General features: G+C 38.0%; 7 protein-coding genes and 2 long non-coding RNA genes across 14 annotated transcripts in view; 5 read left to right on the top strand and 4 right to left on the bottom strand.

Moving 5' to 3' along the window:
- The window catches only part of ccz1 (CCZ1 homolog, vacuolar protein trafficking and biogenesis associated), a 13,953-nt gene extending 10,203 nt beyond the window's left edge, over positions 1-3,750 (top strand). For both annotated transcript variants that reach the window (XM_052112673.1, XM_052112674.1), the window contains 5 exons: positions 705-738; positions 880-997; positions 1,291-1,449; positions 1,799-1,926; positions 3,304-3,750. In XM_052112673.1, the coding sequence (XP_051968633.1) occupies positions 705-738; positions 880-997; positions 1,291-1,449; positions 1,799-1,926; positions 3,304-3,359 (495 nt within the window). In that variant the 3' untranslated portion in view covers positions 3,360-3,750. The remainder of the gene's footprint in view (positions 1-704; positions 739-879; positions 998-1,290; positions 1,450-1,798; positions 1,927-3,303) is intronic.
- Positions 3,751-8,249: 4,499 nt separating this feature from the next.
- dlgap5 (discs, large (Drosophila) homolog-associated protein 5) lies at positions 8,250-26,634 on the top strand. Of its 3 annotated transcripts, XM_052112001.1 has the most exons (23): positions 8,250-8,274; positions 8,533-8,558; positions 9,042-9,144; positions 9,326-9,421; positions 12,437-12,657; positions 12,747-12,928; positions 13,033-13,089; positions 13,950-13,983; positions 14,115-14,195; positions 15,166-15,243; positions 15,361-15,438; positions 16,009-16,037; positions 16,136-16,305; positions 21,539-21,841; positions 22,568-22,656; positions 22,736-22,896; positions 22,986-23,087; positions 23,463-23,712; positions 24,652-25,357; positions 25,454-25,499; positions 25,796-25,970; positions 26,065-26,102; positions 26,499-26,634. In XM_052112001.1, exons 3-23 carry the CDS (start codon positions 9,050-9,052, stop codon positions 26,601-26,603), a joined length of 3,096 nt encoding a protein of 1,031 aa, XP_051967961.1. In that variant the 5' UTR covers positions 8,250-8,274; positions 8,533-8,558; positions 9,042-9,049; the 3' UTR covers positions 26,604-26,634. The 3 variants fall into 3 exon arrangements, with proteins under 3 accessions (XP_051967961.1, XP_051967963.1, XP_051967962.1); XM_052112003.1 differs by lacking the exons at positions 8,250-8,274; positions 8,533-8,558; positions 9,326-9,421 and having other exon boundaries at positions 9,077-9,095; XM_052112002.1 differs by lacking the exons at positions 8,250-8,274; positions 8,533-8,558; positions 9,042-9,144; positions 9,326-9,421 and adding an exon at positions 11,549-11,658.
- Positions 8,990-11,359, bottom strand: LOC127633126 (uncharacterized). The gene is made up of 3 exons (XR_007969176.1): positions 11,260-11,359; positions 9,307-9,424; positions 8,990-9,119 (listed from the first exon to the last, which is right to left on the bottom strand). It is a non-coding gene; the product is annotated as an uncharacterized LOC127633126 (long non-coding RNA).
- Positions 26,635-26,834: 200 nt separating the features above from the next.
- rsph10b (radial spoke head 10 homolog B) lies at positions 26,835-35,725 on the bottom strand. 2 transcript variants are annotated; one of them, XM_052112006.1, is made up of 19 exons: positions 35,487-35,725; positions 35,332-35,407; positions 35,185-35,253; positions 34,444-34,617; positions 34,277-34,356; positions 33,800-33,920; positions 33,522-33,698; positions 31,762-31,876; positions 30,489-30,610; positions 30,211-30,400; positions 29,441-29,549; positions 29,275-29,354; positions 28,994-29,139; positions 28,800-28,907; positions 28,559-28,681; positions 28,386-28,454; positions 28,134-28,185; positions 27,179-27,368; positions 26,835-27,080 (listed from the first exon to the last, which is right to left on the bottom strand). In XM_052112006.1, the coding sequence occupies exons 1-19, from the start codon at positions 35,699-35,701 to the stop codon at positions 26,858-26,860; spliced, it is 2,439 nt and encodes an 812-aa protein (XP_051967966.1). In that variant the 5' UTR covers positions 35,702-35,725; the 3' UTR covers positions 26,835-26,857. The 2 variants fall into 2 exon arrangements, with proteins under 2 accessions (XP_051967966.1, XP_051967965.1); XM_052112005.1 differs by having other exon boundaries at positions 28,134-28,212.
- A 1,319-nt stretch (positions 35,726-37,044) lies between these two features.
- Positions 37,045-47,197, bottom strand: pms2 (PMS1 homolog 2, mismatch repair system component). Its single transcript, XM_052112474.1, has 15 exons — positions 46,924-47,197; positions 46,700-46,839; positions 46,543-46,629; positions 46,357-46,459; positions 44,528-44,711; positions 43,997-44,164; positions 43,796-43,893; positions 42,140-42,239; positions 41,953-42,037; positions 41,645-41,797; positions 40,696-41,563; positions 40,445-40,612; positions 40,239-40,339; positions 39,990-40,159; positions 37,045-37,285 (listed from the first exon to the last, which is right to left on the bottom strand). Exons 1-15 carry the CDS (start codon positions 46,935-46,937, stop codon positions 37,142-37,144), a joined length of 2,583 nt encoding a protein of 860 aa, XP_051968434.1. The 5' UTR covers positions 46,938-47,197; the 3' UTR covers positions 37,045-37,141.
- Positions 47,198-47,644: 447 nt separating this feature from the next.
- eif2ak1 (eukaryotic translation initiation factor 2-alpha kinase 1) lies at positions 47,645-50,734 on the top strand. Its single transcript, XM_052112055.1, has 7 exons — positions 47,645-47,786; positions 48,985-49,152; positions 49,309-49,439; positions 49,581-49,619; positions 49,881-50,000; positions 50,258-50,359; positions 50,597-50,734. Exons 1-7 carry the CDS (start codon positions 47,645-47,647, stop codon positions 50,732-50,734), a joined length of 840 nt encoding a protein of 279 aa, XP_051968015.1.
- A 3,817-nt stretch (positions 50,735-54,551) lies between these two features.
- On the top strand, positions 54,552-55,406 carry LOC127633933 (uncharacterized). The gene is made up of 3 exons (XR_007969281.1): positions 54,552-54,610; positions 54,900-55,059; positions 55,189-55,406. It is a non-coding gene; the product is annotated as an uncharacterized LOC127633933 (long non-coding RNA).
- A 588-nt stretch (positions 55,407-55,994) lies between these two features.
- Positions 55,995-78,322, top strand: usp42 (ubiquitin specific peptidase 42). Of its 2 annotated transcripts, XM_052112264.1 has the most exons (20): positions 55,995-56,068; positions 58,205-58,255; positions 58,464-58,720; positions 58,856-59,065; positions 59,354-59,464; positions 59,759-59,858; positions 63,628-63,695; positions 63,859-63,929; positions 64,045-64,127; positions 64,345-64,456; positions 70,454-70,594; positions 70,681-70,781; positions 71,256-71,409; positions 71,532-72,191; positions 72,682-72,773; positions 72,877-73,833; positions 75,194-75,441; positions 76,020-76,183; positions 76,645-76,695; positions 76,783-78,322. In XM_052112264.1, exons 3-20 carry the CDS (start codon positions 58,474-58,476, stop codon positions 76,810-76,812), a joined length of 3,600 nt encoding a protein of 1,199 aa, XP_051968224.1. In that variant the 5' UTR covers positions 55,995-56,068; positions 58,205-58,255; positions 58,464-58,473; the 3' UTR covers positions 76,813-78,322. The 2 variants fall into 2 exon arrangements, with proteins under 2 accessions (XP_051968224.1, XP_051968225.1); XM_052112265.1 differs by lacking the exon at positions 58,205-58,255 and having other exon boundaries at positions 56,006-56,068.
- Positions 78,323-78,330: 8 nt separating this feature from the next.
- cyth3a (cytohesin 3a) lies at positions 78,331-105,938 on the bottom strand. Its single transcript, XM_052112267.1, has 13 exons — positions 105,647-105,938; positions 94,990-95,072; positions 92,570-92,634; positions 92,173-92,239; positions 91,863-91,981; positions 90,786-90,866; positions 87,127-87,239; positions 84,985-85,133; positions 84,797-84,908; positions 84,470-84,546; positions 83,864-83,935; positions 81,713-81,867; positions 78,331-79,948 (listed from the first exon to the last, which is right to left on the bottom strand). Exons 1-13 carry the CDS (start codon positions 105,669-105,671, stop codon positions 79,876-79,878), a joined length of 1,191 nt encoding a protein of 396 aa, XP_051968227.1. The 5' UTR covers positions 105,672-105,938; the 3' UTR covers positions 78,331-79,875.
- Between the last annotated feature and the right edge of the window lie 15,993 nt (positions 105,939-121,931).

Here is a 121,931-nt window from a genome sequence, read left to right on the forward strand (position 1 = left end):
TTAATTATTAAAGGAATAGTTCTTCCAAAATTAAAGTTCTCTCATAGGTTTACTCACCCTCATGCCATTCCAGATCTTTGAGCAGCCCCGACATGTAGGTGGCGATATAAACCAAAAGAAGAATGTGGAAGTGAAAGTGGAGATTTATGTAAAAGAAACAACTTAAATATTGGTCTTTTTCTCACCCACGTCTATCATATTACTTCTGAATACATGGATTTAACCACTGGAGTATTGTATACTGTCTTAATGTGCATTTTGGAGCTTCAAAATTCTGATCACCATTCACTTGTATTGTATGGACCTACAGAGCTGAGATATTCTTTAAAATCTTTGTATTCTGCAGAAGACAGAAAATCTTACACATCAGGGATGGCATGAGGGTCCATAAATGATGAGAGTATTTTGTTTTTGGGTGAACTATTTCTTTTAAGTGATTTTAAAACAGAAATGTATGTGTTTTTATTTCCTTTGCTTTATCAGTGCAAAGCACTATGAATTACCATTTTGTGTGAAATGTGCTTTATAAATAAACTTGTTTTGCCTTGTTACCTAATCCCCATGTTTTGGCAAATCTTTAAATAACCTTTGGTCTCTCCTGGGCAAGCTGACACAAGTGAAATTAGAGACAATATCATATCAACTCAAAATTGCTCATTCTCGAACAACTGCACAATTTACATGCCATGTTATTTCTTATCCAGGCAATGAGTGCAGCTGTATGCTTCATGGTAAATGGTAAGTACCTGTTCTTTCATTCTTTTTAAATATTTAAATTCAACTTGGGAGGATGTTACCAATTAATTGGGAGAATATATTTTAAAGAGATTGCCTAATTTTAACCAATCTCTCATACCCTGTTTTACTTTGTGTCCTTAGCAACAGTGGATTTAAGTCATGAGTTTTGTGAACAACTAGATGACCTGGTTGGTCCCCAACTCACCCTGCTGGCCTCTGACATATGTGAACAGTACAACATCAACCGGAGAATATCAGGGTCAGTACTAATTCAACTGTTCAGTAATATGGAAAAGAACTTCACCCGCTTGCATACTAAATACAAGAGCTCACTGTATCATATCTCATCCATTAAGCATATCTAAACAGTGTGTCCTTATCTTACCTGAGCCCTACATGGTGCAAAGTATTGTTTTGTATGGTACAATCACTCATATCAGTTTACATGCTACTTGTAACACTTTAAGAACAGAACTGTTGTATTTTTTCTTCCATGCATGTTGCACAGGGAGTAAATACTGTCTCTAAAAATAATTCTTTGAAATTTGTTAGGCCAGAGAAGGAGCCTCAATTTAAGTTCATCTACTTCAACCACATGAACTTGGCTGAGAAAAGTACCATCCACATGCGCAAGACAGCCAGCATCTCCCTCACCTCTGTCCACCCAGACCTCATGAAGATCCTCGGAGACATAAACTGCGCTTTTGCAAGGTAAACAGAGCTACTTTTGAGTGCTTTTAAGTGCACAACTTTGCTCCGATTACAACCTGACAGTGGAAATGCCTTAAACTGGATTGGTCATAAAATGTTCAAGCGTTCGGCACAACTACATTTTTGCCTATTACCCCGATTTCACTCTGAATGTGAATGCCTTCACCAGCATTTTGCCGGCTTATTCAGTATGTGCATATCGGTTTGTTTTGATATCAAAATCTAATTAAGCTTTATTATAGCTTTTAGTTTTTATATGTAAATAATTATTAATTGATTTCAGAAATTCGTTTTTTTTCTGGTGACACATCAATATGTATTAAGCCACCATCTGTGCTTATCTTTGTAGGGTTGATGAGGACGAGGAAATAATTGTTAAAGCGATGACGGATTACTGGGTCGTTGGCAAGAAGTCTGATCAGAGGGAGCTGTACGTCATCTTGAACCACAAAAATGCCAACCTCATTGAAGTGAATGGTATGCTTTTAATGACAGACATTTAAGTGATATACTGTACAGTAATGGTGTGAGGTTGTGTACCGTAATTTCCGGACTATAAGCCACAACTTTTTTCCCACTCATTGAACCTCGCGGCTTATACAATGACGCGGCTAATATATGGATTTTTCCCGCTTTCAAATTTTATAAAAAAAATAATAAATTCTGTGACGTGCTCAGTTTTTCGGCAGCGTGAAGCTTTCATTAGACCAATGAAATTGCCGAACGGGTTAAGGTCAAAACAACTTTTTTTGTTTACTGTTTAGATTAAATCGAAGGCTCAAACTTCCCATCATTCTGATTACGGTAGTAATTTTGTCACCCTCACCATGGCAAAGACATGGAAAACGCATATGATGCTGCTTTCAAGTTGAAGGCGATTGATCTGGCTGCTGCACGGGAGCTTGGTCTTAATGAGTCGATGATAAGACGTTGGAAACAGCAGCTTGAGGAATTGACTCAGTGCAAAAAGACAAAATATGAGGCTATTCAACTCCGACACCGAAGGAGATGACTTCAGTGGTTTCAGTGCACAGGACGAGGAAGATAGTGACCAATGACTTTCTTGGTAGGCTACTGTTTACTGCAAATGTTTTATTACAAGCCGTGTGTGGCAGCGGGGGCATGGTCAAGCGCCCATCCGGGAGAGAAAAGCTGTAAGGGCGCTTACACCTGCGCTAAATTATGTCTAACACCGGTGTCTAATTTCAAGTGCCCTGCTTCACGTGTCCTTCTTGGGAAAACTGTCACACGGGCACCAGTGTAACAGTTTTCAGCAGGGCACTTGACGTTCCAGGTAAGGCTTTTAATGGCCACAGCAATGTTTACAATCAATTTTATAAAGTTTCTCAATTCTTCTATGCGCCAACACTAGACTGACGTGTGTCACTCTCTCAGCTCTGTGGCTGCTGCCTTTTATGCCGCTCTCCCCATGCTTACTGAAATTAGACACCGGTGTTAGACATAATTTAGCTAAGGTGTAAGCGCCTTACCGCTTTTCTCCCGGACGGCGCTTAACCACGCCCGCTGCCACACCGTGTTTCGTTAAAGCCTATTTATTTTTGTTACAAGTCGTGTTTCGTTAAAGCCTGAGTAAAGTTCATTTGTTTCAATGTACGGTAGGCACCTGCGCTTATAGACAGGTGCGGCTTATTTATGTTCAAAATAATATTTTATTTAAAAATCAGTGGGTGCGGCTTATATTCAGGTGCGCTCAATAGTCCGGAAATTACGGTAGATGTCCAATAGTCAGCTGTTAATTACCATAGTACTTGGTTATTTAGTTTTAGTTAGTTTAAAACTTTTAAAAAAATAATTTTGACCTGAATTCTCACCAAGCTTCTGTTTGTGTTACAGAGGAAGTAAAAAGGCTGTGCGCAATACAGTTTAATAATATTTTTTTCTTGGACTGAAGAGAAAGGATGAGCGAGGACTACTTCATTTGACTAAAACTGTCAGCTGTTCAGGTTTTACTGACAGTACCATTGTAATGCAATAACTGCATTGTAAAAAGGATTTTTCACATTGTGCAATTTTTTTAGATTTTTATTTAATCTATACAAAAATGTGGTTGCTTCCTTGTAATTAATTATAAAATCTGAATTTTACTGAGACAATGACTTCTTTCTGCATTTGTACATATTGTCATGTTAAAGTATCCATCAGTTATATTCTCTTTTGTGTTTCATTCTCATTATTCAGATTTGTTTTATCACTTACAGAAACAATTAAGTTGACTTTCAAATGATAAATCATTTGAGCTATATTTGTATCTTATTTTAAATGTTATCCATATCATGCTTTAACAGCCATGACAAATAAATGTTAATTTTCATAAAATGTAATTTGCTGTTCTTGTTCAAGACTCCTGAGTACAGTGCACTTTACTGTCATGTAGAATGATCATTTAGTAATATTTAACAATTATATGTAGTAATATAATCTTTAGTGATATATGTTACATAATAAGTGATGTGTGTGTGTGTGTGTGTGTATATACAGTATACATATACAGCGATCAGCCACAACATTAAAACCACCCGCCTAATATTGTGTTGGTCCCCCTCGTGCTGCCAAATCAGTGCCAGCTCGTATCCCAGAATAGCATTCTGAGATGATATTCTTCTCACCACAATTGTACAGAGTGACGTCATCTGAGTTACTGTAGACATGGTCAGTTGGAACCAGTCTGGCCATTCTCAGTTGACCTCTCTCATCAATAAGGCATTTCCATCCGCAGAACTACTGCTCACAGGATTCTAGAGACTGTTGTGTGTGAAAATCCCTGAAGATCAGCAGTTACAGAAATACTCAAACCAACCCGTCTGGCACAAACAATCATCCATGCGATTATCTAATCAGCCAATCATGTGGCAGCAGTGCAGTGCATACAATCATGCAGATATGGGTCAGGAGCTTCAGTTAATGTTCACATCAACCATCAGAATGGGGGAAAAATGTAATCTCAGTGATTTGGACCGTGGCATGATTGTTGGTGCCAGATCCGCTGGTTTGAAACAAACAAAACAAAAAACATCCAGTGGGGCAGTGCTACAGATGAAAATGCCTTGTTGATGAGAGAGGTCAACAGAGAATGGCCAGACTGGTTCTACAGTAACTCCGATAACTGCTCTGTAAAATTGTGGTGAGAAGAATATCATCTCAGAATGTTATGCTGGGATACAAGCTGGCACTGTTTTGGCAGCAGGAGGGGGATCATTGTAAATCATGCCCCAGTTTTGATTAAGATTACAAGCCTCTGATTACATTCTTACATCCATACTTGCGTTTCACCGGCCATATGTGGGCCAGCGTGTCATGGCAACATATATATATATGCTACTACTGTTGTGTTGTCCAAACAAATCAGTATGTGGTGATTCACAATATTCATAATATGTCAGAAGTCGGGCGTCCATTACACTCCGTGCCCCAACCTGTGTTGGATGCCTTTGTGGTCAGCACTTTCTTTCTGAAAACTTGACCCAGCATAACACACTGTTAGTAGAAGGCTGGACTTGTCCATGGTGCTAGAGCAGCCAGACAGTGGCGAGTTACTGCGATGGACATTCAAATGAAAATATATAACCTAACTGTTTTCTTTCCTGTGATCCACATTGGAAAGGATGTAATTGCTGCGTGGGCAAGCTGAATAGGGTGCACGCCAGGATTTTTACATTTTGTTCTGAACTTCAGAGAAGTACGGGGCAGATCTACAAGACGCAGTACCTTGACTTTCTTCAAGGCGAGATTGTGTAGGTTCCTCTGAAGGAGACCACTCGATATCGAGCTCTTTGACTGCCCTTTAAAGGATGCAAAGCATCGCCTTGTCAGTGGCACATACATGCCCCTCGCCCTCACTGGGGGAAGGGGCAGTGGCATGATCCAATGACCACTAGCCTGATGCAGCTAGAGACATGACATTGTCATCATCCCCAGCATCTGAACTGCCAAACGAGGCGAGGGGGTTTCGTGTGATTCCTCGGGTGTCACAGAAGAGGCGGGTGGGAGGGTGCATGAGGCTGAATCATCCCTTAGAACGAGGGCGATTCGTGAGCGCAGCATCTTGAGACTCATGCCCTCACAGTGAGGACAGCCTGTCTCCATGAGAGCTGACTCTGCGTGGGCATGGCCCAGACATAGAATGCAGCTCTCATGCTGATCTGATGGTGGGATGTGCCTTTCGCATAAGGAACATTTAAGGAACGACATCTTTAAAAGGACGCGAACATGTAAGCGACTCTTTTTATATATATGTTATATATGTTAGGGCTGTCAATCGATTAAAAGTTTTTAACGAATTAATTACATGGTGTCCCGATTAATTAATCGCATATACAAATATTTGCAGAGAAAGCCCCTCATATAACAATAATTAAATATATTGATTAAATAATTATACTTAGTTATCTTTAAATATTTAACAATTATATATATATATATAAATATATTCAGATAATTAAAATGCATTACATTCTTGTGACAGAAGAGTTAATAATTGATAAGACAATACTAAAAGCGGCTTTAGAGTACAATGTATTGTTTACTACCATATTATTGAACATAAGCCAATCATTATCACACAGTTCACAGCAATCCATTTCACAAGTGAATTTGTTTGAGATATATTATGAGGGCTTGTTTAAGAACACGTCAATTTACATCTGCGTCAAGATGCTTGTGTAGCGTCTCTGTTATGCTGAGTCATAAACATAAAATTTTTAGGTCACTGTGTCAAGTTAAATATAGATTAATACTTAGAAAACACCTTGAGATCCCTTATTTGATCCCTTGTATGCCCTCCATCAAGGATTTTGAACGCAAAAACATAACGTTTGTGTTGTTCTGTCTGGATGGTTGTTTTCTTCACTGTATAAACTGCACATCGCCACACAGCTGAAATTTCATTAACTGCCCTCTGGAGTAAATAGGTGGTACTACAAGCTTGCATTCCTCAGGAATCTTCCTTGTTATGGTCCGGGGACATGCGATTAATTGCTTTAATTTTTTTAACACGTTATTTAAAAAAACATTAATCGCACTGAATTAACGCGTTAAATCGACGGCCCTAATAAATATATATATATATATATACACACAATATACAATTGCTTTATAAGGATACACAACACCTGCCGAAGCACTGCGGGGAATCAGGATACTGAAGCGGCCCGTTCGCAAAGCGTCAAGTGGCGAGGCAGAGCGATGTTTGCCGGAGCACTGCAGGGGAGTGGAGAGTCTTCTCTTTGCCGTGAAGATTCCGCCCACTGATTCATGTAGTTGATAGCGAAGTAGTAGAGGGCTTCTAAACGAGAGATGAATCATTGTCTTGAAAGAAGAAAATTCTGAGGAATGTGTTTTGCGCACCTGCTTTTGTAGCGGACAGTTCTGTGTCAAAACAGGCGGGGCTCAATCACCATAGCCAATATTTGAATTGCCGTTATTGTAGAGAGGTTTCAACTAGGTCGTGTGAAAGGACTCTCCCCATATGCGGTAGCACGCAATGTCAAGTGTACTGACTCGTAAGGGAACGATAGGTTGTATTTGCAGATTTGGTTTCAATTGATTGTAGATAAACTACAAAATACTCTGTGAGCTTACTGCAAGTGTGAGAGTGCACAAATGATTCAGCAAGCTTTCTGAGGCATTAAGATTAGATTGCAAATCGATTAAGACTGCTTTCTTATCACGTGTGACCAATTCATTTTAAAGAAATGGCTATTTGTAGCAAAGATACAGCCCATCACTGCTTTCATGCTGCTTTTATGTGCTTTTTGAGCTTCAAAGATCTGGCCACCATTGCATTGAGCTGAAATATTCTTCTAAAAATCTTTGTTAAGCAGAAGAAAGATAGTCATACACATCTGGGATGTTATGCATAAATTAGTATTTTTAATAGTTGGGTGAACTTTTCCTTAATATTTGGGTGAACTTGGGTGCACTCAGTCTCTGATACACTATGATGAATTTATTAATCTTGCATGACTTAAGGGAATAATGTGCTTATTGGTTGGTACAAACCGTTTAAAAGCCGGGATGTATGATCATAATGCTTTGACACCAGGCTCTAGTGATTTACCTTGACTTTTATCCTCTGCAAGAGGCTGAATATACCTTTCTGAATAGTATCATTCAAAATATTAAAGTATGCAGCATATATGTGCTTTATTTATATAGAACTGATTATTTGGTTATAGTAGTGGCAAAAATAGAAACATCAAGTGTAAAATGTTCCAGTCAGCTACTAAAAGAAAATATTTAGCTGAGCTGGTCCACTTCTACTGAAATGAATTCGAGATATTTCAACGTCCAACCAAGAAGCTCTAGCGTCCAACGGTCAACGGGTGTAGAAATGAAGTCCCGCCTTACAGGTAAAAGAGCCAGTCACCTTTTAGATACAGACATCACCTGTCAATCATCTCGAGAAAACGCATGCGCATTAGCTAAACAATAATTTATGATACCCGCGTTGTATGATTTCACGACTGATTTGAAATATGTTCTTTGATCGTTATCTCGACCAACCGTTTTTGAGATTCCTGTGTTCCCCCATTCAAGTATATAGGAGCTGTATTGTCATGACCAGAAATAGCCCCGAGAGAATGTTCTAAAAATTTCTGACATTGGACTGACTCGCTAGATACACTTTGGTACTAATATGTTTTTTTTTTTTTTTTTTAATGGGCAGTGCCAGAGCCATATAGAGAGTTGCGACAACGGAAGTTCTAAATGCTTGATCGTCACGTGATTCACGTAGACTTCAGATAGTTCCAGGAAGTGGTTTGGCGGGCATTGCAAACTGTTAGAGTGACAGAACTGCGATTTCTGGTAATTAGTAGTCAATAAATGCATTTATTTTATATATTTATGTAACACACCAACATATGTTTGTAGCATGAGTATGTTGTTACAGCGATGTTGTTTTTTTAAAGATCAAATCAGCTAATATTTGAGGATTAGTGTTCGCTTACCGTTATTTGCCTCAACTTATTTCAGGCTAGGATTTCTGTTGCCTTTTTATGTTACCTCATGTTCATTGTTTTCACTAATCTCATGGTAACTAATGTCATATTTATGACTTTTCAGATAGTACAGAGACAGGCTGGTGACAGGTGATTTCCAGCTCGCACCGCACAATGGGTCAATGAACTATTAATTATTAGCAGCAGTTACGTAAATGTAAAATTTAGTGAAATGAAGCTTATTGTTTACAATTCTATATATAGTAATATAATTATTTATATATTATAAATATTATATATCTAATGTATAATTCTTACAATACTTATTCATATTCACAATATATTCAGCTTTAAAACAACTTAAGCATACTCGTATATAAACTGCCGTTCAAAAGTAATGAGGCTGAAAATTCAGCTTGGCATCACAGGAGTAAATTACATTTTAAAATACATTAAAATAGAAAACAGTTATTTTAAATTGTAATAATATATTACGATATTACTTTTTTTTTGTATTTTTATTCAAATAAATGCAATAACTATTTACAGCAATTCATGAATACATTTCTAATAAATTAAATGGCATGCCAAGCATTTTGTATGTGTCCTTTCTTTCATGTTCTCGTTGCATAGTCTTCACCATGGTTTGCTGTGCTGCATGGGGATGCTCCAATCGCTCAGAGAAAGGTGTGCAAATGTATGGCTTCCCCACTGACATGGAGAGGAGAAAAAAATGGTTGGCTCAAGTCAGCAGGAGCAATCTAAATATAAATATGATTCCTTAAATTATTATTTATAATATACATTTCATATTTAGTTTAGTATGATTCCTTATATAAAACAGCAGTACAATACACATTTAGCACAATACTTTATTGCTGGCTTATTTGAAACATACCTTTTGTATGGCACTATAGGACCGCAGCACTCCTGACCTGCATCATCACTGATGCTCCATCACAGAACAGTCCTGTGGCATCACTAATCCTCCATCTACCAGCGCATATATACAGGTCCTTCTCAAAAAATTAGCATATTGTGATAAAGGTCATTATTTTCCATAATGTAATGATAAAAATTAAACTTTCATATATTTTAGATTCATTGCACACCAACTGAAATATTTCAGGTCTTTTATTGTTTTAATACTGATGATTTTGGCATACAGCTCATGAAAACCCAAAATTCCTATCTCAAAAAAATTAGCATATTTCATCCGACCAATAAAAGAAGTGTTTTTAATACCAAAAAAAAGTCAACCTTCAAATAATTATGTTCAGTTATGCACTCAATACTTGGTCGGGAATCCTTTTGCAGAAATGACTGCTTCAATGCGGCGTGGCATGGAGGCAATCAGCCTGTGGCACTGCTGAGGTGTTATGGAGGCCCAGGATGCTTCGATAGCGGCCTTAAGCTCATCCAGAGTGTTGGGTCTTGCGTCTCTCAACTTTCTGTTCACAATATCCCACAGATTCTCTATGGGGTTCAGGTCAGGAGAGTTGGCAGGCCAATTGAGCACAGTAATACCTTGGTCAGTAAACCATTTACCAGTGGTTTTGGCACTGTGAGCAGGTGCCAGGTCGTGCTGAAAAATGAAATCTTCATCTCCATAAAGCTTTTCAGCAGATGGAAGCATGAAGTGCTCCAAAATCTCCTGATAGCTAGCTGCATTGACCCTGCCCTTGATAAAACACAGTGGACCAACACCAGCAGCTGACATGGCACCCCAGACCATCACTGACTGTGGGTACTTGACACTGGACTTCAGGCATTTTGGCATTTCCTTCTCCCCAGTCTTCCTCCAGACTGTGGCACCTTGATTTCGAATGACATGCAAAATTTGCTTTCATCCGAAAAAGTACTTTGGACCACTGAGCAACAGTCCAGTGCTGCTTCTCTGTAGCCCAGGTCAGGCACTTCTGCCGCAGTTTCTGGTTCAAAAGTGGCTTGACCTGGGGAATGCGGGGATGTTTCTACTCCAGACTCAGTCCACTGCTTCCGCAGGTCCCCCAAGGTCTGGAATCGGTCCTTCTCCACAATCTTCCTCAGGGTCCGGTCACCTCTTCTCGTTGTGCAGCGTTTTTTGCCACACTTTTTCCTTCCCACAGAGGTGCCTTGATACAGCACTCTGGGAACAGCCTATTTGTTCAGAAATTTCTTTCTGTGTCTTACCCTCTTGCTTGAGGGTGTCAATGATGGCCTTCTGGACAGCAGTCAGGTCGGCAGTCTTACCCATGATTGCGGTTTTGAGAAATGAAACAGGCTGGGAGTTTTTAAAAGCCTCAGGAATCTTTTGCAGGTGTTTAGAGTTAATTAGTTGATTCAGATGATTAGGTTAATAGCTCGTTTAGAGACCCTTTTCATGATATGCTAATTTTTTTGCCTAAAAACACTCCACCCATATGTTTTGCAAACTCAATTCACACTAAATTTATATCAATAGGGTGCACTTTATTATTAAGGAATTTTATTATTTAATACGTGTAATAGGGAACAAACCTGATATCCTCATTTTTACCACTTCCACCCACCGCTGTCACACGTGGTCAAACGTTATATTTAACTAATATGCAACTTACCTCACCCTGCAAAACATATATGTTTAGACTACATTTCTCTAATTCCAAAAACGATGGATGAAACTGAATCAAGAGAACAGATTTTACAATTAATAGGGTGTTCGTTACTAACTTTATCCAGCTCCAATCCTTGCCTAATCTTTTAGTTATCCGATAACATCCCTTATCTCCTAATTTAACACTCAACTATAAGGTTTTAATTTACAAGTTATTTTATTTAGATGTACTGATAATATACAGAATAAGATAATATTATTCTTTAAACGTCTCACCTTTTAAAAGTGCGTCGCAAACGGTTTATTCGAGAATTCTGCTGCATCTCTACGGCGCGGCATGTGTTTGCTGCTACTTCCGGGAACTATTGAGAGGCTCAACGAGCCGCCATTGCTGTAAAAGAAAACGTTCCATTGGCGTCAATAGAGTTGTCGCAACTCTCTCTCTGGCTCTGGGCAGTGCATACTTCCTCATCCACATCGAACCAATCAACAGAGTTTTTTGTGTAACGCGAGCCTATCAGAGGAGCTGTCTTCACTTTTCAAAACCTGCCCGCCTTATTGTAAATTGTAGAATTCGGGCAGGTAATCGTTTGATCATTGAATAGTGTAGAAACGACATAATTATTTCGTCTGGATATAACGTGTTGTGACTCCTGGGAACACAACAATATTAAGGTAATATAATCTCTCGTTTTAATGGGAAGTAATAGATTTTATATTTTTCTCGCTTAGTATACCGAAAACAACATTGTAAGTGTGCATGTTTTAAGAAACTCCACTTAGAAAGTTCAACAAGTCGTATGACACATTTTAAAGTAGAATCGCTAGATTGATTTAATAGGGTAAATTAACTCAAAATAAAAATGTCGGTGTCATTTACTCACTCTCATGTTGTTCCAAATCTATCTATCTATCTATCTATCTATCTATCTATCTATCTATCTATCTATCTATCTATATATATATATATATATATATATATATATATATATATATATATATATTTTCCTTCCCGTAGAATTCAAAAGGAGATGTTAGGTACATACATCTTCAGTCACCATTCACTTTAATTGTATCGAGAGAAAAAATATGCATTGATAGTGAATGGTGACTGAGGACTACATACTGCCCGACATCTCCCATTTGTTATACAGAAGAAAGTCATACAGATTCGCAACAACATGAGTGAGTAAATTATGACAGGATTTCCATTTTTGGGTGAACTATCCTTTTAATCAGGACAGATAAAAGGTTTAGTTTGATATTTAATTTTTAAGTCCAAATGTATTGACAAACTACAAAATATAGTGGAGAAAACCTGACACTGACATACATCCCTGTTGCCAACTAGCTTCAGTTTTAATATATACTATGATTTTTTTCACAACATCTCTAACAAATAAATGAATGCAATTTAGATGATTGACTGTTCTTATTGTGGTAACTCTCTAAGGATGGACACTCGCTTTGCTCACCTGTACAAGCGGGACAGTAGTGTCTCTCTGATCAGGCTGAAGATGTCCAGACGCAGGTCTCAGTCTCAGAAAGAGAACAGAGAGAAGATGCAGAACCTTCGCAGACACCTCGACCAGCTGCCTGAGATAGAGCTCTCAATGGATGCGTCCAGCATCATGGCCACCCAAGAGATTGCACCCAAAACAAAGACAGCTAAAGGTTGATATAATAATTACTTAGATTGACTCATTTGTGTGATTTGATTATCCTTTGTAAACTAGTTAGTGCATTTGTATATTTCATAATAGATGTGAATACTGCGGCTGAGGAGCGAAAGAAGATGCTTGCTCGCTACAAAGAAAACAAGATATTGCAGAAAGAGAAGGAAAAGAGGGAGAAAGAGAAGAAAGGCGTGTTTAAGGTGGGCCTGTTTAAGCCACAACCACTTGGCTATCTGCCATCAAACTCTGCTGCACCAAGCAGAGCAAAGGTGAGTGATGTGAATAACAGTATGTGATGGATGTGTGTTCATATAGGTCATCATTCTCAAACTGTTAATAATAATATATATTTTTTCATTTTACATTATGTCAGATCACTGAGCCTAACCTGTCCACAAGAGTGACCCGCTCTATGATGCACAATCAAAAGGTACCATTGCTTCCTTGTTGACTTTCTATATGTTGTCTTGCCTTCGTGCACACATCTGTAGATATAATGGTGTTAAAGGAATTGTTCTCCCAAAATTATAATTCTCTGATCATTCACTCACCCGTATGCCATCTCAAACTCGTATGACTTTCTTTCGCAAGAACACAAAGATATATTAACGGAGAAATTATGTCTGTTTGTCCATACAATGCAAGTGAATGGTGACCAAAACTTAGAACTTCCATAAAGCACAAAGGCAGCATAAAAGTAATAAATACAACTCCAGTGGTTAAATCTGTCTTCTGAAGAAATCCAATCAGTTTTAGGTGTGAACAGTCAACAGACCAAAATATCTCCTTATTCATTATAAATCCTGACATCAGCAGTCTCCTTCGTGATCATGATTTCAAGCTTGATTACACTTTGCTGTAGCGCTATCTAGTGCTCTGCGTGTTCGTCAAGCACTAGGAAATGTAATCAAGTCTGAAATCATTGGTCTGTTGACTCTGTTCATACCTAAAATTGGATTGCTTCAGAAGACATGGATTTAACCAGTTGAGTCTTATGGATTAATTTTATGATGCCTTTTATGTCCTTTTTGGAGCTTGAAAATTTGGTCACCATTCACTTGCATTGTATGGAAAAACAGACATCATATCTCCATCAAAGTATCTTCGTTTGTGTTTCGCTGAAGTAAGTCATACAAGTTTGAGACCACATCAGGGTGAGTAAATTATGAGAATTATATTTTTTGGGGGTGAACTTTTCCTTTATCATCTGTCATTATGGATTTATTCAGGCGCAATGTGAAAATCAGATGGTATATTGTTGTTTGTTCTGTATTTTTCCTGCTGTTATAGGCAACCGTACAAAGACAAGCTGTTCCAAACAAAGGTTTGTCCTGCATGTTTAACTTAACATAATAATGATCAATGACATTGAAACAATTGTTCAGCTATTGTTTGTCTTCAAACAAACTGTAATGCGTTTCATGCTGTTGAAGAAGAATCTTTGTATTTGTACAGTTGAAATGGCACCAACCACCAGAGCTCTGACCAAGAACAACTCGAAAGCTCAGATCACTACCAAAGGCAGAGTAGCCACAGGTGACTGCATCACTCAAATGACTCTTTTATAATGTAATGTAAATAACTAAATGTAATTGAAAGTGTGTTAACTAGGATTTTTATCCCCTTTATGTATCATTTTACCATTATTTAACCTGGCAAGTCACTTAAAGGGGTAGTTCACCCAAAAATGAAAATTCTCTCATCATTTACTCACCCTCATGACATCCCAGATGTGTATGAATTTCTTTCTTCTGCAGAACACACACAAAGATTTTTAGAAGAATATCTCAGCTCATTATGGCCATACAATGCAAATGAATGGTGGCCATGACTCTGAAGGTCCAAATATCACAATGCATAATGAAAGTAGTCAATAAGACACCAGTGGGTTAATCAATGTCTTCTGAAGTGATCCAATCGATATTGGTTGAGAACTAAAATGTAATTCCTTTTTCAGTATAAATCTTGACACCAGTCTCCTTGGTGATCATGATTTCAAGTGCAATTACACTTCCAAGAGCTTAACGCATTCGCAGAGCGATAGATGGCACTATAGGAAATTATGATAGTGCCTATAGACTGCAATATCAAGATGTACTGTAAAAAAGTTAAGAGTTATATTTTGGTCTGTTCTCCCCAATTAGGTCACTTCTGAAGACATGAATTAAACAACTGGATTCTTATGGATTACTTTGTGATCTTTGGACTTGCTAAGTTTTGGTCACCATTTACTTGCATTGTATGGACCTACAGAACTGAGATATTCTTCTAACAGTCTTCATTTGTGTTCTGCAGATGAAAGTCATACACATCTGGGATGTTATGTAAATGATGAGCGAATTTTCATTTTTCATCTCTTTAAAAGGTTTTGCTTCCAACAGTCATGGAAAACCTGGAAATATCAGAATGTTTAAATTTAATTAAGAAGAATTTCTATTTTGAACAAATTTTCTTTTAGTTTGATATTATTTTTTTTATTTGTTTATTTATTTATTTTTTTCTACAGTTGAACCATCTGTGAGAGCTCCAACCACCAGATCATCTTCTAAAACAACAATGGCAGATGTGGCTAAACCAGTTGCTGGTGAGTTTTATCAAAACAGTCTTGGACTTTTTATGAGAGAGAGCGTAATTTCACTTATAACATGTCTAGTGGTCTTCTGGTGCTATATGCTGTATGTAATTATCCTCTGTGACGTAGATTCTCAAGCGCCAAAAACAAGATCAACTGTCAAGTGTCCTGCAGCACCCTCTTCAGGCAGAGAGAAAGCCATACAAGGTAATGAGGCCTTGAGCTTCCATTTTACTGACATTTTTTTCTGATATTGTATATGATAAAAATGTTTACACAGCATGCCTCTCTGGAATAGTTTACTCTGATTGGATGTGTCATTCTGCAGTCTTTATATTGATGCTCACTAGACTATTCTTCTCACATAATATAGTTTCAAATCAATATTAAAACAATATTTCTGGTTCATTTATACATTTTTTGGCAAGTAGTCATGAAATAAACTGGATCATTTATAGTTAGTCGGTCAGATGTTTTGGTTTGTTTTTCGATAATGACCACCTGACTGTAAATTGCCATAGTGTAGCTCAGTAGGCAGTAATGTGCACGTGTGTCGTGGTGGTGGTGAAGTGGTCTAAGCACCATAACTGGTAATCTGGTAATCAGAAGGATGCTGGTTCGAGCCACACAGCCACCACCATTGTGTCCTTGAGCAAGGCACTTAACTCCAGGTTGCTCCAGGGGGATTGTCCCTGAAATAAGGGCTCTGTAAGTCACTTTGGATAAAAGCGTCTGCCAAATGCATAAATGTAATAATCAATATGTTATCTTCTATAGGAAACACAAAGGCAAATGCTGAAATGAAGGTGAGGCATCGATCATATCTTGTTTCTTTTAAATATTGTAAACATTGGTTGTAATTTGAAAATGAGATTTTATGTTTGGGTGTTTTTATCCTGCTAAGATAAAGGATGCTGCAGTTGATTCCGTGAGTCCTGAGGAAGAGAAAGCACCCAAAGGTGTTCTTTCCTCATTTGCTCCTCAGGGCTTTGTGTTTCAAGCTCCTGTTGGTCTGAGGTCCTTCCAGCCTGCACCCCTTTCTCCACGTTCAGCCAGTGCTTTCATCTCACCGAGGTACAGAGGATTCATTCTAATCAACTGAAGCATTGCTAACTTTGTTTTTCATGTATTTCTTACTCACATTTTGACTGTTTTCAGCACCATTTGTATGATTGTGGCTGGGAATTCTAACAAAACCAACTTTTCAGTAGTTGATACAAATATAAAAAATGTTATACCAGTTTTGATACCACAGCAAAGAGACATGCTATTGAACACACCTCTGTTTTTAAATGGGTTAGTTAAATACAAATATAAATATTAACAGATATTAAGATTAAATTAAAACAATGCCATGTAGCCTACAAGTGTAAAAGACTGCTTAAGGTTTTTCAATTATTCAAGTAAACAGTCAAAAAGTAAAAAAAAAATACATGTGCAATTAATCAAATTAATCTTTACTTTGAAAACTTTTGAATAGTTTTATCATTGAGCATAATCCTTTTATTGACCTACTTCCCTCTGCTCTATTTTGAATTGTTGGTCTATATACTCATGCATCACATGGTTGTTTTGGAGAGTCTCACTTTGGTTGCATCTGAAAATGGCATGGGACCCAACTTTGTAGTGTTAGCTTGTGAAAAGAACAGTGGTAGGCTCGTTCCCTCCGTATTGCTAGGGTACTATTTGGGCAAGAGTGAATAACACTTGAGCCTCCCATACTAGGGTCACCATTGTTTATATACTTTTATTTTATTTCATTTTTTTCTCTCTACTGTACTTGAGTTTTCCCATCTTCTCATACATCACTGTCCTCTCCGTAAGGACCCTGAGTAGTTAAAGTCCTAGCATCACCCTGGTAAAATATGACAAAAGAGAGCAACTTGATTGCCATGAGTTGCGACCCGTGTTGGTGGAGGAAGAGATCCACGCTCCTGAGAAATGTGGTTTGCTGCGGTTTCCATTATTTCAGCACTGTGCTTTGACTACTAATTCAACAAAACAGTAGATTGGAAAGGCCCGATCCAATCAATCAGCTGGCCAAGACATGCCCTGGTAATGCTACGTGATAAGATAACATCAGCTATCTTTTCAGTATCCCCAGAAGGCATTGGCTAAGGATCAGTCTAGTAGATGGAATATCTCTTGTTCTTTGTGCTCGAGTATACCATCCCTATATCCCTGGTGCATAATATGCAGGGTTTCTGCAGCTCTGTGTATCCCCTTGTTGGACTCCAAGGTCGGCTAAACATGGCTACCAAACACTAATCCAAATAATTACTTTTAGACCTGGACATGGACTGCACCTCTGAGAATCAATGTGTTTTTACATCTAACAATGAAGATTGGCCAAAATGTATAATTATTGAATCCGCATCATCAGATTAAAATTACAAAGCCATCTCCTTTCCCCTTTACAAGGGCATTACGGGAATAACTGTTACTGTTAATGAGGTGAAGAAACTGATCTGGCCAGATTCAGAGAACTTTCTTCATGTCAGTTTGCTGACTGGACATGATATAAGACTTCTCCACATCCAACACTCAACTACAACAAAGGACTGATATGTACCAGAGAGTTGGTCGATGTAGATGAAGAAGAAATGATTTAAATCTCAAGGAGTGATTGTATTTGAAAAGAATTATAATCAAAAGAGAAGATTGAATTATCAAAACTCTCACTTGCATTGTTACCTTCAATAAACCTCATCCTCCAGAAAGAATCACAGTTGGGTATATGAGGGTTCTAGTGGACTTATTTATGCCAAATCCATTGAGATGCTTGAACTGTCAAAAGTATGGACATGGATCAAACAGCTGTAAGAATAAGTGTGTCTGCTACAATTGTGGAGAGGAGGATCATGAAAAGAAAGCTGTCAGAAGCCACCCAAATTCTGCTATGGTGCAGGAGGACAAATGGCTACATCAAACGAATGCTTGATGTCAATTAAAAAGAAAGAAATTCAGAAAATAAGATGTACAAAGAAAATCAGCTATAATGAAGCATGCAAATTGGTCTCTGTGAGAACTGCCTACCTGCCTTTCGAACAATTCAGGCACAGAAAGAATAGAAAGATGTTAACTTTTCATCCAATAATATGGAACCTTACAACCAACCTTTGGAAGAACTATTGCAGGCTATAAGGAGATCACATGATACTGCAATTGGACCAGACCGTATTCACTATAAATGTAAAAACAATTTGCATCGCACTATCATCGCACTTTTACAAATATTTAACTACTCCTGGATGTCAGGGGTTTTCCATATTCTTGGTAAGAAGCAGAAATTATTCCTATTCCAAAGGCAGGAAAGAATCATAACAAACCTTCCAACTACCAAGCTATAGCCCGGACGAGTCCATGGAGAGAATGTTTAATGAACACGTCTCCACATCTTATAAGTAATGCTCATGGTGGATTTAAAAAAGGAAGAAGCACTATAGATCATCTCATCAGCATTGCAATTTCTTTTATCAGAAAAGAGCATACTGTTGCTGTCTTCTTTGACTTGGAGAAAGTCTACAGCTTGACTTGGAAGTATAGTATTTTAAAGGATTTACATCAGCTTGGTTTTTGAGGACATCTACCCATTTTTATTGCCAACCTTTGATCAAATATACATTTTAAAATCAGGGTAGGTACTACCCTATCAGACCCACACAGACAAAAGTTAGGAGTACCTCAAGGAAGCATCATATTAGTGACCCTTTTTAGTTTCAGTTTAAACAGCTTTGCAAAAGTCATCGGATAAAACATTAATTCCAGCCATTATGTAGATGGAATTTGTATTTGCTACAGTGACAAATTCATCAACTGTATTGAATGGAAAATCCAGCTGACAATTAATAGGGTCCAGGGCTGGTCTGTGTTCAACAGGTTTAAGTTCTCAAAGAGTAAAATAGTCTGTATGCATTTTTCCCATTTACACTGTTTCCATCATGACACAGAGCTATTAATGGATGGCGATCCTATCAAAGTTGTCTAAGAGACCAAATTGCTTGGAATAACCTTTGACAATAAATTGTCTTTTATCTCTCAGATAAAGATTTTAAAAGATAAATGTTTAAAAGCAATGGATATTTTAAAGGTTTAGTAGTCTAATTGTGGAGCAGAAAGCTCAGTTCTCCTAAACCTTTACAGAACATTGATCAGATCACGTTTGAACTATGGAAGCATAGTGTATGGCTCAGCCAGGAAATCATATATCTGACTTTGAGACCGTTCACCATCAAGGCATACCGAGGCATATCCAACCTCCTGGTCTACGGATTAAATCCCATCTAGAAAACATAAAAGTTGACTTAAGCATTCTGGAACAGACATACTTCTGCAGTATCCCGTCCTGGAATCTAAAAAAACAAAAATAATCCTGGATTTAACAAAAGACAAAATCTGAAACCAATCCAAATGAATACTATCAACAACTCTTGGCTATCAAAGAGATGTTTCGTGATCAATCGCCAAAAAGGTGGAATAAGAATCCCCAATCAGAGCTCAATTTTTACAGCAGAGACCAACACTAATATTCTTAACACTGGATCACGTTAAGACCACACAAAGAGAAATCTCTTAATAATAATAGATTCAAAATCATGTCTTCAAGTACTTGCATCACTCAAAAATGACCACACAGCCATCCAAACCCATCAGGTTCTTGGGTCCGGTTGCAGACCTCTACCCCTTCACCCTTAAACTACCTGTATATTTTAGCATATTGGGATATTTAGCAGTAAACGTAAAATATACTGCTTCTATACTTATAATAAACAACTTAAAATCAATAGTTTTATATATATTCCCAATTTGTTTTATTCAATTACATAATTTGCAATGCTTTGTGGGATTGCCCTCATGAAACATAAGTACACAGCCTTGTACCTTTTCTTTGTCAGATTTTCAATTACTTTTTTTGCCCACAAAACAAAGTTTATGATGTTGTGATTCACCTCGGAGCTGGTTTGTTTGGTTCATGGCTCACAACTCTATGAAGGGTTTTATTAAAAGTCTTTGGCAACTCAGAGTTATTCGTTTAGATGGCAACACTTATAAAAATGTCTTTATTGTTGATAACCGCAAAATATTTATCAATTCATTAATTCACCTCTGTGTGTTCTTAGAAAATGTTTAAGAACAAAGAAAACTTTCCAGGTAACATTGGCATAATATGGAATATCAAATAGAAATATGGGGTTTACAACCTTCAACTGTTGAGGCCGCGGTCATATTGGTTCTTTTCACATGACATCGCGACGGTCACGTGCAAGCTTTCATAGAAATATGAGTTTACCACTTGTAGATAGGTCTTCAAAGAACTCGTGAACACTTTTTACATGTCGGAATCCTGTAATTACCGTAATTTCGACATGACTTGCATGCACCATCAGTTCAGCATGTCATCTGTGGAAGGCTGAGCCAGAGATTCTATTAATTATTGAGGTAACAACCTCTGGGGCTCTATAATAGGATGGATCGTAACAGTCAACTAGCATATTATGACAGTAATTCACCATTTTCGGATACCTTCCAAATGAATGGGAAGAGCCATAAAGAGACAGCTACCTGTCGAAAAATCGTCTGTGACTTCACTTATTAAACATCAATTTATCACAGTAAACTCTACACATAGTTAATTCCAAAAGGATTGTTTAGTGTAAAACATGTTAAAGATTAGTGGAAAAGTGGTCAATTCATTCATTGATGAGCTATTTCCTCACAAAAGCAGTTTCTTTCAGCACATTGAGGCATCTCCTTCATAGACATCCATTCAAAATGAACAGCCTCTCATCTCCTTGCCAGTGTACTGCCATAGAATGTTTATGGGAGCGCAGTGTTAAGCTATTTTTATACTATTAGAAGGGCTGGTGCTGAGCTGCCTGCTCTTAGGTTTAATGAGGCCTGTTGCCTGTAAAGCTGGAATGCTGTCTGACCCCTAATGCATCAAAGTGGTACATCAAGTTGCTCTGATAGCAGGAACACTCTTAACACGTTATTTTTCATATAATTAATTGCACAAAATGAACGCATTAAATCAATAACCCTAGTAAATGCAAATAAGATCAGTCAGCTCTTCTGGGAAGATTATCATAATTTCCGCAATAAGCTGTATTTTGGACAGGTCAGACTAGACTGTGCATAAACAGGGTCTGGTTTTGATCGTGTGCCGAAACTGAGTCTACTACCAATACTTTTGAATGTCATCATTACAATTTTCATTTTGCTTTGGCACCGAAGTACCTGTACTTTTTACACCCCCTAATTGTGGCTATGCTCAATGAAATAACACAATTGTCTTTCTCTTCTATAGCTTTACTTCTGAGCCCAGCATGGAGCCCATTTTCACCTCTCCCCCAAAACCTGTTCTCTCTGCTTCTTCTCTATCCTCCGTTCTAACAGATCATCCCTCCTCTCATCCAAAACCTTTGCTCTTTGCTCCCTCAATCTGCTTCCCTCCACCTTCTAGCTCTACACCTCCCCCAGATCATCTCTCCTGTCCTCCTCCTGTGTCCTCTCCCCCTCCTGCTCCATCCTCACCACAGCCATCCACCTCTACTGCACCACCACCGTCCTTGGTCTCCTTGGAGCCTCAGCGTGATGTTGCCTATTTCAGGTGAGATGGAACTGATTCTATAAATTTGTTTTAGTACTGCATTAGTCTACATTTATTACTCTAATCTGATTACTTTTTAGTTATTTATTTTTTTATCCCCTTTATTCTCCAATTTGGAATGCCCAATTCCCACTACTTGGTAGGTCCTTACTCGCCTCAATCCGAGTGGAGGAGGACAAGTCTCAGTTGCCTCTGCTTCTGAGACTGCCAATCCACGCATCTTATCACGTGGCTTGTTGTGCATGACACCGCGGAGACTCCCAGCATGTGGAGGCTCATGCTACTCTCCGCGATCCACACACAGCTTACCACGTGCCCCATTGAGAGCGAGAACCACTAATCATGATCACAAGGAGGTTACCCCTTATGACTCTACCCTCCCTAGCAACCGGGCCGATGTGGTGGTTTAGGAGACCTGGCTTGAGTCACTCAGCACACCCTGGATTCAAACTCGTGACTCCATGGGTGGTAGACAGCATCAAGACTCGCTGAGAAACCCAGAAAATCTGGATAACTTGATTCTGATTGGCCAGTCATACAATTCTGCAGTCATATACTGTGTTTTGTGTGTAATGACTGCTTTATTTGTCAGATTTAATAATGTACAATCAAGCTGGCCAGGTACCTTTTTTTTTAAGGGTATTTTGTAATAGACCATCTGAGTTAATGACTCTTAAATTATCCTTTACATGTTTGTGTCATATTTTATATATGCGGTTTCAATAGGGCAGTGATGGCCAGTGAGACAGTCTGCTTGACTGAGCAGTCGGAGTTGTGGGCATCACGATTTGATGATACTTCTATCCCAGAGGAGAGTAAGTGTGTAGTTTGAACCAGCATTTAATTCAAACTCCTCTTAACCAAGTCTAAGCGTATGTCTCCATGTTCCTGCAGTAAGAGACCTGATGCGCACGGCTGTGGGTCAGGCCAGACTGTTGATGAAGGAACGTTTTGGCCAGTTCAGTGGGCTGGTGGATGACTGTGACTTGGGTCGTGGAGAGAAAATAACCACCTGCACTGACTTGCAGGGCTTCTGGGACATGGTTTACTTTCAGGTGGATTGTAGTTCACTCAGATATCTGCCCCATTAATTCAGGATAATGCCTTTTTTGATGTTTTTTTTAATTATTTTTATTTTTTTTAGGTGGAAGATGTCAACAAGAAATTTAATGTTTTGAAAGAGGCAGAAGCAAGGGATTGGAAAGAGGCAGAAACCAAGCCTGTCCCCAGAAAAAGAGTGGTCAAAGTAAACCTAACAGATTATCAGCTTTATACTTGAATAATGTTGCATTTTAAAGGTGAAGTGTGTAATTTGTCTGTTAAAACGCTTTCTCCTATCCCAGTTTAGACAATTATATGTTGACATCTCAGAGAATTAATACTGTGACACAACAACATAGCAAAGATCTGGTAACCACCCAGAACAGTGAGGCATTGAGATTTGTGCTAACGCAAACACCAGTCTGGTTAAGTCTGCCATTCTGATTGGTGATGCAGGAATTTACACTTCACCTTGAATTGTGTTGTTAATTAAGGAGAAAAACAGACTTTTCAGATGCTATTTTTAGGAAAGAACTATGTTTAATTGACTAGTCTTTCTATGTGGTGGTGTATCCTATAGAAGCCTCCTGTTGCAGGAGCGAAAGCTGGAGCAGGTGGTGGTGCCAGCAATGCTGCTAAGGGTCGATTGGCTGCTGTAAAGGCTGCCATGAGAGCCAAGCAAGCTGCAGAACAGAAAGCTACTGAAGCTCCAGACAACAATCAGGACGACTCTAGTGCTGTCCCTGCGGCCCCTGCCAATACACATCCTGCACAGACTGTGGTGTTTCATGGAGGCTTCTTTCAGGTGGAAAGCCCAGTCAAACCAATAGGTAAGAATTCAACACATTTCTGTGCCCCTTGAGTTTATAGCATGATGATAACTTGATTTGTTCAGGGTGAAACCTCCATTTCAAATGATTTCTAAAAAGCCTTAGGAGTTATCACAAACAACTGAAAGTCCTGGAAACTAATAAAATCTTTAAAAGTCATGTTCATTTCTATAGTGAATGTGCTTAATATTGCATCGGCTAGACATTCCTCTCTGTGAGTGCAGTCTATATAAAAGGATTTGTAAAAATCCTTATTCAGTTAGCTAAGCCAGGAGTGATTGGATAAGTCATGGATAATGTATTAATCAAAACGTGGATACCCTGTTTGTTGGTTTTTGTATACATAATTTTTAATAACAAATAATAATTATATGATTATCTATTTTATATCTTTTTCATATGAGATATATTTTTCAGAGATGCATCAATTTATTGGCTGGACATCGGACAAATTATAATTATTATTTTTTTTTTTTAATGATCAAGGACGATTATGTCCTGTCAAAACGGAGGCAAAAAAATGTGTCGGACAACTAGCATACTCGTGCTGTGTGTGAAAGAAAATGTCTTTTGTGTGGAATTACTTTTGAATTGGGTAACAATAACATCAGAATTGTAGTTTGTAATTGCAGCTAAAAGGAAAGTTTCATTCAGAAATTGAGACCAGTTACTTTGAAACATGGAAGACATAAAGACAGAATAAAGTTATTTAAATTTCTTTCGAAGTTGTGTTATCAGTCATTTGAAATAAGGTAACATAAATAAAAAGGTGAACCACCAAACTATCTCTATTGGCAGATGATGTTCTAAATAATTGGATATTGGTAATGGCAGACAAATTTTTTGTATTGGTGCACTGCATGCCTATATGATTTAATATATTCTATTTGAAAAAAAATTATCTTTGTGTCTTAATCCGGATTATTTTCTTCTTTTTAGGTGCTGTTAGAAGATTGTCTCGAATTAGTGCTGTTTCTTCTCCCCATGGTTCTAAGTTCAGCACCCCTGGCAGACAGTGCAGATCAATTGCAGTCTCTCGTGGCTCTCCTCTACCCTGCATGTCTCTAACCACCACACCAACTCAAAACCCTCACACTGGTGTATTACCTGCCTCCACCCCTCAACATTCTGCTGAGACACTGTCAAACAAAGCTCCTCAGATCAGCCCAGAACTCAACCGAACTGCACGCATTTCACCAGACACAGAGCCCTGCGCAAGCAACCAACCTCATTTGAACCCCACCCATACCTCACACATCAGTGGGCCAGCTAACAGTCTAGCAGACCAATCACATGTTACAGTTAAGTCCCATGACTCACCAAGCCAATCTGAAAATGTGCCTGCTGTTCATTCTTTGGAACCTTCAGAACCCTTGATTATTCAAGAATCTGCATTGTTTAGCTCTTTTCCCCAAGAGAAAATGGATGTCAACATGGTTTCTGAAGATAATTATCCTGTCCCAGCTGGAGCAGTTGCCTGTCCAGGTGCTCTTTCCCAGTGTTCATCTCACGACTTGGAAGCTGTGGATGCAGAGCCCAGTGTTCATGCCCCTTCCTCCCCTGCAATGATGCCCTTCACACCAACCAAAGATCTCGCCGTTTCGACATCACTTAGTAATGATGTTGTTATTTCAGCCTTTGATGGGTAGGTCTTCTTAAAACCAATGTGGCATGATATAACATGCACTATTCTATTATTATTGGTTAATAATACTATACTGTTCTTGCATTGTCCATACAGCTCTCCAACCAGTACAGATGTTGAAATGAATGGAAATCAAGATGAGGTGGTTATCTAACAAGTTTAGTAACTCAACTCATCCTCATGTTGTCCCAAACTCCTATGACTTTCTTCTGTTGAACACAAAAGTAGATGTGATGAATGTCCGCCTCACAGTTTGTTGTATGGAAAATTAATGAATATGAAAGGCAGATGGGTTTGGAACAGCTTGAGTAAGAGTACTTGATGGAAGAATTTTAATTTTTGGGTGTACTATCCCTTTCACAAAGATTGTTACTTTTAAATGATAGTTTGAGGAACCTGTTACATAAGATTATTTTGTTTCTATTTCCTATCCCTAAGGGTGCTGCTACTTTGGACATTGAACGTTACCTGCAGCCCACAGTTAGATACAGCATGTCTCCAGTACAGAGTCATGCAGAAGAGAGTTTCTCTCTTGGGGTAGTAGATGCTGAGATGGAGAGCCCTGTATCTCAGGCAGAGGAGCACACTCTGGATATTTTGGCAACACCTACAGGTAGATTATGTACCCAATAACAATGCTCACATGTGGTGACAGTTTGGTGGAACATGGGGACTCACACATTCTCTTTCTCACACTTCTGTCTCAGCTCTTCCCAGAACGGTGCTCACATCTCGGACCTATCAGGTGGATTTAAGACTTGGCTCTTATTTATACTATTGGCTCTTATTTTAACAGGGTTCCCATGCTTTTTGATGAATTACTTTTTTCTTTTTTTGTGGTTATTGGATAGATTTTATTTTATTTATTATTAATTTAATCATTTTATAGAGATTGCACTCGGAAAGAGTAATATGAAACCATTGCTGGAGCTGCTGACCAAAACTAGAAAAATGCATATTTACTATAAGTATTTCTGTGAGATTTTATTTTATTTCCAGGACTGATATTTTCAGGTTTTTTCATGACCGTAGGAACCCTGTTTCAAACACTATTATATCAAAACTTCGGAAGCAAGAACTTCAGTGTTGTTTCGATAATTCAAGTTTCTTTCCCTGATGTTTTGGCTCACTGTTTTTTCAGATGTCGGACAATCTGTTGCTGTTCACCCCTGAGCAGAAGGGCAGAGTGAGACAGTCGGTGTGTGAACGCGACCTGATCACATTCACACCTCCCACACACAAATAAGAGCACATCTGTTCACTGTTTGAATGTGGATCTATTTTATTTTTATTTTTGTTGTTGGATTAGATGCCTTTTTGATGCTTGTTTGTTGTTTTGATACTAATTTTATGCATTTCATAATGAGCATGTTTAGATAATGCAATTATATTTCTATGCAATTTTAGCCTGAGAAAATATTGTATTATAAGGCTTTTAAAAAAGTGAGAATCATTGCCAATTAAATAATTGGAAAATACAGTATATTTCATTCTATGTATTCACTTCTTTTTCTTACTCCTGCTATTGGAAGAGGATTTTGAGGCAACCGATGTGGTGGAGGTCACAGGGGTTGTGGCAGGAGGAGGCGAGTGAATAAGATTATTGTCTGGAACGCCACTTCTCTTTCCATCTTCCTCTTCCCTTCTCTTTCCATCTTCCTCTTCCCTTCTCTTTCCATCTTCCTCTTCCCTTCTCTTCACAGCCTCCAATTGCATAATATGTCTGAAACCAGTTCAAATCATCTTGTAAATAAAAACTATGTGCCTCAAACTATGTGCTTCTTTTGGTATCAAAGATTGAAAGCAGTTTTTTTTAAATACCTTTGCTTGTCATTTGCTTCTGCAAGAGCAGTTTTGTTCTTCTCTATCAACCTGAGTCTCTGCTCCTCCACCAGCTCCTTGACCTTCACACTATGTGCATATGCAGGGAAAAAGATCCAAGTGAAGAACTGTTGTGTTTTCTGAGTCCAGTCCTCTAGCTGTTTCTCAGTTCCTGTGACTTCAGCAGCCTCTAAAGATATGAAATAAGACCATAATTAGGAATATGTATTGTTTGACAAATAGGTACTAAAGTAATGCCATACTTGTGAAATGTAGTTACTTTTAAAGGTGTACTCTGTATTATTTTTTTTTTGGTCTTGGACTTACACTGACTCCAAGGGCAATGGGTGCAACATCATTCAAACAGAACAGTTCTATTATCAATGATTATATTATATATAATCAATATATAAAAATAATAATCTGGGTTCAATACAAGTTAAGATAAATCAACAGCATTTGTGGCATAATGATTACCAAAAAAAACAAAAAACATTTGTCTCGCTGCTATAAAAAAAAAAAAAACTCACTGTAACCCATATTTGGCATTTATTAAAGAAAATGACAGATGAGTTGAAGTTATTTTTGTGGTAATCAACATGCCACAAATGCTTTCGATTGAGTTTAACTTGTATTGAGCCCAGAATGTTCTTTTAAGCGAGTAGTATTCAGTTGGTCATGTGATTTTAACATGGCAGCCCCCATTAGGAGACCCTCTCCATGTAGTTTTTCTGATATTATTAGGTCACTGATATGACTCTCATTGTTAGTTTATACATATGTTTCAAAATTCCTTTTAATGTGTTTTGGAGTAAAACTTTTTTTAATGAGGAATTGTTTTTTACTGAGTGCACCTTTAACACATACTTTACAAAGTGGCTGTTAATCAAAGCAGAGACTGAGGCTAATGCAAGACTGACTATATTCTCCACTTCATGTATTTGTTAACACAAACCTTTGGTGGTAAATGCAGGAATTTGTTTTTCCATTTCTTCAAACAAGGATAGCTGATGGATTTCATAAGATGGAACAGCCTTAATTGAGAAATTCTGATTAGCTTTCACCCCAGCAGAGATGATACATTCAAATGCAAGGGCGTAGATTGGGGCAGGGGTGTTGTACTGGCTTGTTTTGATTATTGGGGAATTACCTCCCCCCTGAAATCTACGCACCTGCTCAAATGTGATACTAATTAATATCTACAAACCTCAAATGACTTTGTACTGCCAGCACAAGAGGAAATGTCAGAGAAGGAGTTTTGTTTTCTTGATTCATTCTACAAAAAAAATTTAAAAGCACTTCTTCATAAAAAGTATATTACTATGCAAATGTAAGCAGGGACATCTAAAATGTTGTATGAGTAGGAAAAGCAGCACAGACCTGAAGTAAACTTAGCTCTGTAATATCCTGTACAGTGTTTTCATGATGATCCATGTCTTGGATTGGCTTTCCTTTCAACTCAGCACAGCCAAGCAATGCCTCAAAGAACTCTAGAAAAGTAATCTACAACCAAAATCATATCAGCAAAATATATTTTCTCAGCACAAGTAATTCCAAAGATGTTACACCATTTTGAGACAAGGGAATTTAAAGTAATGTGGCAAAGCTTCTTTGAATTGACCTCCAGATCCAGGTTGCTATGGGTGATATTGTAGATGGCAGGATTTTCCACCGAGAGGATCTCTAGTACTTTAGATACAGTCAGCTCATTGTCATATAGACCAAGGTCCTGTTAATAGCCAAAGGAGCATGTATGAGATATATATACGCATAATTCTTGGAAAATATAAACCAATTAGATTAGAGGGCTGTTACCTTGAACATCCAAATGAAATGCCTTACAGTCAAACTTTGGCCAGGGTGGAATGTATTTGCATTACATAAAGCCTGGTAAATATCCCAGCATCTGTCTGTGTAGTTACATGCAACCGCAGCATGCACAGGATGGCAAAACAGAGGCCCTACATTTAGAATACAACACAATTAGGCCTCTGATATATTTACAATGGTATTGAGGTTAAAAATAATGGACCTTTAAGTTGTGTCTATATCACAGAGACGTACAGTATATCATACTACAATCTGCATCTCTATACCTTTTACATTCTTTGCATTGGGGATGATATTTTGCTTCATGAGCTTTGAAAAACATGCTGCAAGTACATTATTTGAGGACCTGAAACATGACAGCGTACAGTGACTAGACAGAAACACTTAAAAACATTAAACATGAACTCTTAATCACATTAAGAAAACACTCACTCGATGTCTTTGTAGTAAATATGGTATGCTGTTGTGATAATATAGCTGACACACTCTCTCGGTAGAATGGTAGTAAAAGGAGAACGCACCTCGTCTGGTTGAATATCCTCTGCTTTAGACAATATTGATTGTTATAAAAAGAGAAAATATCACTAAACATTTCAAGTGTGTAATTTCTGCACCACTTATATCACCAAATACAAATGGCAAATATTAGGATTGTTTTCAGACAGGTTGCCTGAGCACTACCTTGCAAACAGATAGTCCATTCCAAAATTACAACATTAGTTGAGCCAATGTTATTGGGATGGTTAAATAAACAGAGCAATGTTCTAAAAGTGACACAAATCCTATTTTAAAGGGGTTGTGACATGAGGAATCAAATTTCCCTTGTTTTGTTTTTTTAAATATGGGAGGTCATTGTACTAAAAATACTATTTTCAGGTTCATGTTTCAGAACCTCCTCACTGCAAAAAAAGCATTTGTTGAAACCAAGCTGCCAAAACAACTCGTTCTCTACTTCCTCCTCATTGTGTTGTCACACTGTGGTAAACATTTGCATCTGACCGCCTCCACAACAACACACATCAACGCATACGTCACCTTATCACATCTGCAGCCCCGCCCAGTAGCGGTGAGCAATTTTTTGTGCAAACAAACATTACTAATATTATGAGTGAAACTCAAGGAACATATTAAAATAATAATAAAGACATGTCATGACCCCTTTAACATTGAAAAAATTGCACACTTCATCTTTAAAACATTACCGCTGATGAGACGATCCATTTGCGCTAGGGTGATTCCGTGCTGGTGGGCATTACAGTCCTTGAGTATGTGCAAGAACTGAAGGTGGGTAAGTGGGAATGTTTTGTCTGGAGACTGCTCATGACCCAGGCTGCTGTAGAAGCTATATATTTCCCTCAACAAACCAATGTGTCTTAGCACTGCAAATTCCACCTACACAGACATAAAACAAATTGCAGAAAATCATACAATTACACATCACTACAGATTTGGCTCTAGACTTGAAATTAGGCCACAAAACCTGTTTGAGCTCTTGGTCTCTGTGAGCTTCAGGGACTCTGCTTAACAGGGTCTGGATGTTCAAAGCCATGTCAGATCCAAGCAGTGAGTAGTTTGTGCTTGACTGTATCTTAGGTGAGTCACCTAATGCACAAAAATCAAGACTCGATGGCTTAAAAACAATATATTTATGTATATACACCAATCAGCCACAACATTAAAACCACCTGCCTAATATTGTGTAGGTCCCCCTCGTGCTGCCAAACCAGCGCCATCCCGCATCTCAGAATAGCATTCTGAGATGATATTCTTCTCACCACAATTGTACAGAGTGGTGATCTGAGTTACCGTAGACTTTGTCAGTTCAAACCAGTCTGGTCATTCTCTGTTGATCTCTCTCATCAACAAGGCATTTCCGTCCACAGAACTGCCGCTCACAGGATGTTTTTTGTTTTTGGCACCAATCTGAGTAAATTCTAAAGACTGTTGTATGTGAAAATCCCAGGAGATCAGCAGTTACAGAAATACTCAAAGCAGCCCGTCTGGCACCAGCAATCATCCATGCGATTATCTAATCAGCCAATCGTGTGGCAGCAGTGCAGTGCACAAATTCACGCAGATACAGGTCAGGAGCTTCAGTTAATTTTCACATCAACCATCAAAATGGGGAAAACATGTGATCTCACTGATTTGAACCGTGGCATGATTGTTGAGTGCCAGATGGGCTGGTTTGAGTATTTCTGTAACTGCTGATCTCCTGGGATCTTCACACACAAAAGTCTCAAGAATTTACTCAGAATGGTGCCAAAAACAAAAAACATCCAGTGAGCAGCAGTTCTGTGGATGGAAATGCCTTGTTGATGAGAGAGGACAACAGAGAATGGCTAGACTGGTTTGAACTGACAAAGTCTACGGTAAATCAGATCACCACTCTGTACAATTGTGGTGAGAAGAATATCATCTCAGAATGTTATTCTGGGATGCAGGTTGGCTCTGTTATGGTGGCATAAGGGGGACCAACACAATATTAGGCAGGTGGTTTTAATGTTGTGGCTTATCGGTGTATATGTTTTTATATATTTTAGGTAAAACACTAATGTATGTATGGGTTTTTATCTCAAACTAAACCCAGAGTTTGACATTTTGCTTTCTGGAGGAAATTTGCCAGATACATTGGACAATTCTATAGTTTAGCAGTCATTATGAAAAAATATTTGACCACAGAATGACTTTATTGACCAGAGAGCTGTGTAATTAAACTGTATATGATAAGATGTGTAATATTTTGCTCTTGCCTGGGGAAGGAGTCCTAGTCCCATTCACACCAGGAGTGAAAGCAGGAAATTCAGCCACGCAGTCCTTAATAAACTCCCCTTCAAATGCATTTCCATTTTCGAAAGTGTACTTTCCCTGCAAAATACAGTTGGCAGTGTGGCCATGGAATCATACAACCAGCTTAAAGTGATAGCTTACCCAAAAATAATTTAATCACTCTCAAGTCTCAAACCGTTATTACTTTCTTCTGTGGAACACAAAAGGAGATGTTGCACTTTTATTGGATATTTTCTCGAGGGTGTCATTCTTCCTTACATCTCCTTTTGTATTAAACAGAAGAAAGATAGTCATAAAGGGTTGGAACATCATGAGGTTAAAGGAATATTCTGGGCTCAATACAAGTTTGTCTTAATGTTGATGATAACAAAAATACCATTTGTCTTGGCACTTCTTTTCTTTAAAAATATCAAATAAAATTAAAGCAAAATTCTGAGCTCACAATAGAATTAACTGGGGCCAATCCATAAATATTAAAACACTCACTGCTTAAAAAGTAGCCACATAAACAAAATGCATGTTAACATAATTTCAGTGTAAAATCACTTAAATAAAATAAGATAAAATCACATTCTAACCTTTTCAGTGTAAGGTTATATCCAATTTTACAACTTCGTTGCCATGTTATACCATAAACTCTTAATAATTTAGGTAATTTAGTAATCTGCCACAAAAAAGGCGATTTAAACAACTTTACAGCTCAAATAATACACATAATGCAAGTTTTAACAGAGGCATTAATGTAAGTGCTTTTATACGATTTTAATATTCACTTTTCTGTTTTAAACCCTCCAAAAATGACCTCATTCACTTCATTGAGGGCTTGGGTAGCTCAGCAAGTAGACACTGACTACCACACCTGGAGTCACGAGTTTGAATCCAGGGCGTGCTGAGTGACTCCTGTCAGGCTTCCTAAGCAACCAATTCGCCCGGTTGCTTAGGTAGGTAGAGTCACATTGGGTTAACCTCCTTGTGGTGGCTATAATGTGGTTCTCGTGGGGCGCATGGTGAGTTGTGCGTAGATGCTGCGGTGAATAGTGTGAGCCTCCACATGCGCTATGTCTCCGCAGTAACACGCTCAACAAGCCACGTGATAAAATGCGTGGATTGACGTGAGATTCGTCCTCCACCACCCAGTCACTATGCCACCACGAGGACCTGTAGCACTCTGGGAAGTGGGCATGCCAAATTGGGGAGAAAATAATAATAATAATAATAATAATAATAATAATAGATAATAATAAATTACATGTCACATCATTTTATTAAACCAAAGATTTAAATGGTGAAATTAAAAATGTCACTGTTTGGTTTTCTCAAGTTAGTTCACAAGCTAACTGTATAGCCTATTAGCTTAGCGTCCCGCTAGCATCTTTTCCTCTTCATTTTCATAACATTTCTCTTTCTTTTAAGTTGTGGCATATTTTATAATTTTACAAAGTACATTTTTTTTTTAGATATATATATATTTGTGGTTAGGTTTAGATTTAAGGGTAGGGATAGGTGTAGGGTTGCTGTGGTACTCCAAATAAACACAGCAAACACAGTGTATGAATGTGACATTGAACTGTTGCAAGACTTGAGAGCATTACTCTGGTTATTTGAAGGGGCGTAACTTATAGTGGGAATGCCTTGTAGTTGGCGTGTCTTGTAGTAGTCTTGCAGGATGCAGACAGATCCTTCTCAAACTGTCCCTTTCAGAGCAGTTACAAACCTGACTTACCTGTCCATGTTTTTTGTCATGTTTCCATTCTCCGCAATACACAGCACCACTAGCGTATGAGAACTTTCCTCTACCATGACGCATGCCCTGAACAAATTCCCCATTGTACTCATTCATACAAGGGTACTGAGAACAAGGAAGTCTTCTACGAAACCATGTGTGCATCCCTTTTCCATCCTACATTAAAAGTAAAACATTGCTAAACTTTTCAGTAAACATTTAAGAAAAATCAGACAGGATATAGGGAATGATAAAGGCAACGTTAGTAATTCACAGACCTGGACACCATTGACCCACTGTCCACTGTATTGCTGTTCCAACTGAGTCCATCTCATTGTTCCTTCTCCATTTTGGACATTATTCCTCCATTGTCCCTCATATACATTCCCAGATGGGTAACTTAATTGAAACACATATTTTAGTTTGCTATTAGATCATCAAGAAGCTAAGCTGAGCTTAAAGGGTTAGTTCAACATTTATCCACCCTCATATAGCTAAAAACCTATAGGACTTTCTTTCTTCAGATGAAGACAAGACAGTAAAATTTTGAGAATGATGACCTGTCTTTTTCCCAATACAATAAAAAAAAAAACTATCCAGTGCCAAACATCTCCTTTGTGTTCCACAGAAGATATATGGGTTTGGGCCAGCATGAGGTTGACTAAATGATGACAGAATTTTTATTTTTGAATAAACTGTCTTTAAGACATGGATTTTCTATTAAAAAATAAGTACTTCACATTAAGATCACATACTGGCGCACTCCAAAGCCCTCTCTGCAGTTGTTCAACCAGTCACCCTTGTACCATGATGCTTGGTTATAGTGCATTATCCCCTGTAACACCACAGGACACCAGTCAAGTTATTGATTATTAATTGTGCATGAGAGATGTTCGAACAACGGATATGTGCATGTACATACCTTCCCTTGTCTTCTGCCAAGATACCACTGACCTCTGTACACATTAGAGGTTTTGGCACATTTGTACGTCCCAACACCATGACGGATACCATGGTGTATCTCTCCCTCATAAGTGCTGCCATCTAGCCAGGTGTAAGTCCCATGTCCCATTGGAACATTTGATTTAAAATCACCCTGCAAATTTAATAGTAATTAAAAAATGTTTAATTCTCTCATCATTTACTCACCCTCATTCCATCCCAGATGTGTATGACTTGTTTTCTTCTGCAGAACACAAAGATTTTTAGAAACATATTTCAGCTCAGTCTGTTTTATGCAACTAAATGGTGGCCAGAGCTTCTGAAGACATGGATTTAATGACCGCAGTCATATGGATTACTTTTATGCTGCCTTTATGTGCTTTTTAGATATTCAAAGTCATGTCAGCACCCATTCCCTTGCATTGAATAGAACAGAACTATAGTAAAAAAAAAAAAAATCTTGTGTTCAGCAGATTAAAGTCATACACATCTGGGATGGCATGAGGGTGAGTAAACGATGAGAGAATTTTCATTATTGGGTGAACTATCCCTTTAAGGGAGTTACTCAATGCATAATAATTGGCTAAACTCCAGTAATTGCATGCGTAAATATTTACCTGGGATCAAAACACTGAGGTATTATGTGAAGGCCTAGCTAATTTCAACCTTTAATGTAAATGTTTATACAACTTGAAGTGTCCTCCATGAGCTCTTCACACACCTGATACTTCAAACCGTCCGACCAGATATATTCACCACGGCCATGCATCAACCCGTTTGAAAAACTACCCTAATGAATGCAAACTGTTAGAAATCAGTAAAATATTGTATTATTCAATCAATAATGTTCACGTTAATATTCAGTCACCTTGTATACGTGGCCACCTTGAAAATAAGCGACACCTTCTCCATGAAATAAGTCTTCACACTTGTCACCCTCATATCTGACAACAAAAACATTGCGAATGTGAACACTGCAGGTCAACACATTTTTGCTGTAGTTTACAGGAATGCTTGTCTAACCTTTCCACGATTATATTGTGAAGAATTTGAACTTTATTATGGTTCGTCTGAATGTCATTCGTGTGTAGAGACACAACAGAACTTGATTCTTGTCCATCCTCAAGCTCTTCGACCGACTCGGACACTAAACTTGATATGGATTGTTCCGAGACTTTACTACATGATGCCTCCGGTGTCGATCTGTCTGAAAGTTTCGTTTTGTCTCTTTTAGACATCGCCGGTAGAAAGCAAGTCAAACCAATGCGCTAGTTCTTATAGACGTCACAGCACAGTGTACATAGCAACAAGATTTGTGGTTGCTATGGAATATTTCAGTACGGCTAGCGAGAGGGGCCAAAACAAGCCAAAAATTAAAGGAATATACCAGGTTCAAAACAAGTTAAAGGGATAGTTCACCCTAAAATTAAACTTCTCTCATCATTTACTCACCTCATGTCATTCCAGATGTGTAGGACTTTAATCTGCTGAACACAAAGATTTTTAGAAGAACTTCTCAGCTCTGTTGGTCCTCACAATGTAAGTGAATGTGTACCAACGTTAACAAAAGCAGCACAAAAGAAATCTATAAGCCTCCAGTGGTTTATCCACATCTTCAGAAGTGATTTGATAGGTGTGGGTGAGAAACAATTCAATACCGAAGTCCTTTTTCACAAAAATCTCCACTTTCGCATTCTTCATGCATATTGCCACCTACTTAGCCTGGAGAAGTCATTGTACAAAACAACTTACATATTGATCTGTTTCTCACTAGAGTTAAACACTGTAGGTTTACAGACTACTTTTATGATACTTTATGTGCTTTTTGGAGCTTTAAAATTTTGGTATCCATTCAGTTGCATTGTGAGGATCAACAGAGTTGAGATATTCTTCTAAAAATTTGTGTTCTACTGAAGAAATAAAGTCATCCACATCTGGGATGGTATGAGAGTGAGAAAATTAGAGAATTATCCCTTAATTGACAGCATTTGTGGCATAATTTGATTCAAATAAATAAAATCACAAAACATTAAAATACTGTTTCAAAAGTATAGCCACAAGACAAAAACAATATGCATTAACCAGATTTTAGTACGATAAAATCACTTACTAACCTTTTCTGTGTAAAGTTATTTCCAATTTTACAAATTTCTTATGATGAGATTCTGTAAAGCCTAAAACAATCAAAAAGATGATTTAAACGACTTCACAGCTCAAAAAAATACAAGAGCCTTCACAGAAGAATTCATGTAGGGGCTTTTATCAAAATCTAAGCTTCACATTTCTGCCTTTAAACCCTCTAAAAACTGGCCCCATACATTTCAATTTTTAAATGTTGTGGCCTTGACTTTAAAAAAAAAAAAAAAAATTGTTTAATTGTGGCAATCAACATTATGCCATGCAAATGCTGTCAATTGATCTCAAGTTATATTGAACCTGGAATATTCCTTCAACAGGATCTTTACTGTCAACCTCTCATTCACAGGACATGGACTCATTCACGTACAAGACACTTGTACATGACATTAGTTAGAAGACAAGCAATAAAAAAAAACTGCAAACACCACAAAGCACTAAACAATTTCCTTTATTATAAAAAATATAAAGAAATAAAATCCTTTATTAAAACAAATATAGTTTGATAGTCACTATGTAATTTACAAACAAAAACTAGTGTTTCAGTCCTGAGCAATCATATCCAGATTAGCAAGGTGTCTCATGGTGGGACGTCCGTGGGGACAGTTCCAGGGCTGCTCAATTTCCCCCATGTGAACCACAAGTTTCTTCATTTCACTGGCGTTCAGGGCAGTGCCAACCATCACCTGTGGTCAACACACAAGCTTTTACAAACTACACAGAAAAACTTGTTAAAATGGCCACTCTCAAGTCATTATATTTTTGCATAAACCAAAGGAAGCCTATTTTAAGACAATTGATTTGCATTGTGATAATATTCTCTAGGGATGAGAAGCAAAACCGAACAACATTTTTTGCAGAACGTAACCGAAAACTGGAAAACAAAGTGATTTGAAGTTGTTCCAGAGTGAAAGCGTTATTTTTAAATACTGGTAACCGGTTATAACCGGTTAATTTTGTTCCAATAATTTTTTCATTAAACTAAAAGACCAAAGGGTTTATCACAGTTAACTTTTTGGAACTACACCACGTCTTGTTGCTTGAAAAAAATTAAACATGTGTTCTGATCTTGAAGGAAACTGCTGCATCACACATTTCTTTGCCTAATTATCCGTTAAGTATGTCGCATTCTGTGAACGAAGACCTTTTTAACAGATGTATATAATTACTACCTATACTGTAAATGCACGGTTGATCCATATACAAGGAAAATATTATTAGGAGGTAAAAAGTACATTTCTCAGTTGTTTCCAAGTCTTCACTGAATTATTGTTAGATATGATGCATTAATACAGATTTGATGCTGCCGGGTTTTGACTCCGAAGCAGATCTGTAATTAAAATTACACTAAACTGTTAATTAACTTCTTATGGTTTCTATGCCGATAAATCCACCACACAGGAAAACAATTTATTGCTTTTTTCCCCCTTATTTTGGTGAGGGAAGCGTCTTATTTTGGGCTTGTTTCTCTTGCAAGATATGACAACACTACAAAAGGTATTTCACCGACCCCTTAGTGCAGAGTACTGTCATGTTAAAAAGAATGTTATTAACCAGGCTTTTATTTGGTTTTAACTGGTAATCTTTTGAAAAGGAGACTGCGGAACACCTGAACAGAGGAGAAAAAATTTAATTAAATACATTTAAAAAAATATTTTTTTTGCTCATAATGAACCAAATGAAAACTTAATAAGCACATTTCCCCCATCAAATTCTCATTACAGTAATGCAAAAGTTTTTTTGATTTAAGGTATGTACATGCACATATCCGTTGTTCGAACATCTCTCATGCACAATTAATAATCAATATCTTGACTGGTGTCCTGTGGTGGTTACAGGGGATAATGCACCAAACCCAAGGACCCCGAAATTTGATGATCACCTTGCGAGGGACCCCTGTTTGCAGAAAATAGAATATGCACAATTTTATAAAGACCTCTTGTTTGTTGGTTCAAAGTAAAATATTATCTGGAAACTATTTACTTCTTAATATGTTGACAATGTATCTTTCTAATGTATGAATGTTAGATGTAAAAACCCAAAGAGAACATTTTTCAATTAAATTAAATTCCAAAAATTATATAATACAAATATTTTATTTGTAATATTTATTGATAAAATAAATATTGTGTGTGAATTATTCACGTGTGAAATTGATTCCTCATACACCCTGAACCACTCTTTCACAATTTGATCCCGATGAATCTTGGCATTGTTGTCCTGGAATTTTCCCATGCCATCAGGGAAAAAAATCCATTGATGGGATAACTTGTTCATTTAGTACATTCAGGTAGTCAGCTGACTTCATTTTATTGCCACATAACGTTGCTGAGCCTAGACCTGACCAATTGAAAACACCCCAGATCATAACACTGCCTCCAAAGGCTTGTACAGTGGGCTCTATATATGATGGGAGAGTCACTTCATGTGCTTCCCTTCTTACCCTTATGCACTCATTGCTTTGGAATAGGGTTGATCTGGACTCATAAGACTACATGATCTTATTCAATTGTTACACAGTCAAATCTTTATGCTGCCAATCAAACTGAAGTTGATTTTGTTTCCGATTAGCCTCACTAGCATGTGGCTTTCTTGTGGCCATACAGCGATTTAGTCCAAACCCTGCAACTTCTGGTCGCATTGTGCTTGTGGAAATGCTCTTTCTTTCACTATTATACATAGCCGTGCGTTCTACTGTCGATTTATGATTGTGTGACTTCAAGAGTTTTAGCAATCTCAGATCACAATCCTTCAAGAATTTTTTCCGACCACATTTCTTCTGCGAAGCTGATGGTTCACCACTATACTTCCAAGTTTTAATAATGTGTTGGACAGTTCTTAACACAACTCCAGTGATTTCAGCAATCTCCTTAGTTGTTTTCTTTGCTTGCAAATAATTTTGGCCAATAATTTGCCCCTTCTGAAACACAGTAACATCTTTTCCACCACCACGGGATATGTCTTCAGACATGGTTGTTTAAGAAATGAGAAGCTACAAAGAGCATCAGTTAGGGTTAAAAGAATTGTTGCTAGCTGAATCATATTAATCACTACAATAACGATCCAATCAAAGGCACTTAAGCATCAGCTTATTTAAATCCAAATGGCAACTTTTTTTTGGCCAGGCAGTGTATATTCTAATAAAACACAAATGGAATAGCATGGGTGCACAATCTTAGTCTTTGAGATCAACCTTGCAGCAAAATTTTGATCCAACTTACAAGTTACACCTGAGCAAGGGCTTCAAAAAAAGAAAAAGTGTGTAAGAATTGGGTTTTCAATAATCTCTGCAGGAATGCAGATCTCCACAAGCAGGACCGAGCACCCCACCCTATACAAAAATGTGTTACTTTTATGAATCAAGGATAAGGAAAGACCAGCTGCACTCACTGATTTGCGGCACGCCCTGGAAGCAAACATCTGCCTTACACGTGAAGGTCGACACATGATACCTGGACTGTCACCAAGCATGAAGATGAGTTCCTCAATGTCATTTGGGCCAAATGTCCAATTCTTACTTGTTGGTAAAGACACCAGCTTCACCCTCTCCATAACCTGAGCTAAAACACACACCACCACCCAACATCAATTTGGAAAAAATGTTGTACAAAATTTATGAGCCAATCATTGTTAACCTACCATCTTCATCAATGAGGAAGTCAAACCCATTCTTTCTGAAGATTTCAAGGTTTTCTATGAGCACCGTTTCACTGACAGCAGGAAGTTGGAGATTTTGTGGACTGCATATGGAAAGAGAAAAACATTATTTCAAAAATAACTTTTCAAAATAATCAACACCTACCTCCATTTCGAGTAAAATGTGCAGTATTTCAAGGGTGACTTACACTATAAGTCGCTGTCCCTTTAAGACAGTATTCTGTTGTAGCATCTCAAAATTGTACTTTTCATCTGTGGCATGCTGGTCGATTATGAAAAGGTCTGATTTAATCTTGGTGATGATAAAACCTAAGTTGAACTGACCTATGATCTTCATCTCTTTGAACATACCTTTGCTGTAAAAAAAAAAGACCCAAACCTTGTCAATGATATTAAAAAAATTCATAAAAAGGTATTGATCAAACAAAAGTAATCTAACCTTATTTCTTTCTTAAGCTCATCCTCAGCACTTTGGCTTTCCCCAGGGCTTATCTTTGCCCTAAACCGTCTGTATTTTGGCTCTTGATCATTGTTCTCTCTCTGCTGTGCCTGTAGTCTCTGCATCCTTTCAGAAAGTTCCTGCAGAGAAAACTGCAAAAGAACTGTTTTCTTCTGTATGCCAACAGGTGAATCCAACAATTCCTGAGAAGCATTATTCTTTTTGGAACCCAGAAAATGGGTTTGTGCTAGAGGCTCATTTTCACATCTAGCTCTTTTTGCCTCAGGACTGGAGATTCTGTCCTGATGTTGTTCAGACTTTGTCTCTGGCATCAAAGGTTCATACCTCCTCAACTCCTTATCTACAGGCTCATAAATGGTCTCTGCTTTAACACCAGTTTCATCAACTATTAAGTCTGGTAATACAGACTCAGAATTATTTCCATGTAGAATCTCTGGATCATCTTCAGCACAACTTTGATTCGCAGCCCCAGAATCAGCACCACTATCAAAGCTGCTTTTAAATTTTGCTACAGAATCTGCAGATGTTTTTACAAATGAAACAGTACTTGACACAAAAGGGGATTTTAAAGGTGGCCTCATAATGTCATTGGCTTTTTTAGAGCAGCTGACAAAAGCAAGCATCTTTTTCTGAGATGGACCAACACAAATACTTTTATTACTAGACTGCTTTGACCAAATTCCAGGAGCCTGATGGTTCGAAAATGCTTCTTTAAGTCCGGCTAGATTGATGGAATTCTTTGGGCTGCAAGTAGGCAGCTCAGAGACATCATCTGGAATTGGCACAGAGACAGAAACCATTTCATGATCTTCTGTCACAGCACTTGTCTCGGAAAGTCTGCACAGACCTACAAGGAAGAACATCTGAAATGAGACACCATGACAAAATATCAGATATGAGAATGTGTTAAAAAAATGAAAGCACTCACTGGTAATTGGTAGAGGTATGTGATTAAGACTGATTTTATTAACACCTGTCTGATACATAGCAATGAGTGAGCTTTTCAAAATGGCCAGCAAGAGTTTTTCCTCTTGCAGAAGGATCTGGCGTTTGTCTGGAGTGACATTCACATCAACACAGTCTAAAGAGAAACAAAGGATGCAGGAGAAGTGGCAAGTTCCAAAAATCTGACATTTTGTAACCCACATTTACATGGAAAGCATGGTAAAAAGCATTACATGGTAATTAGTACTTCATTAAAACACTTTAATTACTTAAATCTCCTTCAAATCTTACCTGAAGCAACGGAAATGTTTAAAGCAACAAAAGGGTATTGATGCCGATTGTACATATGATAAACCTCATTGACAAGTTTGGAGACCTGGAAATATTGTACAAAGGCATACATGACAAACATAATACTTTTTTTTATATATAATGATTATATGTACAATAAGTTATAAATAGAAAATAAAAAGCATACCTTTACTGGATCACAGGGTCTTTTATTGATAAAAAAGAACTGTCTGTCAGTAGCACTTCGACCAACACCATGATCCCCTTGTGACACAAAACCGTCAATGCTAGAATGCAATAATACAAATAATCATCACTTTCTTTCCACTGTAATGTACAACTAATTTATAGCATTATTGTAATTAGGGATGTGCCACGGTGGTCAGCTAATCCTCCAACAACTGACTAGTCGATTAGTGTGGAGTACTAACATTCATATTTTTAGTGGTGGTGGTTTTAATGGGAGAGGCAATTCTCAAATTAATTGAGAGATGCAACTTCATGGAGAGCATTTTTTTGTGCTTAAAAGTGAATAGTCAGCACAATTCAAACTTCAGCAAGAAGTTTAACCTCTTTAATGCTTAAAGATTAGTTGACTTATGCACCACTGCTGTTTCAGCCATCAAAGCGCTGCATCAACAATACAAGATGTTCACTTTCGGATGTTAAATCCTCTTTTGTGAGTAATGTTCATTTATATGTGGGGTGCTTTGGAAAGATTAAAGTCTTTCACTGATTCTGTCTGAGACTGCTTAATAAATAGTTTGGTCAAAAATGTTTAGAAATCTTGATGAACTAGATGTGTACCTGCATCATTATCATGCAGTTCTGCACTTTTGAATACATAGTGAGGATCACACTGAGATTTCCAAGTGCTCTCGTTAGATTGAATCGCATCATTTTGCATTCAGGGTGCGCATAAGCGGTTTTGTGCTATTCTGTATTGGAGCCTTTTTTATTTCTTTTCTTACTATGATAGTTTTGTGTAATAAAATTAGGCGTGGGTAAAAATAAAGATTTTCTGATGCATCCCAATCTTCATTTGAAAGATCTCAATATAGTTTTTTAATTCTAAGATCGATCTTTTACTCTAGGCACAGCTCTCTACTACAATGAGAGGAAATCACTTGCACTATGCAAGTAAAAATGTATATATGTGACAACTGAATGGTAAATGTTTAGATATCACTCTCCAGTGATTGTGTAATCTAGTGGTGGAATATTCATTAGCGAGATCCTTTCACTCCGGGTTGAGAGTAAAAGTTTGGTTTGACTAATTTTGTGTGTCCAAAGATGAGATCTATCCATGGAACCCATTTGCCATTAAAAAATTTCGTTTTTTTATAAAAACAAATCACGCATAGCAGGGATGATGTAAAGCCATTCGAGTCCTCACTCGCACTCTCATTTACAGATGCGCTTTACAAAACATTGGGCTCTCTTAAGCCGGAGGCTTCCCTGGCCTGAATCTGGAGGAGTGTGACAACGAGGAGGAGGGTGTGGCTGGGCCATGATAATGCACACCTGGCTCTGAGTTGTCTAATCAGCAGGAGAGAGATAAGGAGGGGTCGGGATGCCAGTTTGAGAGAGAGATGCACATGTTGTGTTTGTGCATCTTTGCTTTGTTTTCTGGAAAAAACACTTATGTTTGAGTTATGTTCTGTCATTAAAGTTTACGTTGCTGTCCAGCAGGTTCCTGCCCCCGTCCTTGTCCATGCTGTGAAACTTGTTACAAATGTGTAAACTGCTCACTTTTCACAATCCATCAGAAACAAGAATTCCATATCGGTAGGGCATAATGTAGATATTTGGAGAAGGTATGAAAATACACAGAAAAACTCACATGAAAAGGTCTTTCGGGACATTTACCCCACTGAGACAATAGTCTTCCATAACTGATTCAGTGGGAGATATTTGCTTGAAGGGAATCAAATTCTGTAGCTGTGGACAAATACAAATAATCACAAGATACTGTCAAGCAACAGTGATAAAACATGCCGTTAATACATGTACTTTGTCGGGAAGCCTCATTCTAAATTCTCACTTGCTTAGGTCCAAAAACAGCTCCAATGTTGTCCCGCATGCTATTACTACCACTGGTGCACAGTACTGTAGTGCGCTTGCCTTGTCCGATCTGGTTGGTGCATGTAATGCGCACACCAGTGGATATGATGCAGTAGGACTGCAAGACATAAATCATCTTGGAATATTCCTGTAAATATATACAAATTATGTTAAAGGGATAGTTCACCCAAAAATGAAAATTCTGTCCCATTTACACACCCTCATGTTGTTCCAAATCCATATAACTTTGTGTTTTATGGAACACAAAAGATGATGTCAGGCAGAAACGTAAAACTGAGTCAGCAATTAACTTTCGTTGTATTGGAAAAAGATGCAATGAAAGTGAGTGGCGACTGGCCAGTCAGTCCCTTTTATTCTGCCTCCCCTATCCTCGAGTTCCACGGAAGAAAGGCATCTGGGTTTGGATGGATGTGGGAGTGAGTAAATGACAACAGCATTTTCTAACCCTTTAATTCTTCTAAAAATATAAATGCCAAGAATTTCTCAAGACCTTTTTAATGTTCCGCTGAAACTCCTTGTGTCGGACAGGCAGTGTGGAAAAGAGCTTCTGAAGATTGATGGTGGTTCCATGCTGGCGGGGATGAGGCACACGCTGGGTGGGACGCCCATCATGGTCAAACACCAGCCGAGCCCCAATCTGAGCATTCTCATGACAGGTCACAACACTAAGGTCACTGCAGATAGACAAAATTAAGGTCACAGCAGACACCCCAATTAAAAGGAGCAGCATATACTGCCTTAGAGAATAGCAATCAGATATAATGTAGTGCTCATTATTGCACATTATTCAATACCTAAATTGTGCAGAACAAGTTCCAAGATTAAAAAATATGTAGAGCTGTCAAAATGTACTTTACGCATGCGATTATTTAAAAATGTGTAAAAAAAAAAATTCTCAATCACAATTAATGCATTTACAGATTTGACCTTTTTTCTGCTCCATGTCATGTCTGAACACTGGTTGGAATAGGGCGGAACCTTTGCAATGTGTCAGTGGTCATTGCACTGATGCACAGACCACAAACAACAGTGACTCTTTGTCCATGATCAAGTGATGAAGATATTACCTCTTAACCATAATGTTTGTACAAAACAAACCCTTATGGGACCTGTGAAAAGCTGCATTCACATGACTCGCTGGAGTGAACCATCAGCGGCTCCCCGGCGCTGTGATGTGCTTCTGTCTTACCGGACATTTCAGATGGCGTATCATTTACGTGTTTGGTGTCAGTGCTCAAAGCATAACAATACATTCTCTGCAAGTGCTTATCACGTGGAGTTTAAAGCGCTGTGAAACATGTTAATGCAATGCAACTTTATGATTGCTGTAGCCAAGTGAATAGAAATGATGAACTGGATAGTTCACCCAAAAATAAACATTCTCTCATCATTTACACGCTCTCATGCCATCCCAAATGTGTATGGCTTTCTCTATTCTGCAAAACACAAATGAAGATTTTTAAAAGAATATCACAGCTCTGTAGGTCCATTCATTGCTAGTGAATGGTGGCTAGAACTCTGAAGGTCCAAATATCACGTAAAGGCAGCATAAAACTAATCCATAAGACTCCAGTGATCTATATCTATATAATCAATGTCTTGTGATGCAATACAATACATTTTGGGTGAGCAGACCAAAACGTAATTTATTTTTCACTATAACTCCTGACATCTGTCTCCTTGGCAATCGTGATTTCAAGCTGCAATGACTGCAAAGGCAAGATGTAAGTTAAGATGTAAGAACACTTTTTTTATATTTTGGTGTGTACCAACCTAAAACCAATTAGCTTGCTTTAGAAGACACTGATTAAACCACTGGAGTCCTATGGATTACTTTATGCTTCCTTCATGTATTATTTGGACATTTAGAGTTTTGGCACCATTCACTTGAATTGTATGGACCTACAGAGCGGATATATTTCTATAAATCATAATTTGTGTTCTGCAGAAGAAATAAAATTGTAAACATCTGGGATGGCATGAGGGTGAGTAAATGAAGAGAGAAATTGCATTGTAGGTGAACTATACCTTTAATATTGTGCAGTATGAGAGTTTAAGCAATTTAATGCCCATTGCAAAGAAGACTTTTTTTTCTCTCTAATTAGTCAACCTCGCACTTAGACTTTCGAAGACGTATAATTTTACTTGAATTGGTGCTTTTATAGTGCATTTTTATCTATATATTGTGGAATACTTTTCTTGAAAATGTTAATATAACATGTTTTCTTCTCTAAGGAGGAACTAAAAGCATTTTGACAGGAAAAAACATAGCCTATATACAAAGACCGCACTAAAAAGAAGTCATCCATAGGGTATTACCTGAGAGCACACAGTGAGCTGAGAGCTTCGCCACGGAACCCAAATGTCTCCACACGAATCAAGTCGGAGAAATCTCTTAGTTTAGATGTGTGATGTTTTAAAGCTGCAAATGTGGAGAAGACGCATATGAAAACATGCCAGACCTCTCTGTTATCTCAGTTCATCAATGTTCCCAATGCAACTTACTTAGTCCCTCAAAGTTTTGCTCCTCAACACCTTTTCCATTATCAGACACTTCCACTAACTCCACTCCACTGTCTTTTAACTTGACATCTATATGAGAAAACATATGTAACATGACAATGCAATATGCTCCATCAGGTCTAACATCCCTAGAACTTACCAACATTAGTGGCACCAGCATCAAGGCTGTTCTCCACCAGCTCCTTCACAGCTGTGGCCAGAGTCAGAACCACCTGCCCCGAGCAGATCTGATGCACAGATTGTTTGTCGATTGCCTTTATGGCTCCCGGAGACCCTGTGCTGGACATGTTTTGAAGCCAAGTAGTGGTGTAAAATAGTATTTCAATCGCAGCAAACAAGCTCAATAAGCTATTATTAACTTACCAAGTGTCTGACATCCTTCCTTTACAAATAAATATGCTGTCAGTCAGAGAATCCTAAGTTTGAAGCGTTGCATTGTGGCTATTTTGTTAGCTTTTGGTACATGAGGTATTCAGGGCAAATAGGGAGCGACATTTGCATGTGTTTTAATAACTCAATGAGATATAATGATTCTTCAACAAAGAAACCGCAGTTTTAGATTAAATTGGACCACACTGATTGCACTATTTAATGTGCCGATAGCTGCACTTGTATACAAGCATCACTCTCAAAACGTTTCCCGCGTAGTGACGCAAGACGTCACTACGTTTAGCGTAGCATGTGACTGTTATTGTAACATACTTCTTATATAAATAAGTAAATAAATATAATCGTTTTTTATTTATAAAAAAATAACATGTATAGTTTTGCCAATTATAAAAGCAGTGTTGTTTCTTCTTAATTTTCTTTTTTTAATATAATATTAAAGACGTAACTTATTCGTTAGATTTTTTTCTGTGCAGTCAGCTTGAAAGTACATTTTCCAAAATAATTACGTTACATTTTAGTTTGTTAATACGTGAATTATAATTTTATGGATCTGAATCGGATCATGATACTTTGTGCCATTTTATTTTGAAACGTTTCAGCACCACCGCGTGCAGTTGCTGGAGTAGGGACCGTGTGCAATGTTGTGATCACATATTAGTAGAAATTGACATGACAACAGTACAAATAGTTTTTGATGATAAAAGTAAGTAGGGATAAATATACAAAACTTGTAAACGGTCACAACCTTCAGATCCGAAGGGGCTTTTCTAGCCAGTATAGGGGATATAGAGGAGGGACATCCCGCCTGACGGAAGATGACGTCCAATTATTTGACAGTGAGTCCAATAAAGTTGTAACTGCTGAGAAACAGCGACACCATATCATGCTTGAATGCAGTAGTATGTAATATTATTCAGAAGTGGCTTGAGTTCTATTATAACATAACAATCAAAGTCATGAGCAAGACGTGTAGCTTGATTTAAAGATGAATCTGAATGCCTAATCTTACCTGGAGGACAAAGCATTGTAGAATTTGGTGAGTTTAAGGGTTAATGTAATTTTGGTAGCGTTTAACAGTACTTTACTCACTTTCATGCCATACCAGATGCGAATGACTGTCTTTCTTTTTTCTGCAAAACACAACGGAAGATTTTTAAAAGAATATCTCAGCTCTTTAGGTCCACACAATGGGTAAAAATTACATTGTGGAATATTGCAGCCCCAACAAGCACAGAAAGGCAGCATAAAATTAATTAATATGACGCCAGTTGTTAGGCTACATCCATGTCTTCTGAAGCGATATTATAATGGATTAAAAACAGATCAAGTCCTTTTTTACTATAATTTCCACTTTCTCTTCTACCTCTTTTTTTTATGATTCTTATTTTTTGTGCGTATCGCAACCTACTTGTCAGGGGTGGTCAAAGGTGGAGATTTATAGTAAAAAAGTAACTTAAAAATTATCTGTTTCTCACCCACACCTATCATATTGCTTCAGAAGACATGGATTTCACCACTCTAGTCATATTGATTACTTGTATGCTGCCTTTGTGTGCTTTTTGGAACTTCAAAGTTTTGGTCACCATTCACTTGCATTGAATGGACCTACATAGCTGTGATTTACTTCTAAAAAATCTTAATTTGTGTTCTGCAGAAGAAAAAAAGTTGTACACAAAAGTTGGACTTCTTAGGGGGGGTGACTTGAAAATGTTTCAAGCTGATAAGTTACATAGAACTTACCCACCCTTTCTGTACAGACTAGATGCAGCAGTACTCTATTTGTTTAGCTGTTAAGAGAGTACTGTTTATGCTCATTTGATGTCTAAATGGATTCCGAGGTATATGACATTTTGGCCTTAATTGCTTAAGTTTTTGCTGAAGGTAAGAAATCTCCAATTCACAATGTCAGATACTGACACTTGACTAACACTTGGGCACTTTGCAAGTAAGCCTATTATTCTTTTGAGTATTTGATATTTCCATACCTGTAATAAAACAAACTGTTCAGTCCTTTTCTTTGTTGTATTAATTTAGCCTCAGACTCCGACAATAACTGTGAGGTGCTGCTGGCAGGGAAACAGTGCCCATCATTCCAGGAATTTTCTTCTGCCATTCTCAACCAACTACTCCGGGGATCCCTACTGGAACTCTTGTGCTTTGTTTACGATAGTGACCCTACACATTCACACATTCTGTTCAAGGGTGAGCTGTCTGATATCTATACTGCCTCAAAAAAACTTACCAGTGAATTATGTCAGAATATTTTGTCTATTTATTATTTGTCTCTAGTTTAACTTTTTTGGAAACCTACTTGATAAGAGCTACTTGAATGTTTCTCAAAAACCTCACCTGCTTCAGTGATATGCCAGCGTTTACCAGACATGAACCTCCTCTCTCCGTTGGCCATCATTGATGAGTTTAGCACAATTCGTCTGCAGCACAACCGGGCATTCACAGAGCATGCAACCAGCCCTTCGCTTTTTCCGCAGGTAATGCAGCATACTGTATTTAATCATCAATGCCATTTTGTTCTATTATGATTCAATTGAACTATTCAAATATACATCGACAAAACCAAAGGTTGTGAATAACCTTGTGCTTCATCCTGTTCATCTTTCGGCTTTCTGCAGGATCATCAATACTTGAGTGCAGATGGACAGACTCTTAAGGTGAAAACAGTTCCTCTTGCTGTGCTTTGTAATTTACCTATTTAGTCATTTAGCAGATGCCAAAGCAACTTACAAATGAGACACATAGCAAGCAATTTTTCATACAAAGTTTATCAACATCTGCAGCATAGGACTGCCAAGTTCTCACAGGGACTGGAGTAGTAAAGATGCTAGCACAGAAGAAAGAGATAGACAAGAATTGTTTTTAAAAAAAAATTTGTACATTAAGTGCAATACACAATGACAATTCAATTAATTCAGATATGCTTATCTATCCTAGAACCAAAAAATGGTATTTTCCAAGCCCAAACATCCCGTTACCTTAGTGAATTTGAAGAAATCGCAACACTGGGTAAAGAGTCTTATGGCAAAGTGTTTAAGGTAAAGATTTTTAGTGCCGTTTTTAACATTAGAGGTTACCAAAGCACTTTACACTGTGTCCCATTCACCCATTCACACACACTCATAAACCAATGGTATGATATTACTTGTATGCTGCCTTTGTGTGCTTTTTGGAACTTCAGGTCACATTCACTTGCAATGAATGGACCTACAGAGCTGTGATTTACTTTTAAAATCTTAATTTGTGTTCTGCAGAAGAAAAAAAGTCATACACATCTGTTACATAATGTTGAAAGGTGCATCCTAAAACCACTCATCCACTCAACAAGCTGGATGGTCAGGAATACGCAGTGAAGAAAATTCTCATCAAGAATGTAACTAGAGATGACTGCATGAAGGTAAATTATGGCACAGATTAAGCTTGCATTAGTGTTGGGTGCTGTTCACACAACATGTGTTCCTACAGTGTAGCGTTGTTAATAATTTTGCATGATGCCTCTTAAAAACACTACACTTATGGTGCCAAAGACATCCATCTAGCTTAAGAGTTCCACTAAACTAACAGTTGTTCTTCTCAAAATTCCAAATGATTTAGCAGTAAATGGCCATATTGTGTCTGTTTTTCTTTTTCACAGGTCCTTAGGGAAGTTAAAGTTGACTATGCATGGGAGGAGGCCTGGTGTTTTGAACAGACATTGGATTGCTGTGGCACAACAAACTGGAGATTGGTCTTTCTATCTACTAAAACAACCGATAGTTCCCTTCTAATGTAGTAAGCTTTTTGATGTCTGTGCTATGAATAAGTTAAAAATGACATGATCCCATCTACTATTGAAAGCCCTATGAAGAGATTGGCAAACAGGCATTGTTTACAGAATTATTTACACATTCTTGGTTCCTATGGTCATTTACTGTATTTAAGAGGTGCTTTGGCATGTTGAAAATATTTTTTCTCAGCATTGCTATAAAAGTCAGTTTAACAATTGCTGTAGACCAGGGGTACTCAATTAAATTTCCAAGAGGTCCGGTCTCTACATTTCCTTCCCAGTAAAGTTCCAGATAGTATGTAGCTTACGTGGTGTCAGTAGTTATAGTGCATCTGGAAAGTATTCACAGCGCTTCACTTTTTCCACATTTTGTTATGTTACAGCCTTATTCCAAAATTGATTAAATTAATTATTTTCCTCAAAATTCTACAAACAATACCCCGTAATGACAATGTGAAAGAAGTTTGTTTGAAATCTTTGCAAATTTATTAAAAATAAAAAATGAAAAAATATCACATGCACATAAGTATTCACAGCCTTTTCCATGACACTCAAAATTGAGCTCAGGTGCATCCTATTTCCACTGATCATCCTTGAGATGTTTCTACAACTTGATTGGAGTCCACCTGTGGTAAATTCAGTTGATTGGACATGATTTGGAAAGGCACACACCTGTCTATATAAGGTCCCACAGTTAACAGTGCATGTCAGAGCACAAACCAAGCCATGAAGTCCAAGAAATTGTCTGTAGACCTCCGAGACAGGATTTTATCAAGGTACAGAAAAATGTCTGCAGCATTGAAGGTCCCAATGAGCACATTGGCTTCCATCATCCGTAAATGGAAGAAGTTTGGATCCACCAGGACTCATCCTAGAGCTGGCCGCCCGACCAAACTGAGCGATTGGGGGAGAAGGGCTTTAGTCAGGGAGGTGATCAAGATCCTGATGGTCACTCTGACAGAGCTCCAGTGTTTCTCTGAGGAGAGAGGAGAAACTTCCAGAACAACAACCATCTCTGCAGCACTCCACCAATCAGGCCTATATGGTAGAGTGGCCAGATGGAAGCCACTCCTCAGTAAAAGGCACATGATCATTGGGGTCTCTCTTCCCTCCATCAAAGACATTTACAAAAAACACTGTATCTGCAAAGCAACCAGCATTGTGGACGACCCAACACACCACTCACACAAACTCTTTACCCTCCTGCCGTCTGGCAAGAGGTACCGAAGTATTCGGGCCCTCACAGCCAGACTGTGTAACAGCTTCTTCCCCCAAGCCATCAGACTCCTCAATACTCAGAGACTGGTTTGACACACACACACACACACGTGTCCTGAGTTGCACTTTAATTACTGTCACTTTATAACTGTCTGCTACCTCAATAACTGCTATGTGCATAGAACACTATCTCATAGTATGTTATGTGTACGTTTTTAGAAACTGTCATCTTTTTGCACTACTGAGCACTGGTCTCTATTGTCCTGCTCATTGTCAGTAATTTGTTGTACTGTCCCGTACTTTGCACGTGCACTTTATATAGGTACATATAGGTATTTTATAGAGGTATTTTATTTCGTTGTGTTGTCTCATGTGGTCCTGTGTTGGTCCTTTGTTGTTTTTATGTAGCACCATGGTCCTGGAGGAACGTTGTCTCGTTTTGCAGTGTACTGCACTTACTGCATATGGTTGAAACGACAATAAAAACCACTTGACTTGACTTGATAGCTGCCTGGAGTTTGCCAAAAGGCACCTGAAGGACTCTCAGACCATGAGAAACTAAATTCTCTGGTCTGATGAAACAAAGATTGAACTCATTGGCCAGAATGGCAAGCGTCATGTCTGGAGGAAACCAGGCACCGCTTATCACCTGGCCAATCCCATCCCTACAGTGAAGAATGGTGGAGGCAGCATCATGCTGTGGGGATGTTTTTCAGCTGCAGGAACTGGCTGACTAGTCAGGATCGAGGGAAAGATGAATGCAGCAATGTACAGAGACATTCTTGATGAAAATCTGCTCCAGGGCGCACTGGACCTCAGACTGGGACAAAGGTTCATCTTCCAACAGGACAACGACCCTAAGCACACAGCCAACAAAGGAGTGGCTACAGGACAACTCTGTGAATGTCCTTGAGTGGCCCAGCCAGAGCCCAGACTTGAACATGACTGAACATCTCTGGAGAGATCTGAAAATGGCTGTGCACCAACACTCCCCATACAACCTGATGGAGCTTGAGAGGTCCTGCAAAGAAGAATGGGAGAAACTGCCCAAAAATAGCTGTGCCAAGCTTGTAGCATCATACACAAAAAGACTTGAGGCTGTAATTGGTGCCAAAGGTGCTTCAACACAGTATTGAGCAAAGGCTGTGAATACTTGATATGCAATTTTTTTATTTTTAATACATTTGCAAAGATTTCAAACAAACTTCTTTCACATTGTCATTATGGGGTATTGTTTGTATAATTTTGTAAATAATTAATTTAATACATTTTTGAATAAGGCTGTAACATAACAAAATGTAGAAAAAGTGAAAAAAAATATATATATAAATAACTTGCTATTTTTAAATATTTTTATAACTTGCCATGTTGACAGCAATAGTACTTTGTTTAAAAAAAAAAAGTAAGCAATCCAGATGAGGACATTGGGGGCCCAGAGACCTAGTGGGGTCTGAGAGATCTTCTCTACCAAAAGATTAAATATTTCATCAAGACTTCATCAGTCCAGGGCACTTGTATGTGAATATTAAAAGATTGGCTCAACAGTTTGTTTTGAAGCTGAATGACAGCAGTCCAGTTTTGTTTAAATATTTTTACATTCAGAATCTATACCTGTGTATGGGACATAGGAGGCCTTTTTGAGAGATAAAATACTGTGGGTTCAGGGGTGTCCACTGAGAGAAATTTTATAAAATGTAAACGCCTGAATGGCTTTTAAAGCACCTGCAACTCTTACGTACAGTAAATTAGGCTCTATGCGGCGCCTCGTTTCTGTAGCGGTGAGAGAGGCAACGCGCGCGGAGCCGGAATAAAATGAGTTGCGCTGAACGCTATTTATTCCCGCTCCGCGCGCGACTACACACTTGTCAGGTGTCAGATTACTAGCACAAATCTTCAGAGCTCGGTCTGGATTTAATTCTCTTTCGATCCGGAGTCCGCCAATTGAGTACCCCTGTTGTAGACATTGCACTATATTTTCTCTGATATATAGAATTAGCTGTCCATGGCATTATATAGCCAACGTGATATCTAAAAAACATAATTTTACTTTAGAAAAGACAATAGAATCAGTCATAGATGCTCCCAACTTTGAACAACACCACGCTTATCCCTTATAAACACTCTTTATCTGTTTGCCACAAGTTTGAATAGTCTAGCACTACCCCTTGAATCCCTGAAAAGTTGGGTCTTTATAAACCTCTCAGGTCAAGAAAACAGTTATCTTTAAAATTCCTACCAAAAAATAATTTCAGCAAATAATCTGTAGAACTCTTAAAGGAATAGTTCACCCACAAATGATCTCATTATTTACTCTCATTATCAACTCTAAAACTGTGAACACAGGTGAGGGGCCTTCAAACCTATTCTATATTTACATTGAGAAGATAAGGATAGTTATAGATGTTATTACAAATTCTGAGCTAGAATATTTACAGTTTAACTTTGAATACATTCATTTCCTGTTTGTTACAAAAAATGATTTAACGGAAGATAACAGTAGATGGCGCCAGTAAATAAATGCAAACCACAGAAGGTTCTGTGATGCCTCTATTCGAGAAAGATTTCTGATCTTTTTTTTTTCCAGACTTATCGCACACCAGTGGATTGAGAACATTTGTTTACGCTGCACCTGAACAACTTGAGGGTTCTAACTATGATTCAATGGTAAAGAGTCCAGATAATATAAAGTTAAAAGTAAACTGTTATAATGCTAGCCTATACAGTCATAACTGTTTTTTTAATATGAGTTCAATATTTTTACCCTATTACTGATAATTGTTAATTCATTCATTTATAATTATTTGGTAAGTGTATATAGAATTAAAAAAAAAAAGAATATGATATTCAGTATTTTGTTTTGTTTACGGTCAGATATGTATAGTATAGGAGTGATTGCGTTGGGAGTTATTCCAGCAATTTAGGACTGAAATGGAACTTGTACACACACTTGTAGAACTGAGGAAGGGCCAGGTCCCTAATACGCTCTGCAAAAACTGTCCAGTTTGGGCCAAGTATATCAGACTGCTGACCAGCTCTGATCCTTCAATGCAACCAAGTGCATGCCAGAGTGCAGAGTGATGCTACAGAGTGATGTCTTTAGCACCAATGACATGGTATGTGTGGTTCCAAAACACATTTCTCACAATGGAACAAAAAACAATTTGATTTGTGCATACCCATTTTCAGCTATCTTTATATTTAAAAAAAAAAAACCTCAAGTTTGTTTGCATACTCTATTCTAGGTTATCTACAGTTTAAAGCGCAAGATTGATGAGCACGAAGAAGAACTTGTTCAGCTCAAGAGAAAGATCAGTAAGCTGTAGATCTCTAAAATTGCTAAACAAAGTCCAGAAAAGACATTATAATACTGGATCTTTTGTACCCCCAAATACTTGTACATTATGTTAGTTGTTGTTTGGTAATGGTTGCATGTGTCAGCGCAGCTCTGCTTGTATGTAAATAAATGAGTGGCATATTTTATTTGATGAAACAACTGGTGCAATTGTGCATTTGTCTTAATTTATCTGACTTTTGACAGTTCATGAAATTGAAAACTTGCAATAATAATATACATAAATATAAATAATAACTGAGGTTCTGGTAAAGGCTGACAAAGTAACTTTTTATTAAAACTTTTTATTGAAACTATTAATGAGATATAAATCAATAGTTAATGCATGGAATGTGTGTGTATATATATACTCATTCAACAACTTCATAAGTTGTAATTAACCATAGGATTAACATTCAAATAGGTTTTCGGGGAGAAAAAAGTATTTTCGGATACAAAGAAGCCACGACCTACCTTACAAACCACCAATATCTTTTTCCTCTATTAAACGATTAAGATCTGGCTCTACAGTTATACCAAAATTACCCATGAATCAACTGTTTAAATCTTTTAAAACGGGGTATTGCTTTATTGTCGACGAGTTAACAGCAACAAAGACAATCAGCTGCCTTGATGGCCCTTCAATAAGGCCACATCCACACGAATCTGGGTTGGCTGACATTACGAAAGTACCCGGATGGACCCGTGGGAAACTACGTCATTGTTCACCGCCGGACGCTCTTTGGATTTTAGAATGGATGAACACATTTAAATTAATCATAAATTTACAGGTACGTTCGTTGTTCGATTTACATATGACTTATGATTGCTGCAAGTGAATTTTGATCATCGTGCGCTGTGAGGTTGAATTAGTTGCGTGGCACGAAATTGAAAACACCGGGTTTCGCAATGAGTCTACTAGAGGAGCTTTCGGCGGCTTTGCCTTGTCGGCCACAGCTCCGCTGGATTTTAAATGCCGAGCCCCTCCTTTCTCCCATTTCCGATTAAAATCTAGTTTTACCTAATTAAACTAACTGTCGTTGTGTTAATAAAGGATTACACCACAAAGATCAACAGCTTGATTGTTAGACGGGCTTGTGGAAGTGCGTGACCATGTTCACGCAGTGTTCCATCTGTATTGTTACGTTCCACCGTTACCATGGCGTTTATAGCAACACAAACGCGCGGGCTTCGATTCAGTTAAAAACCTTCAACAAGAAAGGCATCTGACTGCAAACATCCTCTGACGTTTTTTTGTTGCAAACGTTAAATGAAGCCTTAAAGACATTTATTGTTAGTATTTGCTATTTTAATCGTTCGGCAGAGGCCTGTCTCGCCCGTAAAGCCTTTAGCCGAGCACGCCAGATAACAGTTGGCGTACGTGCGGAGAGCGTGTATACTACACGATTATTTCTCCAAGTAAAATCACACACGGAACCGCCTGCGTACATTTTTAACTGAGTTTTAGCGTCTGAGTTTGAGACGAACTAATCGACAGTTCAATGGTACACGTACACACTTACTGGGGTTTTGTTGTGGAATGTGTTGATATCGGAGTTTCCCGTAAACTAGCTATCATGAATTAGCCAAGGCCACGACTCACCTGACGGTCAACTCAAAATATCAACACACACATCGGTTACACTAACACAATTATTATTATTTTTTGTTATTAATGGCTGGTAATATCCCTTTATGTACTGCCGAATCAATATAATTGACTATTTCGTAATACATAATGCGGATCGATTGGTGGTTCAGTCACTTTCGGTTTGGCGCCACGTCTCTGAGTTTGGGTAGAGAAACATTTCACCCAAGTTGCTTTCTACGCTTTAACGACGTTTTTGAGCCTTTGTAACATTACATATTAGGAACAGAGGCGCTCTTCTATTATGAGTGTACGCGTTTCTTTCGAAGTTGTATTTAGTTTTGTATATTCACCAAGTAGAAACAAGTTATATAACGGGGAATACACTCTATAGTCAACATCCATCAAGGAAATACATATTGTATGTTTATCAGTAACTTGGTAGAACTTAATGGAATAGTTACCCCAAAATGAATGAATGAAGGAAAAAAAATATCTCAACATTTAGTCACATTTTTTTTTTTTTTTTATAATGTCTCTGTTGGTCCATACAAGGTAAGTGATTGGTGTCCAGAACTTTGAACCTCTAAAAAGCACATAAAAGCAGCATTAAAGTAGTCTGGTCGACTCCAGTGTTTAAATTCATGTCTCAGGCTGATTTATTCTATGGAAGGAGCAGAACTTTTTTTATATTATGTGCAACGTCATTTTAAATGTATTTTGTTTAGGGTGATGTCACGTGTTTAGCATACTGTTCCAGTCACAGAAGCAAGGCCAGTAATGCTGTATTTTCTCTCTGTGAATCGCCACTTTTAGCGCTGGATTGCGTCTTTGCTTTATTAAGCAAAGAGGTGGGTGACGATATGCACGAAAATGTGAATGGCCAAAAACAAAATAAAAATGTGGATGTGAAAGTGGAGATTTATAGTAAAAAAATACTTCAATATTGATCTTCTTGTCACCCACATCTATCATATAATTTCAAAAGACATGGATTAAACCACTGGAGTAAAATGATTACTGTAATGCTGCCTTAATGGGCTTTTTGCAGCTTCAAAGTTTTGATCACAATTCACTTGTGGACCTGCTGAGATGTTCTAAAAATATTTGTGTTCAGCAGATGAAAGTCACACACATCCTGGAATTTTTGTAATTAATGGAAAAAAAAATACTGTATTAATATAATAAGCATTTATGCAGTATAGGCTACGTTTTTCCAATATTATTGGCAGACTTCGTTATATTCCTACCGACCTCATGCCGTAACATTTTCAATGTTTGATACACATTTGAACAATTAAGTATTTTGTTGTTCTGCCCTGTTAATTTGTGTTATCAGATTGGTGAATGTCCACAAAATAGTATGAGAAAGTTAGAGGATATAAGAAAGGTCAGTAGTATGCAGTTTGTTTTCTTTTAATCTTCATGACATCCCTTTCATGTTTCCTCTTACTTTATTGATATTGCTGTATGGCGATAATTCTTGTTCCACCAAACCCAACACTTGATGAACCAACTCCACATACATAAAATAAAAGTTGCTTTTGTGGCAAGGATGATTGTCTTTTGAATTGACATACATATTTGTTTTTACACAGAAAATGAATAATGACCATAGTTGACAAACCTCCAGAAAAACCTGACCCTGAGTCAGTGCGGTGCAAGCACTCCAGCTCTCTGACACCTTTCTCCACCAAAGACATGGAGAGTAGCAGTTCGAGCTGGAGTATTAGCCATTCTGCCCCTGAGCTTTCAAGGGCCAAGACTGCCTGCATGGCTCCAACCATTGGAGTGACTGTGAACAGTAGTAGTAATACTAATAATAATACAGCTCTTGACAGGCCCCGGGAGCAAGGCAAGTCCTTTTTCATTACTGTCAATGTTAAACAGTTGCCGTAGCACCGTATTTATTGTGTAGGACTAAATGTAAACTCATTATTCCTATATTGTTTGTAATGTGTGGCTGACATTTGTCTTTTCTACCATACAGTGGTGATGACCAGTGGGGACGGCATCGCTCTTCCTCAAAAGGTCCTCTTTTCCCCAGAGCGGCTCTGCTTGAAATGGAACCAAGGTCACCGCATTGGAGCAGGTCTCCAGAACCTGGGCAACACATGTTTCCTAAATTCTACCCTCCAGTGTCTGACCTACACTGCTCCTCTTGCCAACTTCATGCTAACCAGGGAGCATTCCAAAGCATGTAAGCATGCTGCACATGTGTCCTGCCCTGTGTGCTTACACTAGGTTATACATAAAGAGCCTTATTCATAAAACATGAGCAGAACTAGGCTAATTTTTAAGTTGTTCATAAATCCTTTTGCACATAAAATGTCATCGTATTAAATGAAACAGTTTACGTAAGAATGGTTTTACACACAATTTACATCTAAATTTGTTCTACTTGTGAATTATAATTAAGGCCCAATTACTGACATAACTTTGTTCTGATGTTATATGCATGTTGTATGTGTTTCCTTTTCCCATGAAGGTCATGAGCCTGGGTTTTGCATGATGTGTACCATGCAAAATCACATCACCCAGGTGTTCGCCAACTCTGGAAACGCCATCAAGCCCATTGGTGTGCTTAATGAACTGAAACGTGAGTGTGTAATTTAAGACCTTTTGACATTTTACTCCACATTTTATATTGCTGGCATTGCTTTCCTGCCAGACTGACATAAAAGAATGCAAATAATCTGCTTAAGTACTAAATCAAGTCTTAAGTCTTTATATCAGTGCTAGGGATGAGTTGAGGGTTAAGGCGAGATAATTATTAAGGTTAAGTCATGATGTCCTGATTAAATAGGAAATCTTCTGTAGCTAAGCGATAAGGAATGGTCTGGGATGACTGTTATGTATAACATGGTCCGCTGATCTTTTGTTCTTTTCCCAGGTATTGGAAAGCATTTCAGATTTGGAAGTCAGGAAGATGCCCATGAATTTTTGAGGTACACGGTGGATGCTATGCAAAAATCCTGCCTGCCTGGAAACAAGTGAGTCTAAACAATGCAGTTCTGTTTGCCTGTTTATAAGCATTTACAAGGCATGAAACAAAGATTTCCTGATTCATCTATGCATTCACTTCTCAAATAATCAGTGTTTAATAAATGTGAACTCATTCTTTCAAGAGCACTTGACTTATATGGATAAGAGGAAGAATGAAGTATCGTATTTACTGGTTAAACAATGCCAGTAGTTTTTTTTTTTTTTTTGGGACAATAGGTTATCGTGAAGAATCAAGGGCGATTTGTTTTTGTTAACTGTATTTATGATTGATTGTATTTGTTAACTCAGCAAAAAAAGAAACGTCCTCTCACTTTCAACTGCTTTTATTTTTGGCAAACTTAACAAGTGTAAATATTTGTATGAACATAAAAAGATTCAACAACTAAGACATAAACTGATAAAGTTTCATAGACATGTGACTAACAGCAATGGAATAATGTGTCCCTGAACAAAGAGGGGGTCAAAATGAACAAAAGTAACAGTCAGTATCTGGTGTGGCGACCAGCTGCATTAAGTACTGCAGTGCATCTCCTCCTCATGGACTGCACCAGATTTGCCAGTTCTTGCTGTGAGATGTTACCCCGATCTTCCACCAAGGCACTTGCAATTTCCCGGACATTTCTGGGGGGAATGGCCTAGCCATCACACTCATCCAACAGGTCCCAGACGTGCTCAATGGGATTGAGATCCGGGCACTTCGCTTGCCATGGCAGAACACTGACATTCCTGTCTTGCAGGAAATCATGCACAGAACGAGCAGTATGGCTGGTGCTGGAGGGTCATGTCAGGATGAGCATGCAGGAAGGGTACCACTTGAGGAAGAAGGATGTCTTCCCTGTAACGCACAGCATTGAGATTGCCTGCAATGACAACAAGCTCAGTCCGATGATGCTGTGACGCACTGCCCCAGACCATGACGGACCCTCCAAATCGATCCTGCTCCGGAGTACAGGCCTCGGTGTCATGCTCATTCTTCAATAAACCCGAGTGACCATCACCCCTGGTGAGACAAAACCGTGACTCGTCAGTGAAGAGCACTTTTTGCAAGTCCTGTCTGGTACAGCGAAGGTGGGATTGTGCCCATGTGTGACGTTGTTGGTGATGTCTGGCAAGGACCTGCCTTACAACAGGCCTACAAGCCCTCAATCCAGCCTCTCTCAGCCTATTGTAGACAGTCTGAGCACTGATGGACCGATTCTGCGTTTCTGGTGGAACTCGTTGTTGCCATCCTGTACCTGTCCCACAGGTGTGATATTCGGATGTACCGATTCTATGCAGGTGTAGTTACACGTGCTCTGCCACTGCAAGGACGATCAGTTGTCCTTCCTGTCTCCCTGTAGCGCTGTCTTAGGCGTCTCACATTACGGACATTGCAATTTATTGCCCTGGCCACATCTGCGGTCCTCATTAGGTTTGGGCGATGTCCCCTAAATTGGCAGTTGACGATGTTGACAGTAAAACATCGCGATGGACGATGATATCGTCATATAATTTTCAAAAATTATATGAAAAATTATAATTTCGTTATTTTACTAACCCAACCCATCGTCAGCGCTTTATCAGTTGCACGACACGTGAAGCATTTATTTTTTTTAGCTTTCACTTAAGAAGAGTTGTGCACTTTTTATTTTAATATATCTCTTTACATAAATACTATTTTCCACTTAAGAGAACTATAATTTCGTTATTTTACTATCCCAACTGACTCATCCGCGCTTTCCAATAGGTTGCACGTAAGGGGGAAAAATATTTCTTCCACTTAAGAAGAGTTGTGCACTTTTAAGCACTTTTTATTTTAATATATCTCTTTACATAAATACTATTTTCCACTTAAAAACTATAATTTCGTTATTTTACTAGCCCAACTAATTAGTACTCATCCGGGCTTTTTAATATATTGCGCCTAAGAAAAAAAAGTCGTCTTTGGGCAGCCTTCTTGCGAAGAGAGCAGCCACAGCCACGCTCACTGATGAGCAAAAGGTCGAGGCAGAAATGACCATGTACCTGCAGGAAATGGCCATTGATGCGAAGAGGACCTGACTGGGAAACGACAAAAGGTTTCCGTTCATGGCAAGATTAGCACGGAAATATCTGTGCATATATGCTACCAGTACTCCATCAGAGCGGGTCTTCAGCACAGCGGATAGTGTAGTTACTCCAATCCGCAGCTTATTAAAACCAGATAAAGTCAATATGTTGGTATTTCTGGCCAGAAACAACGAAATTTAAACATGGTCTATGGTGAAAGATATTAGACTTCTTTACGCATTTTTGGCCATCCGTTGCGGAGCTATTCGATTTTGCATATTGTTTTTTAAACGTTCATTTGTGTAGTTCATATGACCACTTTACAATATTTCAATAACATAATTTATTTTGTAGCCTGTGCTGAAGTTAATTGTGCTGCTAATTATAAGTGAAATGTTAATGCCGAGTTTCGGTCTGAGTGTTGTTCCAGTTTTCTTGTTCTTTATTTGTTGTTCTTCTATGTTTTAATAAATATGTGTTATTCATATTCACCTTGTTTCTTTCATTTGATTTGACATTATGGATTTATGGCCAAGGAAATTTTTCTTTAAATGTATTAACCAGACAAAAGTTATTTGACGTTCGCTGGTCTGGGTTTATCTTAAACTGCCGCTTCAGTGTATACAAGAGCTATGTGTCAATGAACAAGATGTTCTGAGACACTACAACTACTAATAATTAATTAATAAAGGCTATTTTCTTGTAGCCTACAACATAAAATATTTTAATCTAAATGTACAGTGTAATACATGTAAAAAAAAGACAAGAAGCTAACAATGTCAAGATCAATATTTGTGTAGCCTTCCTGACACGGTATTTTCACAGACTAACACGTCACGTCTCTGGCATATATTACAGTATTTAAAATAGCATATATGCATTAGCTATATTCTCAATTTAATTTACAGAGCAAAAAGTTTTTAGGTTAACTATAGAAGAGACTAGGATTAGTGAGTCACACTAGCAAGACTCGCAAAAGGGGGCGTGGCATCACGATGGTGGCTCGACATCGTGATGTTGGTCAGCCATCACGATGGACGATGATATCGTCCATCGGCACAACCCTAGTCCTCATGCCTCCATGCAGCATGCCTAAGGCACATTCATGTGTCAGTAGAAAGGTCTCTTTAGTGTCTTAAGTTTTTATAACTGTGACCTTAATTGCCTACCATCTGTAAGATGTTAGTGTCTTAACGAACATTCCACAGGTGCATGATCATTAACTGTTTATGGTTTATTGAACAAGCATGGAAAACATTGTTTAAACCCTTTACAATAAAGATCTGTAAACTTATTTGGATTTTTACCAAATTATATTTAAAATACAGTGTCCAGAAAAAGGGACGTTTCTTTTTTTTGCTGAATTTATATAGTTTATAATATTGTTTATAGTTTAAAGTCCTATTATGCACAAAATATTTTTTCTGGTTCTTATTTAGTTGCACAATAAACTGTATCGGGGAGTATAATAATTTGGACTCTTGATGCCTCCATGTCTGTGCCTGTCATAGGAAGAAAAGACCAAAAATTATTATTTTTATATTCTATTAGTCTATTTTAAAAACAATGTGATTAGTCGGTTATCTGCCTTTTCCACCACCTTAGTTATCGGTATCGGCAAAATCCACAATTGGTCGACCTCCAATATGCACGACAGAGGCAGTCAAAATCAAACACTTTAACTATGTAATTGTATCCTGTTTAATACTCCAATATTTTTTTTGACAGACTGGACAGGCAAACACAAGCAACCACTTTTGTACATCAGATATTTGGGGGTTATCTGAGATCCCGAGGTAGGTCATCAGTTTCTCATTTGTTCTTTATGAAATTATGCATATTCTGACAATAGACACACATAACTGATTTTGTTGTCTAAAGCTCTGCCATACTATTACATGTTTTTGTAGAATTTAATTGAATGTGTTTGAATAATAAATGCACATGTCTTTTTCACAGTCAAATGTCTGAATTGCAAAGCAGTCTCTGACACATTTGACCCTTATCTGGATATTTCTTTAGAGATAAAGGTAAAGGAAGCTCCTCTTGACATAAAAATGACCTAAAACGATGAAGTAATTGACAAGTTTAGAGTGGTTACGTTTAACAATAAAATCCTTATTCTGTTTGTATGTTTATTTGCAGACTGCTCCGACACTTACCAAGGCATTTGAGCAATTTGTTAAGCCTGAGCAACTTGATGGGGATAACGCTTACAAATGCTCCAAGTAAGGTGTTTTTTTTTTTTTTTTTTTTTTTTTGGTGTGTTTGCATACCACTCTCCTGCATTGTCCACTCTTGAAAAAAGAGGCTTGTTACTGTTGTACCCTGTTACAATTTTTTTTTTTTACATCAGTGGTATTATGCAATTTGACATGGATGACTGGTTTTGTGTTCCCTCTAATTCACTTTCCTTTAAGCTTATTGTGATCTCTGTCTTCACAGATGTAAGAAAATGGTTACCGCCTCAAAGAGATTTACCATACATCGCAGTTCTAATGTCCTCACTGTCTCACTGAAGCGGTTCGCCAACTTCAACGGAGGAAAAATTACAAAGGTAGTGTCATAACAACGTTTTGCTGTTAAATCTGTAATTGCTTCTTATGAACCTGGACAAACTTGCATGTCTAGATCAATAATCCATCACAATGAAATGTCACCTTCATGCAGGATATTTATTAAAACTAAGAATGTCAGTAGGATAAGATAATTAATTGAGTAATTTTCTTTTTTTGTGTTTTGTAGTTTAACATCCATCTCAAAATTATAACTTGCTGAGATTTTTTCTGTAATTGTATATTTTTCCTTTCAAAATGTAGAGCATTCCGTTTTAAAGGGTCATGAAACCCCAAAAAGTATTTTTTGTAGCCTACATATTGCACTTCAATGTATACGACGATCGTATTCATTATGTTTAGTATTAAAGGGAAAGTGGTTCTTTTTTTTTTTTTTTTTTACCATTTTTGTTCTTCCGTTTTAAAAACGAAAGGTGAAGCAATGTCACAAAACGTGAGGTACATATGTTTTAAGTCTAATATATGATAGGTTGAAGAGTACGTGTCTATGTCATTGGATTCTGAGCGTTTCACTACGTAATTCATGAGAAGGAATGCTTCCATCCAATCACTGCACTGTCACATGCATCCAATCAATTGCATGATATTCAATTACAGTGGAAAATTCAAAGTTACTCACAGACGTGACCTCGGAGAAGTGAGGGGCTTTTGCACTAAACGCCGTGGTGAGATTGAAATCACTCATCTGAACGGACCTCAGTCCATAACCAGAATGGAGCGAGCTTGTTTCTTGGCCACAGTGCTGCTACTGTAGCACTCCAAACAATGAAGCAGCTGTTTGTTTAGATGCACGTTTTCCATCCCGTCTTCCCCGTACGTCTGATCATGGACAGGATAACACAATGGCTTTTTCAAAAACAGAAGACATTGATGAAAACCGAACTCAACATGAACAAAACATGACTCAAAATCATGTCAACTTTCTATTTGGTATAGTGCGAAAGTAACTGGGATTCAAATCTAAAGGGTTTACCCGCATTCCGTCGCCAAGACAACAAAGTTAAAATACTGGATAACTTTACACAGATAAGGTTAGTAAGCAATTTTATCACATAAGTCATGTTAGCACGTATTGTGGCTATACTTTTGTAACATTTTGTATTAAATATTTTTTGTATTGGATCCGTTTACTTTCATTGTATGTGCAATGGAAAAGGCGATCAAAAGTGTTTCCTTTGGTAATCAATTTTATGCCACTTGTATGGCATAAAGTATTGAGTTTGGGGATTTTAACTTGTAGTAAAGACAAAACTTTCCTTGTCAAAAATAAAAACAAAAATTCATTTATGGTAGGTCTCAAATCGGTCCTTGTTTAGTTTGCTATCTGCTCAAAGTGCTGTTTGTACTCCTTCTCAAAAGTTTGAGCATAATATCTAGGCCTGTCGTGATTTATTAAATGTCTGATCGCGGTTATTTAATATAGCCATGATTGTTTGAGATGATCACGATTATTGTGCACTTAAAGCGACACTATGTTAAAAAAATAACAATGTTATTAATGAGTGAGTGCAACAAAAATCCATCTTCCAAACCATGTCTTTACCCAAATACACTTTGATAAACCTATAATAATTATTTGTATTTTAGAGCTGTCGGGACAGATTTTGTGGGAAATTGCATGCATGCGTCATTCGCCCGTGCACGTTCACATCATATCCGTACACACAGAAAATAAGCTCTGGCTACTGTAGCGTTTGTATGGTGTGGGAGTAGCCCACAATTAACGAGAAAAATTTACTATGGATCATTCAAAATTGCAAGCCTCCAGGGAATCTCCAGTTGTAAAAACAAAGAAACCCTTAACTCTTTCCCCGCCAAACACGGAATTTTCCGTGTTTTATGAAAAAACGCTTCCCCGCCAAACACAGAATTTTCCGGGTTTCCGTGTTTTAGGTGTTATACGGTAAGGAAGACCCCTGCGCATGTTTTGAAAGAGTACGCAACTCTTTGATCAAAGAAACAGACTGCGATCGTCTCAAACATGAAGAGGTGAAGTATTGAGAAGCTCAAAATATCAGACATAAACATGCCTTTTTATCAGCTTTTTGTCTGAAATGTTGTTTTTGACAAAACCTACCTCTGTTCAAGTCGCAATAAAAAAGAACAAATGAAGATAAAATAAAATCGTTTTTTTTTTGCCTAAAAGCAGAGGCTCAGATCTTTATTGTGATATATAGCATCTTCATATATTCATGGAAGAAAATATTCTGCGGGCCATTAAAGTTTAGCGAAAATCGTCAAAAACCCTGGCGGTGGCTGGCAACTTTTTTTTAAAAACGCTGGCGGGGAAAGAGTCAATAGAGCAGAGTCTACAAGCAAAAAGCGAAAGCGACGGAGTCCGTAAAAAGTAAATAAAATAAACATTGCCTTGGCTTTTCAGAGGTGGCGACAACTCTGAGATCTGAAAGGTTTCAAAAGCCAGAGATGTCTTTTTTTTTCTTACTCAACAGGTAAGATATTTTATTGATATTGTTTATGTATAGTTGTGTAATCACACACGTTTGTGTGTTTGTAGTGAAATACGATAATTATACTTTAATCGGTGCAGAAATTTTCACTTGCGAGCACACGTTTGTTTTTCTTTATAATAATAATTTATATAAATAAATCCTTTAGTCCTAGGCTTGCCAAGGACATGTGAGTGTTGAAATTATGTTGATCACTGGTTGTAACAATGACAATCTATATATTAGTTACTACCGTGGTCTATTTTGGCCAGAATGTCCTGCAGTTATAAAAACTAGAGATGCACCGATTGCAATTTTTCTTGGCCGATTTCGATTTTCTGCGAGTGTAACCTGCCGATACAGATTTTTTCCCGATTTTCTTTCTAAGAACTATTATTGACCGCATATACAAACAAAATCTACCTTTCTTCAATGCTAAATTTTATTTTCATAATAAAATAAATTATTAAACATTACAATTTCCTCCAAACTGCACTAAGTTACAGGATCTTATCTCACTTAAACAACTCTCAAAATAAAGTGCTCTGTGACTAGAAAGGGGTAGAAATAACAATTAACTGCAAATGAGTTGCTTTATATAACAGATGTCATTTCCCACTATTTTTATAAATTGACGTTTTTTCTCTTTATTACAATGGACTCGTCTAACAAAACAATTCCAAAGATCTGAAAAACTGAAGTGTCCAATACGCTCAACTTACGTTAGATGTACAAATATCAGTTGTAAAACTGAGCACTGCTTCGGAAACGGCTTGTAACCATATCTGTCAACACTCCCGTTTTTCCCGGGAGTCTCCCGTTTTGTTATTTCTTCCAAAAAAAAACTCCCATAATTTGTTTGGCCCAAACCACGTTATATGAATAATCACATCAATATATTATTCCGCGATGGTTCAGTTGCCAGATCTGGAATGAAACGCATCCTACTCACACAATCGACACATCATACACATTACAAATCATTTATGACCTCAACCTGGCAACCTACAACCCATTTGCGCTGTTGATATCTGTGCAGGCAGTAGACGCTGGATGTTAAATCAAGCATCACTGGTAGATGGGAGAGGAAGACTCAGCTGGTGCTCCGGTGATAAAAACGAAATATACATGTACATTTAACAACCGCTGGATGGAAGAATTGAATTTCATATCCCGAAGCCATACCGACAATGTCCACGTCTTTTGCAATGTGTGTCGCACTGATTTTAATATCAGACACGGTGGGAAAAATTACGTTACTCAGCACATTAAATCACAACGGCACAATTTGTATAGTATTTAGCCTGCCTCTGCCATCCAGCACCCCAATTCCCCTCTCCCGGATTTGTGTACCCAAATGTTGACAGATAACAGGCTGCATGTGTGACATGACACGAGATTAAACAACTCGGGCAACGCGACGTCGGAAAGTACCTCCTACTCTGTATCGAGGACATTTATCTGATTTCTGAACCCTCTGTCCTCAACTATGGAGAACAGCTGGTCATCCAGGGCCATGAATTCCATAATTTTCCTCGTAATTGCTTTGGTCTTTTCGCTGCTCATTCCAAGGAATGATAGGAGAGGCTGCTGACTTGTGGCTGGCTCCGAGCTCTGGCTAGCTTTAGCGCTTTCACTTTTTAGCTTCTTTTTTAAAATGGGCATTTTCAGCTGGGTGATGGTGTTATAAATGTCTAATTAGGTTTGTTGATCCGAAAGTTATTGTGGTGGTTCCCCCACGGTTTACTTTGGCCTTACAATTATTACACATTTCGAACTTTGTTTTCTTCACTCACAGTGAAGATCATCCACGCCAATGACATGTTTACATGCAGCTGTGACGTTATTGCCTGCACTGCTGGCAACAAAACGGACAGACGTGAGGCTGACTGGCCGGTTACCGGGCTGAGCATGCAAAAAATCGTCTAATTCCGTTCCCTGGCCGGTCGATCGGTGCATCTCTAATAAAAACTTTACAATGTTTGACCAGATCGGACTAGCAATCGTTATGTCTAATGTTAACAAACGTTTAACGCCTAACTTTGGTAACGTTATTTATTTCAGAACATCAATGTTTCCACGAAGTCAAAACAACAGCATAAGATATGGCACTTACCTGCTCAGATGACATGTTTTCAGATATGCGTCTTTTCCTTTCATTCATTATTTATTTGTCCATTCACTCTGATGAGATTTCCTGTATCCATGTGTACACCGGTGCCTTGAACAACATTCATCCGCACAGAGGCGGCACAACTTGCGTCATTACCAAAACAACGTTCAAGACACACAGTTTTATTTTTTAACAGCTAGATGGTTACATAGTGTAGCTTTCATTTTCCTTTTAAATTTTAATTTGAAAAAGGGAATTTTAAGCGAATATATTTATATGGCATCAACGGCGCGTTTGTGTGTCATTCAGTTGAATTCCAAGCATCACTGAGCCGGTCTGCGGACATCAATGTGAAGTGCTTCTCAAGTGCCATCAGCAGAGGCTCGCGCCAAACTCCTGCAAAACATTTAAATGAACAAATATAAACTTTGATAGTGAATGTAATGTGCTCCGGCTTCACTTTTAAATGAAGGGGTAATGGCAAATGTTCCTGGTCATAGCGGGTTCATACACGCAGTGTTAATGACACGCAGTAACACAGGAGACACACGCTTACTAGAACAAAATTTCAAAGGTTTTCTTTCATGAGAAATAAGGGCTTGTGGGTTTAATCAAAGAACATTAAAATAACGTGTGAAAGTGCAGAAATTAGGACAGAAATATTTTACTATAGCATAATATAATATAACATAATAAATTGTTGTATTTTTTTATTACAAAATAATATAAAATGGGTTCCAAAACCAACAGTGAAAATATAAAAAAAAGAGAAATATTTAAAGGATTTAGAAATATTTTGATATTTCAAATATTATTTTTCATGTAATTCATACATTTTAAAGCCTTAAAAAGAAATCAGTGTCTATTTTATGTGATTTATGTATTTTAAGTTAAATATGTAAAAATGACTTCTTAAGGTGTATGAAGCAAACATGCACCATAAGAAATATTACAGTTAATTACGAAAGACCTAAGAGACATTTCATAGTCATAATGGCAATTAATTGTTTGACAATTTATCATCAGCCAAATTTCATAATCGTGACAGCCCTAATAATTTCCAAATCTTTGATATACAAACTGTTCTCTTCACTATTCACACGTTCACACCTTTTTGTTCTGTGTTTTGTTCACACCAAAACTTTTTTGCTTTTTTCTCCATTCACATGTTGATGTTCAGCGATCTCTGTCGAGAGTGTGTTGTAAGCCTAGAAAGTGAGTTGTTGTGCTTGACCCCCCCCTGCCCCCTTCCCACCCACTACACTCCCACAATTCTACATATTTTCACGCCCATTTTAAGAGCCTTTTTTTTTTAAGTTTGAGGTTTGAACGACTTGCACTGAACTAGTGGGTTTCATGACACTTTAATGTTAAAATTTGAAATATACATGTTCAGCTCTGGCATTCCTTCTTTGCAGGATGTGAGATACACAGAATATTTAGATTTGCGTCCATTCATGTCCCAGTCTCATGGAGAGCCGCAAATCTATACTTTGTACGCTGTGCTGGTTCATTCTGGATTCAGTTGCCATGCTGGACACTACTACTGCTATGTAAAGGCAAGTCATCTTGTAAAGACATGCTGCCTGAAATGTCATATTGTTAAGACCTGATTTGCAATTAATGGTGCAATCCTTTGTTATAGGCAAGCAATGGGCAGTGGTATCAGATGAACGATTCATCTGTGTCTCTTAACGATATAAGAACAGTGCTAAATCAGCAAGCATACTTGCTGTTCTACATTAGGTAATGGTCTAAATTAACTTTCTTAAGGTCTAAATTCACTTGAGTACAAAACCTCGAATGGAGACGAGGGATGTGCAAAATGACATTTTCAAAATCGACCATTCAGTGGGTTATGTCAAGGGTTAGTTGATTAGTCAAATTCCTGTATAATTAGGTTGGAGTAATTTCCACAAGACACCAATCAGACGTGTTTCTTAATAATAGGCTGTGGACTACCACCCCTGGAGTTGTGAGTTCAAAACCAGGGCATGCATAGTGACTCCATCCAGGTCTCCCAAGCAACACGCTTTCTTAAATATAAAAATTAAAAACCTTTTAATGACTTTATTACTCGTCTGTGTCACCAATCGATAGTCAGTTGTTGAACGACTAGTCGTCAATTCTTGCACATCCCTAATGGAGACTTTGTACTGCTGGCACCAAGCCTGTATGTTTCTGAGAAGTCTCATCAGAATTTGCCTGTTTTTAAAATAGGTCACCGGACTTAAAAAATAGAAGTGACTATAGTCAGATGAACCATACTCCTGGTCAGTCATCTCCACGACCATCCATTCCACTCAAGATGAATGGGCCTCAGTACACCTCCACATCCTTTATTGGCCCACAACTGCCACCTCATATGATGAAGGTACTGCAAGAGAACTACACATTTTCACAAATCACTGTAAAATAGGTTCCTTTCTTGTAAGTGTTACAAAAATTTTGGTTAAGGGGTTTTCTTGATATGTTCACTTTTCACCCACTTTGCAGAACTCGTCATACGTCAACGGGAATGGGAATAGTTCTTCAAAGGAATACCATAGTGGCTCAAAGCCCAACAGAAGCTTTTGTGGTGTGCCCAAAATAGGCTCTGGCATGTCCCTTCCATCCTCTTCTGCATCCTCGTCCTCTTCCACATCTCTGTCCAACCAGATTGTTCGACCCATGGGCATTCCTGACTCATCTAAGAGGCCGAAGTTAACATTTCTCATTGGTCAGGGCAAGCCTGTGAGACCTAATCAGAACCAGACGAACCATAATTGCTCTTCATCTTCAGCCTCTCACTCTCAACCCACCTCCTCCAGTAACTCAGCGACTACCTCAGGCTTCCAACAGGCCAAGCAGGTCAATGGAACTCCCGCCAATCATACTGCAGCTACTTTCTTGGTTCCTTATGGTCAGGAATCCTCTGAGGAATCTGACCAAGAGGCTGGAACTTTGGAGAATGGAACTGCTCCCAAGATAACCAATGGGAATGGAGTAAAGGATGACTTGCAATCCCACAATTCCAGCTCACTGCCTCCGCTTACCTCTAAAACAAATGGTTCCAATGGCTTTCCAGAGTTGCATGTGAGTGAAAACGAATCAGGATCTGCCCACAAATCTCATAATGGCCATCCCAAAGCCAATGGTTTTAATCACACTGATAAGGTACAGAATTTAAAAGACAAACCTTACTGTTCGTTGGTGGTATTTCTTGACATGTACAGTTGAAGTCAGAAGTTTACATACACCTTAGCCAAATACATTTAAACTCGGTTTTTCAAAATTCCTGAAATGTAATCGTAGAAAGGTCAGAATCTTGCCTAAAGGCACAGTTAACTTTGTGTATGAAGACTTCTGACCCACTGGAATTGTTATGTAGTCAATTAAAAGTGAAGTTATCTGTCTGTAAACAATTGTTGGAAGAATTACTCATGTCATGCACATGTCCTAAACAACTTGCCAAAACTATAGTTTGCTAATATGAAATATGTGGAGTGGTTAAAAAAAACTAGTTTTAGGTTGAAGTCAATAAGAGTATGTAAACTTACTTCAACTGTATAAAGAGGTTTAAATTCATAAGACTGATTCAAGTTTGTCAGTTAGGCTTTCTATTTTTGTCAAGTAAATAATATTTTTTTTTTCTGCTTTTGATCAGGTTACGGGAGCGCCACATTTTTCATCTCAAACTAATCTGTCAGATAGTTTGGACTTGGAGTTCAGCTTTAAGCCTGGGATCTGTGAATCAAGGTAAGATGCTCAATAACTATTTTCTTGCAGCTTGATCAACTGAAAAACTTGTTAGGTTTCAGATGCTATAATCTTTCTCTGGTTCTGTTCGTTCATCTAACAGCTCCAAACCACCAAGTTCAGATGGCCAACGTTGTTCCTCACCCTCAAGCAAAAGTACGAACAATCTCTCTGAATTTTTAGCCCAGTCTGCACCTTCATCTAATGCCTCTTTGGTCTCCAAGACTACGGACAATGAACTTAATGCCCATGCAGCCTCAAAGGTTGAGTCGACGACTCCTATCCGAGCCACCCATCTAGTGGTTGGCATGTCAGACTATCAGGCCAACCATAGTCTGAGTCTCAATGCAGGTGATGGTCACACAAGTCCACATAGATTAAAGGAGACACCCAGGTGCAATGAAGGGATAGGAAAAGACTCAAAACCATTACACACGGGCAAGTTTGATTCCGGGGATGGAAGGAGACCAGGTGAGGACCAAAATAGGCTTTTAGAACGGCCTCAATTTTCTTCTACCCTGAAGGACAGGGACAGGTACAGACACAATAGGGAATATGATGAAAGAAACAGGCACCGCTATGGGCACAGTGGACGTGGCCATCGACTGGAAAAGGAGTGCCGTCATGCCAGAGAGCGCTCCACCAGTAGAGATCGTCATCATCGTGATGGCGAGCGCCACTGGGACCGATTCTTGCACCACCGTCGAGAGCACCACCATTCCCAAAGAAGATTTAGAGAGGAACGTGATTGGAGTAGAGAATGGGATAATCGAGATAGGAGAATTGCAAGTGGATATGATTCTCATCGTCCCTCTGGACACCACAACAGGGACGGCTTCTTCAGTCACTGCCATCGTGGGGTGGAAAGTGGACGTGGAAGAGAACTTCATACTGTTCATGAGAACAGCTCAAGAGGTAAACCGTCATCTCCACGTTCTGTCAGCCCGCTGCCTGAACGAAACAAGAGGAAACGTAGCCTATCGCTTGACGTAAAAGAGAGCTCCGATGAGTGTCGAGCCAAGAAACCCAAGAAGAAAAAGAAAAACAAAGATAAACACAGGTGAGTAAATGTGTTTTGTTTGAAATGCTTGTAAACTACTTATTTGAGATCTGTAGTAAAATAGCAAAGGATATTTGATAAAAAAAAAAAAAAAAAAAGCTTACACACATGGCAGGCATTGTTAGAAAAAGAGGCTGTCAGTTAAGGATCCTCCTGAAGGACACTTGCCTGTGATGGACAAGTCTGTGGTCCATGTCTTCTAGTGTTTACGGAGTTGTCAATATGATCTTTGTTGCATTGCCACATCTTTCTATTGTGTTTTGTTTTTCTGGGCTGCGCACAAAACAAAGATACAGAGCATCAAGTGTCATCCAATTAACGAGAAAATGACTTTTGAGCAGGTTCTTTTAATAAATCATTCGAAAAACTCAAGTTATCAGTTTGAACCAGTCTAATGAATTTTTTGCTGAATCCAACAAAGCTTTTAACTAATAGAGCCAATGCTTAATATGTTCACCTGCTGTGACATTTGCATGCACAAACAATGCATACAGGTCCATGCTGTACAATAAATTAGGCTGTTTATTCACGTGAAGTCCTGCTGATGATGAAATTTATGTTACATACTTTTTGACTGATTTCTGTCTGTCTCTCACAAAGCATGTTACCATGCACAATCTTACACAAGTTAATGTCTTGTAAATGTCTCCTTTAATAGAGTAAGTTCATGAACTTTTAAGAATTAAACAATCAGCATTTTTGCCCATTACCACAATTTTGTGTTGCATATAAACACCTTTAACGGTGTTCTCACAGCTTATCTGGGGTGCACAAGTATTGTGCGCATGCCTGTTTACATTTTTACTTCAAAAGCAGATAATAACCTGATTTTAAATCTCATGGAATCATTTGCATTGTAGGATTTTTTTGAATAAGCAGATTTTTTTATATATATATTATTATTTTTATATAGTTATTAGCGCATTAGTGTGCATGTAAATGCACCCACTCACTGGTGTTGATGAATTGTGATTTAGATATCCATAAATACTATGTGGCTGAAAGTTTGTGGACACCATTGGCATTCCAGTTCATCCCAAAGGTGTTCAATGATTTTCAGGTCTGGACTTTGCACTGGCCAGTCAAGTTCTTCCACACTTATGGACCTTGCTTTGTGCACCGGTGAATTGTCATGATGGGATAGGCAAGGGCTCTCTCCAAACTGTTGTCACAAAGAAGCACACAATGCCCTAGAATGCCATTTATATTGAGTAGCATTTACCTTTTAATCTTCACTTGAATTAAGAGTATGTTAACTTATTACAAGGGGGGTGCCACATACATTTGGCCATATAGTGTGTCTGTGACAAGTGAAGTGGAACCAGTAGCTTAATTTATCATTGTGACTTTCCATCTGTAGACACTCATACAAGGACCCTTCAGAGTGGAATGACGAGAGCAGCTCAAAGAAACTTAAAAAGAAGAAGAAGAAAAAGAAGCGGAGGTGGAACGATGAGAGGCCTGATAGAGACTTCCCTCAGAAGCGAGAAGAACATGATTCTAGAGCTAGGAATGGTACAGAGAGAGGAAGTCCTCACCGCAGCTCTGAGTCTCTTCAGAATGTAAACCGAGATCATATAAAGGACCAGCAACTCAATGGACATAAAGGTGCGTAATTATAAATCAAGCTTTTAGATTTTTATATTTGGTATTAACACCTGTCTCAGGTCATCGCACAAGTGGCCAGCACTACATACAGATGTAAATGTGGTCCAGTCTCTCAAATCACATTCTGATGTCATAAGAGATTTGTGTGACCACATCACATGTGTTATGTAAATGCTAATGGTTCCCGGACAACAGAGAAGGACCGTCTACTTGCCTAACTCTCCGCTATTGTCGTTTACAGTAGCTTTAATGAAAACTGTCTGATGGATTATTTTGAATAAGACAATTCAAATAAAGTACATGCATAAGACTTCACAAGACTTCATCAGTTTGCCAATTTTCAATGCAACAAGGACAACTAACATAAAGTGGGACCTAGAATCTTGCCTGGATGGATTGCCAGTAGCTGGAATTATTTCCATTTATAAATTAGATTTTAGACAGTTGGAGGGATTGACCACAGATTGTTTAGAAATTGCTTCAAAATGCTCCCCAGACATCCACAAGTGCACTTTACTACATTCACACATGGATGACAGAACTTTGAACTAATGTGTGTGAAATGTGCTGTTTTTCAGCTAATGGCCAGAGCTGTTATAGTGGAAGTGAACTGGATCTCTGTCGTACTGGGGTGGAGAAAGATGTGAAATACAAAGTCTGTAAACACGCTACTAGTGTGAACAGCTCAAATACAAATGGAGACATGGACAATGTCTACCACAGGGTTCTTTCAGATGTTGAAGTGAGTGGATTCCCTCATTTAAGGAAAAGTTATGGGATGAAGCTGTACAGTTCAAGTTTTACACAAATGCAGTATTTCAAGTGTTCAAATTTGTTAAAGTTCATAAATCTTTGATATATTACCACTCAGAAAACCATTCATCCCCATGAACACAATTTGTTTGCAATCCTGATGTACAAGTAACTCATTCAAAGATGCTTTCAGTATATATAGGACAAAAGAAAACAAAGGAAATATACTACAATGCATGTACTATATTGTGTACATGGAATGTGCATGCATAAAAATATTATTTTTTTATTGACTTTAATGTGGGCCTTTGTTTAGTCTATATATGACCCCACAGGAACAAAACTATGCCACTGTTGTTTTCCTTGTGAGAATGAAATGTGAACTAGTCTCATATAATTCAGAAAAGTTGTCATTGTTCCATAACTCTGATAACATTTTGGTTTTCACAGGCAGTCACAAATCCTCACAAAAGGGAAAGTGATTTCTCCCCTACACCCAAGGTAAGAAAGCTTGTGCAATTATATGTTGGTGTATACTCTTTGCAAAATAAGCTCACCTCTAATTGTGTCCTCTTTTCTTCTTTCAAGATTCTGAAAACCACCCATGCAAACATGTGAAAAAATCTACATATACAGAGACCTGACATGGTGCTGAACATTTAGAACATACTGTGTTTTACCACAGAATACATTTTAAAGTTGCATCTTTTTAAGGCAATGGATTTTTTTAGTACACTGAACAGAAATGAACTTTGATCATTTTAAAAAAATTATATATAAAATTAATATATGCGATTAAAACAAAAGCCTGGAGCTTAACATCAGAATTGCTGCTCAGACGTAGACTCAGGATTTTCTCACTTGGGAAGATGAGACAAGTGCTCCCTTTAAGGAGACAAATCTTGGAATGAGAAGAACATTTATATGCTGCATTAACGGAGAAAGACTGCTTGTCTCTTGGCTTCAAGTTATGATGTCACCATTTTCGCATATCGTTTGTGAGGACTGTCTCAAAAGGAGCAGACTTGGCTATTGCTACACGTGCACTTACATCACAGTTAACCTGGACACACTTGAGGACATAAGATATTTGCTTTGCTGTCTCTTGTATCTCTTTTTAGCATCTCACTGTATTATTCTCATTCTGAATTTCCTCAAACTTATTTAGAACGCAAGTTCATTGTGTCTTTTTTAATTTTCGGTATTTAGTTTACTTGAATCCACTTTGATTTTAGTCAAGATAATACTGTGAATTTAAGTTGAACTGTACTATCAGTTGTTCTTTTTTTTTTTGGTCCTGTATCAGGAGTTCAATAGACAGTTTCGGTAAAGCCACTCATAGACCATGTTCTCTGGACATAAGTTAATGTTTTTGTTTTTCTCCCCCAGCAAAAAAGACATGGTTATAAATGGTTATATTCAACTTATTTTACTGTAGCATGTCAAAGTAAATGTGTACAGTGTACAATACGTTGAGTGAGAGGAAACAGCCTTAATGTCTGAAATTGTAATATTTTCTCTCACTATGTTTACAACATTTTGTTGGAGTGATTGAACATGTATGTGAAGATGGGATGTGTTTTGATTTTGTAAAGGGTGGGCTTTCCTTTTTACATATAAAGAACAACTTTGATTTGATTTGTGAAGAAAAATGTACAGTTAATTGATGATAATGTTTGGATTCTTTAGGTTTATTAGGGGGGAAAAGCATGTTTGGTAATGTTACATTGCTTAAACAGCCCGCTGTTGTCACAAAAAGGATGGTATTGTTTGTGGATAGAAGCAATGATTATTCCTTCATTTTCATATTCATGAAAGGCATGTGGAAATCCTTAAGATTGAAAATTGGGATATATGGGGTAATTTGGTGTCATCAGTATAGCTGTGTTAAGAGAAGACATGCATTAGGATACATTTTTGGCACCTTCTGTCCAGGTGAGAAATAAACCAAGAAACACTGACTTGGAAATGCCAACTTGAAGGTAAGCAGTATATAGTTGACAGTGCACAATGTTCAAAGATTCAGATCGCTTAGTGCTGATTTATGTGAGGATGCTCTGCTTGTCTTGAGCACTTCATTTACAGCAACGTGAGCATTTTCATACAAGTAACCAGATTTGAAGGTGAATTGGAGGTTGGGGGGGGTTAAATTATGCAAGTGTATGACAATATCTATCTCAAGGACCTTGGAGACAAACGGAAGATATGTTTGAAATGGGTTCATAGTCACAAGGTCCTGGTCAAAGACCTGCTCTCTCGACATGCCTGATTGGATGAAACCTGAAAAAGCATCATGTACTTCAGTGCAGTTCTGCCCCAGAACATCAGTCCGGGTCTGGAAAGATTACACTGGCTACTTGTTAAATCCAGAGTGGATTGCACAAGTGGCACGGAGCAAATCATGAGACCAAGGCTCTAACAGGTCCACTCAAAGCAGTCCTCCATGTACCCAGACCAAGACTCTGCACCATGGGACATTAAAACATTTTCAGCAGGGGTCTTTTATGAAATATAACAATAAACATAAAAGTTCTCCTGCACGTTTGTGTACACTGATTTCTGTTAGAATTCCCATTCATCTCAATGACACTGGTGTATGCGGCACAGGAATTCGACAGAACTCAACTGCTTTCATTCTCTTTTATGAATATGGCGTCCTTTCATCCAAAGTGGATTTCATTGCATTCAACCATGAGAAATGTTTCATTTTTACATTGCTGTAAAATCTTTACTGAAAGCTGGAAAGATGAATAAAAAGTCTTTTTATTCATGGTGTTTCAGCATAATTTCAGAAAATAAAAAATAGCCTTAGTGATTTTATTGTGTTATTTAAAAAACAAGAACAATGGGTTCATGTAACAGAATTGCAATATTACATAAATACAATGAAATACCTTAACTTATTTCAAACAACAATTAAAAAAACTTTACAAAAGGGTGCAGAGTTTGTATTATATTTGAACTTAAGAAATGAATAGTTTTTTTAATCATAATATTATTTAAGGAACTTGGAAACAAAGCATATAAATAGGATATAAAAACAATTTGTTATTTTCTGTCTTCCAATAAATGTAACCAGTCCTGCTGATTTAGATGTCTATGAGATAACATAACTGACCATAAACATTTTTAAAACTATTGATGCAATTAATATATTAAACAGCATTTTAATAGCTCTGGAAATTTTATTCAGTCTGATTCATGCCTTATGCCACATCTGTTTATATATATATATATATATATATATATAAACAGAATGTGAATGGAAATTATGTCACCAGTAGTCTGGTATTTTCTTAAATTATATATTTAATATATTCCTTCCTTGAGCCTCTTGTAATCATTGCCAGAGCTTAAAGAGTTGAGAACATCTCCATGACTAAACCTGAACATTTAGTGATTGTTGAAACAAATGTCTTGTAATGTTCCTACTGTAGGCAGTTGGAAGCACAACTCCCCATAGTCCACTGTTTTATTTTTTCTTCTTTTTACTAAAGAGTCAAATATTTTCAAAATACATATATCCCTATGTTTTTGAAAATCTAGTCATTTTCCCCTTTACTCTGAGAGCTCTTGTGTTTCCAGTTATCTCCTGCAGAGATTCTGTGTGATTAAGGGAGTTTCCATTTGAAGAGTGATCAGCAGAACCCAAGTTACGGGACTTTCAGGTTCAGATACCTCTCACTTTTTAGTGGCCACACGTCGCTTCCTTGTAGCCAGCATGTCATAGAAAGGGTCCCTGCTGATGCTTGCCCTGTAGGACAGCAAAAGTGAAAATGAACTGTAAATTCCCACTGGAAAAAAGAAAGAAAAAAAAACAGTGTACTTTTCTAGAAGAATGTTTTAGATCATTCTATACAAAACAGGTGCCTGATCTGTATTTTTCAAATACATGTAAAACTAACTGAAGCCAAATTTACTCTGTTAATGTAGACATTTTTCTAAACAAATCAACAAAAATCCAGTATCTTTATTTGATTTTGTTTTTCTTCTTTTTTTTTTTTCATCATGAGGATCTTTTTGCATGCCCCTCCACTGTATTTCCATCTTCTCCTTTCTATATTAGCAAATATACACTACCTTTCAAAAGTTTAGGGTCACTTACTCATTCTTAATTATTATTATTATTATTTTCCACATTTTTGAATAATAGTAAAGTCATCAAAACTATGGAATAACATAAATGGAACTATCCCAAAACCACTTATCCTTTATTTACAAAAAATACAATGATATATAAAATAGTAATCATTATTTTCTAGAAACAATAATCATTAAAGGAATAGTTCTCCCAAAAATGATCATTCTTTCATCATTTACTCATCTCAAACTCGTTTGATTTTCTTCCTTCCACAGAACACAAATAAAGATATTTTCATTAAGCTTTAATAAAGTATAAAAGTAATTCATAAGACTCCAGTGGTTTAATCCATGTCTTCTGAAGCGATTTAATCAGTTTTGGGTGATTTCAAGCTTGATTACACTTCCTAGTGTTGCCACAATTGCAGAGCACTGGATGGCATTAGGAAGTGTAATCAGGCTTAAAATTATGATCAAGAAGATGCAGATGTAAAGATTTATAGTGGAAAAAGAAGATTTGGCCTCATCCAAAACTGACTGGATCGAATCAGAAGACGGATTAAACCACTGGTGTCATATGGATTACATTTATGCTGCCTTTAGGTGCTTTTTGGAGCTTGAAAATGTGGCCACCATTCACTTGCATTGTATGGACAAACCAACGTTGTATCTCTATTAAAATATCTTTGTTTGTGTTTTGCGGAAGAAAGAAAGTCATACAAGTTTGAGATGACATAAGGCTGAGTAAATGATGAGACAGTTATAATTTTTGGGTGAACAATTCCTTTAAGGAATTACAGTATAGGATTCTAAAAACCTGTAAATAAAGAGTGACACTGTTCTATTATTGTTATAGTTGCATGGGACATGCTGAGGCAGCTTTTCCAGCATTTTTACTGCTTTTCACTGACCACAGAACAGACTGACACCATTCCAGTTGAGTCAGAGTGCATGTGTTAACTGAACACTTACATACCTCTATGCTGCAATACTATGGGAGATTTAGGAGTACTTCAATATGTTATTACAATATCATGGTGAGAAATGCAGTATTTCTGAAGCAAAATGATAAAGCCAAAACTATGGCCAAACAGTGAAAGATTAAGTGGTTTATGTGACCCTTTCTCTACTGATAAATGCTGATTTATACTCAAGAAATCCCATTTAACCTTGAGAGCACTTGGGTCATTCCGACTCCATTAATCTTGTCAGCCCTGTAGTGTGAGGAAGTGATTCTCAGTCGCTTTATGTGTATACACTACAGTCACGGTCTGAAATACTTGAAACACTACCACTGAGCTTTATCTTATCACCACAATGATGATCTTCCATGATAAGTTAAGTCAATGCTGCTGTGGGTGTGTGTATATGACCTAAAGCTGACACACATCGGTTAGTTGAGAGGAGAATAATGAAGGCTGACAAGATGATGCCTTACTTGATGGATTTGATCCACTCTTCCTTCTCCTCTGGCGTGGGTGCTGATATTCTGTACACCACATGATTACCTTCCACCACCTTCCCGTCTGCCTCCGTCTTGCATGCTTTAATTACCTGCCCCTTGTGACTGGGGTTGTACAGCTCAAAGCAGTTCTGAAAGGTCAAAGCATGAAATGGTCAATCTTAATTCTTTATTTTATCAGAGTGACAGTTCTCCCAAAAATGAATATTCTCTCTTTATTTACTCACCTTAATGCCATCCCATATGTGTATGACTTTCTTTTTTCTGTAGAACACAAATTAAAATTTTTAAAAGAATATCTCAGCTCTGTTGGTCCATTCAATGCAAGTGAAATGTGAAACTCTAAAAGCATATAAAGGCAGCATAAAAGTAATCCATATGAATCCAGAGGTTTAATCCATGTCTTCAGAAGAAATATGATAGGTGTGGGTGAAAAACAGATCAATATTTAAGTAATTATTTACTGTAAATCTCCACTTCCTCTTTCACATTCTTCTTCTTTTATTTTTGGCGATTCACCAGCTACTGGTTAAAAAATACTGCTTTAAGGGGCCTGGGTAGCTCAGCAAGTAAAGAAGCTGACTTCAACCCCTGAAGTCGCAAGTTCGAATCCAGGGTGTGCTGAGTGACTCCAGTCAGGTCTCCTAAGCAACAAAATTGGCCTGGTTGCTAGGTTGGGTAGAGTCATTTTGGGTTAACCTCCTCATGGTGGCTATAATGTGTGGTTCTCACTCTCGGTAGGGCACGTGGTGAGATGTGCGTGGATGCCGTGGAGAATAGCGTGAAGCCTCCACACGCGCTACATCTCCACAGAAACGCTCAACAAGCTATGTGATAAGATACGCGGATTGACGGTCTCAGACGCGGAGGCAACTGAGATTAGTACTCCACCACCCAGATTGATGCGAGTCACTACGTCACCATGAGGACTTTGAGCGCATTGGGAATTCCAAATTGTGGAGAGAAAAAAATGCTGGTTTCAAAAATCACTTAAATATTGTTCTGTTTCACACAAAACCCACTGGAGTTGCATGGATTAATTTTATGCTGCCTTTATGTGCTTTTTGGAGCTTCACTGTTCTGGACACCAGAACATCTTGGCACTGAACGGAACCTACAAACCTGAGATATTCTTAAAAAAAATTGTTTGTGTTCAGCAGAAGAAAAAATGTCATACACATCAGGGATGGCATGCGGTGAGAGAATCATTTTGGGTGAACTATCGCTTTAAGTGGTTCTCAGCTGGTTTTGCTTCATGCGATCCAACACAGTACCACAATGGTTTATCAAAGAAAAGTAAATAAAAAAAAGACTTGTATGATAGTTATTAAAAGATTAAATATGATAGTTGAAACGTCAATATCGTATATCCGGCCTCTTTTTGTGCATGAGCTTGAAAACGACATACCCAAAGTAAAACTCTTCCAGTTCTTGAACCATTGGGTCAACAAACACAAACTTGGGCTCGTTTGAAAGTAGACACTTAGACATTTGTTATTCAAGAGTAAAAATGTATAATTTTATAAACAATTTGTTTTTGCGGTCACTATTATTTAAAAATACTTTTTTATTTTTAAATATTCAAGACTATGCGCAGTGCCCCAAAACACATCTGATACAAAGCCACATGTCTGATGAAGGCCTGACACAATTTTGAAGTTGATATGATCAAAACTCTTTGTTCCATAATGATTTATGTAAGTATACTTCCAAGAACAGGTCACTTGGAGGCGCCAATACTAGTAGTAACTACGTAAACCAAATGTTGAAAGTGGTTCAAAACACATTTGTTTATATTTCAATGTAAAAAAAATACCACACAAACCAAAATATACATGAAGATATAATTTTTGTATTATTTGGGAATATATTATAATGCATTCCATATATATTTATGCATTTTATAGGTGAAAATCTTATTATTGTAACTTTACGATTGTCAAAATCGCTATAAAATATCACATTTGAGACCCAGATCTTTCAAATAATATATTGGATGTCAATATTAGTTTACAATTTCACAGTTTAAACATGCATTAAACATCAATTAAATGTAAATAAATATGCTAGTGGGTCATTTTTTTTAACCACCCGTCATTAAGAGGTTAAGCTGTAAGAGGAACTCACTGGTTTCCTTGGTTCGTCCACCTCTCGTATACTAAGATTCTCCAGTGGAATGATCCCCCGTGGCTCCTTGTCCTGTGAACACATAAGTGATAGTCCCTTAATCCCCATTTAAAGCTTGGTTTATTTGTTTATTAAAGCAATTAGTTCAAGGAATTTATATGCAATATGTTTCCCCAAATGTGAGGTGGAGGATGGGGACTTAAAAAATCACAATTAAAAAAGTGAGGGAACTGACTGAGTGCACATTAAGCAACAGCTGTCTGTCCCTTGGTCTAAATCTGGCACAGAACCTGGGGGAAAAAATTCACTATTTCCTTCCACTTTGCTGATGTGTTGACATAGCAGGGAGATGATTGTCTTGGTCATTTTGTTCTTTGGTCTGGTCTGGATTTAGACTAGCCACATGTTCAGTTCTAAACCCCAGATGTTGCTCTTACTATCTGAACAAACCACTTTTATCTCTCTCTGACTTTTTATCTTTGTCATGCTTACTCTTGTCCTCATCTGGTGGTTTGAACATCTATCATACTAACTTTCACAGTCATAAATCATACGATCAGGCCATTCAATTCTAAATAAAGGACACATTTGAGCAGTTCTACTTACTGTTGTGTATTCAAAGTAATACAGACAATTATCAGTCAAAATGAACCACCTTCTCTTCCAGGTCTTCACTCTTCCTCCTGCAAGTTAAAACACAAATACCTGAGTAAATAACAGTGATTATCAGTGAGGTACTGGCTAATACCAGAGTTATTAAATCCATCTATAATGATGATGATGATATATATATATATAGAGAGAGAGAGAGAGAGAGAGAGAGAGAGAGAGAGAGAGAGAGAGAGAGAGAGAGAGAGAGAGATTGACTGACAGACAGACAGATAGACAAATATTTAATAACAGACAGACCAACCAACAGACAGACAGACAAACCTAGCTTTAGCAGCCATCCCTCTCTGTCTGGATTAAAGAATGTATGAGTAAGATCATTCCCATCATCTTCAGGAATTTTGAAAGGCTCATTCTTAATGCTCTCATATAAATTCTGTTGGAGGAAAAAAATATTATGTAAATGAGAGTTCTTTTGTTACATACTTCCTCAACCACAGTGTAAGACTTACTCTGAGCAGCTCCTCAGGCAGGTCACCTCCCTCATTAATGCCCCGGTTCATTATGATAAACCTTTCCACTGTAGGCTTGTCTCTGACATTAGGGTTATGTAGGCTGGTGTTTAGCATGATGACAGAGAACGAGAGAACGTAGCATGTGTCTGTCAAGAGAGGAAACACATATCAGTTGGTCAACAATTATTTAGTATTTTTGGGTGCACTATCCCTTTAATGGAGCATGCATATTAAGATAAGATCAACATGCATCCTTTTTTCTTGTATTAATTGTCCAAAATGATTAACAGCATTGAGTATGATGCAACACTTTTTAATTCATTCCTTTTGAAATGGATGAAAGATACTCTAGTTGAGAATCTTAATGCTTTGGACTTTTGCAAAAAAAGGTTATGAATAAATAATTATTTCCCTACACCTCATCTTAGCACAGTGTCTTTAGTACATTTCTAGTGCACTGCATTTTATACTGTCTCAACAGTTTATGTGCCAATATCTACGGTGGCCCAGTAGTGCACAACACAACGAAATTCAAAAAGCAAACATAAGTTCACAACACAACGGAAACAAGCCACAACACAACGCTAAAAAGCCGCAACACAACGGAAACAAGCCACAACACAACGGAATAGCCACAACACAACGGAAATGATCCCGACCACTAGGGGGCAGCGTCGGCACTAAATGACAAAATTTTGACTGTCTGATCAGCCTCACGTTCTGTTCCTGTCAATCATACACAAGGTGTCAACCAATTATACAGCATAAGGGAGGGGCCGAGCCATCACACACTCACACACACACACACACACACACACACACACACACACACACACACAGCATCAAACTCGGAGGAGAGGAGAGGAAAAACATGTGAAAACAAAGCAAAAGCAGGAAAATGAGTCGGAAGCACAGCAGCATTTGGAACCACTTTAATGATGTGGACAATGTTAAAGCACAGTGTAGAATTTGCCAAAAAAAAATATCGCATAAAGCCGGTTCTACGCACAACCTACACCGGCATATGCGAACTGTGCACCCAACTGTGAAGCTAGCGGAGCTTCGAGAAACAGCTTTTTCTTTAATATGGGTTCTATTATGTTCAGATTGTATTTGTTTTGAATGTTGTTTCTATACATTAAAAAGTTCTAATGCAAATGCTTAATAGTATTATTTTTTCATAACAAATCAATGCATTTTTAAAGAAATTGTGAGACATTGCGAGTATGAGTTCATTTAATAATTGAATTAGAATTGTTTTCACACCTATCATAGAGAAAACATATTTTTTTTAAAGAGCGGTTTGTGAGCCAAAAGAGCCGGCTCTTTTCAGTGAGCTGAGTCAAATGAGCCGACTCACGAAAAAGAGCCAGATTGCCCATCACTAATCCAGACCGCCAGCGATAACGCATGGGAGATTGAGAGCAATTTACCACCTGTCCCCCTAGTGGTCGGGATCATTTCCGTTGTGTTGTGGCTATTTCGTTGTGTTGTGGCTATTCCGTTGTGTTGCGGCTTTTTTGCGTTGTGTTGTGGCTTGTTTCCGTTGTGTTGTGAACTTATGTTTGCTTTTTGAATTTCGTTGTGTTGTGCACTACTGGGCCACCGTAAATATCTGCACTATTTATGCCTGCAGTTATAGAGCAATTATCTCACTAAAACACAATCTCTACAAAGACTATTCACTAATCTGTCATTTAAGATCATCTCACAGAGAAGGGAGTGGGCCTAGCATGCAAACTATACAATTTTAATGCCATGTATGAGATTTCAAAGTATTTAGGTAATGAGGACTTTAAAAGGGATCATTTCTAAACAAAATTGCAAAATGTATGTCTGTTTTCAAACAGGTTTTCAAACTCTCCCCACATCTTTCATTGGCTGAACAAACAGATAGACCCTCCCCAAACTCATGACAATGATTGAGCCAATGTTGCTGTGTTGGCCTGGTCAGTATGTTCAAACAAGCAGAGGTTTGATAGCGTCACAGGGCCACATTGTTTACACTTTTCAGGGAAATCAGCCTAAGAATGGCTTACTTATAGTTGTCTCTGCATATTAAGATGGGATAGGAGGGAATATTGTAACATCAAAAACATTGTTCAGGTTGAATACAGATTAATTACTGATTAGTCTTACCTGTGGACTGAAAGACACCTGGGTTACATTGGCAATATCGAGCAGCAAATGCCTCCATCATACGATCAATCTTTTGTGCTTCACCTGGGAGTCTGAAACTCCACAAAAACTGCCTGTCAGGGCGAAATGCTTCAGATTAAATGGACATCTGATTGCCATCTGTCTCAGGAAATTAAATGAAAGTAAAGTGCTGTCCAAAAATTAAGACCGCTTCTGAAAATGCTGCTAATTTGCATATTTTTTTTCTTTTATTGCAAATTATACTATAAACATAACAAGTTGAGTGAAAAGTTGAATCAAATTAACATCCACAAGTTTTTTTTATGTCTCTCTTTTGCTTCACCCTTAACTGGCACCATCCCTTATTTGGGATGTTGTTCTGTTTTTTGTTGTTGCTTTTTTTAATGTTTATTGGACTATATTACATTCAAATCATATTTTAATCTTGATAAACCTTATATCGTTTGAAAGCACTCTAGTTTCGAATTATGCCCACTGTCATAATTATAGTAAAGCATTAATTAGTGCCAAAAGTGTGAACCAAAATATATAAATCCCAGAATGTAAACATGGATATTTATTATGAAATTGCAATGTACAGATGTACACTGCCCTGCAAAAGCAAAAGACCTTAACTCACTAGAGTGTGAAACTGAGAAAAATGACTTTAAAGTTTCTGTTTTGTCCAGACAAAAGTATTATAGGTAGGACTCCCAAAATATCACAACTAGTTGCTATACTGAAGAAATGTTTGTATGTAAAAAATCTTGAGCTCAAAATTGACCTTTGACCCTTGTTTGGCAGTTACTGTACTCTACCTTTGTATCATGTGCCAAAAATCAGGAGTCATGCAAAGGCAAAAGGCCGTAACTGACATATAATCAATATTTACTTGCTGTTCACCATACTTACATCCATTATAAGAACACCTAACCAAGGTCTAGTCATCATGGTATTTGTTTTAAATTATATAGAAGACCTTTGGTTGTTCCTATTTAGTGCTATAATGATCAGGATAGTGCGGCAACACTATCAGAGTTAACCAGTATAACAGATAAGTTACTTTGCAGTACAGTATGTACTGTATGAATAAATACAATAAATATTTTCACAATAAAGATAATTAAATTATAATTGAATACAAAGGTATATGTATTTAAATGCAAGATATAGAGTAATAATTAATTAAACATTGGACCAATACATTAGAGATTAGAGACTGCTCATTCCAAGTTTTTTACTGCGCCCAAATAAAATCTTACTGAAAGCTAATTTTTTGAGATATCAACCTAAAATTTGGAACACAACTTGTCCATAGGTATATATGACAAAGCATTCTTGAAATACAACCATTTAAGTTTGGATAGTGATAGGAGGGGTGACAGTTAAAGGGTTAAGGGTTAAGGGCCACCAAACTGCTCAAGATGCTCAGTCAACGAACTTGACTTGGATTACTACTTTTTAATTCTGAGATAATATAGACAGAGTATACCGAAAAAAAGTTGGAATTACTTTTACTATTTAGGTTAGCCTACTTTGTACGGACGTTAGCGATAGCCAGCTGTAAAATCTGACGTGAACACCTGCAAGAAGGAAATATGGCTCAAACACGTATGGATTGTTGTGGATACAGCAGATGACGTGCATTGCTATGGATTATATCTTCTATGGATTATATCGGATTGCATGGAAAGGTAGGATGCCTCTGTATTTAATATTTGGTTTTCAGCATCTGATGTGAGGCGAGTGTCAGTGTCAACGTTAGCGCTAATTTACGTGACACAGATTAAATTTAGCAAGCTCCGGGCTGTCACTGACATTGACAGATCTGAACCATCGCCCTATCACATCGCTATCACAGAGTAATAATACAGACAAGCAGTCGGCAGTCTACACTTTATTTCAAAGATGTGTCGTGTGTATGTTACGCGGTTCGGTGACAATAAAAGAGCGGTAATCTTTGACAGTATGACAAAGCCAGAGTACAATAACATCACAGCGGCACCGTAACATCTCTCGATGCCAGGCGAAACAAAGTCAGAACACCTTAAACTCAACTTCAGCGTGCCGGAACAAAGGCTAAGAGCCGTAACAACTGTTACGGCGTTCTGCTGTGGTTTCTCGTATGGTTTTGGATGTTACGTTTGACATAGCCCTTTAATTTCTCATTAAAACAATCAAATTGACTCACGATATTTATTCACATGATAAAGGAGGTCTTGAATACCCCAAAAATGACATTAACTCATTTTTGACCAAACATGATGTTACGGCGTTTTGCCTTTGTAGGGCAGTACAGTCATACAATCATCAGGCTTCCTTTGTATAACAAGAGGTTCATAACATAACATCCATCAAGAGATTTTGTCCAGAAGTACTGAGAATATAAAGAAATATCAAAATATTCTCCATGGTTGATGCTCATATTTGAAACATAACTTGATTAGACTTATGGCTTTGACTTTCTGGCATTTTTAGGGTGACCAAGCACAGCTTTTATATATATTTTTATTAAGAAAAAAATAAACCCCTAAGTATCTTCTTTCAAATACGACAAAGATTAGGTCTGTAGTACAAAGCATTCATGAATTACAAACATTTAAATCTGTGTAAATATAATTTTCTGGTAAATGGTCAAAAAGGGGGGTGCCATTTAAGGGGTTTTAAAGGGGTCATGACATGAGGAATTAAGTATCCATGATCTTCTCACATGTAAAGAGTATACAACATACTGTAAGTTTGAGAACTCAAAACTTCCCCCTCACTGCGAAAAGAGAATTTGTTGAAACCTAGCTGCCAAACGACTCATTGTCTACTTCCTCCACATTGTGATGTCGCACTGTGGTAGACATTTGCATCTGACAGCCTCCACAACAACACAACAGCACCTACTTTACCTTTTCACTTCAGTAGCCCCACTCAGTGGCAGTGAACAATGAGATGGCAAGAAGAGAGCAGGTCAGTCAAGAGCAGAGAGTCAGTCATAACATTGGGAGTTTACTTTCAAGTCTTAAAGGAGAAGCAGCACCAAAACTGAGTGTTTCCGGCAGAAGGTCGGAATGATGGGGGAAAATTATCATGTTTTACATATTTTTTTAGTTTTGTTTAGTTTTATTTTGTGCAAAAAACTTTACTAATATTATAAGGAACATTTGAAAATAATAAAGAAAGGCATGTCATGACCACTTGAATTTTTTGCACAAAACCTGAACCATATTATCCAGCATGATTTATGAATGTTCCAAAGAGCATCTTGTGTGCAATCTTTGTACAATTAAACAACATGATTTATGTCATAACTAACACCATTGATTATTTGATTAATGGCCTAGAAATAGTGCAGCATCTCAAATATTTCTAAATCATATTTCTAAACATTCTTATGCATTTTTGTTCATTTTGGAGTTTGAAAATTTGGTCACCATTCACTTGCATTGTATGGACAAACAAACATCTTATCTCCATTAAAATACTGTTGTTTGTGTTCAGCGGACAAAAGAAAGTCATACGTGTTCGAAATGACATAAGGGTGAGTAAATGATGAGACAACTATCATAATAAAGTTATCAAGTTTTGAATAAAATAATAACTTTCTTAAGTTATTAATTGACAAATATTACTGGATGATAAGTGGATGATGGAGGAAATGACTGTCTCACCTCAAAGCTTGCACCAAATTGAGGTCAGCAAACTCATCAAGCTCCACAAAAGCCTGCAATACCTTAATGTTGAAGTCGTCCCTGAAAATGAGGAATTTTAATCCATAATCCGTAAAGTTTTCAACTCATTTATTTTCAGCTCCATCTCCAGACATGCATGTAATCATTTTATAACTATGGTTAATTAAAAATACAGTGGCTTCTTCATTGATGTGATAAAAAAACTTTGGATTGTATATAACACTGTTAAAATAAGTCTGCTCATGATTCAGACCAGTTAAAAACACACCTACTCAAGGACATTTATATATGTCTAAGTTTGTTTATTTGGCTTTATAAGTCACCATTTGAACACATCCAATTCAAGGGTCTTAAACAGGCAGCAATTGAAACATAAAGAGTAATGAACCGGTTCACCACACAGCATATGCTTGATTACGCATGCTGAGATTGGGCCAAGTCTCTACGCTCCTCTAATCAGAATCACAATAATTACTGGTTCCAGCTTCACTCGTAAATACAATTAGCAGTAATTGCTATGTATAGTTCATGCACCACACTTTCTAGTAGCAAAGGACAAGAATTACTCTTGTATAACTGAGCTGCAGGATAGTGCATATCCAAGACAGCCTTGCAACTGTTATCAAATTGGACAGGATGCCTGCGTAGACAAGGCTATTTTTATATCCAACAGCTATTACCCTGTATGTCAAGTCTTTTTTTATAGCATGCACAAGTCATCTCATTTTGAATGCCTGGTCCAGCTGTCCAGATGCTAGATAATTCTTCCTCAGCCACAGAATTGATATGAACTGTTGTAGTATTGGGTGGTTGTTTCCGAGCAATAATGTTTTATAGCTAATCAGATGCGTTGGTAAGGATGAGATAAGACACTACATGCTGTCTGGGTGATGTGCTCAATATTGTTTTAGACAAATACCTGGTGGACACTTCCATCTGTTACAAATAGGGAGGTAATTTCCTGAGAGAATAGGATCTTTTTTATGGAAAAGCTTTGTCTAATAAACACATATTTTTCATAAAGACTGATCTCGCTATGTGTGAGATGTGACTTACCTTTCTCCTAAATAGTCACCTATGACAGTTTTGTTTAAGCCCTCGCCTTTATAGAGGAACTGAGCGATGTCCTCAGGTGTGTGTTGCAGAAGATCATTCTCCAAAAGAAATTGAATTCCCTGCAAGCATGTTTGAGATGTTAACCAGTCACCGCTTCTTGATGTTTGCTCAAGCTCAAACTAATACATGACTGTGAACAACATTTAATCACAGCCTATGTGATAGAGGGATTGTCAGTTTGACTGGTAACTGGTAAGGTAAATAAAAAAATGGCAAGCATTTTCGTAAAGGAGTGATACAGAGAACTCACCTTTTTAGGATCCATATTGAATTTCTTTCTTCCAGCAGCAATCTGCTTGTTCCTCTGAGTGCTTTTACTGTAATGTAACAATGTAACAACAATAAAATGCAATAAAAAAAGATTAAAGGGACAGTTATACTCTCATGTTTTTCTATAGCTTTATGACTTTTGTTTCTTCCATGAAACACAAAAGGAGATGTTAGGCAGAATGTTAGTCTCAGTCACCATTCACTTTCATTGCACCCAGTCACCCAATCGATATTGGTTTGGAAAACCATGAGGGTGAGGAAATTATAATATAATTTTTATTTTTGGTTCTCAAGTTTTTCTTTCAAACTAAAATTGTTATCTGTAAAAGCAAGGAACTGGGTCGACTGGGGCAAGAAATTAGTGTAATAATACTTACGTCTCTCTGACACACGTTAAATGCTCAATCTCTGTCATTACTTCAGAGATCTCAAACTTTAATCGCTGCAACAACAAAAAAAAAAAGAAAAAAAAAGGTTACAAAGTCGTACTCTGCTTCTAAAGTTACATTTTTTTTTATAACATTTCTTATTAAAATTTCTTATTTCAAATGAATCTCCTTATTAAGATTCTACGTTCTACACCACATGAGATTCAACACACTCTTATGATGGTGGTGATGTTAAAGTTCACCAAAAAATTACAATTCTCTCATCATTTATTTACCCTCATGCCGTCCCAGATGTGTATGACTTTCTTTCTTCTGCAGAGCACAAATTAGATTTTTAGAATAATATTTCAGCTCTGTAGGTCCATACATTGCAAGTGAATGGGTGTCAAAATTTTGACATTCCAAAAAGCACATGAAGGCATCATAAAAATAATCCATCCGACTCCAGTGTTTTAATCCATATTTTAAGAAGTGATATGATGTGGGTGAGAAACAGATCAAAATTTAATTTAACTTGAAATTTTCAGTAATTCAACTTAAAAGGTGAAACTAATATATTATATAGACTCATTACAAGCAAAGTAAGATATTTCAAGCCTTTATTTGATATAATTTTGATGATTATGGCTTACAGCTTATGAAAACCCCAAATTCAGAATCTCAGAAAATTAGAATATTGTGAAAAGGTTCAGTATTGTAGGCTCAAAGTGTCACACTCTAATCAGCTAAACACCTGCAAAGGGTTCCTGAGCCTTTAAATGGTCTCTCAGTCTGGTTCAGTTGAATTCACAATCATGGGGAAGACTGCTGACCTGACAGTTGTGCAGAAAACCATCATTGACACCCTCCACAAGGAGGGAAAGCCTCAAAAGGTAATTGCAAAAGAAGTTGGATGTTCTCAAAGTGCTGTATCAAAGCACATTAATAGAAAGTTAAGTGGAAGGGAAAAGTGTGGAAGAAAAAGGTGCACAAGCAGCAGGGATGGCCGTAGCCTGGAGAGGATTGTCAGGAAAAGGCCATTCAAATGTGTGGGGGAGCTTCACAAGGAGTGGACTGAGGCTGGAGTTACTGCATCAAGAGCCACCACACACAGATGGGTCCTGGACATGGGCTTCAAATGTCAAACGTCTTACCTGGGCTAAAGAAAAAAAGAACTGGTCTGTTGCTCAGTGGTCCAATGTCCTCTTTTCTGATGAGAGCAAATTTTGCATCTCATTTGGAAACCAAGGTCCCAGAGTCTGGAGGAAGAATGGAGAGGCACACAATCCAAGATCCTTGAAGTCCAGTGTGAAGTTTCCACAGTCTGTGTTGGTTTGGGGAGCCATGTCATCGGCTGGTGTTGGTCCACTGTGCTTTATTAAGTCCAGAGTCAACGCAGCCGTCTTCCGGGACATTTTAGAGCACTTCATACTTCCTTCAGCAGACAAGCTTTATGGAGATGCTGACTTCATTTTCCAGCAGGACTTGGCACCTGCCCACACTGCCAAAAGTACCAAAACCTGGTTCAATGACCATGGTATTACTGTGCTTGATTGGCCAGCAAACTCGCCTGACCTGAACCCCATAGAGAATCTATGGGGCATTGCTAAGAGAAAGATGAGAGACATGAGACCAAACAATGCAGAAGAGCTGAAGGCCGCTATTGAAGCATCTTGGTCTTCCATAACACCTCAGCAGTGCCACAGGCTGATAGCATCCATGCCACTCCGCATTGAGGCAGTAATTAATGCAAAAGGGGCCCAAACCAAGTACTGAGTACATATGCATGATTATACTTTTCAGAGGGCCGACATTTCTGTATTTAAAATCCTTTTTTTATTGATTTCATGTAATATTCTAATTTTCTGAGATTCTGAATTTGGGGTTTTCATAAGCTGTAAGCCATAATCATAAAAATTATATCAAATAAAGGCTTGAAATTTCTTACTTTGCTTGTAATGAGTCTATATAATATATTAGTTTCACCTTTTAAGTTGAATTACTGAAATTAATGAACTTTTGCACGATATTCTAATTTTTCGAGTTTCACCTGTATCTGTTTCTCACCAACATCTATCATATCGCTTCTGAAGATATTGATTTAACCACTGGAGTCATATTAATTACTTTTATGCTGACTTATGTGATTTTTGGAGCTTCAAAATGTTGACACCCATTCACTTGCATTGTATGGACCAAATGTTTCTAAAAATGATCATTTCAGTTCAGCAGATGAAAGAAAGTCATACACATCTGGGATGGCATGAGGGTAAATGAGGCGAGAATATTCATATTTGGGTGAACTATTCCTTTAAATGTCTTTGTCTATTCCTTTTAATTCCTTTAAATATTATGTATATATATATATATATATGAGATATTTTCATGACTTTAAACAAAAAGATGAAGATTTCACTAACACCACATACCTCAATGTCATCTAGAAGTTCCTTTTTTCTGCGTCTAATGTTTGACAGTTCATCTCTCTCTTCAAGTGAAAGATCTTCAGGCACTGTTAAGAGCAAAATGTGATGTTATTTAGGAGATTATGCTAAATAAATTGCTTCATCTAATAATAATAAGCAGCTTTTCCTTGACCTTAAAATCCCAAAGCTCTGTGATTGTGCATTTTCAGAGAACAATTAATATTAATTATTCTAGCCTTGGCATCCCAAAATATATTTTATTAACAATGAAAAAGCCTTTTGTGCTGGAAAAACTGATATTGAAGAATTTCACAAAAAGCATTTATCTTCTTCAGGTCTCCTATAGTACTACTCTAAATGGTCAAGGCCCAACTATTCTAAACTTACATGATGAAAGTCATCCAACATTTAAATAAAAGAATAAAGATTAACAGTGCTTACTAAAACAGAGAGTTGCAGTCAAGAACACTAAAAACCTTTCCTCTTTGTATCGAGCATCATATCCTCCTTTGTGTGTTACATAATTCATTTGTGGAGGTTTAAGATTGCTTCAAATGCTTAATTAAGCCACAAAGGACCTTCTTTATAAGGCCTTTAACTCCCAGCTGACTGTATCCGACTGCAACAATTTTAATACACTTTCACAAGTAGGAGATACTTTTGGATGGGGACTTATGGCTCAGTCCTTGTAAGTTTGGGCAATATGAGCACATTATGTAATAATACTTCAGGCACAGCAGATTAGACAAGAGACGGGTTAATAAGAGGGACAGGAGGGAGTTTCCTGTGGTTGTCTGGTACTGCCTCATGACAATGGAGGGGAAGTTGAGAATGAGTGCATGAATCACAGTTCAACTTTAACAATAACATTATGGGGCTGATTTATCGCAGTCACACAGAGCTTTTAAATTCAGACTATTTTTTCATTATTTTAATATATTATAAAGGCCACACTCAATCTTAAAGTGGAACTATTTGTTCATTACACAACAGGGTCGAGATTTGGTCAACTGTGAATACTATAAAATAACTTTGAGTACATTTTTTATATTACATCTAGAATCCAGATAAGCACCACTGTGCCTCTTACTTGCCTATGGAGATGGCAATGAATACAACAGAAGAAGAGTACATCTTCATGAACTTAGCTAAGGTTTTCAGATTTTGAAGAAAGAAATATAGTTATCCATATGGACATACATTACACTACAGGTCAAACTAAAGACAACATGGGCTTACTATAAAGTGACCTAACTGTGCTACTGGGCTAACTGTGTGATGTGATCTCATTAGTATTTGTAAGTATTCGGACGTAAACTGTGATTCTAGCACACACACATTATTTTTTTATTTTTTTGCAATGAACAATTTTGCCAATTTCCAATGACAAATCCAATAAACATAACAGGAAACATGGAATCACATTACATACAGTAAACCTAAACCCTTCCCTCCAAAGATTCCCACCCTCCACCCAACCCAAACACACACACACCCCAGTGGCCTGACATCAAACCAATAATGACACACAAAATAAACAATAAATCAAAAGACAGAATTCAGAAAAAGAATTAAGAAAAAACAATAAGAATGCACACACACATTCAATATTACCCATCTCCCTCCACGTCTCCCCCTGAGAGCCCTCCACAAAATCCAAATACCTACCCCATTTTTTTTATTAAAGGATCCCGTGTTGCCCAACCTTCTACAAACCATCCCCTCAAAAGCTGCCACACTGGCCAACTCCGCGCAACACCCCAGCTGATTTCCATCTCCTAAGGATGACTTGCCTTCCAATCATGACACCAGCCAGGACCCAACTCTTCATGAACACATCTCCTACATCAATGACCATCCCATCACCTAGAACACTGAACCTGGGGCAAATTGAAACCTGAGCAACCAAGACCTCACAAATAAAATTCTGCACCCTCAGCCAAAAATCTTGAATCTTTACACACCCCCAAAAAACATGGGTTATGTCCCCATCTTCTGACTGGCATTACCAGCAGGTGGGTGTGTCTTTGAGACCAAGTCTATACAATCTAGTGGGGGACCAATAGAATCGATGTTAAATATAAAATTGCATCAGACGCACCCTTGTATTTCTATATGTAGACTTGAAGTTTTTTAGAATCCTAGCCCACACTCCCTCCTCCAATACCAAATGTAAGTCTTTCTACCAAACTCACTTAAGAGAAGTTAAAGCTCCATCACCCAGACTCTGATTTAGCAGGGAGTAATACACTGATGCCTCATGACCTTTTCCTAAGGCAGTAATCACCACTTCCAGAGTATCTGCCATACTTTGCAATGGCAAAATAGGGGCAAGAACATCCTGTTCAATACAGAACCAGGAAGGGGCTCTTTCAGGTGGAAGCGACCAGTGAGCCAAATGCCTGAGACCGAATGCATAATAATAAAACAAAATCTTGGGTAGGCCTAGCCCACCTTTGTCAATCTGCCTTTGTAATTTGTTGAAATGTAAACTGGGACGTTTATCATTCCAAATGAGGAACGTCACTATGCTATCAAATTGCTTGAAATAAGAGAGGGGAACATCTATAGGGAGTGACTGTAGCAGGTAGTTGAATTTTGGAAAACAGTTAATTTTAATAGTATTAACCTTCCCAATCATCAATAAATGTAATGAAGCCCACCTGTCCACATCGCTCAAAAACCTTTTAATTAAAGGGTCAAAATTAACTCTAATAAAACTAACCTGAACTATATGTATAAGAGATGTCATAACTTTACTGAATCGGTTAGCCAAAATATTTGACAATATTTTTACATCTAGGCTGGATCAGGGAAATAGGACGGTAACTTTTACACTAGCTTGGATCTTTGTCCTTTTTAAGAATCAGACCGATACAGGCTTGTGTCATGGTTGGCAGAAGCTTTCCATTCTTTAATGTTTCCATATAAACTTCTAACAAAGTGGAGCCAGTTCTGTGTTCATAAATTTAAATGGTTGATTTTATTGTATTAAAATGAAACATTTTAAATGCTGTCAATTCGTTTATATTGTATGTTTCAGTTTCTATCCAAACAAACAAAATTGTACATGTTCACTACATATAAATACCAATGAATATAAATGAGATCAAAACCTAATGTTGAAGCAATACTACTACACTCAAAAAATAATAATTTTAAGATTTATGCATTTAAATTTTATAACAAATTTGAATTGAGTAATCTTTCACTAAATCAAATAAAAATAATATTGTAACGTTTATTCATTAATTTTGTACAAAATTACACAAGTGATTTTGATGGAAGTTTCTTATGAAATTGAAATATGTAAACCTTAAATATATGCTAATATATATATATATATATTCTTTTCTTGTTTTAGTGTAAGGCTGAAATATCTGCCATTTACGAAAACAAGAAATGACAAAAATGAAAAGATCTGTTGCAGGTGATGACCTCACCACTTTGCACCTTGTCTATTGGGAAAAGCAGGAGTGTTGAGACTGAGTATGCAAACTGTCAATTTGAAAGCTTCATTCCATCAGCATGAGTGACATTTCATTTGGAAACCATTACATCTGCTTGTGAAAGAGTATACCCTGCTGACTCTAAATTCAGGGTGGCCTAAATAAGACATGTTATTGAGGTCACATATGCGATTTTAAAAAGTATGAGGAGGTTACATTTTATTTCTACAAATGTTGATGATAAGGGGTGTGAACGTGCATATTATGTGCATCCTGCACCCTAACACTTTAATCTATGCACTGGCCTCAATCCCTCTTAACTGTATCTCATCCACATTCTCAATAGCTGCACAGGCTGCCAGCTGCTCTTAATCCTCATGTTTTCCCATTGATATTAACCATAAACTTATCCCAGGGACCACAGCACAGAAATTGTGCTGCCAACATAACCTTTTAAAAACTAATATAATGGCATAAGAAATCTGTGGATTTTAATTATTGTATGTCATGCATTTTCAGTGCTGAGCTAATGCATCTGTCAGTCGTGGTAATGAATATGTTCCTGTAATGTAGATGATGAAATATTAAGAGATCCATGCAATAATACTTAAAGGGAAAATATTTTATGCTAAAAGATTATATATTTTTTATTGGTGAAGGTCCTCCTGAGAGTTTCTTATGTGGCTCAACACTTTTCATCAAGGGTACACAGACTACATTTGACAGAATAAGGAAATACACCCTTATATCTTGTAAACCAGTGAAAAAGACGGAAAGGTCAGAGAGCTTATTCCTGTCCAAAAGAGAAAATATTGTTCCTGCTTCCTGATCAGTGTGTGGTTTTCTTTATCCTCTTTAGATTCCAACAGAATGTGTTTATTTATCAAACAACATATCAGCAAAGAAACACTGGGGATTTTCTGTAACACTCTGACAGAGGCTTTTTTCTTTTTTTATATACACAGATTGCTCTATATTCTCAGTTTTGGAGTGAGGCTTAATCAGATGACGTCATCAGTTTAATAGTATACAACCAACAAATTTGGACCTCCATTTTAAGTTGCACTAGTACAAATAAAAAATATTTTCATGCATTGTTCATCTTTGTAAAAAGACTAAAGTTATGCCAATACATTTGTTTCATTTTTAGAAGAACATAAACATGGAGGTAGTGAAAATAGACTCTCTTGATATTGGTATTGTCTGACAATGAAAAAAAGTGGTAACCTAAATTTGTTTCCTTATTACTACGTGACTGCTGATTGATGGTGGAAATTAATTTGTCAGGTTTATTTGGTCAAAATAATATTTTTTAAATATTTAATAAAACCTGTTCATTTCACAGTCCTTTGACATTTTTTAGGATCCCTGATAAAAATTATTTTTTTTTAACAGTAAACGGTAAGATGTCAAAATAGCTCTGACATTAGCTATTCTTTTGTTTTAAGTTGTTAATAAAGTTGTTTATTTCAGCTGTTTATTCAGCTGTAATAGCTAAATTATGACCAAAATCAGGTCTCTAAGACCATGATCTTTCCTGTGACATACGGATTGAGAGAAAACAGAGAGTGAACACTGCAGTACTTTTAAGACTACACGTAAACCAAATAATTTTGAAGCCATTTTCCTCCATTTCAGTGTTGACTTACTTAAAGCACTTTGCATTTGTAGGGCAGTATACCCCGGTGACCAAATCTATCACACTACCGCACATGTGATGTCTTATGTAATAATTGTATCCAAATCTCTTTCAATTACCTTTCCAGTGTTTAGAAAACCTGCAAAGGATGAAGCAGTAATGCCTAAGAATGCAAGCCTGCTGAAGCCTGCATTCCTGGCATAAAAGAGACGGTGCTCAGGGACGGTCCTGACTCAGTGGGTGGAAAAATGGACAAGGATCCTTTGTACTAGCCACTGTTTGTTTTTAAATGTCCTGCTGGGACAAAAGGTTTTGACAAATCCCATCAAATAGTTATTTAGTTTTTTCTATTTTCCCCTTTCTCCTTTTTGTTTCAAAAATACTTGTGTTCCATGACAGTATTTCATCATTTGCTCATTCCACAAATGGTTTAACTGTTGCAATAGCAAATAAAACATCTTGGAAGCCCCTCCAGACTCTCTAAAAATCAATTCCATATGCGGCACTAACAGCACAACAAATACATTGAATGTTTTAAGTTCTTTCTGGAACTAGATCCTTTGACAATAAGGCCACTTAGGCATGCATGATAAAGTAGTCAAAATCATAAAAAAATATTATATTAAGTATCTCTTAACCATTGCCAAATATAAAGCTTTTTTCCAAACTGCACACTTCTACACCATCAAAAAGCTCATAGATAACATCTAGTTTTCCACAACTCATGTTTTCTGGAGTTATTATTTTTGTTTTTTAATGTTTCGTCAGCAGAACGATCCAAAAAGACTATATCCTCATAGCCTCGTTGTTATTCCAGTCAAAAGTCAAAAATGGCGGTGCTGTAAGTTCTACTGTAAATAATTAAGAATTAGAGTAACTTCAGTGAAGAGAGCACCTTATAAATGTGAGTTGAATGCTTTACCATCACACCACTTTGTTTGAATATGTTCAATATTTGAGATATAAGTGTTGGATTGTGTTTGGCTAACATGCTAAAGCTATTGTCGTCACGTCAGCTGTTAAATGGCTAATGCTTCCATGTAGTAGAAAACCATTACGCGTTCCATTTGGGATGATACTACACTTTGAAAATTCATACACTACATGGCTGAGTGCATAGTGTATTGTGTAAATGCATAGTGCGTCATTTGGGATACAGTTTTTTCTAGAAAAAGACCTTAAGAAGTTTTTGCATTGTAACAATTTGCATTGTGAGAACTGACATTTTTAGGAAACTTATTATGACTATACATTTGAAACAATGAGAGCAGGGTGGCTGATATGCTGCTACAATACTGATATAGCACACAATTTAATATAGTAAATAACAAACATAAAATTGCAAAAAAAAAATAATAATAATAAACTCTTATTTAGCATTATATTTACACAATTTCACACAAAACTAAAAAAAATTATATTGTATTTGAAACAGTAGATAGCAGTTTCTTCTGATTTCTGTTTAGTCATCAAATTATAATTTTTTTTGCACATGAATAAATTGTTAATATATTAGGAACCATGGATGGCATGTCCACGTTAGCAAATGCATTTGATCAAAAAATACCAAATCAAACTAATTGTACATACAGTGAATAGTGAGTAATTAATTTACTTAGTTATAGCACACATGAAGCACTTTTACTTTGGGCTGCATCCAAAACCGTAGGCAGCTGACTTGCTATCTTGCTGCCTAATCAGTTAATTGCTTAACTGACAGCTGTTTTGAATGAATGGATCTCTTAAAGGAGACCTATTATAGCCTTTTTACAAGATGAAATTTAAGTCTCAGGTGTCCCCAGAATGTGTCTGTGAAGATTCAGCTCAAAATCCCCCATGGATCATTTATTATACCATGTTGTAAATGCCTCTTTTTGGGTGGAATCAAAAACACGCTGATTTCATGTGTCTCTTTAAATGCAAATGAGCTGCTGCTCCCCGCCCCCTTTCCGGACGAGGGTTGTGACTTTACAGCTCATACTTTTCTGTATATCGCGGTGGCATTTTGTGGTCCATTCTGCATAACGTGGCAGCTCATTTTAGCTTATCACGGCCCATTCGGCCCATTTCGCGGCTGACCCACAGGCCCGGTCGGTTCTCCCAATGGACGGTCCGCCCCTGATCGGCCACAAAATGCATCGGCCCACTGGGAAAATGTCCGGTATGCCAGATTACCAGTCCAGCCCTGGCCATATATGTATGAATATATATATGTGTGTGTGTGTGTGTGTGTGTGTGTGTGTGTGTGTGTGTGTGTGTGTGTGTGTGTGTTTGTATTTGTATATCTGGTCTCCATGAAAACAATCAGAGACAATGGTAACTTTAGCTGCATTAGCAGTGGAATCACATTTGCAAACATTCACAAAATATAAAGTGCGATACTTGCATCTTCAGGATATAAAGCTGGAACACGAACAGTTGTTACTGATCCATACTTGAGAATCAAATTTTTGGAAAATCCTGCTTTACACCGGGCTGCATTCACAAAGCAGCCTGGTGTAAAATGATTTGCACAAACATATAGACATTTTTGTATGTTTTGGGGCACGTTTCCTTCAAAATCTGATGCCAGGAGAGTCTCAGTCGTTTCACATGCAAGCAGGCTATTTTCAGCACCCTCAAGAAAAAAATCGGCCGATGTGATAATTAAAATAGTCAGAATATAGGTGATATATCGGTCAACCACTAGTCCTAATAGTATGAAAAACATAATTTATTATTCTTTCTATTGATTTGTGGGGTGAAATGTGACCTGGACATTCATCCATTCATGATGTCTCAGTCAGCTCTATCAATAATCATAAATTACATTTATACAGCAGTAAAAGAACATACTGCACTGTTTTTGCTATAATAACCCGCCGGACATTGTCTTGACCAGACTGCTTTGCCAGAGGCATAGTGTCCTTCAGATCTCTGCTGGAGCAATAACACCATTGATGAGGTTTTGACCACTGTCTGTGTCATTCCTGGTGCCAGACGGCACTTCCGGAGAGGTTGGAACAGACACCAGTGGCATCAGACGCAGACAATGTTAATGAGTGCCAGGCCTCACTTCTGTATCTCTGAGAAAAGCCCTGCTCTTTGATTGGTCTGTAGCTCAGGACAAAGCAATGATAAAAATTTAGCAAATTTGATACTAATAACGATACAGTCTATTAAGAGGTCTATTTGACGTCCTAGTGGTCTGTCTTTTTACTCAATCAGCCACAGAAAAAGGAGGGAAAATGTTTTTCCATTTGTTTTTCCCATGGTAAGATAAGACAAACTATAGCAGCTGAGTCCAATGCTTTGAAGTTCCCATGATAATGATACCAGAGGAACTGGAAAGACCTTTTGAGCTTAATGGTACCTCTACATCTCTTTACTTGCTTGTCCTTGAAGATATTTACAATTGGTCTAGGTCAGATAAAGTGATTATGGTTGTAATGCAACAAAGCAATGAATTCAGCTGCTTAAAGGTGCCTGAGTCATCTGGCTTTTTGGTCTGGTTTCTGCTTTTTACACTGATATTCCACTCTGGCAGAGCAATAAAGTCCACTATTTAAATCACTATCACTATCTCTATAGTATATTTAGATGATCCGATACATAGTAACTAGATGCTGAATTACTGCAGAACTATCTAAGTCAAGCCTAATGGTGTTTGTCCACAACCAATCTGCCTTGTACACAATGTGTTATAACAAATTTTGAGAACTTTCCACTATGGTCAACAACACCAAAAAACAGATGGCTTTTTATTGCCACTCAATCAGTTTAATTTAACCACCAAGTTTAGGTACATCATAAATTAAACCCCAAAAATGTTTCATCATTTACTCACCCTCAAGCCATCTCAGATGTTTATAATTTTCAACAAAGATTTCAAAAAGAATATCTCAGCTCTGTTGGTCCATTCAATGCAAGTGAATGGTTTCCAGAACTTTGAAGCTCAAAAAAGCACATAAAAACATGCATAAAAGTAATCCATAAGACTCCAGATGGTAAATCCATGTCTTCAGAAGTGATAAGTGTGGGTGAGAAAAAGATAAATATTTAAGTACTTTTTTCTTTCGATAAATCTCCACTTTCACTTTTACTTACTTTCTTCTCTTTTTGTTTTTGATGATTCACATTCTTTGTGTATATCACCACCTACTGGGCAGGAAGAAGAAATATGTATCTGTTTCTCACCCACACATATCATATAAATTCTGAAGACATGGATTTACCCACTTTTATGCTGCCTTTATGTGCTTTTTGGGGATTTAAAGTTCTGGTCACCATTCACTTGCATTGTATGGACCTTAAGAGCTGAGATATTCTTCTAAAAATCTTAATTTGTGTTCAGCAGAATAAAGAAAGTCATACACATCTGGGATGGTATGAGGGTGAGTAAATGATGAAATAATTTTTATTTTTGGATGAACTGTTCCTTTAATGGTATCAAGTTCAGAATATAAACCAAACACATTTCTCACAGTCCCTTATAAAAATGTACACTGGTGACAAAGTATGCACCAAAATACCATAGTTACAAGAGTTATTGATCTTATTCTAAAATCAGAATATTCTTCAAACAGCTACTTTAGTTAGCTTAGTTTAGTTAGTTATCAAGTTGGTCTCTTAGCCTAACCACCTAAAAAGTGCCAAAAACCCCTGTAATGCCAACTGACCTGTCAGACCAGACTAGTCAACCATGCTAACCAGCCAACCAGCAGTGGTTTAAAATCCCATAATCTATTTTATCATTTTTTTTAAATGTCGATACTAATGGCTAACGCCAAGTTACTATACTTGTGTTGTAATAGCTAGCAATAACTGTAGTTGCTAAGGTATTCGTGGCATTTGGTGGAGACATGTTTACTTTTTTTTGTTGTTTTTTTTTTTTTTGTAAATGATAAAAGATGATGAGTTTACATTATGGATCTTACTGAACCTTTGCTGTTCTAAAAAGCAACTCTAAAATTACTATAAGCATTTTCTAATTAATAAATTGGTAAATTATACAATCCTCTATAAAAACACGAGCACTTGAGTTATTAAATCCCTCTTGATTTTTCTTGGCACCACCACTGTACTCATAAACATTTTGCGAGCTACTTCAAAGGATCTCCACATCAAACAAACAGGCGACCTACACTGCCACACGGGCGGTTCAGTGATCTGGGTCCAAATACTTATTAAAACACAATAACAACACTGTCAAACAAGAATACTGTATAGCATTTCCCAAATCTTCATGTAATAAAATGAAACACTTTCCATGAAAATAAACAAGTTATTCTGCAAATAAAGAAAAATGTCTGATCCAACCATTGATAATAGTGTAAAAAGTATTGGAAGTAGTCTGACAAGTGTTAACCCCTTATTTCTCTTACACACACATAACATTTAGTTCTGATGATTGATTAAAAATCATTCACGGCGTCTGTGTCTCGAAACCCAGTGAGCTACATTCCTAGACTGCATTTTTAGGCATCGTATTGCGCCTATGATGCTCAGCAATGGTTTCTAGATAGGCAGCACACTATTATTCGAGACACCGCCAGAGACTGACAGCTGCTTGCGAATAAAACAGAAAATTTACCTCGATTATCTTCATCCATGTTCATGCTTTTAAGAGACGTAGTGTAAATATATTCCTATAGTGAAAGCTTATTTACAAATGAAAATATAACGTTGGTTTGTAACACAAAATTAAATCACGAAATCTACAATAAAGACTGCCGATCATCGTAACCTAGTGTGTGTGCTGTTCTACATGCCATTCGTTTAATCCACAGATTGCTGCATAGATGGATATAAATCCTGGTGAAAAGAAATGAAGATGCCGACTGCTCTCATTCGCCTTCATCCACAGAGAGGACTCGTGAAGAGAAACCGCTACATTCAGCCAACGTGCAGAGGCTCCGCCCATCACCATAATCCATGAATGCATGACTGATTTATTTTAAGTAAAGATTTCCATTACGTTCTTACCCTTTATAAGCTCCATCGTGTAAAATAAAGGCTTAAATTTGGGTATGTACAATTCTCTTTGAATCTCTCTAAATGTGTTTTATGGTGACATCTAAATTAACTGGGTTTATTCAAGTAAAAAAAATGCTTTAACATTAATAAATTAATCTGAATAAATAAGCTTATAAAATAATTTTAAGGGTTAGATCAGATAGAAATAGTTCCTTGAGGTAACAATTGCAGGTAACTCTTTTTTAAGGTGTACAATCTCCCTGGATCCAAGTGTAATAGCCATTTGAATTGAATTCATGCTGAAATATGCAATGTTTGAGTGTTGTCAGCATGAGGTGGAGTATCACAAATTCTCACAATGACTGCAGAGGGCAGAAACCTGTTGCCTGTTTTCTGGACAGCGTGTGTCAGAAAATATGAGTCACACAAATTCCCAAATTCTCTTAAAAGTCTCTCATCATTTACTCACTCTCATGCCATCCCAGATGTTTATGACTTTGTTTTCTTCTGCTGAACACAAACAAAACGTTTTAGAAGAACATCTCAGCTCTTTAGGTCCATACAATGCAAGTGAATGGTGTCCAGAACCTAGAAGCTCCAGAAAGCACACAAAGGTAGCATAAAAATAAACTATAAAACACCAGTGGTTTAATCAATGTCTTCTGAAGATATATATATGCAACAGTAGGTCTGGGTAAAAAACTGATTTTAAGTCCTTTTTTTTGTATAAAAAGTATGTACATTTTTAGTATATTTTTTAGTAGCTCCACCTTTGACCAGGCATGACCAAAAAACAAAAGAAGAATAATTGTGTACGTTTATAGCAAAAAAAGACTTCAATATTTATCTGTTCCTCACCAACACCTACTGTATCATATCAGTTCAGAAGACATCGATTAAACCACTGGAGTTTTATGGATTACTTTTTGCTGCCTTCATGTGGTTTTTGGAGCTTCAAAGTTTTGGACACAATTGACTTGCATTGAATGGACCTACAGAGCTGAAATATTGTTCTAAAACTCTTTGTTTGCGTTCTGCAGAAGATAGAAAGTCACATCTGGTATGGCCTGTAGGTTGAGAAAATGATGAGTGATTTTTTCATTTTTGATATTGTCTTTAAGTTTTGATCTTTCCAAACTTTCTGTCTCTGTCTAACATTGTGTCAAGACTTCCATCTTAAGTGCCAAGTGAAGCAGTCCAAACAATCATGCCACACCCATGTAACATATTGTAGTGCATAAATCAATGTTTTGTAAGGTAACCTAAAAATGTGTATCATGCATTAACATCTATATATATATATATATATATATATATATATATATATATATATATATATATATATATATATATATATATACTATTTCCAGCCAGAACAACCTCTGATTAGCATTAGCATTAGAATTTGACTGGCCCACTATTTCTTATTTACAACACACCACAGGTTTTATATTTTCTTGATGGCATCATTCAGTCAAATTAACTTAGACACAAAAACTACTGTTTCTCCTAACATACACCACAACTGATCCACATTCTTTGAATGCTGATACAGTTAACTGAGAGAGTTTTTGTGTGTATTAAATGAAAGATAAAGCTAAAATTCAAATGATCCCTTATGAGGAAATGTTGTGTGAGGCATAACTAGTTATGAGGAAATTAAAAGAGCACAGTGTAATGCTCTGATGACAGCAGCACACAGCCAGATCCTGTGCATGAGTGGACGAATGTGAAGAAAGTGTGGGGAAAACAGGGGCTTCAGGGTGGGAATGACATCCTGTGTGGGAAACAGATATCCGTAGAAGCTCAGACAGAGAATGTTGTTTCCACTTTTCTTTTTTTCAAAGGCAAAGAAACATTTTCTCACAAAATTCACTTTTAACACCCAACACATTCATTTGGTTCTTTATCATAGCTGTGATGATGAACTGACTGCCAGTAATTAGCACATCAATCCTTTAACATAAAAAAAACAGCTGAAAGAAAGGTTTACACTGTCTGTAATAGCCTGACATGAATCTGTAGATTGATTGATATCAATATAAAATGCAAAGTCCATTGATCAGTAAATTTTTACGTTGATGTAAAAGTCATGAGACTTGCTGTACTTCTGTACTCTTTTTCCAAGAGGGTCTAGGATGTGCAGGGTTGACTGCAACAATTCACTGTTACAGTGTGGATTATTTAGCTGGAAAGCTAAAATGTCTCAAAGTTTCTATTAAAAGTATACTCAGTTATTTTTCCAAGGATGACATATGTTTCTGTGAATCACCCACAGTAAGACATATTTGTAGTTTCGCTAATTGAATTTGGACAGTTTAAGGGGGTCACAACACTTCAAAGGCTATCTGAAACATATTAACCACTAATCTTTGAATTTATTTACAGTGATAAACTGTAGTGTCCACCTATTACTCTTCTAAGCAGCTGTAAAGTCATATAAACATACAGTAATATCCAGTGTATTAAACAGAGCCATTTTCAAATTGACATTGTTTTAACAGTAATATTGAAATAGTGCCAAAACCACTTGCTGGTAGTAAGTTCACAAGCTTAAATTAATAATAAGAAAAGAACTAAAAAAAAACTGGAATTTATAAAGAGCAAAACAAACATTGCATGAGAATTTCAGCCATACTCCATTTCTTATGTTTTAGCATTATACCAAGGATGGCCATTGGAGTTGCATGAAAGCCAAGGAAAAGAAAAGAAATTTAGTTCAGTATGTATAAATGTATACTTCATTTTTGCCCTAGTATTGTCCCACTTTAAACTTTATAGACCGATTTATGGGGAATGACATCCTCCTTGACACTTTAACATGCTTGCTGGAAGAAGCTGCAAATAATATTGCAGACAATGAACATAAACCTCATAAACATTTACATAAAGCCCCCTACAGCCAAGCCAACATGCAAATCATTTCGACACTGTCTCATGGCTTATCAAGATAACATGGGTTTAAATGTTAACATCCTCATGACATTTGAATACTTTTTGAAGTCTTCTAACCCAGCTTGATTTTACATGCTGCTATTTTTTTTGCCTGGTTGAAATGAAGACAGATCCTCAGACAACAACAGAACATTCCTTTGAGAGAAATGTTCCCTAAACTTTTAATCAACAGTCAGTTTACCTCTTTCTTTGTGACTTTATGTTCTCATGTATCTCTTGAAACTGTTGCAGATTAACCCTGCTTACAACCACCTGGACTTGTTTTGTCGTTCTTAACATTAAACATTATTGTTGTTCCATGTGTGAGGAGTTATTTTCTTTGCAAATCCCATCTACAGTCTACGTCTACTTCGAAAGAGGGTATTGACAATTTCAAACTAGAGAATTATAGCCTGGATCACACATGCAGACAAACTCATAAACAGTCAGATGCACTATGAAAAGAACACAATGTCCTCGTGTTTCTTATAAAATGCAATACAAACACTAACAAAAAAGTACCATGGTAGTATCATGTTTTTCTTAAACATGGTCACAAGGTAATACGCAGGGGCATCGCTACCCAGAAAATGTAAAAATGCTTTCTCTAAAGTGAGCAAAATTTGGTGCTTCTCCTGGGGGACCATGACTCCAGACCCATTTTGGTAATAAGGTATCACTTTTTCTAAATGGATAGAACCTCCCCTGGTAATGGTTTATCTTGACCTCTACTATGGTAGAGCACCATGATACTCTTTAAATAGCTTGGAGTATCATGTAAATACCATAATTTATAAATATGGTTGGAAATTATTCAGAACTATGATATAAATAAATTCAAAATCAGTAGGGCACATCCAAGCTAAAGGCACACCTTAAGAACAATTATTGACACAAAATGTTTCAAGATTGGACAAATTTAATTTATATTTACTGAATATTGATGGAGCAACATAATTTGTTAAATAAAAGAATAAATAACAAAAAAAAGGTGCCGAGGGGGTGTTTTATTCCACCCTTGAGGCCCCCAGGGGCTTTATAGTGATATTGTGTAGATAGTAGTCAGTACCAATACCAGAGAAATTTCAAGGATCGCGATACCAAAGCAAAAAGATGCTAATATGATAATGTGCTATTGAACACATATATTTAGTTATTTTTAATCATTAATTTATTAATTATAGTTGAATAATTATTGTTATTTTCCAGAGCATGTTTTAAAGTTTAATTTAATTTAATCATCAAAATGGTGTCTATTCAAGAAATGTTTTTCTCCCCTTTTGTCCCCAATTTGGCATACCCAATCCCAATGCACTCTAGGTCCTCATGGTGGCGTAGTGACTCGCCTCAATCTGGGTGGTGCAGGACGAATCTCAGTTGCCTCCATATCTGAGACAGTCGATCTGCACATCTTATCACGTGGCTTGTTGAGCGCGTTACTGTGAAGACCTAGCGCGTGTGGAGGCTTTGGGCTATTCTCCACAATATTCATGCACAACTCACAACGCACCCCACTGAGAGTGAGAACCACATTATAGTGACAACAAGGAGGTTAATCAAACATGACTCTACTCACCATAGCAACCGGGCCAATTGGTTGCTTAGGAAGCCTGACTGGAGTCACTCAGCATGCCCTGGATTCGAACTTGTGACTCCAAGTGTGGTATTCAGCGTCTTTTACTTGCTGAGCTACCCAGGGCTTCTATTCAATTACTTCTTAAAATTGTAATAAGTGAAAATATTACTTTTTAAAATGTCTTTGCTTTTTCTTTTTTCCCCCAAACTTTTATTCAAAAGTCCTGTTCTGACCAGCTGGTCCCCATCTTCACACAGATCTTCAACAGATCACTGGAACAGTGTGAAGTTCCCTGCTGCTTCAAATGCTCCACCATCATTCCTGTCCCAAAGATTCCCAAAATCACAGGACTTAATGACTACAGACCCATCGCTCTAACATCTGTGGTCATTAAGTAATTTGAGAGATTGGTGTAGGCCCACCTTAAGGACATATAGAATGGAAAAAGGCCAGCACTCTTAAAAATCATCATATACACCGAGTGAAGCCTGCTCTCATCCTCACCACCTTAAGGACATCACTGGACCGCCTTCAATTTGCTTATCGAGCAAACAGGTCTTTAGATGATGCAGTCAACATGGAATTATCCTGCAACATCTGGACAGACCATGGACATATGCAAGGATACTTTTTGTGGACTTCAGTTCGGCTTTTAACACCATCATCCCAGCTATTCTCCAGACTAAATTACATCAACTCTCTATTCCCACATCTGTATGTCAGTGGATCACCAGCTTTCTGACAGACAGGCAGCAGCTAGTGAGACAGCACATGTACGATCATCACTGATGCCCCCAAGGGATGTGTCCTCTCCCCACAACTCCCTGTATACCAATGACTGCACCACCAAGGACACCTCTATCAAGTTCCTGAAGTTTGCAGAAAAAAAAATACTCTCATCGGCCTCATCCAAGATGACGATGAGTCTGTATACTGAAGGGAGGTTGAATGGCTGGCTCACTGGTGCATTCAAAACAACCTGGAGCTGAACACCTCAAAACAGTGGAGATGATAGTGGACTTCAGGAGGAACACCCCAACATATGTATAAATATTGTCTTATTGTGTATTTCTATATATACTTATATTTTCTATTCTTTTTTTTTATTATTATTATCTCTGTCTTGTTGTTTCTGCACTGGAATCTTCTGTCAACAAGATAAATTCCTTGTATGTGTAAGCATAATTGGCAATAAATCTCATTCTCATTCTAAACAGCTGTCTTTCTTGTGATAAATTGATTAATTATAGTTATCATTACTGCAGAGAATATAACATTTTACTATACCGTTGCAATATATTTGTATTCTAAGCTAGTCCATTCAACAAGAGTTTAGGAAGATAAGGAGTTACATTACTTTGACATAAACTATAAGACATTTGAATTATAGATTGTGTGATTGCTTTGATAACAATATCATACTGTTTTCGGTCATTTACCTTAAATTTTAAACAAAAAGTCTCAAAAGGTATAAAGATTCCTGTATTTTCCAAAAGGTGCATCACAGACCATATTCCTCTCTCATACCAATTGTTTTAGAATAAAGATTTGTTCCTACACACCACATATCTACAATTCCATAACGGGATGTTATGAGGGCTAAAAATGTGCTTGTAAATCAATTTGATAGGTATTTTTTTTTTAGAACCAAAGGCTATTTTCATTTTTTACAAAGGATCTAAGCCAATTAATACATTCAATATCAATGGCTTTCAGACCTCCTTCATCAAGCTCTTTCACCATAATTCCTTTCCTAATGTAGCGTGTTTTTCTTTTCCAAATGTAATTAAAGTTTGCCTGGTTTATAGATTTTATTTCATTTTTGGGGGAGTGACATTGAGAAAGCTGGGTAGATAAATCTTGAAATACATTCCACCTTTGTAAGATAAATACAGCCAATAATAGAGATATCTCTTTGAGACCACAAATTCAAATAAGATGTAAATTTATCTAAATTATTCCAAATGTTGAGATTATTTAGTGCAATTTTATCCTTTGTAATGTGTGTACCTAGGTATTTAATGGTTGACTTAACAGGGATATTATGAATTGTCAACAATTGCATCATGTCAATATTATGAATTGAGGGGAGTTATGAATTGGAAGTAATTCACATTTGTTTAGGTTTAATTTTAAGCCAGCTGCCTTAAAAACAAATTCTATTGTTTTGAGGATTTCTGGAACTTGTTTACTATTTTTCATAAATATAGTTGTGTCGTCTGCCAGTTGGCTGCTATTAGTGTCCTTGTAAATTAGTTTAACTAAATATATAAAGTTTTCTCCTAATCCAAATTGTTCTGTATTGTTACTTGTTGCCCCCCCCCCACATCATTTGCACTCGCTGCCTGGGACCGGACCATGCAGAAGCTGCTCTCATTCAGGGCGGATGCCCCGAATGTGACTCCCTGGGCCTCGCCGAGCTGCGCGCTCGCTTTGCCGCTTTCGCCGCAATCGAGCCTGCTTCCACCGTGCTGCCGCCCCCTCCGTTCGAGCCGCGCAAGAAAAAGCGCTGCTCACAGAGGCTGCCAGAGCATGTACACTTCGGTGACGTCACGCCGGCCCAGTCCCCGCGTGCTTCACCGCTGCCTGAGATCTCCCTGCCGCCAGTCCATTTCATGAAGACGGACCAGCACCCCTCCAGCAGAGCGGTGGGTCTCGTCTCGTTCGGCGCGTCAGGGGACGACGATGAAAAGGATGACAGCCTCTCTATTGACGCTGCATCCGACGACTGGCCGGGCTCGAGTTTCGACCCCGCGCCATCGACATCAGCGGACACGAGCACGGGCACCAGCATGGACTCTGAGATCGTCCGCATCCTGTCCAAAGCCGTAGAAGACCTCGGGCTCGACTGGTCTTCTCCGGAAGAACCCGCCCGCAGCCGGCTGGACGAGTGGTTCCTGCAGGGGCGCCGGCAGGCCCCTCGACAGAGACCTTCTCCTTTCTTCCCCGAAGTGCACGACGAACTCACAAAGTCGTGGAAAGCCCCGCACTCTGCTCGCCTGAAGCCTTCTTTTTCTTCCTCGCTCTCCTCAGTGGACGGCGCAAGAGAAAGAGGCTATGAGGGAACTCCGCCCCTCGAGGAGGCTGTGGCCAACCATCTGTGCCCACCCTCCACCGCCGGATGGAAAGCCAAAGCTTCTCATCCCTCGAAGCCCTGCAGATCCACTTCAGCTCTCGCCGGTCGCGCATACGCCGCCACCGGCCAAGCTGCGTCAGCGCTTCATTCAATGGCGGGTTTACAAGTTTACCAGGCCAAACTTCTCCGCACCTTGGACGAGTCTGGACCTGAACCTGAAGCTTTCAATGACCTGCGCAGCGCCACTGACGTAGCCCTGCGAGCCACGAAGGCCACCGCCCAATCCATCGGCCGGACCATAGCCAAGAGACGCCCCGCTAAAAGCGGGAAGCTTTATGAATGTGGCGCGCGTGCCTATTACGATGTATGCACCCCCACCCGAAAACTCTGTTCATACAGTTTCAAGCATTTCTCCGACTCAGGCATTTCGGAGATAGCGCGTGTGCCTGTACTCTCACACGCACCTCTGCACTCGGCACTCAACACGGCTGCTCAGCGTGCACCTGCGCCTCTGAGAGCTGTAAACTCAGTGTTAGCACAAGGCAATTTGCCGGTGGGGCCAATACGTCACAGCGACATGCCCCCAGCCAGCATTCAGCCCATATCTGTGCGAGCAAAAGCCTGGGAAAAAATCCCTGACATGCCGAAATGGGTTTTGAACATAATAAAACACGGTTACTCACTTCAATTCGCTCGCAGACCGCCCCGCTTTTCAGCGGTGGTCGAGATGAAAGTGAGGAAAGATGTGTCACATGTTCTACGCACCGAGGTGCTCAAACTGATAGAGAAGGGCGCTATAGAAACTGTTCCTCCCTCTATGAGCGAGGCGGGTTTTTACAGCCGCTATTTTCTCGTCCGAAAAGGACGGTGGCCTCCGCCCCATCCTAGATCTCAGACATCTGAACAAAGCTTTAATGATTCGCTCGTTCAGAATGTTAACAACCAAACATATCCTCACGCAAGTTCGCCCCGGGGATTGGTTTCTATCAGTGGATTTGAAAGACGCTTTCACATTCCGATAGCGCCTCATCACAGGCCTTTTCTGAGATTCGCTTTCGAGGGACAGTCATACCAGTACACAGTACTACCATTCGGCCTATCATTGGCCTCCCGTACATTCACGAAATGTATGGATGCGGCACTTTCCCCCCTGAGACAGCGGGGAGTGCGAATACTGAATTACCTCGACGATTGGCTAATCATAGCACAATCAGAGGGTCAGTTAACGACGCACAGATCTTGGATTATCAGCCATCTAGAATGCCTGGGTCTGAGAATCAATTTTGCAAAGAGCGTGCTATCCCCCAGCCAGAATATCTCTTTTCTGGGAATAGTGCTAGACTCAGTGCAGATGACAGCGCGCCTCTCATCAGAGCGCACGCTCTCTATTCGACGCCTTGCAACATCATTCAGAACGGGCGCACACGCCCCCGTCAAACGTTTTCAAAGAATGCTCGGTCTCATGGCCTCGGCATCGGTGGTACTCCAGCTAGGATTGTTGCACATGCGTCCTCTCCAGCGCTGGCTCAAGAGCCGTGTCCCCAATCACGCGTGGCGCTCGGGCCACTTTTTGATCAGAGCGAATCACGGCTGTATAAAAGCCCTGACGCCCTGGAAAGACGTCAACTGGTATCAAACCGGCGTGAGTCTGGGCGTAAATAAGCGGAGAAAAATGATCACGACAGATGCCTCCAAAATAGGATGGGGGGCCCTTTACGAGGGCAGGCCTGTATCCGGCTTTTGGTCAAACCCGGAAAAGCGCCTACATATAAACTGTCTGGAAATGAAAGCGGTCACCTTGGCTCTCAGAGCCCTGCTTCCGTACCTGAAAAACGAACACGTCCTGGTCCGAACGGACAACATGACGGTAGTTTCGTATATAAATCGCCAGGGTGGACTCAGGTCGAGCTCCCTGCACTCTATGGCCAGGGAGCTCATCTTATGGTCACAACACCACCTGCGCTCGCTGAGAGCAGCGCATGTGCCAGGCGCCCTGAACCAGGGAGCAGACATGCTGTCCAGAGACAAGGTTCTCCCAGGAGAATGGTCTCTCCACCCCCTGACGGTTCAGTGGTTATGGCAAAACTTTGGCGAGGCAGAGGTCGACCTCTTCGCCTCCAGGGAAAACGCGCAATGCCCCCTTTCTTCTCAAAGAGCATGGACGCGCTCGCCCAAGTCTGGCCGAGCCGCCCCTTGTATGCTTTTCCCCCGATCACGATGCTACCTCAGGTCATCAGTCGGATCAGGGAAGTGAGATGTGCAGTGCTCCTGGTAGCCCCACTCTGGAACAACCAAACGTGGTTTCCAGAACTGATGCAGATGATGCAATCTGCCCCATGGCCGATTCCGTTGAGGCTAGACCTCCTCAGGCAGGCCAACGTGATGATTCTTCATCCCCGCCCCGATCTGTGGGCCCTCCATGCATGGCCCCTCAACGGGTTCCCGAGAACCTCCCCTGTGGAGTTTTGAGAACCATCACTGAGGCGCGAGCACCCTCTACGAGGCGCTTATATGCCCAAAAGTGGAAAGTGTTCAGTGACTGGTGTGATACCAAGAGCTTGAACCCCAAATTGTGCGAGATACCAAGTGTACTCGCCTTTTTGCAAGAGCTGCTGGAGGCGGGCTGCACACCCTCCACGCTCAAAGTCTATGTGGCTGCCATAGCGGCATCACACAATCCTGATAAAGGACGTTCATTAGGGAAAAACGACCTAATCATTCGTTTCCTAAGAGGCGCTAGGAGGATGAACCCTCCTCGCCCCCCCTCGGTGCCGATCTGGGACCTGGCCACGGTCCTGGACGCATTCAAGAGTGCCCCGTTCGAACCTCTCCGAACCGTGCACCTTAAACAGCTCTCGCTCAAAACTGCGCTCTTGCTGGCGCTCGCCTCAGTCAAGAGAGTGGGCGACCTGCATGCGCTGTCATCAAGCGCTGCTTGCCTGGAATTTGGACCTAACGACTGCAGAGTTGTCCTTAGGCCAAAGCACGGGTATATTCCTAAAGTGCTCTCCACACCCTTCAGAGCACAGGTGATATCTCTGGCAGCGCTATCGTCCCCAGCCGACGAAAGCGACGCTAATTTACTCTGCCCGGTCAGGGCGCTCAGAGTATATTTGGAACGTTCTGCCCTGTTCAGACAGACGGAACAATTATTCGTATGCTTTGGCGGCCGCACTAAAGGTCTCGCAGTCTCAAAGCAAAGACTATCGCGCTAGATAGTGGATGCTATAGCGCTAGCTTATGAAGCCAAGGGCCTTCAATGCCCCTTAGGCGTCAGAGCTCACTCTACGAGGAGCATGGCCTCCTCGTGGGCTTGGTCGAGTGGGATACCCATTGAAGATATTTGTGCGGCGGCGGGCTGGGCCTCACCTTCGACATTTATCTGGTTTTATAACCTACAGGTCCCCTCATTACATTCCAACATTCTATCAGCCTGACTGTAGAATGGACTGGAGTATGTATATGCTGAGCATTATCTCCTCCCTTACAAGGTCCGTCTCTGACCGACTTAAAGGATTTTTTATGAATATCAGTACATAGAAAACTCAGTACATAAGATATGTGCTTGTGTTTGTACAATGAGCGCCCCACCTTGGGGCAAAGGCGCTCTGTGTTATCCCGTTATATAGCTTCGCCGTTGGCGGCTCGTGGAATAATCACTTTGCTTTAAGGCTCAGGCATCTGCCTCTGGCTTTATAGAGCGAAGTCAGCACGCACACAGCGTTTTGCAGGGTGTTCCCATAGCGTAAGCTACTTACGCAATAGGAGAGACCTCTCGATAGGGAACGACTCGGTTACTAACGTAACCTCGGTTCCCTGAGAGGAGGGAACGAGTATTGCGTAAGCTGCCGTGCTTGTGCTTGGTCAGTTCGCTTCAGTCGATTGAACCTAAAGGAACTTCGCATGACGGGGTGCCCATTATATAGCCTGGCTATGCTAATTTCGGCGGGCTCTGAGCGCGCGAACGTGAGGCGCGCGCCCATTGGTCGCGCGTTCAGAGTCGCCCCGTCATTGGTTCGAGCAGTTGCCGCAGCACAGCCAATGACCGAGCTGCATCTTCAATTAAATAATGATAATACTGTAAATCAAGAACGAGTCGTATATTGTTATGAATTGACCGACCTTTTAACAAACCTGACTGTGTATCTGAGATCATTTGTGTAATACCGTTTTTAATCTGTTGGCATAAATATGAGTTAAGATTTTATATTCATTATTACCCAGTTAACAATTTTTGGTTCCCAGAACGTTCCCAGAACGTTACTTTCAGGTTCCCAGAACGTTCCCTGAACAAACATTCTAACGTTCCCTGTTGGTTAGCTAGGAAAGTTTTCTTTACGTTAATAGAACGTTTCCTATAGGTTAGGGGAACGTTCTCGGAACGTTCCCGAAAGGTTCTCAGAACGTTCCCGGAAGGAAATTTATATCATTTCTATATTATAATTTATAATATAGGTATAACATACCTGATTCAAGTCATCAGTTGAGTAGTAAATTACTTAAAGACCTGAAACGTTCCAGGAAAATGGTAAGGAAACCCTATAAATATTAAATATGAGCGCCCTCTACTGCCTGTTAATGGTAAGTGATATTAAAATAATAACCTGCAGGGAACGTTCTCTTTAGGTTATAAAATAACAACCTGCAGGGAACGTTCCCAGAACGTTCTCTTTAGGTTATAAAAAAGAAAACCTACAGAGAACGTTCCTAGAACGTTCTTATTTGGTTCCCCAAAAAATAACCAAATGAGAACCATATGGGAACGTTAGGGGAACGTTCTGTGTTTACTGGGTAAGTAGTGTTATGGGTCTAAGATTGTCTATTAATTTTGGATCTTTTCCTGATTTGGGGATGAGAGTGATGGTCCCTTGCTTCATAGTAGTTGGAAGAATATGGGTTTCAGATATTTCTTTCAGCATATGGAAAATTAGGTCTTTGAGAAATTCCCAAAAATGCCTATAGAAATTGCTTGTTAGACCATCTGAACCTGGAGATTTGTCTAAAGATAAGCATTTCATGGCTTTTTCCACTTCATCCATACTGATGTCTGCATCTCACACATTTTTGAAACTCTCATCCACTTTAGGGATCCGTTCCTTGATGTGCTCGAAAAAAGCATCAGAATCAATGTATGAATAAGAGGAGAAGTAGAGTTTACTGTAGAAACTGAAAATTTCCTCCCAGGGTTTGTACATTCTTGATTATTAATCAGAAATGTCTTTACAGCATTCCGCACTTGTCTCTTTTTTTCCAATCTACACAAATATGCTGAACTTCTTTCGCCCTCCTCTATCCACTTCGCCCTTGATCTTATATATGCTCCATTTGCTTTATTAATATAAATGTTTTCTAGTGAGGATTGCAGATGAAACTTTTTTCTTTGTTATTTTCATTTATTGATGATTTAATACAAATACTGTTTATTTCTTTAATGATTTCCATTTCTCTAGTTCTGCTTAATAGTTTACCCTTTGATATAGAAATCTGACATATTTTAAATATTCCCATTTATCTCTATAAGTTTTAAAATTTAAATCTTCAATTATATCATTGATTGATGCTATAATTTCTTGACAAAAGGGTTCATCATTTAGGAGGTTTGAGTTAAATTTCCAATATCCTTTTTTCCTTAAATAAGTGTTTGTCTATAAATAAGTTTAACCATACAGTGATCTGTTGGAGGTGCTGCAGAAATTATAGAGTTCACTCCAGCGTAGGAGTTATCTTCAGATAACCAAAAATCTATTCTGGATTAGATTGAACCATCCGGTTTAAACCGGGTGAAAGCTTGGGTACCAGGGTTTTTTGTGCGCCATGCATCTTTCGAATTAAATACACTACAAAAATCAAGCAATACAGGATTGTAACGGTATCTCTGATATTTTGAAGGAGGTCTATCAAGCCATTCATCCATTACCATGTTAAAATCACCACCAAATATACAACTGTAGGATATCTTTTTGACATAGATCCTTTACTGCTTCAGTAATTTCAGTATAGTTTTATTTTGGTTAAGGTTGTTATACTCATATATATTTCCTAAGATCAGAAAATGATCAACTACTTCAAATACACAAACAATCCAATGGCCACCAGTATCCCGGATAGTACCGGTAGTTAACATTTTCCCAGGAAAATTGTTTAGAAGTATAGCACTGCTGACCTACTCGTGCCGTGACAATAACATATTTTGTCTCCAAATTGGTTTGACCAGAATTTTTCATCCATGACATTAGAATGGGTTTCTTGAAGAAGGAAACATTGTGCTATTTCATGTTTACAAAAAAGAAAAAATTATTTTCTTTTAACAGAATCTCTTAGACCCCTAGTGTTAAGTGAAGCAAACGTGAACAAGGGAATATAAACTAAAAAAAAGGATTTTCGTTTTTTTGAGTACAATAAGATTAATTATGAAATAAACATTCTTGTTCTTATATCTCATAATATATATATATATATATATACACACACACACACACACACACACACACACACATAGGCCTACATATATTATTATAGCTTAATTTCACCTTCTATGTAACAGTTCTATCTGTTAGATGCGTAAAACAAAAGCTCCAGAAGTAAACATTTGCAGGGTAAACTTCGACAGCGGTGAATGGGCGAGAATGGGAGTTCACAGCAAATATTATTTTCACTTTCACATTTGTTCCAAGACCAAAATAAATAATAGTACACTATTACACTTGAATGACATTCTAGAAGAGGAAAAAATTAGAAAACGGTGGATTAAGAGAGTAAAATTCTTTCCAAATCCATGTGACTTTCTTTTGCAGAACCCCCAAAAAGGTATTTTGTGTTCCATAAATGAAAGTAAATGGTGAGCAAAATAGCTTGTTTTGGTCACCATCAACTTTCATATGGACAAAAAAATTCTTTACAATGTCATCTTGTGTTCCACAGAAAAAGTCATACAGGTTTGGAAGGACATGAGGTTGAGTAAATAGCTGTGCATAAGGTCTTACATAAATTAGGGTATAAAGTTCACACTAAGGGCTTCATAACTACTAGTTAGTTTGTAACTAAGTCAGTTCTTAATTTGGTTGCTCCACCTGTTCTTAAGGCAAGTCTTAGTAAGTTGTAAACTCTCCGTAGTGATGCATAGTCGCATAATATGACTTTTACACAGAAGTATTAAAAAGCATCCTGAAAACTGCAACTGAACATGAGTTCATTGGTGTCATAAAATATCAGTCTGCTTTTTTTATTCCATCAGTTACACCTGCTCTGAGTCTTCCGTAAATATTTAGTTTACACATTCTTTTTTCTTATTTTTTGCAGTACAACCTTGCCCAGAGTTTTCCAAAGCTGTTTGGAGTGTGATGCAGCACGTTTCCTTGGCAATGATGTGGAGGCTGATGTTTGTGCAGCTTTCTGCAATGCACTTTGAGTATGAAGATTTGATTGTTGTATGGTTCTAGGTTGAACTTGTGTGCCTCAAGTTCTTGAATGTCTTACCCCACCACAGCCTCTAACATGGACAAGCTGGGAAGACATACAGTGATGTTTTTCTTTGTGTCTTCTGTCTGAACATCACTTCCTGAAATGCCAGCATATCAGATGTTGCCTCCAGTGTCACTGTCTGGTGGAGAACAGTTGCCGCTAGCTCTGATGGCATTGCTACCATTCTTTTGAAAGCTGAATTATGTAGGAATGTTGTTAAATCCATTAGCAGATTTGTCCCCACATATCTGCAAATTTGTATTGTATTGTATTGTTCAGATTAAGTAAATTTTTGTGTGTACTTGGAAGCTTTTGTTAATGAACAAATAAATATGTATGATTTCCTTGAGTGTGCATATATGTCAATAAACTGATTTCTGATTTAACTTATGATTTAAAAGATCAGGGGATTGTTGAAATAATGAAATGCTCACAAGCTAGTATTCCAGAAATTAATGCAAATTGACATGTATAATTTGTCAACATAATGAACAATGAGCATCAACAGGTTTAAACTATGAAGACAGAGAAACTTTGCATCCTGTAACAATCTGCAGATGTCGCTATTGGATACTTTTGCTTTAAAAGGGGGTATTAATACACTTTGGTGGTATTTTTAATGTTGATTATTAAAGGTTTTACCCACTCTACATGGGGATAACGACTAATTTGTGCTTACTATGTACATAGTCTGTATAAATTACAACCTGTGGGCACTTTTGCCACATCCTTAAGTGAGTGTTGTTTCGCGGTTAAACCCCGCACATGCCGCGATGCCCTCTGTTGGTAGGGAATAGTAAAATGGCCGCCAGAGCACTTCCGGTAGCTTCACCCACTCCAGTATATAGAGATCAG

The sequence above is a fragment of the Xyrauchen texanus genome, chromosome 40, assembly GCF_025860055.1.
Source record: "Xyrauchen texanus isolate HMW12.3.18 chromosome 40, RBS_HiC_50CHRs, whole genome shotgun sequence".
NCBI lineage: Eukaryota > Metazoa > Chordata > Actinopteri > Cypriniformes > Catostomidae > Xyrauchen > Xyrauchen texanus.

Coding starts and splice junctions, on each gene's coding strand:
- eif2ak1 (XM_052112055.1), top strand. CDS start 47,645: ATGATAAAAGTAAGTAGGGATAAATATACAAAACTTGTAAACGGTCAC. Junction 47,787..48,984: donor TGACGTCCAATTATTTGACA/GTGAGTCCAATA, acceptor GTATTAATTTAG/CCTCAGACTCCGACAATAAC. Junction 49,153..49,308: donor TTCACACATTCTGTTCAAGG/GTGAGCTGTCTG, acceptor CACCTGCTTCAG/TGATATGCCAGCGTTTACCA.
- rsph10b (XM_052112005.1), bottom strand. CDS start 35,701: ATGTCTAAAAGAGACAAAACGAAACTTTCAGACAGATCGACACCGGAG. Junction 31,877..33,521: donor ATGACAAAAAACATGGACAG/GTAAGTCAGGTT, acceptor TGTATTTTGCAG/GGAAAGTACACTTTCGAAAA. Junction 29,355..29,440: donor ATTTACTACAAAGACATCGA/GTGAGTGTTTTC, acceptor GTCATGTTTCAG/GTCCTCAAATAATGTACTTG.
- pms2 (XM_052112474.1), bottom strand. Junction 46,630..46,699: donor TGCTGGTGCCACTAATGTTG/GTAAGTTCTAGG, acceptor TTTCTCATATAG/ATGTCAAGTTAAAAGACAGT. Junction 41,798..41,952: donor AAACATTTCCGTTGCTTCAG/GTAAGATTTGAA, acceptor GTTTCTCTTTAG/ACTGTGTTGATGTGAATGTC.
- usp42 (XM_052112264.1), top strand. CDS start 58,474: ATGACCATAGTTGACAAACCTCCAGAAAAACCTGACCCTGAGTCAGTG. Junction 64,128..64,344: donor AACGCTTACAAATGCTCCAA/GTAAGGTGTTTT, acceptor CTGTCTTCACAG/ATGTAAGAAAATGGTTACCG. Junction 76,696..76,782: donor ATTTCTCCCCTACACCCAAG/GTAAGAAAGCTT, acceptor TCTTCTTTCAAG/ATTCTGAAAACCACCCATGC.
- dlgap5 (XM_052112001.1), top strand. CDS start 9,050: ATGGTTTGCTGTGCTGCATGGGGATGCTCCAATCGCTCAGAGAAAGGT. Junction 13,984..14,114: donor ACAAGCTGTTCCAAACAAAG/GTTTGTCCTGCA, acceptor GTATTTGTACAG/TTGAAATGGCACCAACCACC. Junction 26,103..26,498: donor TCACATCTCGGACCTATCAG/GTGGATTTAAGA, acceptor CTGTTTTTTCAG/ATGTCGGACAATCTGTTGCT.
- cyth3a (XM_052112267.1), bottom strand. CDS start 105,671: ATGAACATGGATGAAGATAATCGAG. Junction 92,240..92,569: donor TTAACGTGTGTCAGAGAGAC/GTAAGTATTATT, acceptor GTTACATTACAG/TAAAAGCACTCAGAGGAACA. Junction 90,867..91,862: donor GGTGACTATTTAGGAGAAAG/GTAAGTCACATC, acceptor CCTCATTTTCAG/GGACGACTTCAACATTAAGG.